Here is a 139,184-nt window from a genome sequence, read left to right on the forward strand (position 1 = left end):
TCCAGATCCCTGAGTTTCAGGGGTGAGGAAGCAGATAAAAATGAAAATTCAGAGACCGGGGAGCTGGCTCAGTGGTTAAGAGTCTTGTTGCTCTTGCAGAGAATCTGGGTTCAATTCCCAACACATTCTAGCTAATAACTGTCTGTAACTTCAGTTCCAGGGATCAGATGCCCTCTTCTGGCCTCTGCTGGCTTCGGCATGCACAGACTTACGTGAAGGCAAAACACTGATACACACAAAATAAATTATTTTTAAAAAATGAGAATTCAGCCCAAGCTATGCCACATGGTAATGCCTCCATCCTAATCATCTAGTGCCTCCTTTCCCTGCTGTTCCAACTCCATCAGCATCCTTTCTTTGTACTTTATTTTATGTTTACGGATGTTTTGTCTGCATGGGTCTCTGTGCACAACATGCGTGCCTGGTTCCTTCAGAGACCAGAAGATGGCATCAGATTCCCTGGAGCTGGAGTTCCAGATGGTTCTGAGCTGCCATGTGGGTGCTGAGAATGACATTCAGGTCCTCTGGAAGAGCAGCCAGTGCTCTTAATCTCTCAAAAATTATTATGAACCAGCCTTAATAATCTTCTTCCCAGGGACCCAGAAGAGAAGCTATGAATGGTGTGAATTATTTTTGGGAAAAGAAGTGCACTGAGCTCTTAGTCTGTCCACTTTATTCCTCTGGGATAAAGTTCTATCTACACAGCTTCAGTCCTGCTCTCATGCCTAGCTCCTTTCTTGCCTGATTTCTCTCCACATTTATCTGCTGTCCCTTCTATGTTCTATCTTAATTCTCTCATCTTAGTTCTGCCCCATCTTGGTCTTTCTCATCTCATTTTTCCCCGTCTGGCTCTTTCTCATCTTCCGTCTCATTCTTCTAGTTCTCCATCTAGTTCTCCATTCAAAATCCTCCAAATCCTCTGAGGTTTACAGTTATATATCCATGCAATAACAGTGCTCTAGCTAAAGCAAGGTCACCAGGCTTGAATTCCTACAGGGTCATAAAGGCAGACAAGAGATTTCCTCAGGCAGTGACCGTCAGTCAGGCTTTCTTTCACAACCCAAAAGGGGAGTGAGGAGGTCAACTAAGAGCTAAAGTCCGTTAATATATCAGAAACAACTACATTCCTCGAGGTGGTTAGGTAAATATTAGGAGTCTATAATGTTAGTATAAATACCACTAAGGCTGTATAAGAAAGGAGGGTCTGGCGGGGCAGTGGTGGCACACACCTTTAATCCCAGTACTCAGGAGGCATGAGTTCGAGGCCAGCCTGGTCTACAGCGCGAGATCCAGGATAGGCACCAAAACTACATGGAGAAACCCTGTCTCGAAACAAAACAAAACAAAACAAAACAAAAACAAAAGAAAAAAGAAAAAAAGAAAGGAGGGTCTGAGCTTAATTTACCTTAATTCAGGAGATCATTTGGTCTTGGATGCTTGATAGGTATTTCAGATAAAATACACTGTTAGGAGTTCTTGGAAGCATATACAGCATATAAGAAAATCACTGCAGGAATCAGTTAATATATATACAAAAGCTAAAATATCACCAAGACTTCTTAAGCTATGGATCGACCTTTGGAAAAGTCCTTGACGTTTCCAAGTAGTAGCTTTTGTTATAGAGCCGGATTCCATTGCGTTTCCCTGTGGCTTGCAGCATTAATCACCAAGCCATCTCTCCAGCCCTGGTCTTGAACTCTTGATCTTCCAGCCTTCACCTCCTGAGTTCTGGGAGTTTCACCAGCAGTGCTTCAGTTCCTGAATCTCTATTTGTTCTTTATGTATTTGAGTAACTCTGTCACCAGCTGTCACCTCTTCCGTCCCCAAGGCCACTGTCTAAAGTAACTTCCCTGTCCCCGCCAGCCCTGTTTCCTTGCCTAAAGCAAGTTCATTCTTCACAGTTGCTTATGTGTGGATCATTGATATTTAGTATTTATTTAGTGTGTATGTGCGCTCATGTATGTACACTGGAGCACACAAGTGTGGAAGTCAAAGGAAGAATTTTGAGCTGGGCAGTGGTGGCCCATGCCTTTGATCCCAGCACTCAGGAGGCAGAGGCAGGAGGATCTCCATGAGTTCAAAGCCAGCCTGGTCTACAGAGTGAGTTCCAGGACAGCCAGGGCTACACAGAGAAACCCTGTCTTGAAAGGAAGACTTTTTGAGAGTTAATCCTTACATTCCACTATTTGGAATGAACTCAGGCTGTCAGGTGCAGGGGAAGTGCATTTACTCACTGAACCACCCCACCAGCCACTTTGTTTTTATTATCTTATTGTGACAGGACAAATTTCAGAGGGACAATTTAAAGGAGGAAACCTTTCTCTCTTTCTCTCTCTCTCTCTCTCTCTCTCTCTCTCTCTCTCTCTCTCTCTCTCTCTCTCTCATTCTTATTTTGTTTTGCTTTGTTTGTCTAAATTAATTTTTTAAATGATGTGTGTATGAGTGTGTTTATGTGTGTACTTGTGAGTGCACGTGCCTCTGTGTCCAGAGGGGGCATCAGAGCCCCTGGAACTGGAATTACAGGTCATTGTGAGCCGCCATGTGGGTAGGTTCCAAACCCTGCAAGAGCAGCAGATGCTCTTAATGGCTCAGCCATCTCTCCAGCCCACATACTGGGTTTTGATTTCCCAGGACTACGAGAAAAAAGAAGGTGCTTTGAGGCTTAAGCAAGGGGAAATGTACATGCACTTAACTATATAAATATAACTTTCTCAGCCTCGTTAGCTTTGCTTGTGTGCATATGACTTCAGGATTGATCACTTGGTATTGGATAATCAACTGGGGGCTCTTCCCTTGGAAAAACTAGTCTCCTGCTCTCAGCATTCCTTGTTGCCTGCAGTTCTTTGTCTAGGGGTGGACCCCGTGAGATTTCCCCCTCCACGCTACATGTCTACTGGTGTTATCATTGTCCATGTCTTGTTTCAGCAGCTCATATTATTGAGCTATCATAGGTGAAGCTTCCTGTCATTTCTAGGAGACACCATCTCACAGCACATGTCCTGGTCTTCTGGCTCTTACAATCTTTCTGCTCTCTCTTCCACAGTTAACCCTAAGTGCTAGGTTCAGGAGTTGTCTTGTAGATGTATCTATCCATTGGAGCCTACCTGCAATCAGTAGTTCTCTGCGGGCTTTTGTTTGTTTTTTCTTTCTTCCTTCCTTCCTTCCTTTCCTTCCTTCCTTCCTTCCTCCCTCCCTTCCTTCCTTCCTTCCTTCCTTCCTTCCTTCCTTCCTTCCTTCCTTCCTTTTGTCCTTTCTTTCTTTGGTTTGGTTTTTTTGGGGGGTTGTTTGGGGTTGTTTTTGTTTATCAAGACAGGGTTTCTCTGTGTAGTCCTAGCTGTCCTGGAACTCACTCTGTAGACCAGACTGGCCTTGAACTCAGAGATCCACCTGCCTCTGCCCCCCCCCCCCCCCCCCGAGTGCTGGGATTAAAGGTGTATGCCACCATCACCCACCTTGTTCTCTGCGTTTTGACTAGTGACTTTCTCTAATAGTCTCCATCTGCGGGGAAGAGAAGCTTCTCTGATTAAGGATGATATCTACACTTGTCTGTGGGTGTAAAGATTAGTTTTTAGAATATAATTAGGAATTATGCTGGTTTAGGCAAGTGGCAGTGGTCGATTCTCCTTTAAGATCCATGACCTCAGCCGGGCGGTGGTGGCGCACGCCTTTAATCCCAGCACTTGGGAGGCAGAGGCAGGTGGATCTCTGTGAGTTCGAAGCCAGCCTGGTCTCCAAAGTGAGTTCCAGGAAAGGCGCAAAGCTACACAGAGAAACCCTGTCTCGAAAAAACGAAAAAACCAAAAAAAAAAAAAAGATCCATGACCTCACCAGCCCTGGGAAGTTGGCTATGGGCAGGTTTGCCTCCTGCTGAGTTCAATTAGACAATTGTTGCTTCTCAGCAGGAGCGAGTGTCAATGTTGCACCTTTTGAAATATGTTTGCAGAGCTGGTCATAGTTGAGAACCACAGGCTTTACAGCTGGGAGAGACTATTGCTTAACCAAAGGCTTACTTTATTTTCCACCACTAGGGGGCTCCCATCGTGGTATTCAGGGATCTGGTGGGAAGAAGGCAGCTTTCTGGGAGTTCTGGAAAGGGAAATTGTAAGAACAGTATGGAAGAGCCGGGTATCTCCTTGCCTTTATTTATTTACTTACTTACTTGTTTGTTTGTCCATCCATCTATCTATCTATCTGTTTGTTTGTTTTTTGAGACAGGGTTTCTCTGTGTAGTTTTGGTGCTTGTCCTGGATCTCGCGCTGTAGACCAGGCTGGACTCGAACTCACAGAGTGCTGGGATTAAAGGCGTGCACCACCACCACCCGGCTTCCTTGCCTTTATTTTATTGAAGGCAGGAAAGAACTAAAATAAGCTTAAAAACAAGTGAAACAAAAGTAGCAGCCATAGGCGCTCATCTGGAGACACAAGACCAGGTGGGGCACGATGGAAAAAGATTTGAGGCCATTCCAGCACTCAGGGTCAGAGGCAGTTGGATCTCTGGGAGTTGGAGACCATCCAGGGCTACACAGTGAGACTCAGTCTCAAAGAACAAACAAAAAAGAAAAAGAGTTTGAGGCCACCCCCTGGGTTATAGCATAAGACCTTGTCTCAAGAATAAAAAAAAAAAAAACCTGAGGATGAGGCCCATTTGGTGGAGTGCTTGCCTAGCATGCCTAGCACGAAGGAGGTCCTGGGATCCATCCCTAGCCCTGCATAAATCAGGAAGAGTGGTGCCCAAATGTCATTCTACCACCTGGAGGTAGAGATAGAAAGATCAGAAGTTCAAGGTCATCCTCAGCTACATAGGGAGTTCAAGGCCAGCCTGGGCTTTTTAAGCACCACCACCACCACCACTATTCTTTCAAGACAGGGTTTCTCTATGTAACCCTTGCTGTCCTGGAACTCACTCTTTAGACTAGGCTTCGAACTCGGAACTAACAGCTTTTTCCCTTTTTTCATATGCATCCTCTTGCTCTGTCCTCGATTTAAACATTCTTTTATACATTAAAAAATGTTATTTATTGGTGATGGCGCCTTTAACCCCAGCACTCAGGAGGCAGAGGCAGGTGGATTTCTGTGAGTTTGAGGCCAGCCTGGTCTACAGAGAGTTCTAGGACAGCCAGGGGTACATAGAGAGACCCCATCTTTTTTTTTTTTTCAGAGCTGAGGACTGAACCCAGGGCCTTGCGCTTGCTAGGCAAGCACTCTACCACTGAGCTAAATCCCCATCCCTGAGAGACCCCATCTAAAAAAAAAAAAAAGGTTATTTATTGTATGTGTGGGCATGCACATACCGTGACTTGCATTCTAAGGTCAGAGAACAATTTACTGGAGTCAGCTCTCACCTTTCACATGTGAGTCCCTTGGGTTGAACTCAGGTGTCAAACTTGGTGGCAAGCCCCTTTCCTAGCTAACCCATCTCGCAGGGCCCCTTGATTTAAACACTCCAATTTTGCTTTTACTGAAACTCAACCATGTGAGAGGGAAGAGTGGAGGATTCTAAAACATGCCAGAGAAAGAAGACAAAACCACAGCCTGTCGGGAGGGATTTGTTCCATTTTAGTTTTGACCTCCTGTTTGGAAACACTTTAATCTATTCAGGTGTGGGGATAGAACCCAGCACCTTACACACAGCGGGCAAGCACTATACTTGAGCTATGCCTTGGGTTTCAAGCCCAGTGGACTGTACATCTTGGCCTTCACCCCATGTGGCAGATGTTGTTCTTACTCTGTCTGAGCGATGGAAACAGGTCCAGAGGCCCGAGTGATTCACCTAGTCATACTTCAGAGCTGGAAACATTACAGCTTTTAAAGTATTTAATTTTTTAACTTAAAATACAATTCCATTATTTTCTCCTTCCTTCTCTCCTGGCTCCAACCCTTCTTTTGTTCTCAGAGATCAACCCCAAATCCCAACCTCTACCTGGATTTTTTGTCATTCTTTTGATTTTGTTTTTTGTTTCTTTGAGACGGGGGTCTCTATGTAGACCTGGTTGTCCTGAAGTTCATATGTAAGCCTCAAACTCAGAGATCTCCTGCCTCTCCTCTGGGATGCTGGGATGAAAGGTGCATGCCAATACACCTGGTTTTTTGTGTTTTGTTTTTGTTTTTTTAAGACAGGGTCTCACACTGGGACCCCATTAACTAGGCTGGTCGGCCAGTGAGTCCCAGGGAATCTTCCTCACCTCTGCCTCTCCGCACTGGGATTACACACGTAATCCGGATTTTCACATGGGCGCTAGGCACCCGGCTCAGGTCACCCTATCTCCACAGGTCCTCGCCTCCCTCCACACCCAGTGCATTCAGTGTTGAGGACTGAAGCCAGGACTTCATGGACACCAGGTCAACACTCTGCCGTCTGGACCACATATCCAGCTCCTCTTTTTTTAAGACAGGAATTCATGTGGTTCAGCCTGGCCTCCAACTTGATAAAATAGCAGAGACTGGCCTTGAATTCCCATCCTTCTTCCTCTGCCCCTGAGTGCCGGGGTGATCAGAATGCTCCCCAACACCTGACAATAGGTCACTGACTTTTAGCGCTGAATGATATTGCTTTGAAAGAGCCCAGCTTCTAGAATCTTAAAAACAACTCACAGATAGCTGAGTGTCCCACCTCCCTAGCACTCTCACACATTTTATTCTTATTCCTTAATTTGGGAAAAGGCTAAAAATATTAACAAATCCAGCCTTACTGAGAATTGGGTTAAAAAAGCTATTGAAACAGAAAACGACAATAATTTTTAAATCTGGTCTGTGTGTATGTGTGTGCCTGTAGGTACACACACACACACACACACACACACACACACACACACACACGTATGTAGAGGTGGGCACATATGTGTATGGAGGCCAGAGGTCAGCCTTGGATGTCCTCATTCAGGAGTTATCTATCTTGGTGTGTGTGTGCAGGTGAGCTTGAGTGTGTGCAGGTATGTGTGAATGCATGTGTGGCCAGAGGTCAATGTCAGGTATCTTCTTCCTTAGTTGAGCTCTATTTAAAAAAAAAAAAATTTATTATGCTGTGGGATGGTCTGTATGTCAAGTGTGTTGCTGATTGGTCAATAAATAAATCACTGATTGGCCAGTGGCCAGGCAGGAAGTATAGGCAGGACAAGGAGGAGAATAAAGCTGGGAAGTGGAAGGCTGAGTCAGAGAGACACTGCCAGCCGCCACGATGACAAACAGCATGTGAACCAGTAAGCCACGAGCCACGTGGCAAGGTATAGATTTATAGAAATGGATTAATTTAAGCTGTAAGAACAGTTAGTAAGAAGCCTGCCATGGCCATACAGTTTGTAAGCAATATAAGTCTCTGTGTTTACTTGGTCGGGTCTGAGCAGCTGTGGGACTGGCAGGTGAGAGAGATTTGTCCTGACTGTGGGCCAGGCAGGAAAACTCTAGCTACATTATTATGTATACAGAAAAGGGTGCCAGATCTCATTATGGATGGTTGTGAGCCACCATGTGGTTGCTGGGTATTGAACTCAGGACCTCTTAACCTCTGAGCCATCTCTCCAGCCCACCAAGCTCTACTTTATGTTTTATGTTATTGCTACACTATTATAACATATTATTTAAATATAAATAAAATAATATATAGTGTTAATCTTACGTGTATGAGTGTTTGCCTGTGTGTGTGTATGGACATGACATGTGGCCAGAGGAGGGCATCAGACCCCCAGGAACTGGAGTTACAGATGATTGTGGGACTCCAAATGGGTTCTAGGAACCAAACCCTGGTCGTCTGCAAGAGCAGTAACTGTCCTTAACCAATGAGAGCTCTCTCCAGCCTCACCCACCTTATTTCTTTGAGATGAGATCTCTCAATGAGCCTAGAGAGCACCAGTTCTGCTAATCTGGGCCAATGAGCCTGGGGATCCTCACCTTTCTGCCCCCACTGACCACCAAACAATAGAGTTACAAGCACATGCCTTCACATTTTATGCAGTTGCTGGGGATCGAACTCAGGCCCTTATGCTTGCACAAGACCTTTTCCAGCCAAGCCACCTCCTCAGTCCCCAACCAGCACCTTACTTTTATGAGACAAGGTCTCTTACTGGAACCTGGGGCTCACTTTGTTAGGCTCATCTGACTGGCCAGGGAGCCATTGGGATCTCTGCCTGCCTCTCCTTCCCCAGACCTGGGTTATAACTGTGTGCCACCATGCCTAGATTTTTTGGTAGATGCTGGGAACTGAACTCAGTTCCTCATACTTGTGTGGCAAACACATAACAAATGGAGTCCTCTCCTTAGCCACTGAAAGTGCCAGTGAAGACCATTTCTCCCCTTCCCTTCCGTTCCCTCACTTTCCATTCCATCTCTTCCCTCCACATACTCATTTATCCCTCCTCTCTCTCCAGGTCCCTTCCTTGTTCTCTTCCTCCTGCTATTTGCCCCTTCCATTTCCCATCCTTCCTTCCCCTCCCTTTTTTCTTTCATCTGGGCCTCAGGTTGTCCAGGCTGGCCTCAAACTTCTATATAGCCTAGGATAATCTCCTGCTTCTCCTGCTTCTACCGCCTGAGCTTGGGATTATGGGACCATACCACCACACCTGGTTTATGCTGGCGATGGAACCCAGGGGCAGACCTGGGTGGAAATATTCCTCAGTATCCTGCTCTGTGGAAAAGGAAGCCAGGACACCGAGTGCAGGCAGATTGCACTGGAGGTGAGGACCGTGGATGAGCATGCAGAGCATGCCGAGCAGTTGCAGTGAACTCCCTGCGCTCCGTGTGCTAACTGGGGAGTCTAAGGGAGAAGAAATGTCTGCGTTTCTGTTGTCTTCGCCCCTTTCAGAAGGAGGCTGTATTATTTAGGAGAATTTGTAGAGCCCCAGGAGGTATCTTGTTATTGAAGTTGAAATATTTCTTGAGCCTCCTTCATCACGGTTGTTTTTAGCTTCATTGTCATAAATGAAATTGGGGTGGAGATTTCTCTTCCTCCTCCTCCTCTTCTTCTCTTTTTCAAGTAGGTTTTTGTTTGTTTGGGTTTTTGTTTTGTTTTTTCAAGACAGGGTTTCTCTGTAGCCCTGGCTGTCCCGGAACTCACTCTGTGGACCAGGCTGGCCTCAAACTGATAGACATCCACCTGCCTTTGCTTCCTGAGAACTGGAATTAAAAGCGTGAGCCACTACCCAGCTCTGGTGGGTCCTTAATATGTAGCCTGGGATGACCTTGAATTTGAGATCCTCCTGCCTCAGCCCCTGGAATTCTGGAATCACAGGTGTACACCACCCCCACCAACTTCTTTTCATTTCCTTATCCCACCCCCACCCCACCCCCACCTCTGTCTTAATCCCTACTTCCTTTTAAAAACTGTCATTACATTTGTTTTTTGGGGGAATACATACATGTGCTGCAGCAAGTGCGTGGAGCTCAGAGAAAAACTGATGGAGTTTGTTCGCCTTCCACTACGGTTCGTGAGTGAGAGCATCAGACTCCCGCAGTAAGTCTCGGTTAGCCCAGGACGATCTCGAACTTCTGAACCTCCCGCTTCCACCTCCTAAATGCTGGGATCACAGCACCGCCATGCCTGCCTTATCCCACACTTGGGATGGAACCCAAGTCTCCTAGCAGGCTAGGCAAGCAAGCGCTCTACCAACGTAGCCGCGGTCCCAAGCCCTCAGTGGCTGCTTCCCATTGTCTCCAGGGTGTTATCCCGGAGTGAGGACATTCTTTCGCTTCCTCTGTTCCTGTTCTTGGGAAAAACAAACGCTGGACGTGACGACAGCAGCTCGCGCTGAGTAGTTTCACTGTAGTGCTCCTTACGCTTGGCTAAGCTGCTCTGGAAAGGATGGAAACGGTTTACGTCACCAGCAGCGGGTGGAAGGTCGTGTTTCATAGCACTGTGGGAAACTATTAGACAGGAGGGCTGGAAGAGCTGTTGGACGCACAGAACACGTTTAGGACGTGCAAGGGAGGCCCTGGCTTCCGTCACAAAAGCATTACCCCTCCCCAGTCAGACGACAACAAACCCGGCCTGGTGACACTAGGGGTGGAGGCAGGAGGATGAGAAGTTGAAGGTCACCCTTAGTGAGTCTGAGGCCAGCCTAGGCTACATGAGACTGTGCAACCCCCCCCCCCCCCCAAAAAAAAGTCTAGGGCTGGGGAGATAGGTCAGTGAGTAAAAGGCTTGTTACCTAAGTGTGATCCCTAGAACCCACGCTTGGAGAGAATGGACTCCACAGAATTATTATCTGACCTACAGAGACCATGGCATGTGCACGCCTGCATTCACACCTGAAAACCCACAAGATAAAAACTAGTCCCTTGGGGGATGTGGTGGCATACTCTTTAATCATGAAGCAGACGCAGGTGGATCTCTGTGAGTTCCAGGACAGCCTGGTCTACAGAGTGAGTTCCAGGACAGCCAAGTCAACACAGAGGAACCCTGTCTTGAACCCCTTCCCACCAAAAAAACAAACAAACAAACAAAACACACACACACACACACACACACACACACACACACACACACACACACACACCAAAAAACAAAAAACAAAAACAAACAAACAAAAACTTGCTTAAATTTCTGAAAAATAACGGGGGCTGGGTTTGTTCAAAGACTAGACTCCCTGATAAACAGACAGACAGGGAGAGGGGCCAGGGCTAGGTAATAAAGGCCGCAGCTTCCAAGATGTCAGCTTCTTCCTCACCCTGCTGACCCCAGACAAAGGCCTGGAAGCTGAAAACAAAGGCCTTCCAGGCTTTTGTCTCCACCAGCAGGACCCTGCTGCTCGGCTAGGTCAAAAACTTCAAGCCTGCTCAGTTGTGGGCCAATCAGCCATCCTGTCTTTCTTCAAACTGACCAACCCTAAATTAGAGAGGAAGACTTCAGAGACTTGAGAACCCCAGCCCTCCCAGAAGAGACGGGATTTTTCAGCCTCTGCTTTGCAGAGTCTCTTTCTCTAGGCATATCTGCATGTGTGTGCTTCCTCACGCCTGTCTTCACGTCTGCTGCTGTTTAGGGTGTTGTCGATTTCCCTACTGACACCTGCTGTGCTGAAGATTTTCCTGCCTTTTAATTCCTTAATTGGAAAATGAGACCAGTAAAGACCCTTAGACTGTATTTCTAGGACTTAGGAGGCAGAGGCAGGTAGATCTCTGTGAGTTCAAGGCCAACCTGGTTTATATAGTAAATTCCGGGACAGCCAGGGCTACATAGTGAGACCATGTCATGGAGAAAAACAAAAGAAAAAGTTAATGAGCGCAATTTGTTTTTATATTGTCTCACAACATTTATTTATTTATTATTTATTTAGCATGTGTGTGTGTGTCTGTGTGTGTGTGTGTCTGTGTGTGTGTGTCTGTGTGTGTCTGTGTGTGTGTGTCTGTGTGTGTGTGTGTCTGTGTGTGTCTGCGTGTGTGTGTCTGTGTGTGTCTGTGTGTGTCTGTGTGTATTCGCTTGCGCTCGAATGTGGAGGTCAGAGGACAACTTGCAAGACTCAGTTCTCTCCTTCCACCTTGTGGATCCCAGGGATCAAGCATCAGCTTATCAGGCCTGGTAGCCAGTGTTTGTTTGTTTTTTACTGCCTGAGCCATCCTGCAGCCCTCCACCCCCTGCCTCACTTTAAAGTCTTATTTCAGTATGCAAATGCTTTCCAAGCCTCTGCTTCTGTGATATTTTTCTATTGGTCCAAACAAGTTATGTGATTGGCCCTGAGGGGGTGGGGGGAGCAGCACTCCCCAAAGGTGTGGACACTCAGAGATGCAGACATACTGGGAGTCATTACTGCAGTAATCTACGACGTGATCCTCTCTGCAGTAAGTTGCTGCTTCATGTTTCTTCATATTTGTAAGTAGTGATTTTGCATGACCAGCTTATTTACCTACGTGCAGTGAGAATATTGAGCGTGTGTGTGTGTGTGTGTGTGTGTGTGTGTGTGTGTGTGTGTGTGTGTTGTTGTTGTTGTTGTTGTTTTCAAGACAGGAGACAAGATTTCTCTGTGTAGCCTTGGAACTGGAACTCACTCTGTAGCCCAGGCTGGCCTAGAACTCACAGAGATCTGCCTGCCTCTGCCTCCTGAGTGCTGGGATTAAAGGTGAGCGCCACCACCACCCGGCCAGCCCTAAATTTTTATTTAATAATTTAGTTTATGTGCATCTTCATGAGCCTCATTGTATGAGCACCAAACACACACACACAGTGCTTGAGCAGACCAAAAGAGGGTGTTGGATTCTCTGGAACTGGAGTTACAGGTGATTCTGAGCTGTCCAGTGTGGGTACTGGGAACTGAACCTGTGTTCCCTACAAGGGCAGGTGTTTATCTACTATGTTATCTCTCCGGCCCTTTTAAATTTTTATTTGTTTATTACATTTATTTACTTATTTTGGGGGGGCACATGCCGTGGCACACCAGTGGAGGTCAGAAGAGAACCTGCAGGAGCCAGTTCTCTCCTTCCATCGTGTGGGTCCCAGGGCTGAACTTGGGTTGCCAGCCTTAGCATTAGCAGCAAGTACCTACCTCCTTTGCCCACTCAGCCATCTGGCTGATTTTTTTTTTTTTTTTTTTTTTCTCTTTAAGGCAGGGTCTCACTATGTACCTCTGGCTGGCCTGGAACTTACTATGTAGACCAGACTGTCCTTGAACTCACAGTGATCGTCCTGTCTCTGTCTCCTGAGTGCTGGGATCAAAGTGTGCAGTACCACCCCAGCTAGCAGTGGCTTTTTTATATGGGTGCTGAGGGTCAAACTCGGGTTGTTACACTTCTTTAACACGGACTTCACTGACTGAGCCATTTTCCCACCTAAGATGTCTTTTCTTTTTTTTTTTTTAAAAAAAAGATTTATTTATTATTATATATACAGTGTAATGTCTGCATGTATCCCTGCAGGCCAGAAGAGGGCCCCAGATCTATTACAGATAGTTGTGAGCCACCATGTGGTTGCTGGGAATTGAACTCAGGACCTCTGGAAGAACAGCCAGTGCTCTTACCCTCTGAGCCATCTCTGCAGCTCCTGTCTTTTCTTGTTTGTTCCTTTGAGACAAGCTCTCACTGTGTAGTTCAGGCTGGCCCCAAATTCCCCACACGCTTGCTTCAGCTTTGCAAGTGTCCGGGATTACAGGTGTGCACCACCATACCCAGCTCAAGACCTCTGTGTTGATGGACTACCTGGCTATTCCTAAGTCCACTTCTCTTCCCAGCACTGTAATAACTGTGACTGTGTCCCCATAATACGGGTCTCATGGTGATGGGATCTGCCTTCTTGTCTGTCTTCATCTACATGGCATCCTTACCATCAACACATAGTACGTGCTCTATGAGCTCACACAGTGGGGTCGTGAGCTGGATCAGCAGGCAGAGCAGAGCCATGTCTGCAGCCTGAATTCAGCGCCTCACATGTGCTCTGTAGCACACCCATGCCCCTCCACAAAGTAAATAACAACAATGTGTTAGTTACTTTCATGTTACTGTGACAAAATCCTGGGCAGAAACAGGGGAGTGTGATGGTTAATATTGTCAGCCTGACGGGGTCTAGAAGCACTGGGAGATAAAACTCTCTGGGCATTTGTGTAAGGGAGTTTCTGGAGAGTCAGCTGAGGCGTGAAGATCCACTCTGAATATAGGTGGCCCTGTCCCATGGGCTGGGATCCCTGCTTGAATAAAAAGGAGAAATGGCGCTAAACACCAATACAGATGTAATATGGCCACTGGTCTCACTCTCCTGCCACCCGCTTCCTCTGCCACAATTGACTGCTCTTGAGTTGTGAGTCCAAAGGAATCTTCTCTTCTTTTAGTGGCTTTTTGTCAGGCACTGTATTATCACTCATTATGCTTGTGTGTGTGTGTGTGTGTGTGTGTGTGTGTGTCTATGTGTATGTGTCTCTGTGTATGTGTCTGTGTATGTCTGTGTGTGTATATGTGGGTATGTGTCTCTGTGTGTGTGTGATACACTTGCATGACAGAGGATAATTTATAGGAGTTAGTTCTCTCTTTCTACCATATGGGTCCAGGGGAATGACCTCAGATCCTCAGATCCTCAGACTTGTGGCAAGTGCCTTTACCCACTGGACCATCTCACTGGTTATCTTGATGTCAGATATTTTTTAATAATGAAGGGAAATTAAATAATACAAGGAAGAAAGGTTTATTTTGGCTCATGGTTTCAAAGGGTGTTGGCTCATTGTGGCGGGGGAGATATGGTTAAGCAGTCAAAGTCATGGTAGCAGGTGGATACTTTTCACATGTTAGTGACCCAGACCCAAGGGTGAGTATCAACTTCAAAACCCACTCATAACAGGGTGTGGTGGTGCCTTTCACTTCAGCTCTTGGGAGGCAGAATCAGACACATCTCTGTGAGTTTGAAGGCAAACACACAGTTAGACTCTGTTAAAACAAAACAAAACAACAACAACAAAACACTTCTAGTGCCAGCCATGTCCCACCTCCCAAAGGTTCCACAACCTCTCAAAATACAGCTAATCATCTGGGAAGCAAGTGTTCAAAACAGGAGTGTATGAGTACGTGTCAGATTCAAACCATAACACTCAAAATGAAACCCTGTGACTTTGCTTGTTGAATAGAATGAAAAACCTGATAGATGCTCAGTAAATGTACCATTAGTCTACATCTCCAGCCCTCAAATCTGTGATTCCTGTGTGTATATGTGTGTGATGTGTGTGTGTGATATGCATGTGTACAAACAAGAGACAGAAGCTAAGCTTGGCATAGTGGCGCATGCCTTTAACCCTAGCATTTAGGAGGCAGAGACAGGAAGATCTCTGTGAATTCATGGCCAGCATAGTCTATAAAGAGAGTTCTAGGACAGCCAGGTCTACATAGAGAGACCCTCTCCACCTCATTTTTAAAATTTGTGTTTAATTTTTAAAGATTATTTATTTTTTTATTTTTAATTGTATGTCTGTGTGTGGGTATGTGTGCTTGTGTGCAGTACCCAAGGAGGCCAGAAGAAGGTATCTGGATCTTCCAGAGCTGTAGTTACAGCGTAGTGTGAACCACCGATACGTGTCCTAGAAACTGAACTTGTGTCTTCTGCAAGAGCAGTGTGTGCTCTTAAATGCTCAGCATCTCTCCAGTCCCTTCATTTTATTTTAAAGTATAATTTTATCTATTAGTATTGTACATATGTGCATATGATATGTTTATATGATTGTGGCACACACTTGTCATGGTGCACTTGTGGAAATCAGGGAACAATTTGTGAAAGTTGGTCCTCTGCAATGTTGGATCTGGGGACTGAACTCAGGCTTGCTCATAATTGCTGAGTCATCTCACCAGCCTAACTCCACCTTATTCTTCAAGGCAGGGACGTTGACTGAACTTGGAACTCATCATTTTGGCTAGACTTGCTGACCAGTGAGCTCCCAGGATTCATCTGTCTTCTTACCTAGTACTGTTGAGATTCCAGATGACTATGAGTGAGCCTAGCTTTTATGTGGGTGCTAGGGATCTATGCTGTCTAGTTTTATGTCAACTTGACACAAGCTACAGTCATAAGAGAGGAGGAAGCCTCAACTGAGAAAATGTCTACATAAGATCTGGCTGTGGGCAAGCTGTAGGGTATTGAGTTTCTCTGTGTAGCTTTGGAGCCTATCCTGGAACTCACTCTGTAGACCAGGCTGGCCTCAAACTCACAGAGATCCACCTGCCTCTGCCTCCCGAGTGCTGGGACTAAAGGCATGTGCCACCGCCGCCGCCCGACTTGTAGGGCATTTTCTTAATTGGTTATTGCTGGGGAAGGGCCCAGCCCATGTGTGTGTAGCCATTCCTAGGCTGATAGTCTTGGGTTCTATAAGAAAGCTGTCTAAAGGTGGGCAGCAGTGGTGCCCACCTTTAATACCAGCACCTGGGAGATAGAGGTAGGCGGATCTCTGAGTTTGAGGTCAGCCTGGTACAGAGTGAGTTCCAGGACAGCCAGGCTACACAGAGAAACCTTGTCTCAAAAAGCAAAACAAAACAACAACAAAAACAGAAACAAAAAAAGAAAGGAAGAAAGAAAGAAATAAAGAAAGGAAGAGAGAGAGGGAGGGAGGGAGGGAGAGAGAGAGAGGGAGGAAGGAAGGAAGGAAGGAAGGAAGGAAGGAAGGAAGGAAGGAAGGAAGGAAGGAAGGAAGGAAGGAACAAGCCAGGAGGAGCAAGTCAGTAATGAGCACCCCTCCATGGTTTCTTCTTCATCAGCTCCTGCCTTCAGGTTCCTGTCCTGTATGAGTTCCTGTAATGACTTTCTTCCATGATGAACATGAACAGAGATGTGGAAGTGTAAGCCAAATAAGCCCTTTCCTCTCCAACTTGCTTTGGTCATGGTGTTTCATCACAGCAATATTAAGACAGGATCTGAAATTCAAGCCTATGCAGGGGCACTTTACCTACTGAACCATCTCTACAGATCAAGCCTTTGATTCTTAGGTTACTCCATGCTGTGTTTGTTGTATTCATGTTTGGGACATAGTACTTAGTCAAGACACTGAGGAGGGCAGTGAGGCTGGGATAATGGGAGACCAGAAATTCCTGGGATAGCTGGTGGCCTCGTTTTTTATTTCTGTTGTCTTAGGGGTTCTACTGCTGTGGTAAAACACCAGGATCAAAAGCAGCATTGCAGGGAGCCAAGAGTTTATTTCATTTTACATTTCTACATCACAGTCCATCACCGGAGGAAGTCAGGAACTGAATCCGAAGCCATGGTCCTCATGGTTTGCTCAGCCTGCTTTCTTTTCTTTTTTTTTTTTTTTTTTTTTGGTTTTTCGAGACAGGGTTTCTCTGTGTAGCTTTGCGCCTTTCCTGGAACTCACTTGGTAGTCCAGGCTGGCCTCGAACTCACAGAGATCCGCCTGGCTCTGCCTCCCGAGTGCTGGGATTAAAGGCGTGCGCCACCACCGCCCGGCCCATCAGCCTGCTTTCTTATACAACTCAGGCCCACATGGCATGTGTGAGCACACACACACACACACACACACACACACACACACACATACGTATGTCTGTGTGCTGCCCCCGCCCCCACCTGAGTCATTAAATAGGAAAATGCCCCCACAGGCTTGCCTACAGGCCAGTCTTACGCAAGCTTTTTCTCAGTTGTGGCTCCCTCCTCTGAGATAACTCTAGCTTATCACATTGATGGGAGGTTGGAGAGAGGCCACAACCAGGACACCAGGTGACTCTAGATTGTGCCAAATTGACAGTTGAAGCTACCTACTTCAGCTGGGAAACAGACTCCACAACGTCAATCATTTTACTCATGATTCTGCTAAAGGCAGAACTTTGTAGCTGACAGACTCTAGACAGACTGTCTCTCAGTAATGAGCTTCCTGTTCATGGACGAAACCAAAGAGAGAGCAGGCTCTTTGAGCTCTGGGTAAGGCTTTGGACTCACTGGTGTTGAAGCTTCCTTTTTTTCTAAGAATATCTGATTCCAGCAGAGGTTTGGAGAGACAGTCAATAGCGGGGAGCGCCCACATGGCTGCTTACAACTGTACCTCCAGTTCCAGGGGACTCAGTGCCTCTTCTCACCTCCATAGGCTCCAGAACACACGCAGCATACACTCATACACATAAAATAAATATATTTGTAAAATTCCCTGGAGGAGATTCAGTTTGGGGTAAAGATGGAAGATATAAAAGGTCAAAAGATGAAGCTGCTGAAGCCGGGCAGTGGTGGCGCACGCCTTTAATCCCAGCACTCGGGAGGCAGAGGCAGGTGGATCTCCGTGAGTTCGAGGCCAGCCTGGGCTACAGAGCGAGTTCCAGGAAAAGCACCAAAGCTACACAGAGAAACCCTGTCTCGAAAAAAAAAACAAAAAAACAACCCAAAACAACAAAAAAAAGATGAAGCTGCTGGAGAGAACAGTAGAGAGAGCTCAGGTGCTGGAGAGAAGACAGAGGAGAGGGCGGAGGAGAGGCCGGCAGACTTCAGGGGAACTTTGTGCTCTCATCTCCCCAGCAGGGGCTCATGAACTCCAGGCTGACCTCAGACTTGCTCTGCACTGGAGGGTGGCCTTGAACTTCTAGTGTTCCTATCTCCACATCTGAGTGCCAGGGTGACGGATGTGCACCACCACAGCTGGATTTACATAGTTCTGGTGAGGGAACCCAGGGGTCTGTGTGGGGCTAGGCAACGCTCGACTAACTGAGCCACATCCACAGAGCTTGACTTTGCTTTTCCTAGTTGCTAAGTCACTGCTTGCTTTGCCCAGAAACCTCCTCCCACAAGAGGAATGGAACTGAAGAAAGCGACAAAGTGGACAAAATGTTTCTTCTCATCAAGGACACACAAACGACCAAGGACACACCAGCGAGCGCGGTATCCTGAGCTGCTCCAGTACTGACAGTATACATGAGCATGACACACAGTATACAAGTGTGTGAGCATGTGTGTGTGTGTGTGTGTGTGTGTGTGTGTGTGTGTGCATATGTGAGTGCCCAGGGGCACATAGGTATTTGTGTCCATGAGAGAAACCAGGTAAAATTATTGGGCACATTGGTAGACAAGGAAGTGCTGATAGATAATATTTCAGTAGTATGCCCATTACATGTATGCTTGTTTTACATATTTGTGTCGTAGATGTGTGTATGCCCATGTGCACACGGCTGAAGTCATTCTCAGGACCCCATCTTCCTTGTTTCTAATCTTTGTATTACAGTTTACTTATGTGTATGTGTGCGCACATCTGGAGGTCAGAGGACAAGTTGCAGGAGTCTTCTCCTTCTGCCATGCGAGTCCCAGGGATCAAACTCACGTCGGTAGTCTTGGTGGCAAGCACCTTCGTCCCCGAGCCACTTTGCCTGCCCTATCTTGTGTTTTGAGCTGCTCTCTTACTGGCCCGGAACTTGCCAGTTAGGTCATCCTGGCCGGCCAACAAGCCCTGCCATCCCACTTGTTTGTCCCCAGGACGGAGATTGGAAGCACCACACCACACCTGCCCTTTTCACATGGGCTCTGCGCCTTCACTCAGGTGTTCATGCTTGTAGAGCTAGCACTTTTCCCACTGAACCATCTCTCCCGCTCTCTCGTATTGAGATAGGGTCTCGTGTAGCCCAGGCTGTCCTAGAACTTCTGTGTGTCTGAGAATGACCTAGAACTCCTACTTCTCCTGCCTCCACTTACTGAGTTTTGGGTTGACACACATGCAGCCACCATGCCCGTGTTATGTGGTGCCAGGGATAGAATCCAGTTCTTTGTGCATGCTAGACAAGGACTCTGCCAGCCGGACTCATCCCCAACCAGAGTAAATGGCCTTTCAGATTGCCTTCTTCCCCTTTATAGATTTCCCGTGTGTCGGTGGATCCCACTGATGCTGTACTGAGCATGTGCAGACTTTTCTTCCTTATTATCACTACTTTCCAAACACAGTTGAACATCCATTTGCATCCATTAAGAAATCATCTAGAGATGGTTTCTAGTCTACAGGAGAAGGCCTGGAATCTGTGTGTGTGTGTGTGTGTGTGTGTGTGTGTGTGTGTGTGTGTATCTTTCTGTCTTTCTCTGTCTCTCTGCCTCTCTGTTTCTGTCTCTCTCTCTCCAGTCTCTCTATGTAGCCCTGGCTGTCCTGGAATGTTCTGTGTAGATCAGGCTAACCTCAGACTCACAGAGATCTGCCTGCCTCTGCCATCTGAGTGCTGGGATTAAAGGGGCACCACCACTGCCCAGTTCCTCACTCTTGAGGCTGAAGTAGAAAATGTGGAGTTTGAGGCTAGCCTGAGCTACAAATTGAGTTCCAGGTCAGCCTGAGCATATAGTGTGAACCTGCCTCAAAAACTGAACTCAGCCGGGCGGTGGTGGCGCACGCCTTTAATCCCAGCACTCGGGAGGCAGAGCCAGGTGGATCTCTGTGAGTTCGAGGCCAGCCTGGTCTCCAAAGCGAGTACCAGGAAAGGCGCAAAGCTACACAGAGAAACCCTGTCTCGAAAAACCAAAAAAAAAAAAAAAACTGAACTCAGGCTGAGGATGTGGCTCAGCTGATAGAATGCTTGACTAGCATGCCCAAAGCCCTGGCTTCAATCCCCAGCACCACATAAATCAGGTGCGGTGGCCCACACCTGTCATCCGTGGAAGCAGGAGAACAGAAGTTCAAGGTTAGCTTTGCGTACATGAGACCCGATCTCAAAGCACTCAAGTCCGGCTGGGGACACAGGTCAGTTTAATAGATCCCTTGCTTGGTCTGCAGAAGCCCTGCATTCCATTGAAAACAGCCTACAAACCCACTGTGGCAGTGCACACCTGTAATCCTAGCACTTGGGAGGTAAAGGCAAGCAGTTTTCCTAGTCCTATTGCTATTTTGAGACAGTGTTGCTAAGTTGCCCTGGTGGCCTTGAACTCAAGATCCTCCTGCCTCAGCTTCTGCAATTCTGGGATGACAGTCATGTGCCACCTTGCCTCGCCATAGGTCACTTCTTTAAAAGATTTGTTGGGGGGTGGGGTGGGGCATGGGAAGGTGGCATGGTGCCTGTGTAGAGGTCAGAAGACGATTTGCAGGAATTGGTTCTCTTCTGCCACTGTGTGGGTGCCAGAGATTAAATTCAGTTACCAGTTTGGCAGCAGGTGCCTTCACCCAATGAGCCACCTTGTAGCCCTACTCATTTTCTGTTTTGACTTTTGAGTCAGGTCTTTCCTTTTTTTTTTTTTTTTCAAGACAGGGTTTCTCTGTGTAGCTTTGCGCCTTTCCTGGAACTCACTTGGTAGTCCAGGCTGGCCTCGAACTCACAGAGATCCGCCTGCCTCTGCCTCCCGAGTGCTGGAGTCAGGTCTTTCTACACAGCCCTGGCTGTCCTGGAACTCACGGTGTAGACCAAGCTGGCCTCGAACTCACAGAGATCCAGCTGTGCTACCACGGCCCACCTCCACTCCCTTCTTAGCACTGAATGCTACATGATTTCCTTGTTCATTCACTTACTGAAGAGTGTCTTGGGTCATTCCAAATCCCACATGATATTGTATCAGTGGGCTGGGTAGTTTTGTGTCAATTTGACCCAAGCTAAAGTCATCTGAGAGGAGGGAACATCAATTAAGAAAATGCCTCCCTAAGATCAGGCTGTAGGCAAGCCTATAGGGCATTTTTAAAAATAATGATCAATGGGGGAGGGCCCAGCCCATTGCGGGTGGGGCCATCCCTGGGCTAGTGGTCCTGGGTTCTATAAGACAGCAGGCTGATGAGCAAGCCAGTAAGCAGCATCCTTCCATGGCCTCTACATTAGTTCTTGTCTCCAGGTTCCTGTCCTGTTTGTGTTCCTGTCCTGGCTTCCTTCAGTGATGGACTGCAATGTGGAAGTGTAAGGCAGATGAACCCTTTCCTTCCCAACTTGCCTTTTGCTTGTGGTGTTTCATTGCAGCAACAGAAACCCTCACTAAGACAAACAGCAAGAAGGAATGGGGGGGCTGGAGAGATGGTTCAGCAGTTAAGAGCACTGGCTGCTCTTCAGAGGACCTGGGTTTAGTTTCCAGCACCCAGAGGGAAGCTCACCACCATCTGTATACAGCTCTAGTTCCAGGGGATCCAACATCCTCTTCTGGCTCCACAGGCACTGCATGCAATGGTTCACAGACATACATACAAACACTCATACACCTAAAAAATACAATCAATTTTCCTGGGCATGGTGACACATCCTAGCACTTGGGCAGCAGAGGCAGGTGGGTCTCTATAAGTTTGTGGCCAGCCTGATCTACACAGTGAGTTCTAGGCTATTGAGAACTACATTGTAAGACACTGTCTCAAAAATATATAAATAAGCTGGGTGGTGGTGGTGCATGTCTTTAATCCCAGCACTCTGGAAGCAGAGGCGGGCAGATCTTTGAGTTCGAGGCCAGCCTGATCTACAGAGAATACCAGGACAGTCATGGTTATGTAGAGACGCAGAGAGACCCTGTCAAAAAAAGAAAAAAAAACCCAAAACAACAACAACAACAACAACAAACCCAGAACCTAGTTTCTGGTGGTTTACTAGCCACTGTATCTGTATGTTACAAACTTCTGGCCTTCTTGATATCCCTTGGGGACCTGAAACTGAATCCATGCAAGGCGACACTAGCCATCCTCACCCAGCCCCTCATCGAGTGTCCTCAGCTCTGTACCTGGGAGCATCAGCTTCCTAGCTGAGAAAGGCAGAGAAATCTGAGCGCTTTCAAGGCCCCGCCCCCCCCCCCCCCCCACTCCCGCCTTCCTGGGTACATTCATTGGCAAGTTCTGTCAATTCTGTCTCCAAAACATGTTCTGAGTCCCTGCATTCTTCCCGGCCCTAAAACCACACCCTAAGGTTGGCCTCTTTAACGGAGTGTGTGTGGTCCACTGGGTACCAGCAGGAATGTCTTAGAAATGGTGGGTCCCTTAGGGCCAATCTGAAGCTCCCATATGTGTGTGAGTTCTCCGGGACCAGGTGTTCAGCTAGGCTCTGTTACTTGCACACATCCTTGGTCACCACACCCCTTCCCTGCCTCCCTTCGTCGTACTAAAGGATTGAATTTAGGGCCTCATACAGGCTAGGTCAGGTTTCAACTGCTGAGCCCCACCCCCGGTATCTCACTGGGGGATTCTAGGCAGATGCTCATCTTCTGAGCCCCACCCCAGCCCCTCACTAACAGTTTCTAGGCCCTCCCAACAAAGCACACCCCCTTGCACTATAGACTACTTTATTTTAAGATTTTTATTTATTGTTAGGGTGCTTGTATTCGTGAGTGCGGGAGTGTATGCTGCCATATAGGTGTGGAGGCCAGAGGGGGTAAGAGAACAGATTGCAGGACTTGTCCCCAGTCCTGATGACTTCTGTTTGATCCCCAGAAGCCACATGTTGGAAGGAGAGAACTGGCTTCTCCAAGTTGTCCTTTGGGACACACACATGCTGAACAAATAAAAACATAAATTTTAAACATTAAGGAAGCATTATATTAATTTTAATTTTAACTCACCATTTGTTGTGGAATATTACTTTAAGATGTGTTACATTCGTTTATGCTGTGGAACATTTGTTTAATGATGCAAAGATGTGTTGCATTCTTTTATGTTGCATTTGTTTAACTCCGTGAAGCTGTGTTACTTTGCCTGTCTAAAACACTTGATTGGTCTAATAAAGAGATGAGCGGCCAATAGCAAGGCTGGAGAGAGAAATAGGTGGGGCTGCCAGGCAGAGAGAATAAAGAGAAGAGAAAAAGAAAGAAGACAGAGGAGCGAGAAAAGAAGGAGGAGGACACCAGGGGCCAGTCATCCAGCTACACAACAAGCCACAGAGTAAGAAGTAAAGAAAGATACACAGAAATAGAGAAAGGAAAATGCCCAGAAGCAAAAGACAGACGGGATAATTTAAGTTAAGAGAAGCTGGTTAGAAACAAGCCTAGCTAAGGACAGGCATTTAGAATTAAGAATAAGCCTCTGTGTATTTACTTGGGAGCTGGGTGTCAGCCCCCTAAAGACCCAAAAGAGCCCAAACAGTAGAAAAAAACAACTACAACCATTAGTAACAGTCCACTCACTGCTTTGAGTGCCTCAGTTCTCCCAAAATGCCTCTTGTCTATTTCAGGGCCTACCTTGGATCCCAAATGACACTGGTTTTTGTGTTTTCTGGGTGAAACCCAGGGCCACAAACATGCTAGGCCAGTTCTCTGAGCCACACTCACAGGACCATATGTCACATAGTTATCAGGTTTTTTCAGATTCTTTTTGACTGGGACAGTTTCTCAGATACTCCTGGTGGATCTCAGGAAGGCTAGAGTGTGTGGTAGAACTCCTCTGTCTTTCTGTCTGTCTCTGTTCTCCTCCTCCTTCCTCCTGACAGGATCTCATGTCTTAAAAGCTGGCCTCTAGTCTACTAAGTAACCAAGGATGACCTTGAACTCCAGACCCTCTAGCCTCTATTTCACCACCATACCCCAGTTTGGGGGGTCCTGAGATGGATGGGATCCAGGGATTCCCTAATGACAGGCAAATTCTCTCTCTCTTCCATATATACATAATCTTTCTCATCTCTCTCTCCATCATTTTCTTGGGACAGACTATCACTATGTATTCCAGACTAGTTTCCAACTCTTAGCAATGCTCCTGCATCACAACCTTAGGTTGAGATTACTGGTGCATACTGCACCTAGTCACCTAGGCTTTGTTTTGTTTTTTGTTTTTACAGACAGATGTCATGTTGCTCAAGCTTGTCTGGAACTCCTGCTTCAAGTGATCCCCTGCCTCAGTTCCCCAACCATTCCTGACAGGTGTATTGCTTCTGTTTCATGGGTTAGAGAAAGGCTGAGCCAGGCATTGGAGACAGTGTGAGATATCAAAGATAGCAAACGCAGGAGCTCCTTTTTGGGGGAGGGGGAGTTTGAGACAGGGTCTCTCTGTGTAGCCTTGGCTGTCCTGGAACTCTCTCTGTAGACCAGGCTAGCCTCAGACTCAGAGATCCACCTGCCTCTGCCTCCCAAGGACTGGGATTAAAGACATGCACCTGACCTAGGAGCTCCTTTTAAATTCCTTATTCCACAGGGCACGTGCATCCCTGCTCATTCTGCCCCAGGGGCTCTGCCCTTACAGGTCCCTGTGTTTGGAATGTTCTTTGTGAAGTTATCTCCTATCATCCATCATTCCAGCATCTACTCTACCTCATTCCTCCAGAAATTCTTCCCTGACAATGTCCCAGCAGAGGTAACCTTCACCAGGCAGTATACACTCTTTCATGCAGAGGGCCTGGGTTAGAGCTCTGTAGGCACCTGCATGCATGCACACACACATAATTGAAAATAAAGAAAACAAAAATATTTAAAACTACACTTTGTTTATTTATTGTGTATGTGTGTATTTGTGTGGACACACTTGTGCCACAATGTGTGTAGAGGTTGGAAGACAACTTTACTATGTGTGTTCTGGGTACCAAGCTCGAGATGTCAGACTTGATGACAAGCCCCTTTAGACACTGGGCCACCTTAGCAGCTCCATGGTTAGTTTAGTTTTGTTTTGATTTTGAGATTAGGGTCTTGCTATGCAGCTTTGGCTGGCCTGGAACTCTGTGTTGTCCAGGCTAGCCTGGAACTCACAGAAATCTATCTGCTTCTGTCTCTCGAGCCTAAGTACTGGGATTAAAAGTGTGCACCACCATCCTGGACTGTGGTTTTGTTTATGAGGCAGGGCTTCATGGAGCCCAGGTTGGCCACATTTTTAAAACTTTTTTATTTTATGTACATTGGTGTTCTGCCTGCGTGTGTGTCTGTGTGAAGATGTCAGGTCCCCTGGAACTGGAATTACAGACAGTTGTGAGCTGCTATGTGGGTGCTGGGAATTGAACCCAGGTCCTCTGCAAGAGCAGCTGGTGCTCTCAACTGCTGAGCCACCTCTCCAGCTCCCCACAAATTTATATAGCCAAAGATGACCTTGAACTTGTGATCTTCCTGCCTCTGCCTCCCAAGATCTGGGATGACAGGTGGGCCCCACCATGCCCATTTATGGGGTATAGAGGATAGAATGCAGGGCTTCCTGCGTGCTAGGCAGTTACTCCACCCACTGAACAACATCCCCAGCCCAGAGACCCTCCACCTCAAGGGAGAATATCATTCTATTTTGTTTTTGTTTTTTTTTTTTTTTTTTTTTTTTTTTTTTTTTTTTTTTTAAAGATTTATTTATTTATTATGTATACAGTTTTCCATCTGCACATATCCCTGCAGGCCAGAAGAGGGCACCAGATCTCATTACAGATGGTTGTGAGCCACCATGTGGTTGCTGGGAATTGAACTCAGGACCTTTGGAAGAGCAAGCAGTGCTCTTAACCTCTGAGCCATCTCTCCAGCCCCCTGTTTTTGTTTTTTTGAGACAGGGTTTCTCTGTGTAGCTTTGGAGCCTTTCCTGGAACTCATTCTGTAGCCCAGGCTGGCCTTGGACTCACAGAGATCTGCCTGCCTCTGTCTCCTGAAAGCTGGGATTAAGGCGTGTGCCACCACTGCCCGGCAAAAATCATTCTATTAGCCTGTTTCAAGGGTTAAATTATTATGCTAAGATTTTGAGGGAGGATTAAATGAGAAAAAATGCACACACAAGCAAAAATCTTGCAGATGACTTTTGTGAGAATTCACTGGCTCTCCCAAACTTAATCCTGAACACCCCTGACCTATAAACCTTCTAAGTCATCCCCACCCCCAAGCTTAATAATCAGGGCCTTTCTGTTTCATGAGGTAGGAGGCGTGAGAGAGAATAAGGATCCAGGTGAGGGAGGAGGAAGGAGGCAGGAATTTGCTGGGAGCCGGAGGGAGGCTGCGGGTTGGGGGCTGCCTGTGTTGTGTACACAGAAGAACCAGTGTGTCTGAGGCTGCCCTGGCTGCAGGAACAGGCCCCCAGGGGCAGGTGGGACCTCCATTCCAGCCTGCCTGGCCAGTGTGTGGGTGGGGCTGTCTAGCCCAGCCAGGCTTACAGGTCTGCCAGGTGTGGGGGCTGGGCCCCATGAGTGCCCCAGGGCCCTGGGGTTAGGGCACTTAGCCTGGCTTCTGCCAGGACACTTTTCAGATGCCCCCTGCCCTTCCAGCCCAATGTGGATGAGCGCCTGCAGCCCTCTCCTGGGATGAAAACAAGTACCTACATGTCTGCCTTGTGTCTCTTGAGTGTTTGCAGCAAGCTGCAGGTGCTGTGGCTCACCTAGGCTTGTCCTTGGGGTCCACAGAGGTCATGAAAACCTTCTCAGGAAAAGCAAACAAGTGAGTGAGCCGGGTGGGACATGCCAGGCTCACAGTGGTGACAGGGTGGTAAAGGGGACACCATTCCTTGCTAGGGAGTCTCCTCTGGTGTTCCCAACCCCTCGAATACAGCAGATAAGGAAACTGAGGCTCAGTACAGACATCACCTGGTATGAATGCTTTAAGAGACTGGGCCAGGAGCCAAGACATCCTGATGTGAAGGTGCACGTGTACGCCAACACACTACACACACTGGCCGCTTTGTGCACCCACACCCACTCCTGCTTAGGCACATCCAGACAGGAGGACACATGCCCCAGCTCCCCTCCCTCGGGCACACCCACCCCCCTGCCCAGTCACATGCTCTGCTCTCCACCGTGAGACCTAAACCTAAGTAGGTGTTTGTGTGATGTGCAGCAGGACATTGAACTTTTAACAGAGTCGGCCCTGGGGATTGAGAGCTTGAGGACCTGAATTTATTGATGATGATGATGATGATGATGATGATAACGATAACTCCAGATCCAGGTGATCCAATGCCCTTTTCCAGCTTCCACTGGCACCAGGCATGAATGTGGTGCACACACATACGTGCAGGTAAAACATTCATACACATACAAATAAAAATAAATCTAACGGAGCAGTAGTGTTGCACACCTTTAATCCTAGCACTTGGGAGGTAGAGGCAGGTGGATCTCTGAGTTCAAGGCCAGTCTAGTATACAGAGTGAGTTCAAAGATAGCCCAGAGCTGTTACACAGAGAAACCCTGTCTTGAAAAACCAAATAATAATAATAATAATAAAATAGCCTTAAAAATAAAGAAAATAGCCGGGCGGTGGTGGTGCACGCCTTTAATCCCAGCACTCGGGAGGCAGAGCCAGGCGGATCTCTGTGAGTTCGAGGCCAGCCTGGACTACCAAGTGAGTTCCAGGAGAGGCGCAAAGCTACACAGAGAAACCCTGTCTCGAAAAAACAAAAAAACAAAACAAAAAAAAAATAAAATAAAAAAAATAAAGAAAATAGCTTAATATTTGCATTAAATTTATGCAATATTCTCATACACTTTTTATAGTGTATGCATGTGTGTGCACAGCATGTGGTACATGCACATGGCTGTGTGGGTGTTCGAACATTTGGAAGCCAGAAGATGTTGGATATCTTCCCCCACCACTGTTTGCCATGTTCCTTTAAGACATGGTCTCTCACTAAATGGAAAACTCACCACTTCAGGAAGGCTGTACAACCAAGGAGCTCCCAGAATCTATCTGTCTCTGACCCTTGATGCTGGGATTACAGGTACACAAAGTCATACATGTCTTTTCAGGAGGATTCTAGGGATTTGAACTCAGATCTTCCTGCATGCACAGGAAATGTTTCTATCCTACTGAGCCATCTCTCCAGCCCCTACTGTATACATGGAGAGAGGGACAGCAACAGACAGAGACACAGAGAGGGTTCCATCATGAAGTCCAAGTTGGCTTTGCCTTAAACTCACAGCAATCCTCCTGTTTCAGGTTTCTGAGTATGAGCATTTCATGCTTACATGTACTGTCTCTTTTTTTTAATGAAGCAGAGTTGGGGTTTAGTAAGGATATTTTAACATAGGCTTAAGCAGGAGAATTAAGAGAGGAGCTCAGAAGAAAAGACACAGGAAAGCATGGGTGTGCACTTCTTGGAGAGCTGCAGAAAGTAAGACATACCCAAGTGCCAAGCGTGGGCATGGACTCTTTCTTCAGGAGGGGTTTCATGTAGCTCAGGCTGGCTTTAAACTTCTAATCCTCCTATCCCTGCCTCCTAAGTGCTGGGATCAGAAGTGTATACCAACATGTGTGATGATAAGGATGGAACCCAGGTCTTCATACATGGTAGAAAAGCACTCAGCCAATAGAGCTACAGCCCCAGCCCTCATATCCTTTCAATCATCTCTACATGGCATGGTTAGTACTCACTATATCTATATCTATATCTATATCTATATCTATATCTATATCTATATCTATATCTATATCTATATATACATACATATATAGATATAGATATATACATACATACTGTCATTATAGTGTTTGTTTGGCTTTTTTCTTGAGATAGGGTCTCACTGTGTTGCCCAGGCTGGCCTTGAACTTTGTATGTAGAGCAGCCTGGCTTGGACCTCACAGAGATCTGCCTGCCTCTTCCTTTCTGAGTGCTGGGATTAAAAGCCTACACCACAAGCCCAATTTTGTCATCATATTGTATTGCTTGGAGAATAATTTTTTTAAAGTTTAGCCGGGTGGTGGTGGCGGCGGCGGCGGCGGCGGCGGCGGCGGCGGCGGCGGCGGCGGCGCCGCACGCCTTTAATTCCAGCACTCAGGAGGCAGAGGCAGGTGGATCTCTGTGAGTTCAAGGGCAGCCTGGTCTCCAAAGCAAATTCCAGGAAAGGTGCAAAGCTACACAGAGAAACCCTGTCTCGAAAAACCAAAAAAAAAAAAAAAAAAAAGTTTTTATTTATTGTTTAGTTAGGACTCAGATTTGGGAGCTTGAGAGATGACTCAGAGGTTGAGAGTTCATGCTGCTCTTGCAGAGGACAGGAATTCATTTCCCATAATTCACATTGGGAGGCTCACAACCACCAGAAATTCCAGATCCAGAGTGTTTGATGCCCTCTTCTGGCTTCCATGTGCACATGCACACATGTGTGCACACACATTCAAACTCAAACATACACTCAAACTCAAATACACACACACACACACTAAATTGTTAAAAAGTACTTTTTTAAAATTTTAAATTCCTGATCTTCTGCCTCCGCCTCCTGAGTATTAAGATGACAGTGTGTGGTACAACACCTGGGACTTAGACATCATCTGTTTGGTTTTGGTTGGTTGTTGGTCCTTTGTTGTTGTTTTGAGAGTTTCACTATATAGCACTGGCTGGCCTAGAACTCACACTGATCCACCTGCCTCTACCTCCAGGGTGCTCGGAGTCAAGGCATACATGACCACACCCAGCTTTTGTTTTATTCAAGGCTGGTCTTGAACTCATGGACTGTACTTCGGCCCCAGCCTCCTGAGTGCTGAAAATGACAGAAGGAAGCCTCCGTACACAGCTGGACTCCACACTTTTTCCAAATACCTTATCTCTCTTTCTTTTGAATCACTTATTCTTTGACAAGTTCACACATATATGAAATGTGTTTTGATCCTATCCACCCCAATTCACCCTGGCACTGCCCCCCAAACATGGCCCCTCCCATCTTCGTACCACTTTTTTTTGTAACCTACTGAGTCCAATTAGTGCTGCCTGCTGAATACTGACCGGTCGTGCTGGCGTGGTCTTGTGCAGGTCTAATGAAAGTAGCCACAGCTGCTGTGAGTGCAACGGCCGTGTCCTGCCCAAAGACTGCTTTTCAGAGCACTCCTCCCCGTCTTCCAACTCTTCAGTCTTTCTGTCTCTTGTTCCATGTTGTTCTCCAAATCTTGGTGCATGTGTGTGAGTGACACAGATGGTCTATTATTTGGGGCTGAGCACTTAACAGTCACTTATCCTCAGCATTTGGGTCAGTTATTTCCAATCTGCAATTGATTAAAACCATGGCTGCTGAACCTGAAAACACAAAAGACAGACTGTGCGTACAAAAATTACACACCTAGAAATCATTACTCACATTCACAAAACCCCATGCATACAACCACACCCACACACTCACATACAAACCCACTCAGACCCAGCATATCCTTACCTACACCCAGTAGAGCCCTCCCTCAACAAATACTGCAGATACCAAAGGTACACATGAGGATATTTGCAAAAACACCTAGTAATAAACACAGAACCACTCTCTCTTACACCGCCTTTCTCCTGCCGAAATACACACACTCAGTATCTCCACCGTCTTCCTGCCTTGATGGAATCAGTAACCACACCCCTATATTATAGACAAACATGGTTAGAGTCACATGCACACACACACACACACACACACTGTGTGATACAAATCTTTGATGTTACTCATTTATTGAGTCTCATGTAGCCAAGGCTGACCTTGAACTCCTGAAAATTCTCTTCTCTCCACCTTCCAAGTGCTGTGAATACAGGCATGTGCCACCAGGCCTAGTTTATGTGGTGCTGGGGATGAACCCAGGGCTTTGTGCATGCTAGGCAAGCACTCTACCAACTGTGGTACAGCCGCAGCCCCGTGTTACAAATCTTGTACAACATGTGTGAAACAGACACCTTTCCACACAGATGACATCACATAGCTAGGTACCTATGGACAGAGACCGTCGCTTGAATCGGTTCACAGCTGCTCTTTTTCTTTTTAAACGAAGACAGGGTCTTGCTCTGTAGTACTGGTTGGCCTAGAAACCACTGTATAGACCAGGGTAGCCTCAAACTCATAGAGATCCACCTGCTTATGTGGGGGATCAAGGGCATGTGGCACCATTATTTTTCTTATACAGTTTTTAAAGTCCAAATTTTATTTAATTTAAAAATCACTATTAACGGAAGGGGACAACAGGCAGGAATCAGTTTTTGCATCCCACCATGAGGGCACCAGGGATTGAATTCAAGTCTTCAGGCTTGTCAGCAAGTTAATTTACCTACGGAGCCGTGTCTTCGCTATCCCCAGTCACCATTCCTGTACCCACACAATTAGAACAGGCACAATCACACACTATCCGCCCCTGACTGGACCAAGCAGTATAAACACACACAGGTGCTCTCTCAGAGACCTGAATGTGGACACGAGCCTGCATGGACATCCAGGGTCCAGGGGTGAGCAAGATCTCGATCTCTCTCTCTCTCTCTCTCTCTCTCTCTCTCTCTCTCTCTCTCTCTCTCTCTCTCTCTCTCTCTCTCTCTCTCTCTCTCTCTCTCTCTCTCTCTCTCTCTCTCTCTCTCTCTCTCTCTCTCTCTCTCTCTCTCTCTCTCTCTCTCTCTCTCTCTCACACACACACACACACACACACACACACTCACGCAGACACGCACATGCGTTCCTCTGCAGCCCTTCCCTCCTCCGCCATCACCGCAGCCCTTTGCAGCAGAACTACCCACAGAAGCGTTGGTGGTGCCCGTGGGGATCCTGGGGACCTAGGGGACCCGAGAGGACTGAGTCCAACCCAGGGGGCGGGGCGCACCTGGGCTCCTCCCCGGGGCGGGGTCGACGCTGCGTCGCCCAGCGCGATCGGCCGCACCTGGTTCAGCGGCGCCTCAGCAAGCAGCGTTAGCAGCAGCCACAGCAGCAGCAGCCGCCGCGGCAGCGGGGACCGTGGTGGCGACGGCCCCGCAGCAGCGCAGCCCAGCCCATCCGAGCGCGCCGATCAGGGCGGCTGTAGCCCCGGCGTCGCCATGGTGGAAGCGGCGCCCGCGGGGTCCGGGCCACTGCGGAGGACTTTCCTGGTCCCCGAGATCAAGTCATTGGACCAGTACGATTTCTCTCGGGCCAAGGCGGCGGCGAGTCTGGCGTGGGGTGCTGCGGGCCGCATTCGGGGGAGCAGGTAACCCGAGGGCCTTTGGGGAAGGGACAGGGGCGCCAGGCTGGGGCGCGGCAGGTGCGGGGGGCGGGGCGCCAAGCCGGGGGCCGTGGGAAACAATAGCATCGGGGCTGCCCAGGGTCCCCCGAGCTCTCGGTCTCTGCTAAGCTGGGCCTCCAAGCTTCCTGCTCGGCCTGGGCCCTTGGACTTTGCCCGCCCGGGTCGCTGGAACGCAGTGGGGGGGTGGGGCCCGCCAAGCAGCTGTGCGCCGGGGGACCCTGGGATCAGAGCCCCCAGGTGAGCAGGGGCGGGGTCTGCAGACCAATTTTGGGTGTGTGGGGGAAGGGTCTCCTGCTACGGTCCTCTGCTTCCCGCCTCCACCCCCACTCCTCAGACCCCAGGGCCTCCCTGCATGGCCAACTCCCCTTTTACACACATTAAAAGCCTATAAGGATTCCCCCAACCCCACCCCAATCCCCACCGCACAACACATACCCTGGCTTGGACTCCCCGAGGAGCGTTTTAAGAGCTCAGATATACAGATCTACAGCTCTGTGACTGGGACACACACCCTGCATTGGCTCTGTCTGCGTTTCGGGTGACCAGAGTGTGTCCGGGGGACTCTGGGAACCCTCTCCCGGCCCCCCCCCCCCTTCGTCTCGATGGCTCTTGCTACAGGATGGCAGCTGTGACTTATTGCCCCATTTTCCTGAGGATTCAGGCGGGCATAAATGGCTCATCCACCAGGTGTCCTGGGGTGGCAGCCTTGGCTGGCAGGCCTTCTCTTAATTGAAGCCGACCCTCTCTCTGCTCCTTCCTCATGCACACAGGCCTGAGGGATTAGGGCTATCCCTACTGGGGAGAGTGGGGGTGAGTTATCAGACCCGGGAAGGCTCTCCGCGTCCTGGCTTTGGGCAGCTTCAGCCACCGCCGGCCAGAGCTGCTGGGAGGCCAGGCTTCGTCTTGGGAAAAACAGGGGTTAATTAAAGTCTAGGCCTTCCTGGGAGCAGCAGCAACAGTGTGTGTGTGTGTGTGTGTGTGTGTGTGTGTGTGTGTGTGTGTGTGTGTGTGTGTGTGGTGGGGGAGATGCCCTGCCCTCCCACTGATCTTGGCACTAACTGGGTACAGCCCCTCCCCTGACTCTGTTGCCTTCCCAGACCGACCTGTTCTGGGTGTGGGTCTCCTGTGAGAGCTGTCCATCATTTGCTTCTGCCCAGCCCTGTCTTTCCCACTTTCTCTTAGTCTCTCTGCACCGTCCGCGGATGGCCAGCTAGCTCCGACACCTGCCCACCCGCTAGGAGTTTGCTAGAGAAAGAAAAGATTTGGGAGTTGGGACCTATGTCCAAGTCCCTCACATGCTGAAAGAATTCGATTATAAAGATTGGCTCTGTAGGCTTTTTAATTAATTTTTTATTTTTATGCGTGTATATTAGTGTGGGTGTGCACCACGGCATGTACATGGAGGTCAGCATCGGTGGAGTCAGTTTTCTCCTTCCACCTTTATGTGAGTTCTGGACCCCTGAGGTTGTCTGGCTTTAGGAGTAGGCACCTATACCCACTGAGCAGTCTAGCTGGCCCAAGAGCACAACTGTGTTAAGTCATAATCAGGTTCGAGTCCCAGCCCCTCTGCAGTGTGGAAGAATAATTCAGATTCTTTGAACTTCTGTTTCTTTTTGTATAACAAAAAGGTGTTTGTCCGCTTCTGTGTCCGTGCCTGCGAAAAGAAATCGCTTCCGCGTGGCACGTGTGGTGGTTTTCCACCCCAGTACTTTTTTTTTTTTCTTCAAGACAGGGTTCCTCTGTGTAGCCCTGGGTGTCCTGGAACTCACTCTGTAGACCAGGCTGGCCTTGAACTCACAGAGATACTCCTGCCTCTGCCTCCCGAGTGCTGGGCTTAAAGGCGTGCGCCACTACTGCCTGTCGACCTCAGTACTTTTTTAAAAATTACATTTACTTATCTGTGTGTGTGTGTGGGGGGGCACATATGTGGAGGTCAGAGAACAACATGGGTCCTGGGCATCAAACTTAGATTGTCAGACTTGGTGGCAAGCACCTTTATCTGCTGAGCCATCCTGCTAGCCTAAGACCCCCAGTACTTTTGGGGCCAAGTTGCTGAGAGGTAAATTCATTGTACTATGTGGCACAGGACACAGTGGTTGCTGCCGGGACTGGAGAGAGTGGTGTTTTGGTAATGCCTTTCACTGTCCCTTAGCCAGAGCACAGTGCAGAAGTTACTGTATCATTTTACAGATGGGAAGGAAAGCCCCTTGAGGGAGCCCCACAAGTTCAGATTAACCATTCCTCTTCCAATTGATCCAGTCCCTTCCACTTCCACTGAACAGTGTAGCACTGCTCAGTGGCTACAGCTGCCCTGGGGATCAAATTCAAATTGTCATCTACCTGTCTCTCCCAAACAAGGGGTGTGGGGTGCTGGAGGAAGTAATGAGCAACAGAACTAGGCTAGATCAATCCCTAAAAAATATTCTGTCTGTCTATCTGTCTATCTATCTATCTATCTATCTATCTATCTATCTATCTATCTATCTATCTATGTATCTATCTATCTGTCTATTTATCGTGTGCTTCTGGTGTGTGTGGAGTCAGAAGACGGCTTGGGGGTGTTACTTGGTATAGGTGTCAGGGACTGAACTCAGTTTGTCAGGCTTGGTGGCAGGTACCTTTCCCAGCCAAACCGTCTCTCTCTTCCTGGTGTTTTTTGTTTGTTTTGGTTTATTTTGGTTTATTTTTTTTAATTATCAGCACTTGTGTTGGAGCCTAGGGCCCACATGCTAGCAAGAGCTATGACTCCAGCCCCTCACTGGGGGATTCTAGGGAGGCCCTGTACCACTGAGCCACACCCCAGCCCCTCACTGGGGGATTCTAGGGAGGCCCTGTACCACTGAGCCACACTTAAGCCCCTCACTGGGGGATTCTAGGGAGGCCATGTACCACTGAGTCACACTCCAGCCCCTCACTGGGGGATTCTAGGGAGGCCCTGTACCACTGAGCCACACTTAAGCCCCTCACTGGGGGATTCTAGGGAGGCCCTGTACCACTGAGCCACACTTACAGCCCCTCATTGAGGAATTCTAGGGAGGCCCTGTACCACTGAGCCACACTTACAGCCCCTCATTGAGGAATTCTAGGGAGGCCCTGTACCACTGAGCCACACTTAAGCCCCTCACTGGGGGATTCTAGGCCTGTGCTCTGCTGCTGAGCCATAGTCTCAGCCCTCTTTTTACTTTTTATTTTGAGACAGCCTCACTAAGTTGCCCAGGTTGACCCATACTCTCTCATTCTGTAGCCCAGGCAGGCTTTGGGCTTCCTTTTCTGAATATATACACACATATATACTTATATATGTATATATGTGTATATATATTATTGTGTGTGTGGACATGTGCACCACAGAAGGCATGTGGAGGTCAGAGGACAACTTTTGGAAGTTGGTTCTCTCCATCCATCTCTGTGTGGGTTCTGGGTATAGAACTCAGGTCACCAGGCTGGCAGTGTTTAGCCATCTCACTGGACCCCAACTGTGATCCCCCCTGCCTCAGCCTCCTGATTTGCTGAGATAATAGGCTTATGCCATAAGGCCCTACAAACTTGGTATTCTTTACAAATGCCTTTCAAGAGGCAGGCCATTGCTGGGTGCTAAGGGTGTGGAGGAGATGCTGGGAGAGATCCAGGAGAATGGGGATGGGTACCAAGTTAGATCCTGGATACCTATAGTGGTAAGACCTGGTGTGGTCCAAGCAGCTAGGCCTGGAGGAGAAAATCTTCCAGAGAGAGAAGAGGGGCCTCTCCCTGGAGAAGCAGTCTTGAAGTTCACCAAGGGGGAGGGGCCTGTGTATTCAAAGAACTCAGAGGAGAGCTTGAAGCTCCTCCCGGTGACTGGAGGGCCTAGCAGGATGCAGAGTGCCCTCCAGAAGGGAGACCGCTCAGACCAAGATCTGAGGGCACTGGGGAGTCAGAGAAGGTGTCTGGGGACCAACAAGATCAGACCGGCAGTGAACTGGGGCCTGGGGAGGGGTAGTTCTGGTGTCCCCCAAGGCATGGGTGTGAGGAATGCAGGCTGGTGGGCTCTGAGGAAACAGACTTGGAGATAAGGAAGGGTTCTAAGTCAGTCTGAGAAATACCGAATGCCATTCCTTTAGGCCTTGAGAGTATGGGATAGGTATGTGAGGGAAACTAGCTTCATTTGGGCTCCCCTATTTCCTGGCTGTGTGATCCTGGACAAGTTAGCTCAGCTCTCTGAGTCCAAGTTTTCTTATCTGTGCATGTACAGGTATTAGAATAAATGTCTCGGGCTAGGAGTGGAGCTCAGTCCCACACAAGACAAGACCTTATTTGCCAGGACAACAACAGACGTTTGCTTTAGGATTAAACACATAGAAGGTCATGGAATGGACAGTGCTTGCTGTGTTATAGAAATGTTCTGCCCAGTAGGGTTGGGACTAGCCCCCATATGGTTATTGAGCACTTGAAATGTGGCTAGTATAATCCAGATGTGCAGGTAATATAAACACTGGAACAAAGTATGTTGCCACACACCTGTCACTCTAATACTAGGGAGGCAGAAGCAGGAGATCATGGGTTCAAGGACCCTGTCTTAAAAAACAAAACAAATGAACAACAACAAAAAAACCCAGCCGGACATGGTGGTGCCCACCTTTAATCCTAGCACCCAGGAGTCAGAGGCAGGCGTATCTCTGTGAGTTCTGGTCTACAGAGCGAGTTCCAGGATAGCCAGGGCTACACAGTGAAACCCTGCCTCAGAAAAACAAAAGAAAACGCCAATAACAACAAAACAGAACCCAGAATGTGGGGCTGTGGCTCAGCTGATAGAGTGCTTTGCCTAGCACGAAGGAAACCTGGGTTCTATGCCCAATACCACATAAACTGGTCATGGTGGGGCACACCTGTCACCCTAGCACCTGGGAGGTAGAAGCAGGAAGATCACAAGTTCAAGGTCATCTTCAGCTGAGTTTGAGGCCAACCTAGGCTACAAAAGGAAAGACTCTATCAAAACAAAAATCAAAATCAAATAGCCTATTAATGTTTTGATACTCATTATGTATTGAAGTGGCTGTTAGGATGTGTACTGGGCTGAATAAACTGTCACCAGATGAATGGTCTTGGTTTTGACTTTTAACTTTTTATTTTTAGTATTTTCTCGCTATTTCATTTTTAAACTAAAATTTTGTGTGTGTGTGTGTGTGTGTGTGTGTGTGTGTGTGTGTGTGTGTGTGTGTGTGGCACATGCACGCAAGCATGTATACCATGTACATGCCATGGTTCGTGTTGCAGGTTAGGGTTGATCTCTCCTTCCACCATATGGGTACCAGAGATTAAACTCAAGTTGTTCGGTTCCATGTCAAGTGTCTTTACCCTCTGAGCCATCTCACTGGTCCATTTTGTTTTGTTTTGTTCAGATGGTATTATACTCTATAGTTCTGGCTATCAAAGAGCTTACTGTGTAGCCCACATTGGCCTTGAACCTATCCTCCTGCCTCAGCCTTCCAAGTGTTGGGGTTACAGGCATGAGTTACCTCATCTGTCAATTTTGCCTTTTTGAAACAATTTTACTATATAGTCCAGGATGGCCTTGAACTTGTGACCCTGTTGCCTCTGCTTCCCAAGTGTGGCACCATGCCCTGCTGGCTGTCTCTACACTGGAGGAAGATGGGACAGTCTTAAATTTTGCTAAACTTCACACATTCCTACCTTGTGTCCCCTCACCCCAAATGCCAGTCAAGTGGAAGGACACTGGTGTAGAATGAGTGATAATACATCTGAGACGAGGGCTGTGGATGTACCTTAGCTGATAGAATGCTTGCCTAGCATGCTCAAGGCTCTGTGTTCAACCCCCAGCAAGGCATAAACTAGTGGTGGCACTTGGATGACTGTACTCCTGGCACTGGTATGGTGGAGGCAGGAAGATTGGAAACTGGAGTTCGTCCTTGGCTATGTAGCAAATCTATGGCTACTTGAGACCCTGTCTCAAAATAAAATGAAGCAAAAGTCAGTGATAAGGGGTTCTAGGTCACTTTTCTTCCTCAGGGAAAGTCCTTACATTTTGCTCTTGGGAACAGGAAGTGCTCCTGGGGGGGCGGGGGGGGCTGGGGAGATGAGGAGGGTCAGGATTTGTATGATGTCGGGAGATTGGCTGCAGCGTGGGGCAGGTAAAGTCGGGGTGGTGATTTGTCACTGGGATGTAGACTGGGGGGTGGGGTGTGTGATGGCAGGGTGGAGGAACAGTAGGGCACATCCTGGTCTGCACAGGTGGCATTCACATGGCCACAGAGCCTACACAAGATGGGGTGGGGCTCATTCTTCTGGAGTAAGATAGCAGGAGGAAGGGCCCTGGAAGGAGGTACTGGGCACGGAGCCTAGGTGCACTGTGGACCTGTGAGTGTGTGTTTGGCTGGCTGCTGTTGGCCTTGGGGAGGCTAGGGACAGAACGGAAGCTGGGTGTAGGATGGTAGCCAGGACAGGGAGGTTGAGGTAAGGCCAGTGATAGGACAGTAGGGCCAGGGAGAGGAGGAGTTGAGCCTTTAAATTCTTCATCTTTCTTTAAAAATTTAAAAATTACGTTTTTAAAAAAATGTTGTGTGGGCATGCACCTCTTGCGGCACAGATGCGGAAGCTAGAGAACACCTTTTGGAAGTGGATCCCCCCTTCCGTCACGTGCAGCCTGGGCATCAACTCAGGTTTTGAGGCTGGACAACAAGTGCCTTTACCCGCTGGGCCATCTGGCCAACCTGAAATCCCTCATCTTTCAAGGAGCAAAGCTAAGGACTCTCCATAGGAGTACAGCCCTTCCTGGGAAGGTCACATGTGGCTTTAGGGGGTGTGGAAGGAGATGTGGCAAGACCGGGTTTCTGTGGATGATGCCAGGTCTTTAGGTCAAGCGGTCTCTTGGGAGCCTGGCTCTGAAGAATGAACGGTCTGGTCTGATGTATCTTGTTCACATTGTTGATGTATCTTCTTCACTTGTTGTGAAATCCAAAAGGCTCCCAAACATGTTTCCCCCTCTGGTGCTGAGCCATACCCCCAGGCCCTCACTGGGGTTTCTAGGCAGGGGTTCTGCCCCTGAGCTACACACCCCCAGCCCCTCACTGGGGGATTCTAGGTAGGGGCTCTACCCCATTCTCCTCCTCCTCCTCCTCCTCCTCCTCCTCCTCCTCCTCCTCCTCCTCCTCCTTTTCTTTTTCTTCTTCTCTTTGGTTTTTTCGAGACAGGGTTTCCCTGTGTATTCTTGGCTGTCCTGGATTTGTACTGTAGACCAGACTGGTCTTGAACTCATAGAGATCCGCCGGCCTCTGCCTCCCGAGTGCTGGGATGCCTGGCTCCCTCACCCACTTCTTTCACACACATTTACCGGCTGCGGTGATTAAAACAGGGATTGAGGCTGTCAGTCCCTGACCAAGTGATCTTAATTAGTCACCTCCTCTCTAACCTCACGAGTTCTTCCTGGTTTTCTCCTCTTTTTAAAATAGACTTTGTACTTTGATAGTTTCATACACATATGTATACAGTGTATTTTTATCCCATCCACGTCAGCTACCCTCCCTGACTCTCCCTGTTTGGTTGTTGTTGTTGTTGTTGTTTTAAGACAGGGCCTCTCTTTGTAGTCCAGGTTGACCTGGAAGTTAATGTACCGTGTTGGCCTTGAGCTTGCAGAAGTTTTCCTGCCTCAGCCTCTTGAGTGCCGAGATTACAGGAGTGACCTGCCACTCCACACTGGTTTTCCTGCCTTGATTTTATTACAGATATATATAGTGTGTGGGGTGGGTGGGTGGGTATTGATGCTGTGGTGCGTGCATGGAGGTCAGAAGATAACATTGAGGAATTCGTTCTCTCCACCTTTATGTGGTTCTGGAGAGTTGACCTTAGGGTTGCTACTTTATCTGCAAGCGTCTTTGCCCGCTTAGCCATCCCTTTGCCCTCTCTTTTGATTTTTTATTTATGTGTGTATGTGTGTGGGGGGTGTCCGTGCTATGGAGTATATATGAAGGTCAGAGGGCAACTTGTGGGCGTTGGTTCTCCTTCCACCATGTGGGTCCTGGGCATGGAACGTAGGTTGTCGGGCTTTGTGGCAATGTTGAGCCGTATTATTGACCACTTTTTTTTTTTTTTTTTTTTTTTTTTTTTTTTTGGTTTTTCGAGACAGGGTTTCTCTGAGTAGCTTTGCGCCTCTCCTGGAACTCACTTGGTAGCCCAGGCTGGCCTCGAACTCACAGAGATCCGCCTGGCTCTGCCTCCCGAGTGCAGGGATTAAAGGCGTGCGCCACCACTGCCCAGCCCACTTTTTTTTTTTTAAGACAAGGTCTCACTGTAGCTCCGACTGGCCTTGATCTCTCAATCTGCTTGCCTCTCAAGTGCTGCAATTATAGACACGGGCTTTTGGTGGGCGTTTTGAGTCAGGGTGTCATAGCACAAACTGGCTTGTTACTGTTTCATAGTTTTTCTTTCTCAGTTTCCCAAGGCTAGGATTACAGCTGTGCACACTGGGCCTGCCTCTCTTCTGTACCCCTTAAGTATGGTTTTCCTGGCTGACTCAGTATTCCCCTAAGCCCCTGATCCTTATGTCCCCAAGGCCTGGCACACCCAGCTTTTACCTTTGCCTCTTGTCTCTCCTGTTTCTGCTCCCTCCCCACGGAGCCCTGCTCATCTTCTCTCTCCTCTTTTTCTTTAGTCCAAATTTAACCCCCTTTGTCTCCTCAAGGAACCTGCTCTCTGCCTGCCTTTGGCACATACATCCTGGAGGCAGCCTCACAAGCACCCCAGCCACCAAGATGACAGAGGGTACAGGGTCTGCTTAAGGCCTGGGTTTGAGTGTCAGCCCTGCCATTGGAGACTCAAGTAGCCTTAGCCGGTCACTCTCCTTCCCTGTGCATTCTCTGTAAAGTTAGTTGCCATCTGTAAAGTGGAGTTTCCAGGGCTGTGGATGGGGCTGGCTGGGTAGAGTGCTTAGGAGCATGTGGGAAGCCCTTCGCTCTGTCCCCAGCAGGGTATAAACTGGGCATGCTGGTGCATGCCTGTGATCGTAGGACTCAGGGAGTGAAGATGGGAAGGTCAGAAATTCAAATCATTCTTAGCTACATGGCAGTTTTGAAGCTAGCTTGGGATACATGAGATTCAACCTCTAAAATCTAGACAAATAGGCACTGAGGAGATGGCTCAGTGGGTAGCGTGTCTTGCTGGGAAAGCATGAGGACCCGAGTTCAGATCCCTAGCATCCAGAGAAAAAAGGACTGGACAGGCTGTAACCTAAGCTCTGGAGAGGTGAAGACACATGGATCATGGAGGGCTCACTGGCCAGCTAGTTCAGCTGGAATGGCAAGGTTCAGTGAGACTCCCAGGTTGAGTGAGAGACTCTGTCTCCAAACACCAGTAGAGGTTGGAGATATGCTCAGCTGTCCAGAGTTCTTGCTGCCGTCCTAGCTCATTTCCCGACTTCAGTGTCTGGTGGCTCACAACTACCTGTAACTGTAGCTTCTGAGGGTCTGACTGGCACCACCCTCTTCTGTCCTCGGAGGGCACCTGTTCAGGGTGCTTGTGCACATGTGCGCACACACACATTTTTAAAAATTTAGAGCCATACAGGAACATAATCAGTAGGGGCCTCTGGCTTCCACAGGCACACACACACACACACACACACACACACACACACACACACACACGGAGGGGAAAAAGGAGTACCGTGTGTCTTGGCTGCTTTCTAGATTTGAAGCCTTAAAATGAAATCAACACTCAGAATTCTCACTCCCTTCCCAGCTCAGGTGGCCTGGAACACCCTGCAGTAACCCTGGCAAATGGCTTGTATCTGTGTGTCTGGCCCTGTACTCCTAGGCCAGACCCTCCCTTCCTTGGGATCATGTCTGTGTAGGGCAGAGAGGTGAGACGGTGGGCCGTGTGTTGATCCAACCCTCCGTGTCCCTCCCCACTGCAGAGCACGTGCCCTCGGAGCTGTGGGAACCTTTCTACACAGACCAGTACGCACAGGAGCATGTGAAGCCCCCGGTGACGCGTCTGCTGCTCTCTGCGGAGCTCTACTGCCGGGCCTGGCACCAGGCACTGCCACAGCTTGAGCCACCCCCCAGCCCCTCTGCGCTGCTGGCCTTGCTGGCGAGGAGGGGCACGGTGCCCTCCCTGCCTGAGCACCCGGTGCGCGAGGCTGACCTGAGACACCAGCCAATTCTCATGGTAGGCTCTGCTCCTGGCCTGTGATGCCCCGCCTACCAGGCTTGGCTCCTCCCCTTAGCCACCCTAACATTCCTGAGTTCACCTTTTACCCATCTCCTTTCAAGCTCCACCTACTAATCCTGGTTTCTCCCACCAAATTTTTTCTTCTCTAGCCACACCCCCATGCTCAACTCATTAGGTGTAGCTCCTCCCACAAGCTTAGCTCCTTCTATCAAACCTATCTCCATTTTCCAAGCCTTGCTTCTCTCATCGAGCTAAGGGCATCACACTCAGTTCTGACTTTTATGCATGGCTCCTCCCTCAAGTTCCTGTAGCCTTCCACTCTTCAATCTCCTCCAGCCAAGCCTGGTTCTGCCCCTGATTTCCATACATGGGCCACTCTATTGTAAATCCTGGTGTTTAGCTTCAAAGCCTAGCCCATTCTGTGTGCCTCTCTCTAGCCCACAAGGTCCTACCTGCCAATCCCTAACCCCATCACCAATCCCTGGCCCAGCTCCTCCTACTTCCAAGTTTTTCCTCTTCTTTGGAACTAGAGGTGGAGAAGTAGCTCCCCGCCCCGCCTTCTGGTCTCATCTTCCAGCCTTTGCCCCCACAGGGTGCCCACCTGGCTGTCATTGATGCCCTCATGGTTGCCTTCTCCTTTGAGTGGACAAAGACACTGCCCGGTCCCTTGGCTCTGAGCAGCTTGGAGCACAAACTCCTTTTCTGGGTAGACACAGTAAGTAGGGTCAGACCAGGCCATGAGTGGAGACAGTGGCGTTGGCCAAGGGATCAGGTACTGACTTCTCTCTTATCCCTAGACCGTTCGACGACTGCAGGAAAAGACAGAGCAAGAAGCAGCCCAGCGTGCATCTCCTGCAGCTCCTTTGGATGGGGCTGCTCCTGCCCAGCCCTCGGTGAGGCTAGGGCAATGGATGGAAGGATGGATGGATGGATGGGTGGATGGATGGATGGATGGATAAATGGATGGGTGGGTGGATGGATGGATGGATGGATGGGTGGGTGGGTGGATGGATGGATGGGTGGGTGGGTGAATGGATGGATGGATGGATGGATGGATGGATGGATGGATGGATGGATGGATAGGTGGATGGAGGATGGATGGATGGATAAATGAGTGGATAGATGGATAGGTGAATGGATGGGTGGATGGGTGGATGGGTGGATAGGTGTATGGGTGGATCAGTGGGTGGGTGGATGGATGGATGGATGGATGGATGGGTGGGTGGGTGAATGGATGGATGAGTGGATAGAGGATGGATGGATGAATGGGTGGGTGGGTGGGTGAATGGATGGATGGATGGATAGGTTGGTGGATGGGTGGATGGATGGATAGATGGGTGGATGGATGGATGGGTGGATGGATGGATGGGTGGGTGGGTGGGTGGATGGGTGGATGGAGGATGGATGGATGGGTGGGTGGGTGGGTGAATGGATGGATGGGTGGATAGGTGGATGGATGGGTGGGTGGATAGGTGGGTGGGTGGGTGGATGGGTGGATGGAGGATGGAAGGGTGGATGGGTTGGTGGATGGATGGATGGATAAATGGGTGGATGGATAGGTGTATGGATGGGTGGGTGGATGGGTGGGTGGGTGGATGGGTGGGTGGGTGGATGGATGGATGGATGAATGGGTGGGTGGGTGGAGGATGGATGGATGGGTGGATGGAGGATGGATGGATGGATGGATGGATGGGTGGGTGGATGGAGGATGGATGAATGGGTGGATGGGTGGATGGATGGATGATTGTGAGGCTGGGTGGGAAGGAATGGGCTGCACCTCCTGGCCATTGCTGAGGTTGGGGGTGGGCCTGGAGGTGACTCTCTTTTCCTTTCTCTCTGCACCTCTTTTTGCACCGACCCCTGCTGTCCCCTTCTCTGTCCCTCTGGCAATAGTGCCCCACACGCTGGTACTGGAAGCTGGTTCCTGTAAGTGGGGCTGTCTGTCTTGTCTGCCTGTTCTGCTTGTTTCTGTCTTGTCTGTGTCTGTTTCTGCCTGATGGTCTGCATCCTACCCCACCCCCAGCTGTGAGCAATGGAGGTAGCACCCTGGCCCTGGGGATTGGGAGAACTTTTTGGAACCCAAGATGTGGGGAATCTCTGTCATTAGCAAAGATAGAGGTGGGCATGCTTTTGCATATCTGTAACCCAGCTTCTAGGAAACTGAGGCAGGAGTATTGCAAACAGACAGAGGGTTGAAGCTGGAGAGGTGCCTGTAACTCCAGCTCCAGGGGATCCAACACCTTCTTCTGGCTTCCATGTGCACCACATGCACATACCCATACCCATACACAAACACATATATATGCACATACAATAAAAATAAATCTGAAACAAAACAAAAACCCGAAGTGGACAAGCTTTTCATTAACTAAGAAGGCAGGACCTTCTGCGCCTGTCCTTAGCCTGAGGAGCAGGGTTCCTTCGCCTACCAGATATATAGACACTGACCATAAATTGCAGATACATGGAGGGAATCTTTCTAGCCAAGAAGATCTTCAACTTTCCTAAGGGGTGGGGGCCTGAGGTTTAGAAGATTTTAAGTTTTCTCTCTCTCCTACATGTGATCTTGCACAATGGTCTAAATCTCCCTTTGCTTCATATAATTTATTCCTGCAGTATATAAATAAAGGGAAAGTGGAGGCTGAATAGGGGTCCCCGCCTTTGCTCACTGCTTCTCCCCACCCTGGAGTCTGGGTTGGGGGGTTGATTATTTCTTCTGCCTACCTGCTTCCTCTGCATCTTCTTCCTAAGCCGGGGCCTGGGCTTGTCATGGGAGGCTGCTTTTGTGGGGTTCCTCAGGGCTGGGAGGAGCTGGGGTCCCCGAAGCTGGCCAGAGTATGATTAGGGAACTAGATGGCCAAGGCTGAGGACAGGGGTCAGCACTCCTCCTTTCCCCGGAGGAGGCTTTGGGGGTCCAGCAGGCCTTGCTGACGGCCGCTCCTTCCCCCCCCCAGCACGCAATTGCCTTCTGTTTGAAGGAGTCGGGGAACAAACCCCCTATGGTAATGTATGCCCCTTCCCTGGGGTCTCAGGAGGCCCTGTCCCTAGCCCCTGCTGCTGGCCTGGCTGCTCGCAGACAAGTCTTCTGCCTCTTGCTGCTCTCCCTTCCCTTGCTCCAGGCTGGCCCCCTCCCCTCCCATTCTGGCTCTGGGGATCCCGAGCTTCCCACCCCTTCATGGCAGAAATCCCGGTCTTCCCTATTCCAGCCTGCATGCTTGCCAGCCTGAGGAGGGCCAGCCTGACTGCTAACCTCACTCTGCTCCTGTCCACAGATTCGATACCGCAAGGACCGTGCCATCGCCCGACGGGCCCCCTGCTTTCCAAATGTGACTACCCTTCAGGACCTGGCCAGTGGGGCAGCACTGGCTGCCACCATCCACTGCTACTGTCCCCAGCTATTACGGCTTGAGGGTGAGTAGTGGATAAGTCAGCCCTGATCTGGGAAGGCATCTCGGTCTGCAGGACCGGTGTGATTCAGTATTGAGCCAAGGTCTCACACAGCCTAGACTAGCCTTGACCTCACTTTGAACTTCTCATCTTCCTGCCTTCACCTCCTGAGTGCTGGGATGACAGGTGTTCACCAACATGTCTGGTTCATGCAGTGCTGGGAATAGAATTCAGTACTTCATGCACGCTCAGCGAGCACACTCCCAGCTCAGTCACATCCCCAGCCTCTGAAGTCTGCTTCTAGAACCAGAACATTGAGGCTTGCATCTCTCTCTTCCCTTAGTTAGCTCTGTGACCCCGTACAAGAGGCTAAGCTTCTCTGTACTTTCAAGTGTTCATGCTTGTGGAAGGTCATGTTCCAGACCCCACTTTAGATGCCCCAAAACAGAGGTATACTCCTGACTTCTGGACATTCTGATTGAGGAAAAGAGATAATAAATTCATCTGGAAGTATCTTTTGGGTCAAATGAGGTGCCCAAAGGGCAGTAGTTGGCTAAGAAAAAGAGGCTTGTTTTGAGACAGAGGTCTCTCTGTAACCCAAGCTGGCCTCAAGCTTCCTATCTTCCTGCCTGAGGCCTCTCATGTGCTGGGATTACAGGTACATGCTTCTACATCTCCCTAGCAAAAAGTGTTTTGTTTTGTTTTTATTGAAACAAGAGTCCCATATAGCCCAGGCTGGCCTCAAACTCACTGTATACCCAGGATAGCCCTGAACTCCTGATACTCCTGCCTCTACCTTCCAAGTATTGGGATTACAGACATGTATCCCCCAGGCCAAATTTATGGGACACTTGGGGGTGCAAGCCAGGCTTTGCATATTATATACAAGCATTCTTCTCAGCCCTTAGGAAGCTGGATTTTTAAAGATTTTTCTTAGCTTTAAATTATATGTATATGTGTGTGGGACTGTGCACATGTGAATGCAGGTAGCCCCGGAGTCTAGAAAAGGGTGTTGGATCTCCTGTAGCTAGACCCTTCTGATGTGGTGTTGGGAACTGAAGTCAGGTCCTCTGCTCTTAACTGCCAGGCCTTCTCACCAGAAAACGTGTTTTGAGAAGGATAGGAGATGGTTCAGTTGATAAGCTGGGTTTGCATTCTCAGCACCCACGTAAGTGTCTCTGTATAGCAGTGAGTACCTATAGTCCAGTGCCAGGAAGGTGGAGACAGGAGGATTCTGGGGACGCACTGGCCAACTAGTCCAATCAGCAAGCTCCAGTTTCCGTGAGAGATTCTTAGAATCCTAAGGTAGAGAGCACATGAAAGGAAGGCACCCACTGTCAACCTCCAGCCTGCAGACTTGTGCCCACACGTGCACATGCACACAGAGGACAAGAACAGAAGAGCTCTTGAGTTGAGTCGTAGGGGATCAACACTTTATAGTGTGCACTTTGCAGAAAGTATAAGACCTGGCTCGTAGGAGGGCTTCCCTGGGACTCCATCTTCCTTTCCATTGAGTTGGAGACCCAGACATACTGTCCCCACAGAGGTGTGCCTCAAGGACCCCATGTCTGTGGCAGACAGCCTGTACAACCTCCAGCTGGTGCAAGACTTCTGTGCCTCCCATCTTCCTCGAGGCTGCCCCCTGTCCCTCGAGGACTTGTTGTATGTCCCACCACCCCTCAAGGTAAGGTCATCTTGGGAGTGTGGGGGTGAGACTCCGGGCCTGAGGTCCACGTCCAGGCCTGTTCCACCAGCTGGCTGACCTCCTTCTGGCCTGCAGGTCAATCTGGTGGTGCTGTTGGCTGAGATGTATATGTGCTTTGAAGTTCTGAAGCCTGATTTTGTGCAGGCCAAAGACTTACCTGATGGACATGGTGAGCCCTGGGGTCCTGGGCTTGCCTTGGGGTCTGGAAGAGGGCAGAGGAGCCTTGCCCTGCTTGATCTCTCTTTGTCCATCCAGTAGCTATCTCCCCGCGGGGTACTGAGACTTTGCCATCTCAGAACAACAGCGGTAGCAGGTATGGGTCCTCCTTGGGGTGGATGGAGGTCCTCTTTCATGGGGGTTCTCCCTGCCTACCTGGATGCTAGGGCAAGACTGGGGACACCCACGAGAGGTGACTGAAGGTTGATGTGTATCTGTTTGGCAGTTCTCCTGTGTTCAACTTCCGTCACCCGCTACTGTCACCTGGTGGCCCCCAGTCCCCGCTCCGAGGATCCACAGGTGAAGAGAGAATATGGCTTCTGTTACCAGGAAACTTCAACCCCAAGAATCCCCCAGCTGACTTCATGTTGAGTCCTCCAAAGGCCCTCACTGGGGCTTTCTGGCTTCCTTTTTGGCTAGCTTCAAGGCGCCTTGCATCAGCCGGTGTGGTGGCTCACACCTTTAATCCTAACACTGAGGAGGTAGATATAGGGGAATCTTGAGTTGGCGGCCAGCCTGGCCTACACAGAGTGTTCCAGTCCAGCCAGGATTACATAGTGAGACCCCAGCTCAACAAAACAGAGAAGACGCCTTGCATGCCACCAACTAGCCCCAACTGTTAAGATCTGGTTGCTTCATTTTAATTTTTTTTTTTTTTTGGTTTTTCGAGACAGGGTTTCTCTGTGTAGCTTTGCGCCTTTCCTGGATCTCGCTCTGTAGACCAGGCTGGCCTCGAACTCACAAAGATCCGCCTGCCTCTGCCTCCCGAGTGCTGGGATTAAAGGCGTGCGCCACCACCGCCCGGCTATCATTTTAATTTTTAAATTGTGTTTATTATTTGTGTATGTGTGTGGGTGAACATGTGCCTCAATGGGTAGAGGTCCAGAGAGGACAACTTGCAGAAGTTGTTTCTCTCTGGTCACCGTGTAGGTCCCCAATATTGAACTCAGTTCATCAGGTTTGGAGACGAGTGCCCTTATCTGCTGAGCCATCTCATTGGTCCAAAAGAAACTGCTAACTGTATTTTGCAGTACTAGAGATTGAATCCAGGGCCTCACACACGCTAGGCTATTAGTACATCATTGAGCCATCCCAGAAGTTCCAGCCAGTCATTTTTGGAAACCTAGCACAACCGGACATAGAATGACCCATCAGTGACTCACTTGGTGATATTGCAGAGGTTGCCCAGACACTAGCCAACCCCCACATCAGCGACCTTCCCTTCCACCCTGACCATTCACTGTCCCTCCCCAGGCTCCCTGAAGTCATCTCCGTCCATGTCTCACATGGAGGCTCTTGGCAAGGCCTGGAACCGCCAGCTTAGGTGAGTGTACCTTAAGGGGCCCCGTGGCCTTGGAGGAAGGATTGGGCTAATCAGGGGAGGGGCAGAGGCCTGTCCCAGGGGCTGACCCCTCCCTCTGGCCGCCCAGCCGTCCGCTCTCCCAGGCTGTGTCGTTCAGCACTCCCTTTGGCCTGGACAGCGATGTGGACGTGGTCATGGGAGATCCTGTCCTGCTCCGCTCCGTCAGTTCAGACAGTCTGGGTCCCCCACGTCCTGTGTCATCATCGTCCCGGAACCCTGCTCAGCCAACCCCGGAATCTGGAGACCTCCCCACAATTGAAGAGGCCCTGCAGATCATCCACAGTGCTGAGCCCCGGCTGCTCCCTGATGGGGCTGCCGATGGCAGCTTCTACCTCCACTCTCCTGAGGGTCTCTCCAAACCACCGCTGGCCTCTCCCTACCCTCCTGAAGGACCCTCAAAGCCACTGTCTGATGGGCTCAACAAAGCACCCATCTATATATCCCACCCTGAGACCCCTTCAAAGCCATCTCCCTGCCCAGCAGGGGAGATATTGAAACCATCGCCCCCATCTGAGGGTTCCCCAAAAGCTGTGGCTTCATCCCCAGCAGCCAACAACTCAGAAGTAAAGATGACCAGTTTTGCTGAACGCAAGAAACAGCTGGTGAAGGCTGAGGCCGAATCGGGAATGGGGTCTCCAACATCCACTCCTGCCGCACCCGAGGCCTTGAGCTCAGAGATGAGCGAGCTGGGAGCCCGGCTGGAGGAGAAGCGCCGAGCCATAGAGGCTCAGAAGCGACGCATTGAGGCCATCTTTGCCAAGCACAGGCAGAGACTGGGCAAGAGTGCTTTCCTGCAGGTGCAGCCTCGGGAGGCTGCAGGGGAGGCTGAGGAGGAGGCTGAGCTGGGCTCAGTTCCTGGTGGGGAACGACCAGCAGGTGAGGGCCAGGGTGAGCCATCCTCACGGCCTAAGTCAGTCACCTTCTCTCCAGATCTGGGCCCAGTGCCCCCAGAGGGACTGGGGGATTACAACCGAGCGGTCAGTAAGCTGAGTGCCGCTTTGAGCTCTCTGCAACGGGACATGCAGAGGCTCACAGACCAGCAACAGCGGCTTCTGGCCCCTCCAGAGGCCCCTGGACCTGCCCCACCACCTGCAGCCTGGGTCATCCCGGGACCCACCACTGGGCCTAAAGCGGCATCCCCTAGCCCAGCCCGTCGTGCCCCAGCTGCCAGGCGCAGCCCAGGCCCAGGCCCCAACCCAACACCCCGTAGTCCAAAACATGCAAGGCCGGCAGAGCTGAAGCTTGCACCCCTAACAAGGGTGCTCACACCACCCCATGATGTAGACAGCCTCCCTCACCTACGCAAGTTCTCGCCCAGCCAGGTGCCTGTACAGACTCGCTCTTCTATCCTCCTGTCGGAGGGGACACCTCCTGAGGAGACCACCACCAAGCCTTCTCTCATTGAGATCCCCCTAGCCAGCCTGGGAGAGCCTACTGCTGATGAGGAGGGAGATGGGAGCCCCCCTGGGGCTGAGGATTCCTTAGAGGAAGAGGCATCTTCTGAGGGAGAGCCCCGGTCTGGGCTTGGATTCTTTTATAAGGTGAGTCACCTGGGCAGGTGAGAAAAGGAAAAGGTGAGCTAATAGGTGGATGTATGAATGGATGGAAGTGGAGATGTCCTAAGGGGCTGGTAAGGGGGGTGGGAGGTAGTAGATAGGCGTTGGATGGGAGTGGGGGTCTTAGAGAGCTAATAAGGGGGATAGGAGATAGTGGATAGGTGTTTGGGGATAGAGCTTTGGTAGGTCAATGGGGGGGTGGCTAGATGGATAGATAAGTTGGGTAGGTGAGTGAGTGGTAGGTAGATAAATAGGCTGGCTAGGTAGATGGGTAGGTAGGTTGATAGGCTGGATGAGTGATGGATGGGTAGATAAGTTAGAGGGAGGGTGGATGGATAGGTAGGTGTATAGGTTGGTCAAATAGATAGATGGAAGATGGGTCGATATGTGGGTAGTGGGTGAGCAGACAGAGGGAAGGTTGATTGGTAGACAAATAGTTGCTGGGCAGATGGATGGGGTGAGTGAGTGTGAGACAAATGGACCGGTGTGGGTGGCTGGACAAACAGGGCTGGGGTGATCCTAGAGTTCCTCTTTGCTGACCTGTCCTCTATCTTCATGCCACCTGCAGCCTAGGTCACAGTGATGTTGTAACTGAACAATGCATACTCAGTTCCTGCTGGTCTAAACCCATTCTTTTTGTTTGTTTTCCTGAGCAGTTAGGGATTTTGACTGCCCTCTTTTCCCCTGAGGACAAAAGTCCTGCCCACTGCTTTGGGCTCTGCTCCCTTCTGGCCTTGTGTCATTCTCCCCGGCTCCATGTTCAGGACATACTGGTTTGTTCTGGCCTCAAGGGCTTTGAACTTTCTCTTCCATCTGTCTGGAAGGTTCCCCTCACTTCTTCCCAGTGAAGTCAGTCCCTTTCACTATCCCTCAGGGGTCCTTTTGGGAAGCCTCGCTCGGTGCCCCAGAGCAGGGTAGACTGTAGTTCAGCCTGGCAGCACTCCAGGCATAGTGATAGCATTAAAGGTCTACCTATCACTTGATGGTCTTCCCTTTTGGTCAAATGCATTAAGTGTGCAGCTCCCTGGTCTGTAGAGCTGTGCATAAAGTAGGCACCAACTACATACTCTGAGGACTTTTAGAATGGTCAGGTGAGCTACAGGCTGGGTCAGTGGAAAAAAGTCAGGCTCCAGCTTTAGCAGGGAGGGGTGGTCAGCTGGACTCTGATGTCATCCTCCAGGACGAAGACAAGCCTGAGGATGAGATGGCTCAAAAGCGAGCCAGCTTGCTTGAGCGGCAGCAGAGGCGGGCAGAGGAGGCCCGGCGGCGCAAACAGTGGCAGGAGGCTGAGAAGGAACAGAAACGGGAGGAGGCGGCGAGGTGAGCCTGTAGCTGGAACAGGGACGATGGTCTTTGATGTTGCTGCCTCGGTGCCCCCATATTCTACTCTACTTGGTCCCCTTCTGTTCAATCTGCAGGCTGGCTCAGGAGGAGGGCCTAGGCCTGGCCTCTGCAGCCCCCATATCCTCTGCTGCTCCAGTTGCCTCCCTGGCTCCTGCTGCGAGAGCTGTGGCCCCAGCTGAGGAGGAGGTGGGGCCCCGGCGAGGGGACTTCACGAGGCTTGAGTATGAGCGCCGGGCACAACTGAAGCTGATGGATGACCTTGATAAGGTGCTACGGCCCCGGGCCTCAGGGACCGGGGGACCAGGGCGGGGCGGGCGCAGGGCCACCCGGCCACGCTCTGGTTGCTGTGATGACTCGGCCCTGGCACGAAGCCCAGCCCGCGGCCTGCTGGGTGAGGACCCTGTGGGAAGGGCCTACTTTGTAACTGGGAGAGGCTCCATGGTTGTGGAGCAAAGGGAGCATCTGCAGAGGTGTAGTGAGGGGACAGGTGTGTGGGGTGAGCAGGACTTCCAGTGAGGTGGGGGGGGCCTCCCTCCTTGGCTGAATTAGTGAGGAACTCCCTTCTCTGTAGGTATGTGGATGGGAGTGTGAAGTGTAGGGCTAGAGTGTTTGCAGTCTGGAGTGTATAATACCGAGTTCAATCCCCAGCACTAGAAAAAAATTTCCTTGCCATATTAAACCTGGTGTGGTGGCACCTGCCTATCATTGCAACACTCCGGAGGCTGAAGCAGGATTTTGATGTTGATCCCAATCTGGGGTACTGAGCAGGTTTCACTCTGGAGGCTGAAGCAGGATTTTAATGTTGATCCCAATCTGGGGTACTGAGCAGGTTTCAGGCCAGTTCAGGCTACACATTGAGATCCTGCCTTAACACCTGCGTGTGCGCACACACACGCACACGCACACAGAGGGAAAAGTTCAGAGGAGTGGTAGTGACCCAGTTGGTAGAGTGCTTGCCTAGCATACAGGAAGCTCTGGGTTCCGTCCCCAACATAAACCAGGTGTGGAGGTATAGGCCTATAATCCCAGCACCCAGGAAGTAGAGACAGGAGAATCGGGAATTCAAGGTCATTATCAGCAAACGGAGTTTGAAGCCAGCCTGGGCTACAGAGGATCCTGTCTTTAAAAAAAAAAAAAAAAAAAAAAAAAAAAAAGCCAATGAAGCAAACACAAAAAATGGAGTCAGGATGCAAAAGGCCAAAAGGGTCTGGGGAAGGGCAGACCCTGGGCCCTTGGACATTAATGGAGGTAAAGGGGCCTTAGGTAGGGCTGACTGGTCCTGTCTCTTCCTAGGCTCACGGCTCAGCAAGGTCTATTCCCAGTCCACACTGTCCCTGTCTACTGTGGCCAATGAGGCTACCAATAACCTTGGTGTAAAGAGGCCCACATCTCGGTGAGTCTGAGCAGACCGGGGCTCAGAGCCCATCATCATATATAGGCATCTCTGGAATCTAGGGTGGAATATGGATAGATTGTATAGATGGAAGGAAGCACATGTATATACAGATAGGATTTGGGGAACCTAACACAGAGGTCTGGAGAACATGCCCCCATGTAATGTAGGTGCATCAGAGAGGCTGAGTATATGGGAGGGTGTTGCATGCATGGACTTGTGGGAGTATGCAACACACATGTACCCCTCGTCTGCGGCGTCCTGTGCTTGCCTCTTCCCTCATCTCACTGTACACTGTGGGGCTTCCTTCACTACTGACCCCACTTCCATCCCTCCCCTCCCCTGTAGAGCTCCTTCTCCATCAGGTCTCATGTCTCCAAGCCGCCTGCCTGGCAGTCGAGAGCGGGACTGGGAGAATGGGAGCAATGCGTCCTCCCCAGCATCAGTGCCTGAGTACACAGGTAAGTGCGGCTTTGGATCATGTGAGAAGCCACAGGCTCTCTCCCTGCCCCATCCCTGCTGACTGACTGCCATCTAGGTCCCCGGCTGTACAAAGAACCCAGCGCCAAGTCTAACAAGTTTATCATCCACAATGCCTTGTCACACTGCTGCCTGGCAGGCAAGGTGAACGAGCCCCAGAAGAACCGAATTCTGGAGGTGAGCCCTGCACCTGCCTGGGTGTGTAGGGCTGGCTGGTGGGTCAGTGGTCCAGCCTGACCATCTGACCGGCTTCTTAACACCATCCCTCAGGAAATCGAGAAAAGCAAGGCCAACCACTTCCTGATTCTCTTCCGGGACTCAAGCTGCCAGTTTCGGGCACTCTACACTCTTTCTGGGGAGACAGAGGAGCTGTCGAGGCTGGCGGGCTACGGGCCTCGTACTGTCACTCCAGCCATGGTCGAAGGCATCTATAAGTACAACTCAGACCGCAAACGCTTCACCCAGATCCCTGCCAAGACCATGTCTATGAGTGTGGATGCCTTCACTATCCAGGGACACCTTTGGCAAAGCAAGAAGCCTACCACGCCCAAGAAGGGTGGTGGCACCCCCAAATAGTGCCACTTTGGGCGATGCACAGGCTGGGTCTGTTGTGTTTGGGCCACCGCACTCTTGGAGGACAATGCATTATTTCTGGATCCTGTCTGGTCATGCTGTGGGGGGCTGAGCTGGGAGCTTCAGGGACTCAGGGCTCAGTTCAGTCCCCTTGTCTGTCCTCCACTTTCTTGAATAAAATAATTGAAAAGAGAAGCTGAGACATGTGTCTCCTCCCCGAGCTGGACCGAGTTTGTGTCTCGGATTCTCTCAGCAGCTGCAGCCTGTCTCCATTGTTTTCTTGCTGGCCCCGCGGTAGCCTCTGCCAAGGTCTGTGGTGACCTTCCTGTTGACACTCTCTCCCCTGGGATGTTCTCGGCCACCTCTGAACCGACCTGGCAGGAGGTTCCAGACCAGCCAGCCTCTCCTGGGCCTTCCCCGCCCCCACCTGCTAATTTTCCTCCTCCATGTGGCTGTTATTCATCTTCCCTGGCATTTGGTGTGCAGCCAGCTTCTAACTCGATCTCCGTTTCCTCTTGCCAACCTGCCTTCATTTCTGGGCTCAGTTACAGTCTCTGAGCTTGGGATTCTGTGTTCCTTCCTCAGAGTCCTATATCCAAGGATCCAGCTGCCACTGCAGATGCAGGGCTCAGGTGTAAGGCTCACTACAGCCTGGCTTCCCAGACCCTGCCAGATCATACAGCTCACCTCCTAAACCACCCCTGACTATCCCATGAGCCAAGCCAACAGCTGTCTCCAACTGCCCCCTGCTCACATGGCAGCCTGCGTGACCTGCTCAAAACACAAATCTGATTATGTCCCCTGATGCCAAAAGCCCCTTAATGGTTTAGAGGCCACTAATGGCTTCCTAGAACTTAAGCAGTAGGCCTCCACCCTCCACCAGGATGTGGCCTGTGCACAAGGCCTGCTCCTGGCCTCAAGCCAGTGATTCAAGTGCCTTACTAGGTTTCCAGGGCCTGCTGACTACATGGGGCTCGCTCATGGGTCTGTGAAGTCGCAGAGCTGTGACACCCACACAGGGGCCGGCTGCCCCCCAGCTTGAGGCTCAAGCAGGCTTCTGACTGGGCAAGCCTGACAAGAAGCCTGGGGTGGGGCAGGGGAACTGGCCCTGCAGCGTCCAGAACTGGCTCTACAGGGTGAGGGCAGACTGTCCACCTGCCACCGCCCCACCTCCCGTCCCAGCCAATCAGGGCTCAGGACCAGGCAGCTCTAAGGTAGCATGCCCTGAGGCACCTGGGCAGCAGGAAGGAGGCTGAGACAGTGATGTACAAAGAGGGGCTGTATTACAGGGGTGGTTAGGGGGAGGGACCACGGGGGAAAAAAGCGTGGAGGATGTCAGTCTTCCTTTAGGCTCCCGAACACAGCAGCTGGCACGCTCTGCTGCTCCAGTCGGACTTCTGTGGGAAGTGGTTACGGGTCAAGGTGGTTACTCCTGGGGGTGGGGGTGGAGAGTGGCCTACCTCTGCCCTTAACCCCGCCCTGGGCAGGCCACTGACCATTAGGCTCCAGGTCCATCTCGTCCTCGTCCTCGTCCTCGCCCAGCTGGATCTCCTCGGGGTTGGCCTGCTGAGCTAGCTCTGCTAGCTCCTCCCTGGATGCATCGCTCCTAGCGTTGGTGAGGGAAGGTGGTCTCAGTGGATGCCTCCCCCGCAGCCTCCCTGGAACACCCCTTCCCTAAGGGCTGGCCCACGCCCCTCCTGCCCTCACCTCACAAAGAAGATCTTGCTCTGGGCCCTTGCAGGCTGGTCCCGCTCAGCCTCAGCCGCGAGCTGCTCTGCTCGCTGCTCCAGCAACTTCATGTCATCCATGCCGCTCTGCCCCGGAGCCAGGTCAGACACTGGGGTGCAGGGCGGGGAGGGAGGGAAGGTCAGGGCAGACCTCAGGCCCTCCCCAAGGCACATCAGACCAGCCCAGGATGGAGGTTCCCAGCACTGACTCCAGATGCGGCCAGACCCAGGAGACCTAGGCAGGGTAGTGAGTGCTCTGGGATGGGGAGGACATTGCCCCATATGGCTTGGTCATGGGAAGGCAAAGGAAGTTCCAGCAGCTCACCGGTGCCTGTGGCACTGCCTGACACCTTGAGCATCTGTGAAGCCATGAAGTTGACCTGAGTATTGTATGTGGCCTGCACACTCCGACGTATCCTCAGCATCTCCCTGATGGTGTCCTCATTGCCGTGCCGAACCTCAAAGTCCTTCCATGTTTGCCAGAATGCCCCAGTTGTCTGTGGTGGGGTGCAGGTATGCGGGTGAGCTAGGTGCTTGGGACAGATTCCCACTGCTCACCCTTACCTTCCCGAACCCAGGCCCAGCCCTACCCTGGGATCACAGATCTGGGAGCAGAAGCTGTAGATAGCTCGGGCTCGGTCGATTTCACCAAGCTTGCACTCCATGTCTGCAAACCGCAGGCACATCTCACGGGCATGCTCATCGGACAGCACCTGGTACCATGTGGTCAGGGAGAGCAGGCGTGAGGGAAGGGGGTCAGTATCTGGCCTCAGGAAGGCCTTCTTCCACCCTCTACACAGGCAGGCTTCCTGGGATCCTTCTGTTTGCCCGAATCTCAACCCCACACCAGGTCACTAGTGGTGGGTACCTCAATGGCCTTCTGGTAGATGCCACGAGTGTGAGTGACACCATAGATCTCAGCAGCCCGCTTGATGTAGATGTTAAACATGTCATACTGCTGGGCTGGCTCCACTGCCCGGGTAGCGCGATCATACACAGCCATAGCATGACGGGCAAGGCCCCACTCCTCCTCCAGCTGTGCGTAAAGCAGGTACAGGGCTGTATAGGATGGAAGGGTCCAGTTAGCAGTCTACAGCTCAGCCCACACCACCCATCCCAATGTCCTGTGACAGCCCACAGACTTCTCACTCTTGGCATATTTGGGTGGGCAGCCATCTAGTGCCTGCTCGAAGAGGTCCCGTGCGCGCTCCAGCTTGCGGCCCCCATAGCGGGCAATGAATTTGGTCAGGTAGGTGCTCCAGATGTCTGACACGTTGGGCCACTTGAACAGTGAGATACCACGCTCATATGCCTGTTTCCAAGGAAGCCACGGAGGTATTAGTATCCAGATGCCCTTGGCTCATGTCTCCCACAAGCCTGCCCAGGACCTCTTCCTTGCCTACCCTCCATCATAGCACATTTAAGTATGTCAACCTGTCTCCCTCCACCAATTATAGGGACCTAAGGTATGGGCACAACAGGGACTTTCTAACAGTGTGGTACTTCATGGATGAGGTAGCTCCTAACCTCTACAGACACAGGCAGCCAGTGTCCTGGGAAAGGGTTCACATTCCTAGGCAGAAGGACGGGCCACCAGACACACACACAGCCATGTACCCACCCACACCCTGTCACTTGAACAGTGGCCAACGGTGCTGCACACATGGTTCCCACATTTGTTCTATTTCACCCAAGCACTGGCTATGGGGAAAGTGCTCATATCCCATACCATTCACATGCTGAGGCCCTGGTGTCCAGTCCTTTACCATGCAAGCATTTTATTTGGAAATGAGGAAAAAGACTTAGAGTGATATTGTTAGGGTAGGCCTAACCAGTCATGACTGGTGGCTTTACGAGAGATCAAAGACTGAGATGTTGCTCGGTGCTAAGAGCCCCCACTTCGAATGCCCAAAGTCCTGGGTTCCATACATAGCTCTGCCAAAAGGAATAAAAATGGCCCCATGACAGTTACTGCTGTCAGCGTAACACGAGTCTAGAATAACCTAAAGGATTACCTAACTCATGTTGACAGAGGCAGGAAAACCCATCCTAAATGTGTGTGGGGGGTACCATCCCATGGGCTGCGATCCCAGACTACATACAAAGGAGAAACTGAGCCAATCACCAGTATTCATCCCTTTCTGCTCCCTGACTGCAGGTGCACCGTGGATAGCCACAGGATCTTTCTGTTGCCATGTCTGGCCTGCCATGATGGAATAGAGCCTGACCGTGAGCCAGAATAAACTCTTCCTCCCTTAGCTTGCCTTTGTCCGACGGTTTGTCCCAACAACAGTAAGAATAACTAATACAAGCCACCACCCCACGGTCCCGATGTGTCTAAACACAGATGTACAAACACTGACAGCGAGAGGACACAGACAGTGGACATCTGCAGACAACAGAGGAGCCGCCTTACTGCGCCTTGCCCTTGACATGCAGCCTTAGGGCATGCCTCACCTTGAAGCTCTCCTCGAAGTACTTGTGCTCCTCCAGGAACATGGCGTAGTTGATGACGATCTGCGGTGTGGCTATGCGCAGGTCCAGGATCCGGTCATACACGGCCTTGGTTGACTGTGGGGACAGACAGGTCAGGGGATGCTCCGCTCTGGGGCTGGGAACAAGCTCTGCCTCATCTGTGCCCAGGGCAGCTGACCTGGAAGGTGCCCAGACTTTCCTCCAAGTCGGCAAGCATGGACCACACCTTCAGCGACTTGTATACACGGTTCTGCACGGGCTCCGAACCATCAAAGTACTCAGCCCGGCGGGCAGGCAACGCTGTGGCTTTCTGTGGAGAGATAGCGGCAGAGGCAAGGAGACACTGAGAGGCTGTCCTGGGCCCCACTACACATCCCTGGCTGGTCCTCACATCCTTACCCGCAGCAGCTTCAAGGCCTCATCATAATTCTCATGCCGGAGCTCCAACTCCCCACACTGGCACCACACGCTTGCCAGATCATCCACTTGCTTGAAGTTCACCTTGGTGGCCTTCTCTAGGATGACACGGGCCTATGGTGATGGGCAGAGACTGATTGAGGCCCTGCCACGTGGCCACCCCCAAGTCCCATGGTGAAAAGACCTGTATGTAGATGCATGCATAAATGTAACTCACATCATCCAGCTGTCCATTATCTTCATAAAACTTGGCAAATGCAACCCACAGTGTGTGGGGCTTGCCTGTGGCCTTGAAGGGGTCCACTGTCTGCACAGCCTCTGTGTATGTGTTGATAATCTGGAACAGGAGGGTCAGACAGGTGAGGGCAGGGTTGGGCTCTAAGGGGCAGGGCAAGATGGGTCTAGGGACCATCATGTACCTCCCGGGGGCGGCCCTGATGCAGGGCCACACGCTTGTGCCACTCGTGGACATGGTGTGGGTTCTGGCGCAGCAGGACGCTGTTAAGGAGTAGGGGCCGCCGGCTAATGAGCTGCTCGAAGCGGGCCAGGCGCAACTCCAGGTCCACATCATCTGGGAGCCAAACATGTTCATGAAGCTGGGGAGGTTGGAGGTGACAGCACAGGCCTCTGTCTCTAAGCTTCTCTCCTCCCAGCCCAGTGCTGTAGACCCTGAAGAGCTGGGCTGACCACCCTGCACCTAGCCCCAACCCTCCCGCCCGCCATGCTTGTAATCAATTATGGCTATTCCAGGACACCCTGGCCCCAGTGTCCACCCAGCCTTTCTCCTTGCCAGCCTCTGTTCCACCACAATGGCTACGAATTTAACCCTCTCCTCCCTAGCCCACTGTCCCACATCGCACCCTCCTCCTCGCGCCCCAGTTCAGAGGCAGTCTCCATCTTTGCCGCGATCATGCTCTCCTCAAACTGGGCGTAGCTGTCGAACACCTGGGTGAAGTCCCGCACAGTCATCACGGTGCGGACAGCTTCCTCATACACGTCCCGAGCCTGGGGGTTCAGACATGGCGTGAGGAAAAGTCTGTAGGCAAGGCACGAGAGCCCACCCATAAGGACCCACTCATAGCAACCATGGCCTGATCAGTGCTGAGAACAGAAAGGAGTCCTGCTGGCCCATTCCTGCCCTGCACTGCTTAACAGTCTGGAGCTGCAGGGCCTCCTCTGTAAGCTGGGCAGTCCCCTGTGCAGCACCATCTCAAGACTCAAGTGAGACACCTCAATAGAGCCTGTAAGAACACGTGAGGCTGGGCGGTGGTGGCGCACACCTTTAATCCCAGCAGAGGCAAAGGCAGGCGGATCTCTGTGAGTGGAGGCCAGCCTGGTCTACAGAGTGAGTTCCAGAGCTACACAGAGAAACCCTGTCCCTCCCCCCAAACCCCCAAAAAGAATAGGTGAGCAGTGGCACTTCCGCTTCCACAGAACCCTGAGCTCAGCTTGCTGTAAAGCTATTTCTTCCTAATTGCAACATTCCCTTCTGCAGGAAGAAGCAGGCTCCTAAGGCTTGAAAAGTAAATGAAACTTGCAAGATTCACAAGACCCCTCCCCAAGTTATAGAAGCAGTAACAACTGCTAGGCAGGGGAGAGTCTCCAACCAGCCCCCAAGGCCCAGGCTGTCTCCAAGTCATGCAGGAAGGTCCAAGGATACAGCTTTTGTGAATTGTCACCCAAACTAAGGTGGGTTTTCAGTGATGCAACTACTTTGAGTCATCCATGTTCCTGTAATTAACCCCTCACCCATGTTCCTGTAAGGAAGCCCAATAAATTCACTGGTTTGCTATGTGCACACATTTGTAAAATAAAGAAAGAAATCACCAGGTACCCTATCTGTGGAGAAGAGACATTTATTTGTTCATGTCTCGCTAGGAAAAGTCACACAACACAGACTGTCTGTGGAGGCTCCCACTCTCCTCCAAGGCTTGCCTGACCCCTCTACGAGCTCACGTTCTTCCAGACCTACATGCACAGTCCCATCTCCCCACCCCATGTCCTCATGCAAGCACTAGGGGAAGGGGCTCTGTGAGCTTTGCAACTGTCTTGCCTGGAGCCTCCTGCCTTGCCCAGCACCCCACCCCCCACCCCCGCAAATCCTAACCCCTGACATCACCCACTCTAGGCCTCCCCCCTAATTTCTTGAGAGCACAGTAGCCCCAGCTAGTCCTCTGGAGACCCTCTGAGTCCCACCAAACCCTCTGTTCCCAGCATGCCACTGGAAAGCAAGGAGGTAGGAGCAGCCATAGTCAACCTGAGGGGCATTTTTTTCCCATCGGGCGCCTGGTCAGCACTTGGCCTGTGCTATGGCACAGTTCCTTACAGGTGAAGTGCAGCTATCATCCCCATTTTGCAAACAGGGACATCTGTGAGGGAAGCCTGGCTGTGACAGCTGTCACCCCATTGAATGCTAGAGTTGATTCAGTTGATTAGGCTGGCTAGGGAGGTGTCCTTTCCTTCCTCACTGCCCCATGTATGTCCCTCCCAAAGCCGCATGCCATGTCACTATGTCAAAAGGACAATCTTCCCAGAATAGAGAAGCCTGGGCTTCAGTCAGGGTATGTAAGTGGCTGCACTCCTCCAAACAAGCTTTCAAACAGTCAGGAGGTGAGAGAAGCAGACCCTGAGTCAGCCTGCCCTGTCTGCAGGCTGCTGCACCCACCCTCACTGCTGGGATGGCAAGTGTGTGTGTGTGTGTGTGTGTGTGTGTGTGTGTGTGTGTGTGTGTGATGTGTCACACATATCATGTCTGTGGTTGTTTTCCTGCCTATGCACTTGGAGTGACCTCCAGAGACCCACAGCTCAGGCCTAGGTACCCACATACCTTCTCGAAGTGGCCACTGCGGATGTAGTAGTCAGCCAGGGAGCACCACAGCTTGCCCAGCTGGTCGGTGAAGCGGGTGAGCCCACCACGGATTATGGCATCTACATTGAGGGACTGTACCTTGTCCGGGTTCTGGGAGATAAGGTCGCACAGCTCGTGCCACAGCTGCAGGACACAGGGTGTCGGGGGAACATCTCAGTCTTGGTCCAGGAGGGAGGACACGTCTCACCCAGCCTCCCCTCCAGGAGACCTACCTGGTAGTTGGACTTGCCCGCCTTGGACACAAAGCGCTCATCATTGACCACGGTGGCCAGGCGCTGTGCAGCCTCGTCCAGCCGGTCGCTGGATTTGAGGTACTCGATGTACTCCTCGGCACTCTCAGGACTGAGCTGGAGAACACCCACCCCACTGGTGAGTGGGGCTGCAGCAGATGACATTTCACTCCCGACTAAGTGGCTCTAGGCTTCCCACCCCACTTTTACCAGTTTCTTAGCAAACAGCCAGCCCAACTAAGCCAGCCTCAGCTCTCTGGTGGTCCAGCCTGAGCTCAACAGTCCAGCCTCGGACTTTACTGGTCTGGTCTTGGCTCCTCTGGGTCAGTCTTAATACCATGAGTCTAGCTTGGCTACAGTACTTGTGATGGTCAGTGTTAACTATCAACCTGGCAGACTCTAGAATCACCTCAGATGGGCCTGTAGTTACAGCATGTGTGTGAGAGATTATCTGGACTACGTTCATTTATACGAGAACACTCATGCTACTTATGGACGGGGTCATTTCCTGGGCAGGATCCTGTATGATGTGCAGAGTGAGCAGCACACAAGTGTGCATACGTAGCTGTTTTCTGATCTTGGATGTGATGTGACTAGCTTCTCTTCTATGTACCCCTGAACTGTGAGCCCAAACAAACCCTGTTCCTTCAGATTGTTTCAGGGTGTTTTGTCACAGCCATAGGAAGAGGAACTGAGACAGTAATCTAGCCTGGGCCTTCAGCCCTAAGCGGTCCAGCCTTGGCCTTTTCCTTTAGCCTCTACAGCTTCCCCCGCCCCCAACCCTGTCCAACTTCAGTTCTGAGCAGTCCAACTTAGACGCTGATGGTCAGGAAAGGACCTGCTTCTGTCACAAGCTGCACCCAAGCAGTCCCATGCTAAGGGATTTACTGTAACAGATATCACAAGCTGAGCACAAATGCTCCGCCTGCCATGATGCCCACTGCATATGTGTCTTATCCCGCCTCTTACCACGGCTGTGGTTTTCCTCTGTTTCACATAGCTGGTTCACCCATATGTCTACTGAAAGTCCTGTGCAGCTGGTGGTGACTGCCTTATGCATGCTGTCTCTAGCTCTCATCGCTATACCTGCTGTGGAGCAGGTACAAGCTAAAAGCTAACTACTTAAAAACTAAAGATAATAAACCACAGCGGGTGGGGAGAAGGATCAGTGTACAAAGCATTTGCCTTGCAAGTATGCAAGTACGCACGCATGCAGAAAGAAATCACAAATAAACTGTATCTGTTGCATGAGGGCCCTTATCCCAATGAGACAAGGTTTGGAAGCTGACCTGGGAACTGGGCTATTCAATAATGCTTACCTTGAGGAAGCGACGGTAGCCTCTCACCGCAGTCTCAGGCAGTGGGTGGGAGCGCAGGAAGCGAAGATACAGGGGCCAGATGCGAGAGTGCTGCGTGATGGGCAGTGCCCGGAGAGCCCGATCAAAGGTGCGGCGGGTGTGTGTGACTCGTCCCTGGTCCATGAGGAACTGGCAGTAGTCTAGCCACAGACGTGGCATCTGGAAATAATGGAGAGTGACGGGCTAGGTCTGTCTGAGCCACAGGCTCCATGCTTGCTTACCATCCTATCTAGAACATAAGGGCAACAGGGAGGCAATAGGTCTCATCACCCCTCACTCAGGCTCTGTAAGTCAGCCCAACAAACTTAGTTCCTTGAGCTGGCGGAACATTCTAGTGGACCCATCCTTTTGTTGGAGTACTATAAGGGCAGACGTCTGTTCACATCTCCCTTGGGAAATAGTTCCCACTGCACACCCCTCTCCAGCACCCCACCTTGTGCATGAACACACTGCATCCCCCCTCTCCGGCTCCCCACCTTGCACATGAACACACTGCATCCCCCCTCTCCGGCTCCCCACCTTGCGCATGAACACACTGCATCCCCCCCTCTCCAGCTCCCCACCTTGCGCATGAACACACTGCATCCCCCCTCTCCGGCTCCCCACCTTGCGCATGAACACACTGCATCCCCCCTCTCCGGCTCCCCACCTTGCGCATGAACACACTGCACACCCCTCTCCAGCTCCCCACCTTGTGCATGAACACACTGCATTCCCTCTCCGGCTCCCCACCTTGTGCATGAACACACTGCATCCCCCCTCTCCGGCTCCCCACCTTGTGCATGAACACAAAGGCCCTCTCATGGCAGTTATTGACATCTTCATAGGCAGGATCAGTCACACAGCGATGCTTCACCTGTGCCCGGCGTGCCTTCAGATAGCGGTACCAGAGTTTGTAGCTAGAGAGCAGGAAAGACAGATATGATGGGCTTTGGAACCCCAGAACCCTTTCTTTGCTTTAGAGGCAACTGTGGTGAAAAAAGGGACTGAGGAGGGGTAAGAGAGCTCAAGGAAGGGTAAGACTGGGACAGGAGGGAAGGCATGGCCCATCAGGGGCTACTTCAGTAAGGGAATATAAAGGGGTCACCTGGGACGCATTATCACTTGTGATGTGACTGTATGTGGAGGGGTAGGGGCTGGTGAGCAGGGTAGCACAGGGAGGGCCATTTGCACCTGCAGGGAAGCAGCTTGAGCGCCCGCTCATACAACTGATTGAGCCGGGGTTTTGGGGCCCCCTGTTTGAACTCGATGTAGCGGAGCCAGCATTTGACGGAGAACTGGTTCCGCATGATTTCTTCCTCATAGGGAAGGTCCTCTTCCTCCTGCCAGGGCCAGAGAATGGGAGAAAAGAGGCCTTAGACACAGTGGAGTCACACCCCATACTGGGGCTTAGCCCCTAACTCTAGGCTTCTACTAAAAGTCCATGCCCGGCCAAAGGCAGTGGTGCAAGCCTGCACTCCCATCACTTCAGAGGCAAAAGGCCTCGAAGAATAAAACAAATTCGAGGTTGGTGAGAAGCCCAGTGGGTGGAGGCACCTGCCACCAAGCCTGAGGACCTGAGTTCAACCCACACGGTAGGAGAGAACTCAATTCCTTCAGTTGTCCTCTGCTTTCCACATGCACACAGTGGCACACCACAGGACTTACCTCTTGCACATGCTAAAATAAACAACAACAACAACAACAAAACCAAAAGAGAGTGGAAAGATGGCCCAGTCAGTATGCACGAGCATGACTACCTGAGTTCAGATCCCCAACACCCATGTAGTGGCAGTGTGCATCTATAATCCCAAGGCTGGGCAAGCATACACAGGCAGATCCTAGAGCTCATTGGCCAGCCTCTAGCTGGCCAGTGAGCTTCAGGTTCAGTGAGAAGACTTTCTCTTAAAAAGTAAGACAGGCCAGGCGGTGGTGGCGCACGCCTGGATTCCCAGCACTCAGGAGGCAGAGGCAGGCGGATCTCTGTGAGTTCGAGGCCAGCCTGGGCTACAGAGCTAGTCCAGGACAGGCTCCAAAGCTACAGAGAAACCCTGTCTCGAAAAAAGAAAAAAAAAAAAAGTAAGACGGAGAGCAACTGAGGAACACAGCTGATGTCTATTTCTGGCCAATACATATTCACACATACACACTCCCACACCACACACACACACCATACCTAAAAACAAACTGCTCTTGCAGAGGACTCGAACTCAGTCCTCATGTTCCCTGCACTCAATGTCCAGCAGCTCATAAGCACCTGTAACTCCATCCTCTGGCCTCTGTGGACACCTGATTTACACACACATACTCAAACAAGGACACACACAAACACGATAGTAAAAACATATTTTTTTAACAAGCAAACAAACACAACACAGCAAAGTCCCAGGCATGGTTTCTTCCTCTGTCAAAACTAGATTATCAGTCACTCAGATGCTAGAGCAGTTGTTCTCAGCCTGTGGGTTGCGACCCCTTTGAGGGACGAAGAACCCTTTCACAGGCATCATCTAAGACCATCAGAAAGCACAGATATTTACACTGTGATTCATAACAGTAGCAAAACTACAGTTATGAAGTAGCAACAAAAATGACTTTATGGTTGGGGGTCATCACATGAGGAAGAGTATTAAAGGGTCGCAGCATGAGCAAGGTTAAGAACCATTGTGCCAGAGTGCCAGTTCAGACCCCTGGGCCTTAGATTTCAACTGCCCATGCAGACTTCTCAGCTGTTAATGAGACCCCTGCACAGATTATCAGCAGTGGCCAGGAAATACCACTGCCCACTCCCTGGTCCCAATCCCCACTCTAAAAAATTCTTTGACAATTTCATACACACAGTGAGTTTTGTACATTTTCACCATCCATAATCCTCTCCCATGCTTTCCTCATAATCTCTAGACTCTCATAACACCAGGGCACAGGTCTAGGCGCCAGGCCTCCATGGAGAGCAGGTTGTATCTACTCACAACACACTTCTTCCCAGACATCAGGCTTTTGATCCCCCACACTCATACTGTCACCACCAGACCTATCTTCATGTCAAACTCAGATAATGAAATTTAAATTTTTTTTTTTTCCTGAGACAGGGTCTCACTATTTGCTCTGGCTGTCCTGGAACTCACTATGTAGACCACACTGACCTCAAACTCACAGAGACCTACCTGCCTCTGCCTCCTAAATGCTGGGATCAAAGGTGTGTGCTACCACACCTGGCCCAAAATTTTAAAGTTTTAAATTTATCTTTTTTCTTCCAGCCTCCTCTCAGGAGGCAGATACAGGTGGATCTCTATGAGATTGAGGGCAGGCTGGTCTATAGTAAGTTCCAGGCCAGCCAGGGCTACATACACAGTGAGATCCTATCTCAAATAAAACAAAAACAATTTTTTTCCTGTGTGTGTATACATTCACGTATGCATATATGTGGGAGCTGGTGCAGAAGCCAGAGGTCCTCCTCAGTTGCTCTCCACCTTGTTTTTGAGACAGGGTCTCTCACTAGCATTTTATGTAGGTGCCAGGGGTCTGAACTGAGGTCCTAGGCTTGTACAGCAAGCACTTTACCAACTGAGCCAGCTCCTCAGCCCCGGTGACTAAATCTTTACTTAAGCCACCTAGTCCATCAAACTTCTGGCCCTTCAGGATCCCATTAACCTGTACTTTAGCTCAACTCTACCCCAGAAACCGCAAGCTTTATCTCAGGAGGTGGGGTACATTGTGTGGGGGGACATAGCTCAATTGTACAGTGCTTGCTTAGCATGCACGAGACCCTTGGTTAAACCCCAGTAACTCAAAAACACACAGGCACGTTAATGGCCCTAAACACAGAACACTGTGAACGCGGTTGAAATATGGGGCCTCTATTTCAGGCACCAAATTTTCACCTTTTTAGGATCCCCGGGGCCGTCCGCATCACTGTCTTTTCTTCATACTCCCAGGTTCTTGTAGCCCCAGAAGTCAAGGTGTTATCCGGAAGCCAGAACTCTAACCTGGTCACTAAGCCTATCAAAATCCATGCCGTTTCCCTGCTATTCCATTCCCCGCTCGACCTCACTTCTCCCGGCCCCAGACATCAAAACCTTAACCTCAACAGCAGCTCCTCACTCAGGCCATGGAGGAGCTGGTTCTTTATTTCCCGCCTGATCAGTGTTTTGACATGTCGCCTCTGGCTCGTCAGGGTCCCCACGGATTGGGCATGCACAGTCTGGGCCTAAACCCCCCGAGAGCCAGATTCCGATCCTAGAAGGAACCTAGCTTCGGATCTTCCCTCGCGGACCACCCTTGGTGTCGCCGCAGACTTACAAAAACAAGATCCGGCCGCTCGGGACGCGGAACTCGCGCCATCACCACCATCTTCCTGGCTCTCCAGGTACAAACGAGAGTCGCGCTCTGGTGGCGTCACGCACAGAAGGCCCGCCCTCTCCGACCAGACTCGTTCTCTATTGGCTGCGCCTCACGGACTGCAGGGCCCGCTCGGTTGAATTCTGTATCGTCAAGGCTGTGACCGGAAGCGGACAAGGGCGCTGGAAGATGACGCCACCGATGCCGGGTTATTGGCCACTCCGCTTCAGTGTCTGGTCTTGAGATGCACCAATGAGATTTTGCATTGCTGGAGCGTCGCCTTTGGGCGGAAGTGGCTTCGTAGAACCGGAGAGGAGAGATGGGGGTGAAGCTGGAGGTGTTTCGGGTCAGTGAGCTCAGGAGTGGGTTGGACGTCTGGACCAGGGGTCTTTCAGAATTTGAGAATAGCTTTTGGACGTGAGCGAAGTGCAGAGCGGGGAGTTCCGCGGAGAAAGTATCTGAGATTTGTATTGGAACCGCTGCGGAAGGAGCTATAGATGTGGGGCTTAGATTGGAGAGTCTGGGTTTAGTCTGAGGAAGCGTCTCATACAGGGGTGAAGGGAGGCTTCCGATCCAGGACGGAATTTCCAGAAGGGAAGCTCTGGGTTCCTAATGGATCTCAGATAGGCGGACTCCTAAATGTAGGGGAGTATAATTGAAAAAAAAATGAGGCCCCTCTATTTGAAATGCTACGGGGATCAGGTTGGGAGATAAAATACGGTCTCAAGGATATGTCTTTGTAGTGGGAGCTCTAGAACCCCCAAAGCGCGCCTTTGTGTAAGTTTGCGTGCGTGCGTGCGTGCGTGCGTGTGTGCGTGTGTGTGTGTGTTTGAGAGTGAGACTTGGACAGGACTACTACGAAGGCCGTGAGGCGGGGCTCCTGGCCTGTGTAGGAGGATAGATCTGTCTTCTGGGCTCTTCTTCAATCCCCCTGTGCTGGGGTGGTGACAGTTCTGGGCTCTGCCCATCCTCCCTTGCTTTTGCAGATGTCACTCTACCTCACTTTCCCCGTGGTTATGTTCTGGATCTCTAATCAGGCAGACTGGTTTGAAGACTATGTTGTCCAGCGCAAGGTGGGTATCAGGAGAGTTTTCAGGATCATTCCTGCGGATGGGGAAAGCAGGGTATGAAGCACTAACTTGTTGCTGGGGACCATTGCCTGCCTCCCATGAGTCAACCCTGCTCTGAATGTGGGACTCTGGATTCTCCTGGCTTGTGTTCTCACCTGTTGACTTTGTTCCACAGAGGGAGCTGTGGCCACGAGAGAAGGAGGGTCAGGTAAGTAACCTGTTCTTCCTCCAAGGGGTTGTGTCACCTTACCCTGGATGGGCTTGGAATGAAAATTTCACCCTCACCCATAGATAGGAAATTGGAAACAGAAAAACAAACAGGAGTCCAGGCTATCCTGGGCTGGAGACCTTGTTTCCGTACAAGTTTCTTACTGTTCGTGATGGTATACACCTGTGACCTCTTGGAAGCAGAGGTAGGAGGATTAACAGATTGAAGCCAGCTTGGGCTACATAGGGCTGGAGAGAGGAAGCGGAGAGGGCTGTCATTTCAGCATTCCAGCGTTGAGGAGACGGATGCAGGAGGATCGGGAATTCTGGATATTTTGGGCTGCATAGTGAGCTCAAGGCTAGCCTGTGATACGTGAGAAGACCCTGTCTTAAGGAGTGGGAGGACACAAATGGTTTCATATAGTACCTTCTCCCTGAAGGGTGGAGCTGAACTCACTGGTATGGTGGTTGTGATTGGCATGGGGTCCCAGGATGGATACTAAAGCTAAAGGAGGCTGGTGGGAGTGAGTCAGGCCTGAGGTGTGTGCTCTCCTCCTTACCCATCACACCCTTCCTCATCACAGCGCCAGGAGCTAGAAGAGTTCAAACAGAAGATCCGGAAGCAGAGGGAAGAGAGACTCCTTCAAGCTGCTCAGCAGAGCTCCTGAGACCTTCAAGTCCTCCACCCAGAAATAACACACACTCAGTTCTTTATTACTAGTGCCAAGCATTTTATTGTTGTTTTCAGGGGCCGGTGGGGGGCCCAGGGTGGCTAGAACTCTCAAGGAGCTTGTGTCTGGGGTTGGGGGCTGCTGTTCCTGCGGAAGCTGAGTGCAGCAGGGTCCTGAGGGGTGAGCAGGGGTTGAGGGCTGAGGGTCCCAGGTCGTTTCTGCATTCCATCCTGCAGATGAAGAGGGGTCAGACAGAGGGGACCAAGGAAAGAGCAAGCCAGAGGTGCCTCCAAACAACATTTCCTTTGTGTGCTTCATCTGCCGATCAGTGTGGTATTTGGTATGAGATGGTCAGCTCTCCGTGGGGTCTTGATCAGAACTTGGGCTATTGGTTTACACCTGTAATCCTAGCACTCAAGAAGCATAGGCAGGAGAATTATCTCAAGTCCAAAGCCATCCTGGTCTGCATAGAAAGTTCCAGGCTTACAACCTTGTCTCGAAAACAAATAAATGAGCCGACAAGATGACTCGTTCATTAAAATCCTTGCTGTGTGCACTTGAAGACCCGAGTTTAATCCCCAGCTCTGAGGTGAAAAGCCAGATGTGGTCTTATGCACTTGTAATCTCGGTGCTTGAGGAAAGTCAGGAGGATCCCTAGGGCTGCCTAGCCAGGGAGCCTAGTCTACTTGGTGAGTTCCAGGGCAGCGAAAGGTCCTCTCTCAAATAACAAGGTGATGGCAGCTGAGGAACTGCTGGACTTGACTTTTGACCTCCACCTGCGTGTGTGCACATGGACCTGTAACATGTATGCTAGTGTGCACAGACACAGGGCTGGGGTGTAGTTCAGCTGACAGAGAATGTGTCAAAGCTCTGAATTCCATCCCCAACATGGCCCTGTAACATGTGTGCTAGCGTGCACAGACACAGGCCTGGGATGTAGCTCAGCTGACAGAATGTATCCAAGCTCTGAATTCCATCCCTAACCACACAGACCACTCCTGGTGGCTCATACCTGCAATCCCAGCACCAAGGAGGTACATGTAGAAAAATAATAAGTTTAAAAGTCATCGTTGGCTATGGGTTTGAGGCCAACCAAACTACATGAAACCCTATCTCAAAAACAAAGAAAATGTCCCCAAACAGAACCCATGCTCTTCATTAATACACAGGTGTGTGAGCTCATATGCCCTCCTCCAAGGAGTGTCATCATAGGAAAACTTTTCTCCCTGTGGCCTCTCCCAGATATGCAGATGTTGGGCAGGAACCGTAACTTCCAGCCATAGTTCTGACACCAGCGTGAGTCCTGCATGATCCTAAGCCCCTCTGACACCCATCTGCACTTTCCTTTTCCAGAGTTAGAGATCGGGTCCCGTCCTATCCTGGCTGGAGATGGGGCATAGATCTAGAGGGGTATACTGCTACACTCCACAGGTTATCTAGACATCACCTACCTTGGGACCAATAGGTTGAAAGCCAGGTAGGGAATTGATGGTTACACGCTGGTCATCCATGCGGCGGCCCTGGGTGTCAGCCAGCATATCCATGAGATTGTCCATCTCAGGAGCAGGGCCACCCTCTGCTTGGAGCAGAGACAGGTGGTCATGAATATAGACTCCAAAGGAGCTCACATGGTACTCTCCACCTTGAGTCCCAAGATCCACAAGACCCCAGAACCCCTGCATGCCTGCCTGCATGTTTCTCAGGCAGCACCCACCCCCACCCCAACCCTGCATCATGCCCAGCTCACGGCTTTCTGGGGTCTGGTCTGGACCAGCCTGCAAGGAACAGCGCTGCTCCTCCATCCGATCGCCCTGCACGTGGCTCAGCAGGTTGAAGAAGCCTTCTTGGTCCGGTGAACCTGCCTTGGGGGCAGACGTGCTTGGTTTAGTTGGGTACTGTACCGTTCCTGTCTTCCAGCCAGCTGCCACCTGAACCAGTGCCTGCCTTCCCATCTCTGCTCTCACCATAGTCCTCACAGGTCTGTAGAGTTTCTCTAAATGAAGCATGAGTCTCCTTCCCTGACCTCCCTGTACTCCCCCACCCCCCACCTCCCGGCCTGGGGCCCCAGCCTGCAGCACAATTTCACAAGGTACTGCCTCTAGGGACCTTATTCCACCACTGTCCTAGATCAAGACCAGACGGGTTGGTTTGGGGGTTGAGACACTTACTAGGGAAATGGGGCTCAGAAGTGCCCCTAAATCATAACACCTACTATCTCTTGAGGGGACAGTGCTAAGAATCCATCCATTTGCCCTGGGCAGGGGGAGGGGCACTTATACCCTCCTACCTAAACCCCCCATGTGTTATGGTAACTGGGTCAGGGGACCCCAGAGACTTGCTTGCTAATTAGATGCCCTACAAATGAATTAATCCTGTCAGTCACGGACTTCAAGAAGCTGGTGGTGGTGTCAGGCAGAGCCTCTTACCTTGTCCAGAAGGTCTGAGACCCCCTCGCTCTTTTCTTCTTCCTGATCCATCATGTGTCTCCCACACTTTCCTCCTGGCCTGTGACAGGGCCCCCACACCTGAGAGAGCCTTTTAAAGGGCCAGGATGTGGGGGAAGGGGGAGCAGATACCTTTCCCCATCCCCAAATCCCCAGCTCACATCCCATCTGCTCCCACCCACGCTTAAGCCCCAGAAAGATGATCTCTAGGTAATTGTTCATCCAGACTGATGATGAGGCGGGTGGAGGGGGCAGGGCAGTCCAGGTTTGGGCCTCACTGGGCACAGCCATGCTCACAGGGCCTTGAGGACTCTCAGATGGGGCCAGGAAGAAGCCAGTGTGATGTTGACCAACCAACGAGAGGGTGGGGCCTGCAGGATGTCCCTCCCCAAGCCATCCAGTTCCCATCTATATGTTCATCCCCCTGCAGCACAGGTGACATCTACAGGGGGATAGCCAGGAGGGAGTTGGGGTCTAGGACTCCTTGAAATCCCTGCATCCTCCACAGACACACAAGCCAACCTGACTCCTGCTACTCGCCACTCCTGCGACCCTGTAGCGCCCCTAGGGCCTCCATGAAAGGAACTCTGGAGCTCCTGTCCATCTGCCCCTCAAAGGCCATGCTGAGTGTCTTCAGTCTCTTGTTCCCACATGGAAGAGGAGAGGAAGTCCCTGTCCACCCCAACAAATAGCTGTGGCTTTCTGACCACACCCTGAGAGCCTGGTCTTGTCTCCAAGATGCCCTTCAGCAAACCAGCCAGTTAAGCTTCCTTTCCAGGGCTGGAGAGACCGCTCTTGGGTAAGAGCACTGGCTGCTTTTCCAGAGTACTAGGTTCAATTTCCAACACCCACATGGCAGCTCACAACCATCTGTAACTCCAGTTCTAGGGGACATACTGCTCTCTTCTGGCCTCCCTGGGCACCGGGCACACTCATGGTTCACAGACATACATACAGGCAAAAAAAACATCCATACACACAAAATAAACCTTTAAAAAGTTGAAATAAAGCCGGGCGTTGGTGGCGAACGCCTTTAATCCCAGCACTCGGGAGGCAGAGCCAGGCGGATCTCTGTGAGTTCGAGGCCGGCCTGGGCTACCAAGTGAGCTCCAGGAAAGGCACAAAGCTACACAGAGAAACCCTGTCTCGAAAAACCAAAAAAAAAAAAAAAAAAAAAAGTTGAAATAGAGTTAAAAAGTTACTTTTTTTTCTTTTTGGGGTGAGTGGGGTGGGGTTTGTATACGTAGTGTATGTGTGTACATGTGGTGTATGTGCCCTTGTGGTTCGTGCACGTGTGTGTGTGTGTGTGTGTGTGTGTGTGTGTGTGTGTGCACATGTGGTGCATGCATGCTCGTGTGAAGACCAGAGGTCAACATCAGGTATCTTCCTCTGTTGCGCTTTACCTTCTTTTGAGACACGTTCTGAAAAATTAAACCTCCAACTCCTGGATTCAGCTAGGCTGGCTGGGCATTGAGCATCCTGGCTTTAAATTTATTTTATGTGTATGAGTGTTTTTCCTGCATGTATATTGCATGTATATATGTGCACCACATGTGTGATGTGCCCATGGAGGTCAGAAGAAGACGCTGGATCCCTTGGAACTGGAGTCATGGATGGTTGTGAGACGCTATGTGGGTGCTGGCAGTTGAGCCTAGTTCTGTGGAAGAGGAGCAAGTGCTCTTAACCACTGAGCTATCTCTCCAGCCCTCAGTGCTCGCTCTCGCTCTCTCTCTCTCTCTCTCTCTCTCTCTCTCTCTCTCTCTCTCTCTCTCTCCCTCCCTCCCTCCCTCCCTCCCTCCTTTTTGAAATGTTGAAATGTGGCCCTGGCTGTCCTGGAACTTGTTGTGTAGATCAGCCTGCCTTGAATTCACAACTCTCTCTTGCTTCTGATGCTACCACCCTGAACCCAGCTCTTTCTTTTACAGTCCGGGCTCACCTGCTCAAGGTTAGCACATCCCACAGTGGGCTGAACACTCCACATCAATCAGCAATCAAGAAGATGCCCCACAGACCTGCCCACAGGCCAATCCGATGGGAGGCAATTCTTAACTGAAGTTCTCTTTTTCCACGTGTGTCAACAACCCAGACTAGTTCTCATAGCCTCCTAATATTGTTGAATCAGCACTCTTACCATCTGCCCAGTTCTCACACGACCATCCAGGCCCCAATCCTCAGTAAACAGTATGCTGTCCTATTTGTTGTAGAATGTATACATTTCCTAAGGGCTCCCGCATCAGAGTGCCTCTCACAAGGTGGTTTAAAGCTGCAGGAATTTATTGGATCGATAACGGTGTCAGGGAGGCCATATTCCTTCTGAAACCCAGGATTCTGGGCATTCTGCCTTGCCTCTCCATACCTTCGGTCTTGGGGTTCCTTAGCTGGCAGCTGCTATACTTGGGTCCCTGCCTGTGTAGACACACAGCACTCTTTCTGTGTGTCCTCATCTTTATAGCTGCCAGCTTTGGGTTTTTATTTGTTTGTTTGAGATAGGATCTTGCAATACACCCCCAGGGGCCTAGAGCTTGTTGATCAGGCTGACCTTGAACTTGCACTGATACTTATCTCTGCTGCCTGAGGTGCCATCATGCCCAGCGGCTATAAGGTCATTTAAATTTGTATGCATTTATTGTTGTGTGGAGTGAATGCATATGCAGAGGACAACTTCCTGGAGTCAGTTCTCTTCTTCCATCTTCATGTGGATTCTAGGGATCTCACACAAGTTGTTAGAATTGTGCAACAAGCGCTTCCCACTGAGCCATCTTGCCACCTCAAGGCCATTTTAAAAAACCGTGTGTATCTGCAGGTGCATGTGTGTATACATGAGTGTGCAGGCCAGAGGACAACTCCCTTGTCATTCTCAGAAACGTTGTCCACTTCCTTTGAGACACGCATCTGTAAACCCAGCACTCGGGAAGCTGAGTAAGGAAGATTTCAAATTCAAGATCAACTTGGACTATAGAATGCTCCAGGTCAGCCAGAGTTACATAATGACACCCAGCCTCAAACCACTGGGAGACTAAAACAGCAACAGTATACCTAGAAAGTTAATGTGAAACCAAACAGGAAAATACACCTTGCAGGTTAAGGGTTCTGTTTGCAGTTAGGATAGTTAAGAATAAGTTTGTCCTTTGCAGCTCAAGGTTTCTGTTTGTAGTTAAAGAATTAAGTTCCTGTGTGTCCTGTGTTTAAGTCCTTGCAAGTTAAAATTTCTATTTATAATTAAGAATAAGTTCCTGTTTCTTAGATCTGATGTAAACTGCAAAACATGTTTTTTAAACCTACAGTAAACTTGTGACCCCGTTCACATGATGTATATTCTTCCCCTTTCCTTCCCTTTCATTGTATCTTTCTAACAATGTGTAACAGCCACTCTCGCCCCTGTGAACACCTTATCTCTCCTGTAAAAGTTACTTCAAGAGACAGGCAGGGGTTGCTCTCTAAAATCTTGATTTAGGGAGAAGAAGCTGGACTAGCCAATCCCCGGTGCACCCCGAAATACAGCTTGCTTTAATACGACTGAATGAAAAAAAAAAAAAGAAATAAAAAGGAAAAGAAAGGAAACATGACTGCTCCTATGTATGATGGAGAAGGTTTATTGTAGATACGTGGCGAGCATAGCCAGAGGCAGAGGCAGGGACATCTGGGAGAGTCCAGAGTGGACATGACCAGACTGAACTCTGCCATGTGAGGAGGAGAGGGTGGAGGGGAAGGGGGAGAGGAGAGAGGCGAACCAGATACAGTAGCCAGGAGGCCCAAAGGTCCAAAGAGGGCAGGTAACCGAAATGGTTGATTATATAGGGAAGAGCGGCCCAGCCCCCTGACCTGGAGAGTGCTGGGTAGGGGGCGGGGTATGCCAGCCAGGAGGACCCTGTAACAGGTAGGGGCTGAAGGATGCAGGGAGAACCTGGCGGCCAGGTCCACTTTAATGTGTTAAATAGGCACCTCAGTCATTTGTTGCAGGGTTGAAACCTAGCACAGACAATCGTGGGCTTGTTTCTTCTCCTTGTAATTCTCAGGTTTAACACAACAAATAAATGGATTATGGCAATAGATATATACCCTTTAATACTCCAAAAGCTGTTAATTTGTATACTTTTGGTGAGTGTCATGGCACATATGTGGCGGTTGGAGGACAGCTTTCAGGAACCAGTTCTCTCCTTCCAGCATGTGGGTCCCAGGGTTGAACTGAGGTTGTCAGCCTTGGTAGAGAGCGTCTTTCCTTGACAAGCCGTCTCACTGGCCCAGTGAATGACTTTTCGACAAAGCTGTTAAGAAGGAGGCAGGAGGAAGGAAAGGAAAGAAAGGAAGGTCCCCAAGTCCTACATAGGGTGGCTGGCCGTCCTTGTCCACCTGTAACTGTCAGATGTTATGGGTTGGTCCTGGGCATGCAGGTTTGTAACCCCAGTTACTCAGAAGGCTACAACAGGAGGATTTCACAAGGCATTTCAAATTAAAAAGAGGACCAGAGATATTGCTCACTAGAGAAAGAAAAAGACTTTTCTCACTGTAATCTTGGCTTGTGACCTGAGAAATCCATCAAGGAGGGATGGCTTAGTTTTGTTAGGTCTCAAAGAAACTCAGTGTTAGGTCCCAAACCGGTTAACTGAGGTGCCTATTAGCACACCAAAGCACACTCTCCTGCCAAACTTTCTCAGCACCCTTGGCTCCTCCCTGTTCTTCTCACCTCACCCCTACAGTAAACCTCTGCAGCCCAGGGACTTCTTTTCCCTCCTCCCTACCCTCTCTTTTGACTCACTCTTGGCTTTCTTGGTCTGATTCCCCTCCCCCCTCCTCTCCTCCTCTTCTCTTCTCTTCTTCTCTTGCTCTTCCTGTCTCTCTTTCCTCTCATGGCCTGGTTCAGTCTACTGGCCATGTCTAGTCTACTACTTTCTCTTCCTGCTCTGGACTCTTCCAGAGGCCTCTGTGCTCTCCCTCATATCTACAGTAAAATCCTTCTCAACCTTGGAGCAGTCATGTCCTCATTTTCATTCAAGTTTGACCTCCCTAGGAAGTCTGGCACTGCCTCTTCCTGCTTCTGTAAGCACTTCTGGTCATTGGTCATTTCCGGCTCCTGCTACCCACTTCCCGCCCCTGCCGTCCACTTCCTGCTATCTACTTCCTGCTTCTGCCATCCACTTCCCACTCCTGCCATCCACAGTCTGCCACTGTCAAGCACTTCCCATTCCTGCTCCTGTCAATCATCCTCACTTCCCTTACCCTTCCCTTACCTCACACCCTTACCCTTATTTCCCTTAGGACTTTTTTCTTTCTTTCTTTTTTTTTTTTTTGGAGACAGGGTGTCATGTATCCTAGCCTGGTCACTAACCAGCTATGTAGCCAAGTATGGACTTGAATTCCTGATCCTCCTGCCTCTAGAAGTTGCTAGGATTACATGTGTAGGCCACTATGCTTGGTTTATATGGTGCTGGGTTTAGAACCCATAACTTTGTCCTCTACCAACCGAGCTCCATTCCCAGCCCCACCCGGAAGACTTACGCATCATCAAAAAACTGGTTCAGATGAGCAAGCTCACATCCACGACTATCACTTGTTAGATCTGCAACCTCACGCTTATGGGTGATGCACCCTCTGTCACAGGGTGTCAGCTCCTCTTTAGAGAAGCAACGGAACCAAGTTCCAAAATTCTGAGTTTAATTTGATCGCCCCATTTGTGTGTGTGTAAGCATTTAATCTGCACACAGATATATCAGCACACATATGCAATTGTCACCTTGTGTGTGTGGTTCTTGAGATAGTAAGAGTGAAACAAACAGCTGGAGTTGTAGCTCAGTGGTAAAGTGCTTGCCTAGTACATGGGAGATCCTGGGTTTGATCCTCAGTCGTCCCCGGTGTCCCCCCCACCCCCCTACCCCCCTCCTGACACACACTTTAAAGAACTAGGAGCCTCTTCAAAGCTCAGGAAACATTGTGGAAGAGGGGGTGGGATGTGAAGGAGGAGGGAGTGATATGAAATGTTGTCTTCCGGGCACGACACAGCCATTAGATTCATCAACTCCCTGCACCTATGGTGCTACCTGCACAAGATCAGGCCAACAATATCCGTCAAAATTCCAGTAGGCAGCACTAACTGATGCAATGGGTTACAAAACAAAATAAAACAAGAGAAGACATGAAGTGGGGAGGGCTAGGCATTGGGAGGTATCTGGGGAGTGGGAGGAGGAATTGGGGGTGGATATGATTGTCACAGGCTCAGAAAGCCTCATTCTTTTCTGAACTAATGGAAGTTAGTGTTTACTGAAGGAGAGGGGGACATTTTCTTCAGTGATGTAGCCACTGGTAAATTGCCTACGCTCCTGTAAGCAACCCCGGTTAAAACCCATCGGGACACACATATACGTGCAAGTAGAAGGGGGAGTGAAGGGACACCAGCCCACCCGAGATGTGGCCCTGGCAGACCCTGCTCTTCTTCCCCATTCCCTCTGCCTTGCTAAAAACAATTAATTACATCCCTAAAGCTAGCCCTCTAAGGTCTATTCCCTTATTTGGACACTTTCTTATGCCAGACTCATTCCTGAGGATGAGTACCAAAATCCAGCAATCAAAAGCCCCTTTGGTTCACCTGGTTGACATGCCCAATCAAAATAAGCCACTGCATCCTAGCCCATTTTAACACAGACTCCCCCTTTTCTCTTCTGAAAATTTACACCTGAGTCAGAAAGCAGTCATTTTAATTTTCTTTCCCTGCTTAATGAAGAAGGATCTCTCTGTGGAAACAGGTGTTTGGGTGTGGTTTGTGCCTAATCCAAGGTTTGGGAGGGAGTCTCTGCTGTGCTGGGGGGTCTCCTTCTGGGACTAGTTGGGAAGGGGAAGGGGACCATCCAGAATGGGCATAAGAGAGGAATAAGGGTGAATATGATCAGCATACATTATATGAATGTATGAAGATATCATAGTGAAACTCACTATCATGTGCAATTAATATATTTTACTAAAAAAGACTGGAAAGCATTTCTTCATGAACAGGCACAGATATATGGTCACAGTTTCCAAGTCTATGTTCCTGTTTCAGCACGAGTCTCTCAAAGGTTAAGACTGTAAGAAAACTGCACAGAAAAAGTACCTAGTACCTGGTGGGGTCTCCAGGCCTCTGGAGTCTACCAAATGTTGCCCAATCTTGTGCTACTAGTCTTTGGATGACAGAGGGCAGCTGTAACAGTTCCAGATCTCGAAGGCCCCGTTGTCCTTTGAGTGGGCACACTATATCACAGAGGGAGGAACTTCTGGACAGGGTGGTACTGGTACCCAGGTGAGACGGGTATTTTTACAGCTCTGCCATCGCGCTGAGCAAACTGATCTCAATGTGTGTGAGCAAGGGAGCACTTCAGCTCCCACGAGGGACTCGTCGAGGGCGCACACCGACTGGGGATAGTCCGTCTGGGGCCCTGTCAGTGCACTTGCCCTCGAAGTGGAACAAACTGCTGTTGCTGGGACCCAGTTTCCCGGAGGCGGGGAACCGATGACCGCGGGGCGGGACCAGGTGCGCAGGGGGCGTGACCCGAGCCCGCGGGGTGGGGCCCACGTGGATGACGGGCCGGGCCACGCCCCCACCTTGGGACCGACCCGGAAGCGGCCGTACTCCTTGGGGGAAGATGGCGCCCTCGGGGCTGAAGGCGGTGGTGGGGGAAAGTGAGTGTCACCCCAGGGCGGGGCTCTGGTGTTCCCTCGGCTGTCCCTTGGGGGGCTGGAGGCCTCGGGAGAGGGCGGTGCACGGATCCTGGGACCCCAGGACCCTGACGGTGGGGAGAGCACTTGACTCTCGAGGGGACAGGCGGGGGACTCGGGCCCAGCTGGGCTGCCTGCTCCTCAAATGCAGCCCGCGGAACAGAGTTGGGACGCAGAGGACTCAAAGGAGCAAGGGGAGGGAGGCACGGGTTCGAGTCTAGACCTCTGGGCCTGCCCCAGCTGCAGCCTGTCGAGTGTCTGAACCCGGAATGTTGAGGGGCTGGACTCCGGAGGTCCTACAGTGCCTTGGTCAGCGACACCAAGTAGTGTGTGAGCACTCAGGTGGTGTGCACATTCCCCACCGAGGTGGAGAAGGGGACGCTATCCCTTTTGCATCATGCCTAGAGGAGCTCCTTGCAGCTCGAGGATTGGCTTTTCCGCCTTTCAGGCTCAAGTTTTTGGTGGGGAGAAGAGGGTTTGAGGATTCCCCTCCCCCACCTCCAGTAGTTCCGGCCTCAGCTACTTCTTCCGCTCTGATAACAGTGGACTGGACACTCTGGTGCACTGGCCAGGCTCTGGGCAAGGCTACCTTTCTCTCCCCTTTCCCCTACTCCTACCTCTGGGCAGAACAGGTTTTGTGGAAAGGCCCAGTAACTCGGTGTTAGAAAGGAACCTCTCCTATACAAGGGTTAGTGGGAGATGGGGGAAACAGGCTTGGAGGTTGAGAACCCTCAGGGCTGGGAACCAAGAGTTCTAGTCTAAGGGACACCAGGAGGCCCTCACTGCCATCCACTCAGTGCTCTAAGATGTACCTGTGTTCTGAGCATTGTACCATCTAGACGTGAGGGTGCTTGGGTAAATTACCTGACCTCACAGAACCTCAGTTTGACTATCTGTAAATTGGAGGTGATACCAGGAGCTGCCACTCAGGATCCGGGTTGGGGTCCAGCTCAGAGGACAACTGTCACAAGCTTCTGCCCTTCTTCCTTCCCTGTAGAAATTCTAAGCGGTGTCATCCGGAGCGTTAAGAAGGATGGCGAGTGGAAGGTAGGGGCTGAGACAAATGTCTGGGTACTCAGAGGCGGTCTTCTACCCAAGTCTGTGCAGGGACCCCAGAATGTGAGGGTTCCCTCAGTAATTCCTCGAAGAAGCTGTTGGTACACAGGTTATGGGTTGGGTAGATGCATGGCTCACCTTTCTATGTGTCTATGTGTCCATCCATCTGGACAGGTGCTCATCATGGATCACCCAAGCATGCGGATCTTGTCATCCTGTTGTAAAATGTCAGACATCCTGGCGGAAGGCATCACCAGTGAGTGGATGCCCATGTTCCCCAGATCGAACCTGAGTGTGGGACCCCTTGATGTGGGGCCTCTGGGTGTAGCCCTTCAGATTGGTTCAGCACATAGTTTTCCCTACATAGTGCAGAGCATATGGCCAAGTGAGTCCTCTGTGCATTCAAGTCCTTGTAGGACTTCCTGATTGCAGCCCCTAAGAGGGTCAGCCTCATTGACTGTAACCAGCTCAACCCCCTGGGCTGAGAGTGTAGCTCCACTGGCAGAGTGCTCACCCAGAATGAACAAAACCCTGAGTTTGATCCCCAGCACCACATGAAATGGGTGTGGTAGCAAATGTCTATAATCCCAGCAGTCTCTGTAAGGAGCGTGGGTGGACTCTGGGTTCTTTCTCTTATTTTATTTATTTCTATTTGTTTTTTGAGATAGGGTTTCTCTGTGTATCCCAGGGTGTCCCAGAACTCACAGAGATCCACCTGCCTCAGCCTCCTGAGTGCTGGGATTAAAGGCCTGCGCCACCACCGCCCAGCGACTCTGGGTTCTCAAGAGTATATAGACCCCAAGAATATGGCTGTGTTCCTCCACATGTGCAGAACCCTGACTCTGTAGCTCTTTAAGTGGGGGACCTTAGGTATAGATTTCTGTTTAGGAATCCAGGGGAGTAGTACAGCCCTTTAAAATACCCCCACCATGAGTCCAGTTCCCCAAACCTGAGACTCCCCTGTCTCTTTCTCCATGCTGCCCATGTGTGTCTCTTCCTCGGTTGCTTTTAGTTGTGGAAGACATCAACAAACGGCGAGAACCCATTCCCAGTTTGGAGGCCATTTATTTGCTGAGCCCCACGGAGAAGGTGCTTACAGGAGTTAGACTGTGTGGGCCTGGGTTTGTGTGGACTTGCATGGTGCACGTGTCAATGCATGTATCTGAGTGTGCGTACACATGCCATAATGCATGTGTGTGCATGCACGATGCATACATGCACACATGTCACAATGCATGTGTGTGTATGCATATGTCAATGCATGTGTATGTATATATGTGCATATGTGTATACATGTGCCAGTGCATATATATGTTGAGTATGCATATGTACATGTCAGAATGCATGTGTGCATTCATGCACATGTCAGTGTGTGCACATCAGAATGCTATTTGTACATATATGTGTGTACACATGCCAGAATTTGTGTGTGTATATGTGTGCACATATCAGATTGCAGGCATTTGTGCATTCACATGTCAGAACGTATATGTGTGTATGTGTGCATGAGTGTACATGTCAGAACGCATGCACGTGTCAATGTATGTATGCATGTGAGCCCCCCCACAATTGCACAAGGTGGGGGATGTGCATCAGATGGGGATCCCCTGCAGAAGATAGGTCCGGGTGCAGGGTCTGATTCCAACAGTAATCTGCACTCCCCAGTCGGTCCAGGCCCTGATTGCAGACTTCCGGGGGACACCGACCTTCACCTACAAAGCTGCCCATGTCTTCTTCACTGACAGTGAGTGAGGAGAACCAGGGGTGTTGGGTGCTGTGATGGGGTGGGGAGTGTGGTGACGGAACATTGGTCTGATGGGCCCTCCCTGCCAACCGCAGCATGCCCCGAGCCCTTGTTCAGTGAACTGGGCCACTCTCGCCTGGCGAAGGTGTTGAAGACGCTGAAAGAGATCCACCTCGCCTTCCTTCCCTACGAGGCCCAGGTACAGCCCCAGCTGGGAAGGCGGTGGGCCGTCCTTGACCAGGTGGTCCAAGCTGCCTCCAGAACAGACAGCACCAACAGGGAGTGAACAGTTAGCAGGCCCTCGCCTGGAGTGCTAGCCTTCGGGCATTCCTCACAGGCAGCGTGGAGCACAGGGCAGACTTGTTTCATTCCCTAAAGTGGGAGGGAACAAGGAGCTAGCTCTGTTTCCTTTCGCCATTAGCCGGGGCTACCCTAGCCTGCTTCAAAGTTGGCAAAACAGGTGCCAGAAGATGGTGGAGGCCCCTGGGAGAGGCAGGGACAGCAGCTGGAAGTGGGGTACCCCCATAGCGTGGTCATGACACTTCTGTCCTCCCAGGTGTTCTCTCTGGATGCCCCACACAGCACCTACAACCTTTACTGCCCATTCCGGGCAGGGGAGCGGGCACGGCAGCTTGATGCGTTGGCCCAGCAGATAGCCACACTATGTGCCACCCTTCAGGAATACCCATCCATTCGCTACCGCAAGTGGGGACCCATCCCCACCCCAACCTAATGCTACCTTTTGACCTTCACTCTCATTCTGCGTCCATTTTCCCCATGTTTGTATGTGTTCATGTGTGTGTGTGTGCACGTGTGTATGTATGGAGGTTGGGGGTCCATCTCAGGTGTCTTCCTCAGTCACCATCCACCTTAATTTTTTTAAAGATTTAAAAAAATAATTATGTGTATGTTTGTGTGTGTGCATGTATGGGGTCTCACATAGTCCACAGGAGGGTGGCCAACCTCCTGGAGCTAGAGCTATAGGTGAATGTAAGCCTTTTGATGTGGGTGCTGGGAGCTGAGCTCAGCTCCTCTGGAAGAGCAGTTTGAACCACTTAGCCATGTTTCTGAGACAAGGTTCCTCCCTGGGCCCAGGGCTTCTGCATTTGACTAGACTAGCAGGCCAGGCCCAAGGACCCCCTGTCTCCACCTTCCCAGAGCTGCAGATTCAAGCACACCTTTAAAACATGGATTCTGGGGGACTGAAGTCTGCCCTCATGCTAACATGACAGTCATTTTACCGACTTAACCGTCTCCCTGGCTCCTGTGTCCAGCCTTTAACTTCATCTCCACCCTGTCCCCTGACTCCCGTCCTCACCCTTACCCTCGATGTCCCCAGTCTGTGCCCAGTCCTCCCAGCCCCCACATCCTGATGCCCCTGTGTCTGACTGCATCACCTCCAGGGGTCCAGAAGACACAGCCCAGCTGGCCCATGCTGTCCTGGCCAAGCTGAATGCCTTCAAGGCAGACACTCCCAATCTGGGCGAGGTGAGGGGGATGCTGGGGAGGTGCCAGGGAGGCTTTGTAGGGTCCCTGTGAGTGTCTTCATCCTTGTCTCTCCTTGTCCAGGGCCCGGAGAAAACACGCTCACAGCTGCTCATAATGGACCGGGCAGCAGACCCCGTGTCTCCCCTGTTACACGAGCTCACATTCCAAGCCATGGCCTACGATCTTCTGGACATCGAACAGGACACATACAGGTAGACAGATCCAGGAAGATGCCTTCTACCCGTCCTGTGCCGACTTCGGCCCTCTGTCCTCCAACATGTCCTGTCCCCCAGGTATGAGACCACAGGACTGAGTGAGTCCCGGGAGAAGGCTGTACTCCTGGATGAAGACGACGATCTCTGGGTGGAGCTTCGACACATGCACATAGCGGATGTTTCCAAGTGAGGGTGTAGCATGGGTGCTGGAGGGGGCCCCGGTACCCAGGCCTCCTTCCTCACCATTGCCCCATATAAGTTACATCCTTCAGGGGGACCCGTGACCTGCCTCTGACTGCACTTCACCCCAGTGCACCCCCACGGCTGGGACTGGTACATGCATCTAGGTGTCCCCCACCAGCTGGCGGGAAGAGGCCCTCAACTGTCTGCTCATCCTTTCTCTCCCCCTGCCCTTGCTCATGGTTAGGAAGGTCACGGAGCTCCTGAAAACATTCTGCGAGAGCAAGCGGCTGACCACAGACAAGGTAGTGGTCCATGGTGGGACAGAGCCTCAGCCTGTGTCCTCAGCCCAGAGTGGAACCTCCCCTGGTGTAGTTAGTGCAGGGGCCTGGCCTCACCCCTACCCTCTCTACACTTTCCTACCCCTGCTTCAGGCCAACATCAAAGACCTGTCCCACATCCTGAAAAAGATGCCTCAGTATCAGAAGGAACTGAACAAGGTAAGCTTGGCCCGTCGACCCCCAGGCTCAGTCTGGGTGTCTGACCGTCTCTCCTAACTCAGTCCCTACCCCGCAGTATTCTACACACCTGCATTTGGCAGACGACTGCATGAAACGTTTCAAAGGCTCGGTGGAGAAGCTGTGCGGTGTGGAACAGGTGGGGCCGCAGGGGGGTGCCCTAGGCAGAACCTAGGGAGGGGTGGGGCTCCCCAGGAGTAGAGCTTGGGGAGTAGTGAAGCCTGAAAGAGGTGGACAGGCCCTTCAGGGGGCAAAGCTTGGGGAGCAAGGTGGGGGGCTTACACAAGGGCTGGGGCCCTCTGGGGGGAGAACTTGGGGAGGGCATGGCCTCAGATAGAGGGTGGAAACTTTATAGTCAGCTTTTGGAGGGCGGTTTGGGGAGGAGGGGTCTTGGTGGGGTGTGGGCCCTGGTGAAGGGCTTGGATAGGTGGGCAGAGTTGTGCTTAGAGACAAGACCTGAATGAGAGAGAGGACAGGGAGGGCGTGGCCTGTGCTCAGTTCGATGGGCTTCAGGAGACCAGTTTCTGGGGTGAGGCAGGGTGGGAACATCTTACCCAAGTCCCTGACTTGCCCTTGCTCTGCCACCGCCCACTGCCTCCCCCAGCAGCTGGCTGGACAGTTAACTCTCATGCCGTGCAGGACCTGGCCATGGGCTCTGACGCCGAGGGTGAGAAGATCAAGGATGCCATGAAGCTGATCGTCCCGGTGTTGCTGGATGCCTCGGTGCCACCCTACGACAAGATCCGCGTTCTGCTGCTCTACATCCTTCTCCGGAATGGTGGGTGACAGGGTGACCAGGGGCGGTCTCCGTCCTAGAAACACTGCAGTACAAGGCCCTCATCGCCCTAGTCTGCTGCCTTAGTTTTGTTTCCTGTAGCTGTGATAAAAATACCCTGATAAAGCGGGCAGCGGTGGCACACACCTTTAATCCCAGCACTCAGGAGGCAGAGCCAGGCGGATCTCTGTGAGTTTGAGGCCAGCCTGGTGAGAGTGAGATCCAGGACAGGCACCAAAACTACACAGAGAAACCCTGTCTCAAAAAACCAAAAAAAGCCGGGCGGTGGTGGCGCACGCCTTTAATCCCAGCACTCGGGAGGCAGAGCCAGGTGGATCTCTGTGAGTTCGAGGCCAGCCTGGACTACCAAGTGAGTTCCAGGAAAGGCGCAAAGCTACACAGAGAAACCCTGTCTCGAAAAACCAAAAAAAAAAAAAAAAAAAAAAAAAAAAAAAAAAAAAAAAAAAAAAACCAAAAAAAAAAAAAAAAACAAAAAAACAAAAACCCAAACCCTGACCAAAGCAACTTAAGAGAGGAAAGGGTGTACTTGCCGTCACCATCAAGGGGAGGTTGGGTGGCAGGAGCTTGAAGCAGCTGGTCATGTCCACAGTTGAGCAGGGAGCAGTGGATGTATGCTTGCATGTGCTTGGCCCTATCCCTCTACTCTTGCACAGTTCATAATCCCCTCCCCAGGGAATGATGCCGCTCACAGTGGGCAGGCCTTCCCCCTTCACAGGCATGCCCACAGGCTAGCCTGTTCTAATTAATTATTTTTTTAAAGGTTTATTTTATTTATATGAACGAGTGCTTTGCCTATATGTGTGTTTGTGCACCATGTGTGTGCCTGGTACCTGTGGAGGCCAGAAGAGGGTATTAGATCCCCTGGAACTGGAGTTCAGGTGGTTGTGAGTCACCACGTGGGTGCTGAGAACTGAACCTAGGTCTTTTGAAAGGACAGCCAGTGTTATTAACTGCTGAGCCATCTCTCCAGCCCATGTGATGCCCACTTGTAATCCTGGGTCTGGAGAGGCAGAGACAGGTGGACCCCTGGAGATGGCTGGTTAGCTAGTCTAGTTGAATTGGCAGGTCTAGTCTAGTTAAACACCCACATGCACATATATCCACATGCACACACATACACAGGTAAACACCCACATGCACATATATCCACATGCACACACATACACACAGGTAAACACCCACATGCACATATATCCACATGCACACACATACACACACAGGTAAACACCCACATGCACATATATCCACATGCACACACATATACACAGGTAAACCCCCACATGCACATACACACACACACACACACACACACACACACACACACACACACACACACACAAGTAAACACCCACATGCACATATATCCACATGCACACACACACACACACACACACACACACACAGGTAAACACCCACATGCACATACATCCACATGAACACACATACACACAGGTAAACCCCCACATGCACATATATCCACACACACACACACACACACACACACACACACACACACACAGGTAAACACCCACATGCACATATATCCACATGCGCACACACACACACACACACACAGGTAAACACCCACATGCACATATATCCACATGCACACACACACACACACACAGGTAAACACCCACATGCACATATATCCACATGCACACACATACACACAGGTAAACCCCCACATGCACATATATCCACACACACACACACACACACACACACACACACACACACACACACAGGTAAACACCCACATGCACATATATCCACATGCACACACACACACACACACACACACAGGTAAACACCCACACGCACACACGTAAATGTACACATACAAAAAGAAGAAAGGTTGGCCAAGAAAAGACTCCCCATCTGTGGCTTCTGTAGAGCTGGTGTTCCCTCAGCTGCTTCTGTGTGGGGACGTGTGTGTGCAGCTCTGTGTCCTGTGTGCTCATGTGGGAGACCAGAGCAGGACACTGGGCCTTGCTCTGCCCGTCCCTCTCTTGCTCCTTTGAGACAGAGTCTCTCCCTGAATATTGTGTTAAGTTGGAGTCCAGTAAGTCTGATCATCCTGTCCCCGTCCCCGAAGCACTGGGTTACAGGCGCACATGACTACTGGGTGCTGGGGGTTTGAACTCGGGTCTTTTTGTATGCATGTGGGAAGATCAGAGTATGACATTGCGTGTTCTGTTGAATAGCAATACATTCTTTGCCTTGTTCCCTTGAGACAGGATGCGGGGAAGCCGAGGAAGTCGTGAGTGGATGTGTGTTGTTGACACGGGCATAGCCGTGTCAAGGACCCAATGCCTCGGCCCCATGGGGTGGCAAAACCTTCCTTGGGTCAGGCTTGGAATGGCCTCTGATGAGCGTTTTTAAACGACTGACCAATGTGGGCAAAACCCTGCGACTGCGCCACTCCATCCGAGTGTGCACGGCCCACGTGACCCCGCTTTTCTGTTCATGTGCCTATTGTTTCTTTACTGTCTGCTTCTTCGTTCCCTCACTGCCTGGTCAGGTCAGGCCTCAGATCTCAAGTCTCAGCAACAGGGTCTCTCCCTAGGCTGGGGTCCAGACATTCCCAGTGATCTTCCTGTTTCTTCTGATGTGGGTGCTGTGGATTTGAACTCAGGACCTCGTGCTTGTGGTGCAGACACTCTGTCCCACTCAGCCGTCTCTCCAGCTTTCTTCAGCTAAGAAGATCCCCCATTCTACCTTTTCAGGGACAGCTGTCTACATTTCCTCTTTTCTATCAACCCCAGAGGCTTCTGGGTCCTGGAGGCACCCTAGCTGTGAGACTCTCTTTACAAATCTCTTCACCTAGGACGTTACCACTCACTCACTCACTCCTACCCTGTTGCTCTCCCCAGGTGTGAGTGAGGAAAACCTGGCCAAGCTGATCCAGCATGCCAATGTGCAGGCCTACAGCAACCTCATCCGGAATCTGGAGCAGCTGGGGGGCACCGTCACCAACTCCGCGGTATGTGCCGAGCTGATGAGCCGTGCCTGGAGCTTGGCCCTTGCAGGATTAGGGATGATACATACCCAGCCCAGGTGTACAAGTGTGGCATGGCTTTTTGGGGACCAAGAGCACCAAGGCCTTCCCCAGTTCCCTAACATGGTGGACAGTGGAGCTGAAATGGGCCCCCTAGGTGCTGGTACAGTATGGGTTTATAGCCTGTGCCCTCGGGCAAGTGGGAGAGTGAGCCACCATTAATGGGAGACAGGGTCACACGGGGGATTCTGGAGGCCACAGGAAACCTCCTACCCCACTCAGCGCACATGGTAGTTTCTTATGCTCTGCTCTGTAGTCTGTCTCTCCCTGACCTAAGTGTCCAGCTTTGCTTGATTCTGCTGTACCACAGGCCTGTGACCTTGTCCCTTGTCCTTCCCCCGTCCTTGTCTGTCTGTTCCACACATTCTTTTTGTTTTGAGGCAGGTTTTACTTTGTAGCTCAGGCTGGCCTTGAACTCATTCTGTAGCCAAGTCTGGTCTTTTTTTTTTTTTTTAAGACAGAGTTTCTCTGTGTAGCCTTGGCTGTCCTGGATCTCGCTCTGTAGACCAGGCTGGCCTCGAACTCACAGAGATCCACCTGCCTCTACCTCCTGAGTGCTGAGGTTAAAGGCGTGCGCCACCACCCGGCTGCTAAGGCTGATCTTAAACTCACTCTGTAACTCAGACTGGCCTCAAGTTCATAGCCATCCCCTTGCATTAGCCTCCTGAGGACCTGGGATTGTAGATGTGAACTGCCATGCCTGGCTTGTCCCGTGCCTCTTGCTGTTTCCGTATCCTTCACCTGACTTCCCTCTTCCTTCTTTTCTTTGTTCTGTTTCTCCCTTCCCGTTTCTGTTTCTTCTGTCTCCTTTTCCATCCCTACCTCTCTGTCTCCCTGCCTCTCTGTCCTTCTTTGCATCTCTGTGCCTCTGTCTTTTTTATCTGTCTCTGGCTGCATCTTGTATCTTTCTGTCTCTATCTATCTTCCCATCTTTCTCTCTGTGTCTTGGTCTCTGTCTACCTCTGTTTCTGCCTCTGCCTGTCTGTATCTCTCGAATCCTCTGTCTGTCTGTCTGCTCCCCTGTCTTTCTGTGTCTCCACATCTCTGTTTTTCTGTCTTTTTGCTACTGCTTCCCTGTATCTTTTGGCTCTATTCCTCTGTCTTTCTGTGCACCCATAGCCCCTTCCCATCGGTGATGGGCTTCCTTCCCTTCCCAACCCCATTCCGTCCCCACCTGGCCCCTCTGTAGGGCTCAGGGACCTCCAGCCGGCTGGAGCGGAGGGAGCGCCTGGAGCCCACCTACCAGCTGTCGCGCTGGTCCCCAGTCATCAAAGATGTGATGGAGGTACACATGTTGGGGGCCCCTGTTCCTCTCTACTGATCCCATTAGCCACTAAGCCCTCCACCCCACCCTCCCAGGCTCTCAGTGCTAAGCCTTGGGGCTTAGTGGAAAATCCTTCATTATCAGCATACCCCTGGCACCCTGTCTGCTCTGTGGGGAGGGGGCACACAAACTGAACCCCAGGAATTGGGGCTGCAGAGGAGCTTCTTGCTAGAGACTGTAGCTTTCTCTGTACCCTGTGTTCTCCTCTAATCTCTACCTCGCTACCCCAGAAGCCTCTCTGATGCTGGTCCCTGGCCACCCTGGCACCCCAAAGCCTCAACATCAAATAGTAGTATATTGGGGCTCTGTTCTTCCTTATCCTTGGGAGGTCCTAGTACCTCCTGCTTGGGGGCCCAGCAACCTTGCACCTTGGTGTCCTGGACTCCTGGGTCCCCAAGAGACAAGGAGGTATAGGCAGTGGTGCTGTAGTCCACGGCCATTTTAGTTCCTGGGCTCCACTGGCCTGGGTTCTTTAACGGTTCCTGTCTGGCCGCCCAGGATGTGGTGGAAGACCGGCTGGACCGAAAGCTGTGGCCCTTCGTGTCTGACCCGGCCCCTGTGTCTAGCTCCCAGGCAGCTGTCAGGTGAGGGTCCTGGAGAGGCCTGGCTGGGGGCTGGGGACCACCAGCCTGAACTGACCTCTACCCATCACCCCATCAGTGCTCGCTTTGGCCACTGGCATAAAAACAAAGCTGGCGTCGAGGCTCGGGCTGGGCCCAGGCTCATCGTGTACATTGTGGGTGGCGTGGCCATGTCTGAAATGAGGGCTGCCTATGAGGTGACCAGGGCCACTGAAGGCAAGTGGGAGGTACTTATAGGTGAGTATCCAGAACCGGGGTCCCTGGGAGCTTGACTCGGAGGATTCTTGGGGTTCAGGGCTGGACTTGGGGGTCCCTTGGAGTCTGCAGTTGGATTTGGTATCCCAAAAAGCCTGAGACATGGGAACCCTTAAGACTTGGGGATGGATTTGGGCTTCCTTGGAGCCTGGGGCTAGATTCTGGGTCCCTAAAAGCTTGGGGCTGGACTCTGGAGTCTTTTGGAATCTAGGGCTGGACTCTGAGGCCCCTTGGGGTCTGGCTGAACTCTGTAGTTTGTGAGGGGCTGGGGCTGAACTCAAGAGTGTCCCTAAAGGCCTAGGATTAGACTTTGAAAGTTTTGGCCTTGGGACAGGAGTTGGAGGTCTCTGAGGGGCTGGGGCTTGAGTCCCCAGGGAAGTAATCACCTGGGGCTGGACACCCATGTTCCTAAGCTTCGAGACTCCTGAATCATTGAGAAGACAGGGCCTTGATTTGCAGAGGGGCAGGAATTTGTTCTCACCAGGAGGAGCAGACTCCCAGACGGGACCTCTACCTCTGCAACCTTCCCTTTCTGCCCAGGCTCTTCGCACATCCTTACTCCAACTCGCTTCCTGGATGACCTCAAGACTCTGGATCAGAAGCTGGAGGACATGGCCCTGCCCTGACTCAGCCCTGCCTCTATGCCCTCCTCCTGTTCCAGAGAAATAAACTCCTCCTCCTGTCTTTCCTTCAGGGCTCACCTCATTTGCTTCCCAGAGGGAGCTGTGCTGAGCCAGACCTGTGCTGCAGGCCTCCCATACCTTACTGTCCTGCTCACACCTCTCCCTGGCTCTGTCCTGAAGCTGAACCTGGGCTGTAGGTTCTCTGTTGGCTTGAGGTTTGTGAGGCCCTGGCTATCTTGCTGGCAACCCCATCCAAAGCCCAGGGCCCGATTTTAGCAGACAGATTGCAGAGGTGAGAGCAGACAGGTACAGATGGGAGGATGGCTGGACTGGGATCTCCACTGTTACTAGAATTCTTCAGAGCTGTGGAACAGTTTTTAACCGTTATTTTTATGTTATGTGTATGGGTGTTTTGCTTGCATGTATGCCTGTGCATATGCATGCAGGGCCTGCAGAGGTCAGAAGAAGGGTATTGGATCTCTTGGGACCAGAGTTACAGATGGTGGTGAGCTGCCATGTGGGTGCTAACAATCACATCTGGGTCCTCTGCAAGAGTAGCCAGTGCTCTTAACCACAGGCATCTCTCCAGCCCCAGAAATAGCAGGTAGAGTAGGTCTGAATCCTGACTCTTCCCCTGCAACCTTCCAGAAGCTGCTGCAAGTGGAACTTGCAGCCACAATCCTAGGTATCAGAGCCAACATTCAAAACACACAGCAAATACCCCCCACCCCCTAACCCCAAACACACAGCAAATACCCCCCACCTCCTAACCCCAAACACACAGCAAACACCCCCACCCCTAACCCCAAACACACAGCAAACACCCCCACCCCTAACCCCAAACACACAGCAAACTCACCCCACCCCTAACCCCAGCCCCAAGGTATGCCTGTAGAACTCTAATTGCAGGACTTATCAAGCTTTTAGTGGAGATAATATTTGTTCATTAGGGCCAGCTTAAGTATCCCCAGGGCCTGGATGGCTCAGAGCTGGAGAGTGCTTGATGCTTACAGAGGACTAGAGTTTGGTTCCCAGCACACATACTGGGTGGCTCACAGCTGCCTGTAACTCCAGCTCCAGGGGATTCAGTGCTGTCTCTTGGCCTCAGTGGGAACCCGGATACATGCATGTGTGTGCCACATGCATACACGTGCACACACAAATAAATAAATGCACTCTGCATAACTTAACAGGAATTTGTTGTTCCACAGCTCTGGAAGCTGGATCTTTATCCAGGTTGTTGGCTTGGTTGGTTTGTAGATAGCCATCTTTTGTTTTGTTTCAAGAAATGGTATCCTGTACCCCAGGATACCAAGGATGACTTTGAACTGACTCTGCCTGGCTCTCCTGAGTTTTGGGGTTACAGCCAAGCACCACCGTGCGGGTTATGCAGTGCAGGGAATGCACACAGTTCTCCAGGCCACATCTCCAGCCATCTCCCTGTGTCCTCACATAGCCCCTGACAGGTGTCCCAATTTCCTCTTATGGCAGCACATATTGGATTAGAGCCCACCCTGTGGCCTCATTTTTTTTTAATTATCTTTTAAAAGACCTTGTTTCTAAATATAGTCATTTTGAGATACTAAGGTTTGGGACATGAGCGTGAACTATGGGGAACAGATACAGTTTAGTTTGGGTGACAGGAGGTGTGTTTCACTGTAAATAATTTGGAAGGGTCCTTCTCTCTAGGCACATAGCCAGGCCGGTGTCACAGGCAAAGGGCCCACGGGGGTGGGAGGCACCCCAAAGTGTTTGATCTGGAGGTGATGTGAGTAAGAAGGGCATAGGGAGGCTCAAGGCTTCAAAGCAGGAGGTGAAAGGATGCCTCATGGTGAGCTATTGACCATGACAAGAGCTCTGGGGCTATAGAGCTTGCCTAGCATTACTGGAAGCCCTGGGTTCCATCCTTAGCATAAGGTAAGAACTACATGGACTTTGTAGGCTTGTCGAAGATTTTGGTTACTGATGGGCAATTGGATACCTTGATTGCTCCTGAGCAGGGAGACCCAAGAAACGTGATCCAGGTTTGATAGTGGCCTGGGCTGGAGCCGAACGTAGCGCCCCCTGGCGGTGCGGTGTTTACTTCTCTTGGGTCCCTTGTGGGAATGTGAACCATGCTTGCAGAATTGCTGACAGCAAAATCAAGCAATCCCTCTTGATTTTGAGTTCATGTAAGTCTCGAGGGAACCTAAAGACATTTCCCAGAACAGTTGAGGACACAAGCCCCTAGGATTCTAACCAGATTGTACTGAGCGCCCCAACTCAGGACAGAAAGATCATGAAATCCATAGGATGAATAATAGTGTGTGGGAGGATGTGGGTCGTGGCGGACCCACCCAGTGCTGAAAGGATCGGGGCTAAGTGGATGAAGGGTGTTTTTCCTGCTCTATAGCTCAGGCTGGCCTGGAACTCGCTCTCCTCTTGCCTCAGGTTCTGAAGTGTTGGGGTTGTCTGGCATGGGAGGTAACCTAAAGTTTTAAATGTAAACTCTATGATCCCTGGCGGAAAACTGCCGTTTCTTTCCTGGAATATATTTGCATAGTTAAGCAAGGCGAGCGCCAGGGGACGCTGCGGCTCAATTTTCCGGTTTCTTTGCTCATTTCAGATTGTAACCAGGGCTTGGGTGGACCTTAATTATAAGAGAAGCCTGGAAAGTGGGCTAAGGACTATTCGGTGGTGCTCATCAGAAACAAAACTGTTGCTTAAACTACTCTCGACTCTCCTAAATAAATAAGTCACCCTCTGTAGTCCTGGCTGTGGGACCGTGTGAACCAGGGTGGGGGCCAGTGCTGTGATTAAATACCCCTGGCCACCTTTACTTCTAATGATACAACAAATGACCTGTCTATTTTAGGGTTACTACTGCTGTGACGAAACATGACCAAAAGCAATTTGGGGAGGAAAGGGTTTATTTCATTCACAGTTCCATATAGCAGTTCATCATCAAAAGCAGTGAGGGCAGGAACCTGGAGGCAGGAGCTGATGCAGAGGCCATGATGGGGTGCTACTTACTGACTTGCTCCTCATGGCTTGCTCAGGCTGTTTGATTATAGAACCCAGGACCACCAGCCCAGGGTGGCACCACCCACAATGGGCGGGGCCCTTCCCCATCAATCACTGATTAAGAAAATGCCCTGCAGGCTTGCCCCCAGCCTAGTAGAGGCGTTTTCTCAGTTGAGGCTCCTTCCTCTGATGACTGTAGCTTGTATCAAGTTGACATAAAACCAGCCAGCACAGTGTCTGTACCAAAACACAAATATTGATTGTGCGAGTATTTATTGGCCCCATGGCTAATGTCATCATGTGATATCTTGGCAAACCTCCCACGTTACAAAGAATCTTTAGAACCCTCTCTGAGAATAGAATGTCTGCTCTTGCTCTCTGTGTTATGTGGGTACACCCCTCAGGGGACTTCGGACCTTCCTCTCACCAGTGACACTGTTCCCACCACAGTGTCCTTGCGCCTGCAGCTCTCCACCTGCTGCCTCCCCTTAGCTCAGTGTCACCACAGCATCATTGCTTGTTCTTTGTGCTTATTGTCCTGTCCTGTGGAATGTCCCACATTCTGGGTTTGCTTGGTGGCTTCCTTGGCACCATCCATAATGGGTTCCCCAGCATCTTTGGACTCCCGCCCCTGCCTTCCTGTCTTCCCTAAGCAAACAGCATCCATTTTAATTTGATTTAGCGGTCAGTAGCCAGAATGCTGAGCTTGCTGGATCCTTCCTGCTGCCTCACATCAGGGGCCTGTGCTGTTGTCTCGGGATGTCCTTAGCCCTCAGTAACTCTCCAGGTAACATGTTAGGTGGGGTTATAGGCATGACGTAGCAGTAGAGTGCTTGCTTACAATTTCCCAGAAAGGGGCTTGGGACATGGCTCAGGGGTAGAGCCCGTGCCCAGAGTCCAATAGTGAGCGTGGGAGTGTGCCTCAGCAGTATAGTGCTGGCAGACTTTCTCTGTCCTGCCAGCTTCCACATAGCCACGTGAACTGCTTAGGCTCTTTCAACTTAAAATTAACACATATTTATTAATCTACATGCTGCCATGTGGTTCATGGCTTAATACCTCATTTTCTACATTTCCTGCTTCCTCTGTATCTGGCTAGCCACTCTGTCCTTCTTCTTCCCAGCTTTCTCTCAGTCTGACTCTCCTGCCTAACTCCTTCCTGCCTAGCTATTGGCCAGTTGGCTCTTTATTAAACCAATGAGAGAAACACATATTCACAGTGTACAAAAAGATTATTCCACAGCAGTATAGCATTGGCCTAGCAGCACGTTTAAGGCCCTAGATTCAATCCTTGATACTGCACAAATTAAAAAAAAAAAGAAAAAAAATTAAAGGAAAAGTAGCCATCAAATTCTTCATCCAGAACCTTTTTGTGTTGTGTGAAGTTGCTCAAACCTGGAAACACAAGTTAGTTGACCAACAGCTCCTGGCTGCCAAGAACATTGTGAAAATGTGTCTGGGGTGAGGGAGTAGCCTGCTAGGGGAAAGGGTGTTCTCTTTGGGGCAAGGATGACATTCCCTGAGTTTAGTGTTAGCAACGCCTGGTGATTGGCTGTCTGCAGTTCTATTTTGTATTTGTGTGTGGTGCTTGGGATGGAACCCAAGGTCTTGGCACACCCCTGGGCCCACCCCAGCCCCTCACTGGGGGATTCTAGACAAGTGCTCTACCCCTGGGCCCACCCCAGCCCCTCACTGGGGGATTCTAGGCAAGTGCTCTACCCCTGGGCCCACCCTAGCCCCTCACTGGGGCATTCTAGGCAGGGGTCTACCCCTACCACACCCCAGACCCTCATTGGGGGATTCTAGGCAGGGGGTCTACCCCTACCACACCCCAGCCCCTTACTGGGGGATTCTAGGCAGGGGTCTACCCCTGACTACACCCCAGCCCCTCACTGGGGGATTCTAGGCAGGGGGTCTACCCCTGACCACAACCCAGCCCTTCACTGAGTGAGGAATTCTAGGCAGGGGGTCTACCCCGGGACCACACCCCAGCCCCTCACTGGGGGATTCTAGGCAGGGGTCTACCCCTGATCACACTCCAGCCCCTTACTGGGGGATTCTAGGCAGGGGTCTATCCCTGACTACACCCCAGCCCCTCACTGGGGGATTCTAGGCAGGGGGTCTACCCCTGACCACAACCCAGCCCTTCACTGAGTGAGGAATTCTAGGCAGGGGGTCTACCCCGGGACCACACCCCAGCCCCTCACTGGGGGATTCTAGGCAGGGGTCTACCCCTGATCACACTCCAGCCCCTTACTGGGGGATTCTAGGCAGGGGTCTATCCCTGACTACACCCCAGCCCCTCACTGGGGGATTCTAGGCAGGGGGTCTACCCCTGACCACAACCCAGTCCCTCACTGGGGGATTCTAGGCAGGGGGTCTACCCCTGACCACACCCCAGCTCCTCACTGGGGGATGCTAGGCAGGGCCTCTTCCCCTGAGCCACAGTCCTAGCTCTCTACCTTCTTTATTTTTTGAGGCAGGGTGGTCTTTTTTATTGATCTTGGAACTTGCTGATTCAAGCTAGACTCTGTGGCTCGCCAGCCCTAGGGATCCTCCTGTTTCTGCCTCCCCATCACTGGGATGACAGACGTACAATTGTTGTTTTTATGTGGGCGGTAGGAATTCGAACTCAGGTCCTCATGCTTGCAGAACAAGCACTTTGCTGACTGAGCCACCTCCCCAGCTGTCCCAGTGACCTTCTGAGTGTGCGTCTACCCCACGTGACATCAGTTATGCCATCTGTAAGATTGCACAGGACTGTTGCGAGAATTGAGAGGGAGCGCTGTGGTAGTGTGGAGACACGGGGTTAATGGTAGAGGCAGAAGAGATAGGAGGAGGATGGCTCAACTTTGTTCCCGGAACGGTGACCAGATGGTCCTGGCCCTGCCCCTCCCCTTCCTCAACACGTCTTCTTTTGGAGGAAGTTTAGAGTTGCTCCATAAGTCCATGGCCTTTTTTTTTTTTTTTTTTTTGGTTACTCCTGGCAGTAGAAATGCAAGGAAGGTAGCTGGGGAGATGGCCCAGTGGGTAAGAGCTCTTGCTGCTCAAGATGAGGACCTGAGTGTGAATCTCTAGCGCCCACTTACTGTGTGCTTGTCCCTAGCCTCCTCTGTAAGTGTGGCAGAGACGGGAGGTTTGCAGGCCTTGCTGGCTATCAGTCTAGGTCCAGGTCCAATGAGAGATCATGTGTCAAGGGAATCAGGTTGAGGGTGATGGATCTGGGCACCTGACATCCTTCTCTGGCTTCTGCATCTATGTACCTGTATACACACACATGCACATACATCACACAGTCCTGCACATACAACACACACACAAGGTATGTTTAAAGGAGTGTTTCATAAAGTTGTGCATTTGGGGGTTCCTTTTAACATTGGCATATTTTGTTAACTAAGGTGAAGAGGAGGTGGAAATGTAGCTTGGAGAATACAAGGTGTCAGGCATAACACGGTGCAGCATAATGGAGCTTGGAGGAAGGAGCCTGGAATCCTAGCATTTGAGAGGTGGAAGCAGCAAGGTTATTAGTTCAAGGCTGGGGCTGGGGAGATGGCTCAGTGGTTAAGAATGCTTGTTACTCTAGAAGACCTGTGTTTGGGTCCCAGCACCCATGTCAGGTGGCTCACAAACCACCTGTAACTCCAGGTCTGGGGAATCTGACGCCCTCTTCTAGCCTCTGAGGCCACAGCCCCCTATACATATAAATAAAATATAAATACATATAACAAAAAATAAATCTAAAGAAAATTAGCTCATGGTTACTCTCCTCCTACCCTTGGCTACATGGGGAGTTCAAGGACAGGTTGGGATTCATGGGGCCTTGTATAAACAAACAAACAAACAAACAAACAAACAATCCAAAAATGGGCACTGGCTGCTCTTGCAGAGGATCCAAGTTTGGTTCCCAGCACCTACATGGTGGCTCACAGGCACCTGTAACTCCAGTGCCAAGGACCCTGGTGCTCTCTGCTGGCTTCCAGGGGCACAGTACTCATGTAGCAGACATAAAGATACATAACTAGAAGTTAAAACAAAAACAGCACTGGGTCTCTTTGTCCCTTTCCCCAATGTGGCCACATTGAATAAATCTTTCTTTTCTGCCTTTCATTATTAAAAAAAAAAAGAATCTTTAAAACCAACAGCAGCATAGGGGCTATAGGTAATAATACAGAGGCGGGGGAATGCAAGCATTTTGTTTCAAGTACAAAGAACAAAACTGTTAAACACTTAAAGAGGGGGGAAAAAGTTCCCTTCCCTCAAGGCCAGGGGAAGTGCACAGAGGACTCTCTGTGTGTACTGAGAAAGATGTGTTCATCTTGCTGCCCTTTGAAGACCATTGGCCTCCCCCTCCAGAGTGATGGGCTTGCCTGTGAGGTTCTCTACAAGGATCTGCACCCCACCTCCGAGATGAAGCAGGCACAGGGTAGACTCCTCTGGGATGTTATAGTCACACTGGGCATGGCCATCTTCTAGCTTCTTGCTGGCAAAGATCAGCCTGTGCTGATGGGGGCTGGGGAGACACTGTCCTTGCCTTGGGTCTTGGCGTTGACCTGATGGTGTCACTGGGCTCAACCGCTAGGGTGATGGGCTTACCAGTTAAGGGTTTTTCTTTTCCATTTATGCCTCTGTGACATGCCTCTGTGTCATTTATGTGCACGTGAGTGCAGGTGCCCACACAGGCCAGAAGTGGGTGTTAGATCTCCTGGAACTGGAGTTTATAGGTGTTTGTGAGCCACGTGATGTGGCTGCTCGAACTGAATATCACCAGAGCAGTAAGCACTCTTAACCGCTGAGCCATCTCTGACCTCAGCTAACGTCTTAACTGATAGCTGCATTGTAGTAATGTAGCAGTCCTCATAGAAAAACAGCTATGGTCATAATGGACCTCACTCCAACATCAGGCCTTTGAGACAGGGTCTCATGAGCTCAGGCAGGCCAGGAATTCACCGTGTAGCCAAGGATGAGCTTAAACTCCCACGCCTCAGGCCTCTACCTCTAAAGTGTTATGATTACAAGTGTGTGCCTTGCCCTGCCTAATAATGCTGTACTGTGGATGACGAGATGGCTCATTGGGTAAAGGAATTTGCATCCAAACCTGAGGATCTGAGTTCAATCCCTGGGACCAACATGCTAGGAGAGAACCAACTCCTGAATATTGTCCTCTGATTTCCATGCATGCACCATGGAGACACACACACACACACACACACACACACACACACACACACACACACACACGCTCGGCCTGTGCATATGAAGTCTAGAGGTTAACATTGGGCATCTTCCTTAATCAGTTTTTCACCTTTTTTTTTCTTTTTGTGGAAATATTTCTCTGTGTAACCCTAGTTAGCCAGAAACTTTCTGTGTAGACCAGGTTAACTTGACAGAGATCACCTGCCTCTGTCTCCCAAGTGCTGGGATTAGAGGCATGCACCACTATGCCTAGCATGCAAAAGGCTTTTAATGTGGTGGCTGGGGATCAGAATTCAGGTCCTCCTGCTTGTTATGTAGGCTAAGCTTGGGCTATATAAGATCTTGCTCTAAATCAATAAATATTAAAGTATCTTCTTTTCTCCCTTTCTTTTTTTCTTTCTTTCCTCCTCTTTTTTTTTTTTTTTTTTTTGAGACAGGGTTTCTTTGTGTAGCTCTGGCTGTCCTGGAACTTGCTCTATAGACCAGGCTGGCCTCGAACTCATAGAGATGTGGAATTAAAGGTGTGTGCCATTACTGCTGGCATATTAAAGTCTTTTCATTTGTCCGACTTATAATTTCCTCTGCTGATCTCAATTTTGCATCAGCCACTATCTAATTAAAAGATGGAGAGAGCTGGGTGGTGGTAGCACACGCCTTTAATTCCAGCACTCGGGAGGCAGAGGCTGGTGCATCTCAGTGAGTTCAAGGCTAGCCTGGTCTACCAATCAAGTTCCAGGACAGCCAAGACTGTTACAGAGAAACCCTGCCTGGAACCCCTCCCCCCAAATAAAAACAAAAAAGAGAAAGGAAGGAAAAGATGGAGAGATGGTAGTGTAACAGCTCACAAGCCTGCCAACCTGAATTCAGTTGTCCTCTGACCTCCACATAGGCACAGTGTGTGACCCACACACATCACATGCATGTAATAAGAACAACTGAATAATACCTTTAAAGGCAGAGAAGGTAAACCAGGTTCCACTGAGTCATTTACACACATGAATATTCTGTATTCAGGTTGCAACTATGACCATCCACTATTTACCATTTAAATTACATGTGAGAAAGAGGGATTTCCAAAGGATCCAGAGGGTTGGGTCCCTTGCTCCTTGCACCAGAAAGTAGAGCTCTTGTCTAGAATCCCCAAGTGGGGTGCTTCTGGTGATGGCTGAGAGGCATCTCCCAGGAAGGGACTGAGGACCTAGCTCCTTGGTAGGGCTTTTGCTTAGACTCCCCCAGTGAGGGGCTGGGCCTGGAGCTCCATAGTAGACCATGTGCATAGAGTACACCACTGAAGGGCTGGGGTGTAGTTCAGAGGGAAATCACCTGCCCAGAATCTTCCAGTGAGGGCCTGGGGACATGATTCAGAGGTAGGGGCCTGCCTAGAATCTCCTAGTGAGGGGCTGGGGGTGTGACTAAGCAACTGAGCACCTGCCTAGATTTTAGGTGGTAGGGCTCGACCACAGTGTATATCTGCAACCAAAGAAATGTATGCAAACTGAGACACAGGGACAGTGTCTCAGTTTGCATCTCCGGCCCCTCCCTGAATTCCGGCCTCTTCCACTATGGTCCCTGGAGTTATCCCCAGACATCACCTCTGAGCAGTACCTGATGCAGGAAGGGCTGTGCAGGAGGGAAGCCCCTCCTCTGGGGCTTCTAGAGTCTGCTTCTCTTGACTCAGATGTGGCAATGGAGGGCAAGTGGCCAAGGGACTTATTACCCAAGGCAGGATGGGCCACATCCAGAGGTCTACAAGAAGGAGCAGTGGGACAGGAGCTCCTGTCCAGACCTGATTTGTGTCCTGCTAAGTCCACTGCCACAGTAAGTGACAGCCCTCCCCTAGTCAGAGCTCTGATGTGGGGGACCTAGGGCCACTGAATGTCCATCCCCGTGTCCCGCAGGGACGGAAGGACATCGTGGTCTGACTCTCTCCAGCATGGGGCAGGTCTGGTGTAAGGTGGGGCTCTTGGTTGTCTCTTGCAGTACCTACAGGATGGAAAACCTCTCACTCCTCCTCCTCTTCCTCCTCTTCCCTGTCCCGGGGTTGCTGGGCTCCAGTAGGGCACTGTGTTCGATGGATGAAGCCATGGGCGAGAAGATCAAGCAAGGCTTCAGCTTCCTGTGTGAGGAGCCCTTCCCCCAGCCTTGTTGAGGGCCTCCCAGGCTTCTTTCATCCCTGATGGGGACACAGACCCACCCAGCTGCCAGACTCAGCCTCAAACTCACCCTGTCTACAAGTTCCGACCCAACCTCACCCTGTCCTACCTTCAACCACAGCTCCAACCCACAACCTAACTTCGTCCCACCATCACCCCCAAACCTCCCCTCACCCCAAAAGTCTTCTCATTCTGTGTTTGGAGTCCAGGTGTGAGCCACCATGCTGGACTCTCTGGGGCCAAGATATTTTACTGTATTTGTGTGTGCTGTGCATGTGTGTGTACATATGTGGTGCACAAGTGTGGAGGTCATGTGTGTGCATAGACACACGGAGGTCTGAAGTTGGTGTAGCACCATCGTCCCAGATCACTGTCTACTTTGTTGAGGCAGGGCTTCTCAGTTGAGCCCAGGGCCTGTGAGCTTGGGATAGTCTAGCCAGCTTGATCTGGGGGCCCTAACTCTGTCTGTGTCCTGGACGCTGGGATTATAGGTGGCCCCACACATGCCCGCCTGGCTTTTAGGTAGGTTCAGGGGGTCTGAAATCTCGTCCTCACACTCTGCTGGGAAGCATTGGACCCCTTTGTTAGTGTCAAGCCCAGTGATGTCCCCGTGCAAGGATGCAGTTGGGACAGCCTGGTTGTATCATGCCTTCCATCCTCCTTTCTGCAGTGTCAGAAGCAGTAAAGAACATTGGCATACAGTGCCGGACAGTCTCTTCCAGAGGGGAGTTGGCCTCCTGTCCAGAGGGTGAGTGCACACTGTTGCTCAGACTTTCCGGAAGTCCCCGAGACTCTGCTTTCCTCGTCTCGGTCCTCAATATCGACTTCCTTAGGGCTCTGCCCCAGCCTTCCCAACTTCTCGCCTCCCAGCCCTGCTCCAGGTCTCCATTAGTCCCCCATCCAGTCGTCCTGCACTCTGCTTCCTGGGCAACAGCCTCCAGCCTCCTCAGCCCATCTCCACCTCCCACTCCTGCAGGCCTCCCAGCTTCTCAAGGGCTTCTCTTCTTGCAGGCTTAGCAGTTACCAGCTGCTCCTGTGGTTCTGCCTGTGGCTCGTGGGATGTTCGAGAGGGAACAATATGCCACTGCCAGTGTGCAGGCATAGATTGGACCGCAGCCCGTTGCTGTACCCTGGGGCTTGGTGCCTGAGGTCTTGAGAGCTGAGCTGGCCTGCCATGTGCTGGAGCAGAGGGATGGGGATGGTGAGAGGGCAGGGGGCAGGTCCAAGATGAGGGGCTGGAAATACGGAATGAGATGATGGTGATGTTGCTGCTGATAGTGATGATAAAGATGCATGGTGAAGTGGACATGAGCCTTGTGTGGTTTCTTTAGTGGAGAAGGAGGTGTATGGGAATTGCTGTATGGCAATTTTATGAAGGTTTTTCTCCCTGTCTGTCACTCTGTTTCTTTTTTTTTCTTCCCCTTACTCCACCTTTCTGACAGGGTCTCATGTAATCCAGGCTAACCTTAAACAATCCTCACCCTCACAGATGACCCTGGACCTTGTTAAGACTGGGATCCATAGCTCTCAAGTCCATTTTCCACCTCTGTGGATGCAGTGTCAGAGGCACCCAGGACACTTACACCCCCATGAACACTAGAATACAAAAGCCCAGGACAGAGGATATCTCTTTCCTTCTATCTTGAGCTATTGAACGATTCCGTGGGCAAACATGCTTGCTGCCAGGGTTGATGATCTGATTCCTGGAACCTACATGGTGGAGAGAGAGAGCCAACCCCCGCAAGTTGTCTTCCCATTTCCACGTGTGCACTGGGGCACTTGTGCACCATGTGTTCACACACGATACATAAATAATAAATAAGTGCAATAAAAATATTTGTTGAATTAATAACTCTATGATGGTTGATTGTCAGCTTGACAGGACTGAGGCTTACCTAGAAGACACACATCTGGGCATGTCTGTGAAGGGGTTGGGAAACTGAGTTAATTAAGGTGTGAAGAACCTGAATGAAGGTGCTACCATTTCACTGTCGAGGTCCTGATTGAACAGAAAGGAGCTGGAGAGAGTTCAGAGGTTAAGAGCACTTGCTGCTCCCTCAGAGGACCCAAGTCAGTTTCCCTGTGCCTGTGTTGGGCAGCTGACAACCACCTCTAATTCATGTGCGCGCACGCACTGACACACACACACACACCAGCCATGGGGCCTGCAGAGATGACTCAGAGGGTAAGATCTCTTGCTGTTCTTCCAGAAGACCCAAGTTCATTTCCCAGCACCCATATGAGATGGCCCACGACCATCTATAACTCCAGCTCCAGGAGATTTGACAACTCTGATCTGTGCATGCACCTGTACTCATGTGCAAATATCCACATTTAGAAACACACATCCCTACACATAATTAAAAATAACAAAGATAAGCCAAGTGTAGTGGCACATGTCTTTAATCCCAGCACCCCGGAGGCAGAGGCAGGCAGATCTCTGTGAGTTTGAGTCCAGCCTAGTCTATGTAGTGAGTTCCAGGACAGTCAGAGCTACAGAGTGAGAGCCTATTTTGGGAAAAAAAAAACAGAATTAAGAAAAAAGAATAACAGTAACAACAAGCCTACACGCATAAGAAACTTAGGAGAGCCAGGTGGTAGTGGCACACATCTTTAATCTGGGAGGTAGAGGCAGGTGGATTTTTGAGCTTATGGCCAGCCTGGTCTACAGAGCTAGTTTCAGGACAACCAGGACTACACAGAGAAACCCTGTCTCAAAAACAAAACAAAATAATTAAATACATAAATAAATAAAATGTAAAAAAAATTGGGAGCTGGATGCTGGAGAGATGGCTCAGTAGTTAATAGCACTGGCTGCTTTTCCAGAGGACCCAGGTTTAATTCCCAGCACATGGCAGCTCACACCTGTCTGTAATTCCAGTTCAGGGCTTCTGATACCCTCACACAGACACACATGCAGGCAAAACACCAACGCACATAAAATAAAAATAATTTATAAAAAATTGGGGGCTGGAGAAAGATGGATCAATGGTTAAGAGCATGCCTTGCTTTTTTAGAGGAACTGAGTTCAATTCCCAGCACAAAAACCTGTTACTCCAGCTCCAGGGATGTCTGAGGCCTTCTTCTGGTTTCTGAAGGCACCTGTACTCATGTGCACACACCCACACATAAGTACACAGAATTAAAAATAAAACAAATCAGGCTGGGTGTGGTGGCCTCATGCCTTTAATCCCAGTACTTGGAAAGTAGAGACAGGACTGTTAGTTTGAGGCCATCCTGGTCTATCTGGTGAGTTCCATGCTAGCCAGTGCTACATAGTAAGACCCTGTCACAGTGAATGAATGAATAAAATATTATATAGTGTCTTTGATTTTGAAAGTTGTTTCATGCAATATATTCTATCAGGGCTTCCCCTTTCCATCTCCTCTCCACCTCCCCACCCCTCCAACTCCATACCTTCTCTCTCTCTCTTTCTCTTGAAAAGAGAAACCATATCTTAAGAAACCAAAACCAAAAAAACCCTCAGAATAAACCCATAATAATAAAGAAAAACCACAAGAAACATGCCTGTGTGCATGCATGTGCACATGTGCACACACACACACACCCCCCAAAACAAAACAAACAAACAAAAAGAACAAAAAATAAAAAAACCCAAGTCCATAAAAACACAAAATTGGAAAATATAATGTACAAACAAAAGGCCAGTAAGATGAAAAAAATTATGAAACAAAAAGTCTACAAAAACACCATTGAGTTCTTTCTGTGCATGGGGCCTGCCCCTAAATATGGTTCATTAAACCAGCGAGACTCCATTTGAGAAAAACAAAATTTCCTTTGCAAGCAATTATCAAGTGGAGATGGCTTCTTGGTTAGGGGTGGGAGCCACGCCCACTTCCCCCTCTCTATGCTGGGACTCTGTCTGAGTCCTGCTTAGTCTGGAAGACACTGTTTCCTCTAACTCTTACAATCTTTTCTCTCCTCTCTTGCATGGCTCCCTGAGTCCTGAAGGGGAAGGGTTTGATGAACACAGTCCATTTAGGACTGAGTGTTCCAAAATCTCTCTCTGCACACTGTCCAGTTTGGGGTCTCTTTGTTAGCTCCCATCTACTACAAGAAGAGGCTCCTCTGATGATGGCTGAGCAAGACACTGATCTCTGGGTATTGCAGAATGTTGTTTGGAGACATGTTATTGCTTTATTCCTTTAGCATAACAATAGTATTCAGTTTTCCCATAGGCCCATGGCCTGTCCAGTCTCAGGTTCTTAGGCACTGTAGCGGTGTCAGACGAGGGTATCATCTCATGGAGTGGGCCTCAAATCCAATCAGATAGAGGTTGGTTACTCCCACCATGCTGTGCCACTATTACATCAGCACGTCTTTCAGGAAGACCAGTGCTGTGGGTCACAGGGCTTGTGGCTGGGTTAGTGGTTGCCCTTCTCCTTTGGTACCAGGCAGAGTGCCTTCCAGTACCATGAACACTAGTCAGCAGGGGTGAAAGGTCTAGCTAGGCACTAGCTCCAATTCTCCATGTTCAGTGAGTTATGTAGGTGTTGTCTTCAGCAACAGGGCCTTACTATCAGTTTGTGGAGAGCAACCAATAGCCTTGGCAGGGGTTGTTTGGGGGTTCTCATGAAGGTCCCTTTGTCCGACAATTCAAGTAGATGTAAATCATTCCTGACACTGGAGGGTTCACTTGGTGGTGAAAGATGTCGAGCTGGGGCACTGTCGCCCTCTTACTTCAGGACGCCATTTAGATTTCTTTTATATATATATATGGAAGCTTCAACAGGAGTAAGTTTGTATATGACCCCTCAAATGGCTCTTACTGTTAGCTCTTCCCCCCTGTATCCCCTCCCTTACCCTCTCTTCCTTCCACCTTCCCACTTAATCCTCCCACTCTGGTCTCCCCATAACTACATCTTCTATTTCCTCTTCCTTGAAGATTGCCCCTCCCCCAGTCTCTTACTCTATACCTAACCTCTGTGGTTTTACAGATTGTAGTATATATGCTGAGGGTTTAAAAGCTAACATCTACACATAGAGAATACATACCATATCTGTCTTTTGGGGTCTGGGTTATCTCATTCAGGATGATTTTTTTTTCTAGCTTTATCCATTTACTTGCAAATTTCATGATTTCACTTTTTTTTCCCCTTTGAGACAGTGTTTTTCTGTACAGCCCTGGCTGTCTTGGAATTTGCTCTCTAGCCCAGGCTGACCTCAAACTCACAGAGATTGCTTGTCTTTGCCTCCCAAGTGCTGGGATTAAAGGCATCACCCCTGCCTGGCATGATTTCACTTCTTTTAATGGCTGAATAATATTCCATCGTGTGAATGTACCAGATTCTGATTATTCATTTGTTGATGGACATCTATTCTTTAGTAGTCCTTTGGGTATATGCCCAAGTGTGGTATAGCTTGTTCTTGAGGTAGATTTATTACCAGTTTCCCAAGGAACTGCCACACTGATTTCCATAGTGGTTATACAAATTTACAGCCCCACCAGCAATGAATGAGTGTTCCCCTTTCCCAGCATGAGCTGTCATTTGTTGTATTGATCTTCATTGTTCTGATAGGTGTAAGATGAAATATCAAAGTGGTTTTAGTTTGCATTTCCCTGAAGGCTAAGTGTATTGAACATTTCTTTAAGTGTTTTTGAGCCATTTGAGTTTTCTCTTTGGAGAATTCTTTTTATGTCTATATGAGGGTGTCAAATCACTTGGAGCTGGATTACAGATAGTTATGAGCTACCATGTGGGTGCTGGGAATTGAACCCAGGTCCTCTGGAAGAGCAGCCAGTGCTCTTAACCATTGAGCCATCTCTCCAGTTCCCTCTTTTGAGAATTATGTTAGTTCTGTACCCTATTTTAAATTGGGTCATTTGTTTTCTTACTGTCCAGTTTTTAAAGTTCTTTATATATATTGGATATTAGCCCTCTGTTAGATGTGTACTTGGTAAAAATCTTTTCGCATTCTGTAGGCAGCTGCTTTGTCCGAATGATGGTGTCCGTTGCCTTACAGATGCTTTTCAGTTTCATGAGGTCCCATTTATTAATTGTTGATCTTAGTGCCTGTGTTCTGTTCAGAAAGTCTTTTCCTGTGCCCATGAGTTCAAGGCTATTCCCCACTTTCTTTTTCTCTCAGAGTCAGTGGATCTAGCTTTATGTTGATGTTCTTGATCCTTTTGTGTTGAGTTTTATGCCAGGTGATAAATATTGATCTATTTGCATTCTTCTTTGTAACACGAATCTATAAAGGTATTATTAATAAAAAACCTGGAGCCAGATATTGGGGTGAAGCTGAGAGATCAGAGGAATAGAACAAGCCAGCCACAAGTTCTTACAGCTAGAAAATCCTCAGCCCAGGAGAAAGCTACTTCCTGTATACTCATGCCTATATACCTTTCTGTGCCCTGCCATCTTACTTCCTCTCTCTGCCCAGCTACATCACTTCCTCTTTCTGCCCAGCTCTATCACTTCCTGTCTATCTGTACAGACCTCCAGACCTCTAGTGGTGGGATTAAAGGCGTGTGCCACCACGCCTCGATGAATCTCTGCCTCTCGAATGCTAGGATTAAAGGCATGTGCTACCACTGCCTGACCTCAATGTTTAATACAGCGGCTAGCTTTGTCCTCTGATCCCCAGGCCAGCTTTATTTGTTAGAACACGAATAGAGAACATCACCGCACTTCTTCATGCAACCATCACGTTCGACCAGTACTACTTGTTGAAGATGCTATCTTTGTTCCAGTTTGTATTTTTGGTTTCTTTGTGGAAAATCAGGTGTCCATAGACATGTAGATTTATGTCTGGATCTTCAATTAAATTCTATTGATCAACATGTCTGCTTTTGTGCCAGTACAATGCTGTTTTGATTACTATAGCTCTGTAGTACAATTTGAGGTCAGTGATGGTGATACTTCCAACAGTTCTTTAAATAAATAAAGTCTCAAAAAATTTAAGACATCACTTAGACAGAATATAGATACTCCATGCAAATATGCATGCATATTCATGTGGGCATCATATTACAAAAGAATGCAAATGAACATGTGGCATACATAGGTGAGCTGTGACTGAAGGCATTTGGAGGTTGGCATGTGCATGTATGTGCATGCCTGTGTGTGAGCCAGGTAGCGGAGCAGATAGATGGAGTGAGTGCCTTTTTCTTCTGGTGTGTCCACATGGAGGGGAGAATACCCTGGAGATTCCATCAGAGCAATTTTTCAGGATATGGGTCTACCCTCAGTCTTGGATGTAAGTGTGGGGTTGAAGTGGTTTTCCCTCCTTGCCTCACATCCGCTTTGCTCTCTGTGGTGCCTCAGAGAGTGTGACCTTGGCTCCCGTGGCGCAATCAGTTAACACGTGGTACTTATATGAGAAGTAGAACTTGGATGGGGTGGGGTTGAACTATGGAGTGGGGCTGAGAGGGAAGGTGTTGTGGGGAGAGGAAACTCAGCCATTGTTCTAAAAGTCCGATTCTGAGTTGATACAGCTTTTTTTGTGGAGACAGAAAACAGCAGAAAAGCTGGTCATGTGGGGCACAGTTGTAATCCCAGCTGGGGAGGTGGAAAGAGGGATCCTTAGGGCTTGTGGCCAGCCAGCCTTACCTACTTGGTGAGCTCCAGGCTAGTGAGAGAAGCTGCCTTAAAAACAAGGTGCCACTGCCTGAGGATCAATAGCTGGGGTTGTCCTCTGCACACCCCCCTCCACCATACACAAAAGTCAGGGAGATGAAGTCAGGCACATTCTGTCTGTCTGTTCCGTCTGTCTGTCTTCCACCCAGACCCCCTGGCTTCCTTAAAAACCTCTCTTCTGTCCCTACATGTAGGGTCCCTTCTTGGACATCCATGAAACTTCTGTTGCTCTAAAGACTCAATGTGGAAGCTGAAGACACCTCTGAGTAGGAGATCTGGTGTGGATCCCTGAAAGGAGATGAAGCCTTCTTCCCTCCCCTCCCCCCTCAGATTTCCCCATTTCTTCCGGTAGGTGGGGATGTGTGGACACTTGGAGGTCCAGGGCCCAAGGCTGTGGTAATCTACTTGAATCAACCAAGCAGAATGCAGGCATCAGCCTTCCAGGATAAGAACCGGAGAAAGCCAGACCACAGTGAAGGTCAGGACACTTGGGGTGGGAGCAGGAAATGAAGACGCTGGAAGTGGGAGCGGTCAGGAGAGAGGAGCCTCTTCCTTCGAGGGGCTCACAACACCTGCACTGCTTAATTATAACGCTGACTTTTGTCTTTCATGCCTGCTTTATTATAACCACCAACTCCCCAAATATCCGGATGAGTCTCAACATCTCCTCTCGCCAAATCATACACAGGTACTCACGATCCTAACTATGAGAATATAACCTTGCCCTTCAGAAACAAGGACCAGCTCAAACTCAGTGAATCAGCACCCAGGAAACAAGGTGAGTGGACACCTGCTTGCCCACCCCCACCCCAAACTTAAGGAGTATGTGGAGAGGGTGAGTGCTGGGGAGTGTGGTATTGGTGGCATTAAAGATGGCAATACAGCTGTGGTTTTGGCTCAGTTGGTAGAGAACTTGCCCAGTATGCACAAAGCCCTGGGTTCAATCACCAGCTCTGTATAAACTGGGTGTGGGCACACACCTATTATGCCAGCATTTGGGAGGTCAAAGTAGAAGTTAAAGGTCATCCTAGGCTACATAGAGAGGTGGAGGCTAGCCTGGGATACGGGAAACCTTAACTGACTAACTAGACTGTGGAACTGAGGAGGTGGATAACTCACTGGTTAAAAGTAATGCCGCACAAGGATGAGGACTAGAGTTCAGATTCCAGTACCCTCAGAGCAAACCAGGTGTCCTGTGCATGCCTGTCACCCCAGTACCGAGGGGTGGAGATAAGAGGGTCACTGGGGCCTCACTGAATAGACAGGACAGTCTCAGCCTCAAAGAAATAGGTGGAGAGTGACAGAGGAGGATACCCTATGCTTCTCTCTCTGTCTCTGTCTCTTACACACACACACACACACACACACACACACACACACACACACACACACACACACTGCAGTGATGGTACTCCGGTGGGGGTAGCATTGCCGCTGAGATGATGGAGGTGGGGTTTCTGAAAACGCTTCTGGCAGTGCTGTTGGCTCTGCTTTTGTCTTTGGGTGACAGAATTGGTTGAGAGGGATGTGATGGTCATAATGTAAGGAATACAAATTGGTAGTACTGATGCTGACTGACTGGGAATGTCCTGGGTGGTCCTCAGTGCTGGTGACAGGTGTTACAGACAGTAACTGGCTGGTGGGGGGGTCGGGCTCCACAGCTCACGTGTCCTGTGCTTCTGTCCCAGCCCAGCCCAAGCCGTCACTGGACACACCCCAGGTCCCCCCTTGGTTGCACAGAACCATCATGATCTTGTATGTCCTCCTTGCTCTCATCTTTTTGTCATGCATCATCCTCTCTGCTTTGGTCCTGGTCAAAAGTAAGTGATCTTGGGAGCTGGGATTCCGGGATTTCCACTGGTTCTTCTCCCTGCTCTCAACCCTGTTTCCAAGAAGGCTAAAGGGGGCATGGGGACTTCAAAGCTTTCCTATCCTCTCCTAAACAGATTCGGAAATGTCCAGGGAGCTGTGGAGCCTGAGAGGGAAGCTTTCGAATGGTGAGTGGGAGGTGCAGAGGAGGCCCACCATGGTGCTGGCAGGGACAGGAGTGGTGGCCATCTGAACATCTCAAATTCCACGCCCTTAGTCTCAAACATGGTGCTGAACTGCCAGGACCAGCAAAGGAATCATTGGAAAGCGGTCCAGCAGGGCATCCAGGAGGCCAAGAACAATATTGGTGTGGTCTTGAGCAAAGTGCAGAGTGGAAACGACAAGCTGAGGACGGTGCCAGCAGGTACTCCTTGCAGGCCTGCCCTCTTGGGTGAACATGTTTGGACAAACAGGGTGCCGGTTACTCAGGCAAGATGGGTGGGTCCTGCTCTCCAGACTTGGAAGGGGGCAATAGATGTTTCCTCTGAGTTCAAGGAGAGGATGTTTAAACACTAGTGAGGCTATGGAGGTGGCCCAGTCAGTAAAGTACAACATGAGGACCTGAGTTTAGATTCCCAGGACTCAGGTAGGAGCTGGGCATGGTGGCACGGGTCCATAAGCCCAGCGGTTGGGCAAGGGTGGTAGTGGTAGAGATAGGCAGATATATGTGGCTTACTGGTCAACCAGTCTAGCCAAATGGGTGAAACCCCAGGTTCAATGAGAGATCCTATTTCAAAAAGTAAGGAAAACAGCTGGCTGACATCAGCTTCTGACCTCTTCATGTATTTGCATATACAAGTGCAAACACACATGAACACATACACATGTACACACCACACCACACACACACACACACACACACACACACACACACACACACACACACACACACCATTCCACTGCTGTGAGCCTCCAACACCCGAATCTGCTTCACTCAAACTGGAAACTGCTAATGATATCAGGGCTTTGCCTGCGGTCCCACCCCAGATATGGCTGTCTCCTCTCCTCCCACCAGATATAACTGAAATCAAGAAAACCCTCGAGAGGCTAGAGAAGAAAACACCTGCTCGTAAGCCAGAGCCAGGGGTGGGCTGGGGTGGAGTTCCAGACCTAGTGCTGGTCTGCCTGACCTCACGTCTCTCCTCTCTGACAGAGCCCAGTAAATAAGAGGACATCGCAGCCACACCTGGAAGGCCTCGGGATTGCACCTGCTAGTGAAGATGGCTGGAGTGAGTCTGCCATTCGTCCTCACAGAGAAATTATCCATCGGGGGGATGGGTGTTGAAGAGTGTGCCTGTGAAAGTGAACATTTTGTGGCATATGGAGTTTCCATGCATCCAAGGAGAAGGTTAAGTTATGGTGGAAAGAGAACATGGAAGTCACGGCATGTGCTACTCTTTATGGGTGTGTGGCCAGACATATATGAGGATAGGCCTGTCCTGGAAGACAGCTGTTCCTGTGAATCCCCCAAAGTATGTCATTGTGAGTGTGGGTGTAGGTAACCTGTGAGATGTGCGTGTAGGTGACATGTGAGATGTGCCTCCCCATTAGCTTGAGCGTGCATGTGTGCATCTGGCTATTGTGTGTGTGTGTGTGTGTGTGTGACTGCAGTGGTGGGTGATGTCCACTCTGGGGATGTACTGTGGTGCGGATCATTCCTGGTGTTCCTGGCTGTGTCACCTTGTGTGTTCAGAGCATGTGCACAAGTGCACCCATTAATTTCTGCACTTGTATTTTATGATTCATCAAGATAAATGCCAAGAGAAATGATGACTCTAGAGCTGTTATTGGGTTGTCTGTGGGACAGAACTTCAGGACCTGGAGGGGACACAGGATTTAGGACTTGGATTTGGGGATGAGACAAAACACTCAGCCCTGTAAGCCAGGCATGATGCAGCTGGGCTGTAATTCCATCACTTGAGATGCTAAGGTAGGAGGATCATGGGTTCAGGGCCAGCTCTGGCTACAAAAGATGAATTGGGGTGGGTAGTGAGCTGGCGCAGAATGTAAAAGGTGCTTGGCCAAGCCTTACCTGAGTTCCATCCCTGGGACCCCCACAGTAGGAGAAGAGAACCACCTCTGACCCGCACACACATACCGTGGCATATGCACTATAGTGTACCACAGAGACATTTGCTCACCCATGCAATGGATGATAGAATAGAGCTTATTGCTGCTCTATTCACAATAGCCGGGAAATGGAAACAGCATAGATGTCCATCAACTGACGGTTATGAAAATGTGGTGCACGTATACACGATGGAATTTATTCAGCACAAAAGAAAAATTAAATCTGCAGGAAAATGGATGGAACTGGAAATCATTGTGTTAAGTGAGATAAGCCAGACCAAGAAAGACAAAGACTATATGTTACCTCTTATATGTGGAGTCTAGCTTCATGCGCGCGCGCGCACACGCGCGCGCGCGCACACACACACACACACACACACACACACACACACACACACACACACACAGTGGAAGGAAGGATACTGGGGCGGTAGGGTCCTAGTGGGATTGGGGGCCAGGAAGATGGAGGAGCAGAGAATTGAGGGGAGAATCAACACAAACTAGATACCTATGAAAATGTCATAAAGTAAGCTAATTCAAAACAGCAAAATGCTATTTCAGCTAGGCAGCTGAGCCGGGTAGACACGCGCGCCCCCTTGCGGCTGTTCTCCCGCACAGCCTGGCTGTGCCTCTCCCCGCCCATCCCAGTGCATGAGCCCGCCTGGCACCCTTTTTACTACTCAAAGCGCCGGTGAACCACCCGGTGCAGTTTCGGTGAGACCCCCGCCCTGCCAGCGTCGTCCTTTCTCTGCATCTCAGCCGCGTCTCCCATTCTATCTGCCGAGTCTATAAGCAACCCGCCCTCCGCCCCCCCCCCCCTCCGCCTTTTCTTTTAGGGTGATGGTTATAGTCTGAGTATGTCTTTAAATTCCCCAACGGTCGTCTGGCTAGGGCGTCCTTTAGTCTTTTTTCCTAAAGCTCCAGTCCCCACCACGCGTGACCTCCATGACAGCTTATTGTCTCCGTTCTCCTCTGGGGACCTCGCCTGAGTTTGCCCTCCCCGGGCTTTTCATTTTAAACTCGAATACATTGCCCTCAAGACTCCGTTTGAGTCAGCTCTTCCCACCTCAGTGTCTTGATTCCGACTTTTTGTTCTGGAGCTATGGAGACTTTATAGACTTGTATCCCAAATAGAATTAGGGGTGACATAAATCTGTGTTCCCTGGGCCACGGCCATTGATAATTTGCCTCCAGAATAAATTATCTCTTATCTCTTTTGAAGTGAGAGTTTGCATTGATAGGGCAGAGGCAGGAGGATTGCTGCAAGTTCAAAACCATCCTTGGATATATATAGCTGTGGGCAGCAGTAAATTCGCTGCCTTAATTTTAAATGCCCTTTTTTGTCCTGTCCCAGTTAAGTTGTTTGTGTGAAAAATGTGCAGTTGGGTTCCGGAGGGTGCTGGGGATCAGTTCCCCTGTGGTTTTTCCTGATTGGAAAACAGTGTCCGGCTTGCCTCCGGATACAGAGTAACCATTCCTTGACCCCTGCTGTTAGAGGGGTATATAAGCCCGTGTTGGTATGAATAAAGAGAGCTGCTTCCCTGACGAACTGAAACTGGGTGTCTAGAGTGCTGTTTAACCTCGGTGTCCCTCGCCAGATTTCGTGCTCCAGCTGTGCGGGTCGTGGCATATAGCCACAGTAAAAAATGTAATTATGGTTATTTTGGGGGGGATTATTAGATGGCGGTGGATGAAAAATGCTTGTCAAGTACATTGGCAGAAACTTCAGGTAGGCAGGAGAGGAAGTGGAGAAATCTCTGCTACAGGTCTCAGGTGTCATATGAGGACAGTGTTTTAGTTCCTGGACCCTAGTATTCTGCCAGTTGATACATTCCAAAAGGTCAGACAAAGAGAACTCAACATAAATTGTAGTTAGGTTCTGGACCTGCAACATTCCAACCTCTCCACAATCACCGAATCTCTATCAGTGGATCAGCCTTGCAGAAGGTTCCATAAAAGGTGCAATTCCTTTGCTCACAGCCTCCAGTGTGCTGTGTGTGTACTAGCAGGGTTTGTGGGCTTGGGGTAGTCTAGCCAGCTTGTTCTGGGGACCCTAACTCTGTCTGAGTCCTAGATGCTGGGATTATAGGTGACCCCACACATGCTTGCCTGGCTTTTAGGTGAGTTCAGGGGATCTGAGCTCTGTAGGTGGAGTTTCTCTGTGTCCCAGTAGTTGCTTTCAAATAATTACCCATATATTTTTTTTAATCTCCCCTATGCCACATGGTGGTACCTTCTTTCAACATAGCACGCTCATCTTGCTTCTTTCTGTGTCCCTCTTGACTCCTCAGACTTTGCCCCTCTTCTTCCCAGCACACTCTGTGTCTTGCTGTCCTGCCTATACCTCCTGCCTAGCTACTGGCCAGTCAGCTCTTTTATTAAACCAATCAGAAGGCACCTTGGCAAAGACACATCTTCACAGTTTACAAAAAGATTATTCCATAACATTTCCCCCTTTTGGTCTAATTAAAAGAGAAGGTTTTAACTTTAACATAGTAAGACTATATACAACAAAGACAGTTATCAAGTAAGAATTACAACATCCAGTCCATTTGTATTTGGAAAAATTAGAGAACATACTCTATTATTTATCTTATCTTTGTGAGTCCAAAGTTTTATACCTAATTTACTTTTTATCATAACTAAGGAAAACTATAAGCTTAATTACTAAGTCTTTGTTAATTCCATCAAAGACCCCAGAAGGGTGTAATATTACCTGAGTAAACAGGAAGTAAAGAGCAAACAACTTACAAAACTAAGAAATGACAGAAAGAGCTGGCTGCCTGGACAGTCACCTAAGGTTCCTCTGCAATGTTGGGGCATCCATCTTTGGCCCACAAGCCTAGCATATCTGACAGACTTTTCTGTCAAGTAGGAATTTTGAAGGACTGTCCCACCTTGTCTTGGCAAAATTCAACAGCTGCTTTCTTTTGTGTCCTGCTTTTTGTGTCCAATTTGGACAGCACACTGTCAGCAGTCCAGGGAAGGGCAGTTTCTTGCCCAGTGGCTAACTTTTGCCACAAAGAAAGCAAACTCCATATGGAGTTTCTTCAATGCCCATCATCTTCACTGAAGTATATTGGTACTGCCAGGAGCAGACATGTCTTATTGTCATAAAAAGCCTTATGTTATTAAAACATTTTAAATGCCATACTCTTTAGATCTATGAAGTGTTTGAAGACAACCTGTTTATCTAAAATATATTTGTTTGATCTTGAAAACATCTAACATGACTACAAGTTTGATTATTATAGATGATGAACTACTAACCTGTATTTCTTAATTATACATTATATTTTTAAATGAGCTGTATAAGCACAATACACCAAAAAGAGTAGAAACATACATATAGTATAAAAAATAACTTTAAATTTGTATCAATAAACCAAAATCCCCACCAGTGTAAAATATTTTGAGATTAACAGTTGTTTTTTGGATTAAAGAAGATTCAATAATCTACCCTTTTTTCCTATCATTCCTTATCATATACCTCTTTTTACCTTTAGATATTTTTGAATTTAATTATTGTTTAGTCTTTTTTTTTTTCAACTAATGCTATGGGCCGTAGGAATATATTATAAGAACTCAACTGGTTATGGCAAAGTCACTACCTGGAGGAATCAGGGAATTCCTCCAGAGGAAGCCAAATCCCAAGGAGTTTTTGGTGCTACTTGGCTTGTTATATATCAGCTGTATTCTGTTATGAAAGTCATGTGTGCCTTCATAGTTTTCCCAATTGACTTTTCCCCAAGAAGGGCTAACAGTGTGGACTGATCACTCTCTGGACATACACATTCCAGGTATTTGGAGAACAGCCTCAGGAAAGGCTTTCTCTGGAATCAGATATCTCCCTTGGCAACTTTTAAGGACTAGCAGTAATAACAGTCCACATGCAAGTCTCCTGATTTAAGGTAAATTCCACAAGGAGACACCACCTAGGTCAGGTGGACGTTAAGTAATAGCTTTACACAATTCAGCTCGGACCCTCCTTTCTTACAGCCTTACTAACTTTATAGACTGCTAACTCCTTACCTAACCACTTCTAGGAATATTTAGATAACCTTCTGTACTGACAGCTATGCTCAGCCAGAACCCCAGTTCAAGCCTCCCTGTAATTATCATCATTGGCAGCATCCGGCCAGGTCCATCCCCAGATGGAGGAAAGTACCTTATCAGAGATACCTCCGTACTTTCTAAGAACAGACTTAAGCATCCAGGCTACCCATTTGAGAAGGCCTGGCACATATACCAATTAAGCTTTACTTCCTCCTTTCCCAAACCTTACCTCTGGTTCCAGATCTCCCTTTAACTATCACCAGAGGCATCTAGCTGTACACAGGTTGCCTAGCGACTGAGCACACTTTTCCCCACCCTGCAGAAAAATGGCAGATAGCTTGGACAGATAGGAGCCACAGGAAAAAAAGAAGGCAGTTTTATTTTCTCCCATTGACCTAGCAACTTATAGATTCTTAACATTTTCTACCAATCATGTTTAAGACTATAGTTGAGCACATAAGATCCCTCTCTTAGATATTACCCGAATTTAGCCTTTAGTTAATTCATTTCTCCATTGGTCACTTCCCTTTGGGGTTGCAAATGATAATTAACGGTTACTGCCTCCCTATGTGATTCTTATCACCCCTCCGTTTGACCCTGGAAGCCTGGCTTTATATACCAGGACTTCCAGGGCACAGGGGACGGAGAAGAGAAAAGAGAATGGAAGAACTAGATGGGTAAGAACTTGAGAGGAACAAACTGAGATGGGGAAGAATTAGATTGAGGGGCTAGAGGAGAGCACCAGAGGAACGAGATGGAAGATGAGGAAGAGTCAGATGGGGAAGTACTAGCTGGGTAAGAACAAGATGAAGGACCTAGATGAGGCAGAGTTAAGACGAAAGAATTAAGATGGAACTTAGAGGAAGCAGTAGATAAATATAGAGAGAAATCAGCCAAGAAAGGAGCTAGACATGAGAACAGAACTGAAGCTGGGTATAAAGGATGTTATGCCAGAGGAATTAAAGCAAGTGGACTATAGAGCTCGGTGTGCTGAGATTCTATTTCCTGAAAATAGTCCTCGCCGTTAGTAGTTCTCTCTCCTGAGCCCCTGGGATGTATAGTATTAAGGCTGGTCCCTCTAATATTATACAAGAAACTAAGACCAATAACAATTTGTAACCCCCCCCACTTAGATGATAATAAATATCCATAACCCATTTCTTGGGAATGTGGGCATTGTTCTCTAGACTATTTCCTGATGTTTGGGGGCATTGGAAACTTTGGGGAACCCCAAGTAAATTCAGGATAACGGTTAAGTCTTGGCTGGAGTAGTTTGTGAGGCTGGACCATCTCAGCCAGCAGCCTTGAAGCTGTTTTGATGCAGAACTCTCAGGAAACTGCAACAGAGGCACTCTGAGATGCTGAATCACCTGGGTCATTTGTTTTCATTGATGTAAGTTCCCCTTGCTCTGAAAATACATAAACTTTTAAAAGGCAACATATATATCTGTATTAGTACAAGTATAGTCTGTGTGTTGTACACAAATTAGCCAAAGATGATTTTTTGTTTTATGTTTGAGCAGGTAAAATATACATTACATGTTTTGTAGTTTTTTTAAGGCTTATTTCTTTATGTCTGTAGTAGGATTTTCAGGGGTGTTCCTTGATCAAACCCGATCATCTTTAATCTGGAATAAATCCACAGCCTCTCATTTCCTGTGGAAATAAAAGCATAACCTCTCTCCCACAGCAGCACATCTTTTGACTTCCATTTTGAAGTCAAGACATTTTTAAAAATATATAGGTTGATTTAATCTAGTAGTTTTCATAATCCAATGTGTCTTAGCAGCTGTCCTTTCTTTATTAGCAATCAGAAAATCTAAAGACAACACAATAACATACAGAATCCAGATTCTCTGTGTATTTTCCATCTTTACATGGCTTACTATATTTTTTTTACTTTATACCTTTTAAAGGACTTTTTATATTTTTAAATCTATGACTGTCTCTATCCTTTCTTTTTTCTCTCCCAAACCTAGATATATTTTTAAACACATTGTGATCCATTTAGAGGTTTTTTTCCATCTGGATCTGTTTTTACTGAGCATCTGTATTGTTTTTTGATCACATGAGACAAGTCTTAAACTGCTATGTCAACCAACACCTGTGTAACTTAGTTTAGTGCATGGGTAGCATGGCCCTCTGATATCAACATGGCCTCAGTTGGTGGCCTAGACCCTGAGCACTCCCACAGCCTTCAGTGGTAACATGGGTCACAGACATTATCACAGACCCCACCTGCAAATGGACATTTCCTATCTCAACCCCAGTTCCAAATAGCCGACTCAAAGGCTGAATATGAATTATAAATGCTCGGCCAATAGCTCAGGCTTGTTACTAGCTAATTCTTACACTTAAATTAACCCATATTTCTATTTATGCTTTGCCATTTGGCTCATGGCTTTTTACTTCATTTTTTACCCTTCCTGCTTGCTCAGTGGCTGGCTGGAATCTCTCTTCACTCCAGCCTCCTTCTTCCCATCGTTCTCAGTTTTGCTTTCCCACCTAACTTCCTGCCCAGCTACCAGCCTGTCAGTTTTTTATTAACCAATGAGAGTAATACACATTCATAGTGTAGAAAAGGATTGTTCAACAGCACCCACCTGCAGTAGGGTCACGGACCCAGACATGGCCCTCAGCAGCAGCACAAGTCTGGATATCACAGGGCCACAGGTGGCAGCCCGTTCCTCACCACCATTGTGATTCAGTTTCAATTTTCTCCACAGTTCATAAACCACTCCACTTCTCCTTCTCTCCCATTTCTCCACCACATACCTATTCATCATGGTGGTGCCCGTCTGCCCAGGCTGAGGGCACCCGGCACGCCTGTGACTGTCTTCTGTCCGTCCTGCACCAGTCAGGTCTGTGGCTGTCTTCTGTCCGCCCTGCACCAGGCAGGCCTGTGGCTGTCTTCTGTCTGCCCTGCACTAGGCAGGCCTGTGGCTCTCCACCCTGGTCACTCTTAATTTTTAATACTGGGAAGAAATGGCAGCAACAAAGACAAGAGGAAACAGAAATGGAAAAGGAGGGGAAGGAAAACAAAGAATGTGATCTCAGTATCTATTATAGTGTTTATTTATAGGGAGAGTCTTGGTAGTGTTGCTTAGGCTGGATTCAAGCAATTCTCCTGCCTCAGCCTCCTGAGTATCTGGGATTACAGGTATATACTATCATGCCCAGTTTCTTTTTTCTTTCTTTCTTTTTTTGTTTTTTTGTTTTTTGTTTTTTTTTTTTTTTTTGAGACAGGGTTTCTCTGTGTAGCCCTGATTGTCCTGGAATTTGCTCTGTAGACCAGGCTGGCCTCAAACTCACAGAGATCCACCTGCCTCTGCCTCCCAAGTGTTGGGATTAAAGGTGTGCACCACTACTGTCCAGCTCATGCCCAGTTCCTTTAATGATTTTAAAATAACATCTATGTGATGAAAGGATAATATTTTGTGTCTTAGTTAGAGTTTCTATTGCTGTGATAAAATACTACAACCAAAAGCAACTTGGGGAGGAAAGGGTCTATTTGGCTTACATGTTCACATCACAACTCATCCTCTAAGGAAGTCAGGGCAGGAACTTGAGGCAGGAAGTGAAGCAGAAGGCATGGAGGATTGCTAGTTACTGGCTTGCTCCTCTTGGATTGCTCAGCCCATTTTCTTATACAATCCAGGATCACCTGCCACAGTGAACTGGGTCCTCCCACACCAATCATCAGTTGAGATAGTGCCCCACAGGCTTGTCTTAGGGAATCTGATGGAGGCATTGTCTCAGTCAAGGTTTCTCTTCCCAAGTATATTTAGGTTTGTGTCAAGTTGATAAAAACCCACCAGGACGATATGGGAGGTATTACTAATTAAAAACTGTATTGGGGCTGTTAACCTGAATTCTATCCCAGGACTCAAATGATAAAGAAGAGAAACAAATCACAAAAGTTGTCTTCTGACCTCTACTTACACCACGGCACACACACATACAAACACACATACATGTATACAAAATTAATAAAAATGTAATAAATTTATTAAAAATTAGATTTATTCATTTTATACTATGGGTGCTTTGACTGCATGTGTGTATATCCACATGCATGCCTCGTGCCTGTAGAGGTCAGAAGGGAGCTGAATCCCTGGAATGACTGTGAACCACCATGTGGCTGCTGGGAATTGAACCCTGGTCCTCTGCAAGAGCAACTAGTGCTCTTTGAAGGGACACTAGCTCACTTGAGCACGTGGCTCTGGCAGGGTTTACCTTTCTCCCCCATTCCCTCTGCCTTGCTAAAAACCATTAGTTTACCCAAAGCTAAAGCTAATCACCAAGGTCTAGTCCCTTATTTGGCCACTTCCTCCTCCTGAGGCTGACTACCGAAGTCCAGCAATCAGAAGCCCCCTTTGGCTCACCTAATTAACATGCCCAATTAAAATTAAACACCTCATCTAACGTGGGGTTTCCCCCTTTACCTGCATAAACCGCCATTTTCCTATGGGCCACATCTGTGTCCTCTCTATACAGAGGCAGTCCTCTGTCCCTCTGAGACAAAGATCCCTGCCCCTCTCCCTCACCCCCTATCTCCTTTCCCATGGCACCCTAGCCCATTCTAACACAGACCTCCCGTTTTCTCTTAAGAATGACACCTGTGAGGTCACTGGCTGCTGTTTTTGGCCAGAGTCAGACAGCAGGCACTTAACTTTTCTTCCCCACTTAATAAAGGATCTCTTTCTGGACACTGGCATTTGGATGTGGTTTGTGGCTAATCCCGGTCTGGAGGGAGTCCTCTTCACTCTTAACCACTGCGTCGTCTCTCCAGCCCCCAAATGTAATAAAACATTTAAAAAATGGTATTTTAGGCCAGGGGATTGAAGGGCTCTAGTAGACCTGAGCACGGCAAACACATGCCTGAGCACGGCAAACCTGATCATGGCAAACACGGATCTGAGCACGCCAAACACATGCCTGAGCACGGCAAACATACAGATCTGAGCATGGCAAACACACGCCTGAGCATGGCAAACACGGATCTGAGCACGGCAAACCTAAGCACAGCAAACACACGCCTGAGCATGGCAAACACATGCCTGAGCATGGCAAACACACGCCTGAGCATGGCAAACACGGATCTGAGCACGACAAACACACGCCTGAGCACGGCAAACATGGCACCAGCAAGCTTCGTCCTTCACCCTTCTCTCTCCCTTGCTAAACCGTTAGATGACATCCCTGAAGCAGCCTCCAAGGTCTATTCCCTTATTTGGCCACTGACTCATTCCTGAGGCTGATCACCGAGATCCAACTATCAAAACGTCAAGGTCCAGCAATCAAAATTACTGTTTGGCTAACTAAATTAAATACCCAATCAGAACTCACCAACACATCCTAGCTCATTCAAACACAGACCTCCCCCTTCTCCCTCCTAAAATTAACAGTTGCAAAGCTGTTTGCTGCTGTTTCTTGTCTCTTTGCCTTGCTTAAGAAAGGATCTCTTTGTGTTTGGTTTGTGCTTGGAAATTCGTGTTTGGGTGTGGTCTGTACCTAATCCGGGGTCCAGAGGGGAGCACCCTGCAGTACAAGGTCCCTCTAGGAATAATCCACTCTTTGGGGTGCTCACTGCACAGGATGAGGGCCTGATTTCAATTCCCAGAATCCATATGTTGGTGCACAACTGTAATCTTGGTACTGAGGAGACAGAGACGGGATCCCCAGGGCTCATGGTCAGCCACCCTGGCTGATCTGGGGAGCTCCAAGTACCAGCAAGAGACCCTATTTCAAAAATGAAATCAAAGTCAGGTGTGGTGGTGCACGCCTTTAATCCCAGCAATCAGGAGGCAGAGGAAGGTAGAGTTTGAAGCCAGCCTGGTCTACACACCTAAAGTTGATCTCTGACCTCACGGGCACATGACCACTTCCACTTCCTTCTCCTCCTCCCTTTTGAGACAGTGTCTCATTATGTGGTCCTGGCTGGCCTGGAACTCCCTATGTAGATCAGGCTGCCCTCGAACTCATGGAGATCCACCGACCTCTGCCTATTGAACACTGGTATTTATTAAAGGTGTGTGCCCCTATGCCTGGTTACATGCACATTTCTGCACTCATGAACACACACACACATACCACACACACACACACACACACACACACACACACACACACACACTATTAACATGAGCTTAGAGTTGAGGGTGTGTGGCCCTGAGTTCCATACCTAGCACAGAAAAAACAACTTAGCTTACTGTTTTAAACCTTTTAAAATGTGGCTGCTAGGAGGTTTTAAATTAAACGTGTGGGGCTGGGGCATGGTTCAGCTGTAAAGCACTTGTCTGACAGCATGTGGGGGGGCCTGGGTTTCATCTCCAGCACTGTAAAATAAATCAATTAAACATGCAGCTGACACAAGACTGTTGGAGATATGAATAGACTTCAGGAGACAATGACCTACATTCTTTCTGCCTTTTGCATTTCCTCTTATCAAGGTCAGCTAAACACAGGAAGAGCTGGACACATATGTCATCCCAGTGTCCAGGAAGCCAAGGCGGCAAGGGTATCTAGATTTTGTGGTCAGTTTGGACTACACAGCAAGGCTCTTTCAAACAACCAACAGCCAATCACCAAACAGAACAAAAAGATTAAGGGGCTGGGGAGGAGTCTCAGTGGATAAAGTACAAGCATGTAGACCTGGGTTTGATTCCCCAATGCCTACAAGAAAAAAGCCGGGTGTGTTGGCGCACACCTGTAACCCCAGAACTGCTGCTGCCAATGGTGTTTGTGTGGCAGACAGGATTCTGAGACCCCGGCCAGCTGGCGGAAATGGTTACCCCAGGTTCAGTAAGATAGACCCTGTCTTAAAAACAAGCCCCAGAGCAATAGAGATAGCCACTCAGTGTCAACCTCTGGCCTCTCCACACAGGAGTGTGGGCACACGGGACACAGACACACAAAGGAAACATAAACACGGTCCGATGGCTCCGCACAACTGCCTGCTGCTGAGGCTGATGGCCCGGGAGGACACGCGCGCCCCCTGGCGGCCGCTCTCGGTCACCCACCACCCCGCCCTCCGTGCACTCAGTCGAGCCCGCAGACGCCTGCGCACTCGGGGCCTTTTACGACGCCGTCAAGAAGTTCGGCTGAACCTACGGCGACCCAGTTCCGGTTGAGACCCTTCCCGGCCCGAGACCCTGCTTCCGCGCCCAGGGAGCCGGTCTTTTCTCCGTGCGTCCCGAGCAGCGTTCCCGGGTCAGTCTGCTTTGGGTTTCCGGGGTGATGCGGGTTTCGGGGTCCCGGGTCTTGGACAGCTCAGCCGAGCGGCCGTGTGGCGCGCTCTGCACGGTCTCCTCCCTGGCTCGGGAGCAGGACGGTCCATCCCGATCCGAGACCCGGTCCCTAGGACAGCCGTGTAGGGCGGGCTGTCGGCTCCAATCCAGGAGTGACGAAGGCTTCACCTGGAGACGCGACAGGGCCCCGCTCCGCTGGGGAGTCTTTCCTTCCACCTCCGGATTCCATTCCGGTCTCCATTCACAGCTGGGGCTCCCGGCGCCTCCCCCGTCCCCTCCGGCTCCCCCACCAGTCCCCCCACCGTCCGTGCAGCTTTCTCGAGAGTTTGGGGAAGTGCGACCTCCCAGCGGGGAACTCTTCTGTAGTTAAGGGTCGCCGTGGAGACGACTTCCTTTCTGACAAATAGACACCTTCAGCGCCGCCCCCCACCCCCGCTCGGATATAGGGTTGAGGACTTTTTGCACACTCTCCTGGCGTGGCTTCCACTCACCCCTGCCCCTTTCTGTCAGTCACTTGCTTTCCTGGATGGGTTGAGCAGGAAGGTCTGCAGGGTAGTCAGGGCTGGAGCACACGCCAGCTAGGGAAAACATCATTGACTGTTCTCTGTCTTTTCTCCGTTCCTCAACCCGCACTGGGCTGTCGTCAAATACCTGATAAAAGCAACTAAAAGAAAGGTCTGTTGATTTGGCAGGAGCGTGAGGCAGCTGGTCTCATTCCATCCACAGTCAGAAAGCAGAGAGATGAGTGGTGCGCTCAGATGACTTCATCCTTTTTAGTCAGCCCTAGAGGGGGTGGTGCCCACATTCAGAGTGGTCTAACCTGAGTTAAACTTACCTGGAAATCCGGAGGTGTGTTTTCATGGTGATTCTAACTCTAGGTAGTGAAGATGAAGAGCCATCACGCAGGGTCTCACTGTGACCCAGGCAGTCCTGGAACTCACCCGGGCTGGCCTCTTACTGCCTCAGCCCCTGAGTGCTGGCTGGGGTCACAGGTGTGTGCCTCCACACTCAGTTTCATTCTCCTGCCCTGTGCTGACTTCTTAAAATTATTCTTTTATTCATTGTGTGTTTGTGTGTGGGCATGGAGGTAAGAGAACAACTTTTTGTTTTTTTGAGACAGGATTTCTCTGTGTAACAGCCCTAGCTGGCCTCGAACTCACAGAGATCCACCTGGCTCTGCCACTCTGCACTCGGCGTGCGCCACTACCAGCCAGCCATAAGAAATCTCTTGAGTCTCCAACTTTGGGATCCTTTCCATTGCCCCCCATTAGTCCCGTGTAAGGATTCCTTTTTAATTTTTATTTATTTATTTATTTATTTATTTATTTATTTATTTATTTATTTATTTATTTATTTATTTGGTTTTTCGAGACAGGGTTTCTCTGTGTAGCTTTGCGCCTTTTCCTGGAACTCACTCGTTAGCCCAGGCTGGCCTCAAACTCACAGAGATCCGCCTGCCTCTGCCTCCCGAGTGCTGGGATTAAAGGCGTGCGCCACCGCCTGGCTCTAATTTTTATTTTTAATTATGCATATGCCCATGTGTCTGAGTGTGGGTTTCTGCGCGTGAGTGCAGTGCCAGCATAGGCCAGAGAGGCGTGGTCTCTCCCTGGAGCTAGAGTTCCAGGTGGTTGTGAGCCACCTGAATTGGGTGCCGGGAACTGAACTCAAGTGCTTTGCAAGAGCAGTACATGCGCGTTAGTGCTGGTCATTTCTCCTCTTCCTTTCCTCACTGGCTGGCAAGATTATAAAGCTGTATTATTAGCTTTACTTGCTAAACCTCATGGGGTGCATTTTCGCAGCGGTCTGAGTGCTGGCTTTCCTTCTCATGCTTGGCACGGTAGTGCTCAGCGCTGGCGCAGATGGGTTATGTGGATGTCCCAGAGCCCCTCCTGGTTCTCCCTCTGGCCCTTGGTGCCAGGCCTTGTCCATCATCACACTGACTTTTGGTCTCCCTGCAGGGTGGTGGCATGGAGGCACGATTCACGCGTGGGAAGTCGGCGCTGCTGGAGCGCGCGCTGGTGCGGCCACGCACCGAGGTGAGCCTGAGTGCCTTTGCCCTTCTCTTCTCCGAGCTGGTGCAGCACTGCCAGAGCCGGGTCTTCTCTGTGGCTGAGCTTCAGGCTCGCCTGGCCGCGCTAGGCCGCCAGGTGGGTGCCCGCGTCTTGGATGCCCTGGTGGCCCGCGAAAAGGGTGCCCGGCGTGAGACCAAGGTGCTGGGTGCGCTGCTGTTCGTCAAGGGCGCGGTGTGGAAGGCGCTCTTCGGCAAGGAGGCAGACAAGCTGGAGCAGGCCAATGATGACGCTCGCACGTTCTACATCATCGAGAGGGAGCCGCTTATCAACACCTACATCTCAGTGCCCAAGGAGAACAGCACGCTGAACTGTGCCAGCTTCACGGCGGGCATCGTGGAGGCCGTGCTTACGCACAGCGGCTTCCCTGCCAAGGTTACAGCACACTGGCACAAGGGGACCACACTCATGATCAAGTTCGAAGAGGCCGTTATCGCCCGAGATCGGGCCCTGGAGGGACGCTGACCCCACAGGAGATAAAGGATGAGCAGATCCCGTCCCCAAGCTTGTGTTGTGTCTTGTGTAGGGGCGCCAGATCTGCCCACACCCTGATCCGGGTCCTGAGTCCCAGGCTGAGGGAGTCTGGAGGCATGTCAGGCACAGGTGGAGAGTGAAGAAGTGGACAACCGGCTGACCTAGCTTCTGGCTTGCAGATGGTGTTGGAGGGTTGGGCGTACTGGGGAGATAGGGCACCTGTGGAATTATCGTAGGGGCCATGCAGGCTGGAGAGGTGGGGGCAGGGGTACGAGGGTAAGAGGGACCAAGGCCTGGCAAACTGCCGGTGCTATAGCCCAGATGGTAGAGTGCCCTGGGTTTGATTCCTTATACCACATAAACCGGGCATAGTGGTGCAAACTGTCTCATCCCAGCACTAGGAAGGTAGAGGGAGAAGGATCAGAAGTTCAAGGCCATCCTCTGCTACTTAGCAAGTTTGAGACCAGCTTTGGCAGCACTGGACTCTTTCTTAAACAAGTTTCAGGGAGGGGTACTCTTCTCTTGAAACTCACTTTTCCTTAATCTACCTTTGCTCTAAAGAAAAAAAAAATAGATAGTGAAGGAGAGGGTGGCTGTGCCTAAAAATATATGGAGAGTGGTGATTCTCCCTTTAGACCTTTGCTACTCAAAGTGGCTTGTGGACTGCCAGCATCAGCATCAATATCAGCGTCAGTTACCAGCATCAGCACCAGCATCTAAGGCAGCATCAGCATCACTGTGTCACATGCAGAATCACTGGTCCACCACACTTACTGGACCAGAATTTGCATTCTAGCCACATTCCCAGAGGTATCCTTGGGTCTCTTAATTTGAGAAGCTGTGCTTCATCAGGGCATCAGAATCACCTGGAGGACTTTTTAAAACTCAGGTGGTTGGGCCCTACCCCTACAGTCAGATTCTGCGGTTTTGAGGTGTGCCTAAGAATTTGTTTCTGGTACATTCTGGAGAGCTGCTGGGTGCCCCAGGGATCACACTGAGAACAGTGGCACACCAGCCTCTCAAAGGGGGAAGAGCCCAGGATCAGCTGGAAAATGAAAGGTTTCAGGGTTAACACACACACACACACACACACACACACACACACACACACACACACACACACTTTGGTTTTTCAAGACCGGGTTTCTCTGTGTAATAGTCCTGGCTGTCTTGGAACTCTCTTTGTAGACTGGGCTGGCCTTGAACTCACAGAGATCCACCTGCCTCTGCCTCCCAAGTGCTGGGATTAAAGGCATGGGCTACCACCGCCCAGTTTAAGGTTAATATTTTTAAAATTTATTCTGAGACAGATTGTTAGCTCAGGCTGGCTTTGAACTTGCTACATGTTTCAGGATGACCATGAATTCCCAACCCATCTAGCTTTACCTGAGGTTGGGCTTTTAACTTAGTGGCTTGTTACATTATTACTATTTTAGGCAGTTTCAACTATGTTGTCCTGGCTGGCCTGGAACTCACTATGAGACCTTGCTGGTCTCAAACTCACAGAGGTCTGCCCACCTCCCTAGTGCTGAGATTAAAGTTGTGCACCACCACCCCTGGCTTTTTTTTTTTTTTAAACTATGTGTATGTATGTAGGTTTGTGAACGTGAATGCAGGTGACTGGAGGCCAGAAGCGGGCATCAGACCCACTAGAGCTGTTGAACGTGGTTGTGAGTCATTTGATGTGAGTGTTGCAATCTGAATTCCATCATTACGAAGAGCAGTGTGTTTTTAACTGCTGAGGCGTGTCTCTAGCCCTCTACCTTGTTTTTAAAATTATTTATTTTGTGTGTACATGTAGAGTCAGAGATGTGAGATGTCTTCCTCAGCTGCACTCTACCTTAAACATCTTAAACAATGTGTTTATGTATTTTAAGTATGTGGGTTGCACATGCCACAGGGTAGTGTGGAGGACAACTTCCAGGACTTGTTTCCTTCCACTACACGAGACTCAGGTCATCGCTGCCCTCCTCTCAGTTTTATTTGGGTCTCACTGATTGGCCTGGGCAGCCACGGTTCCAAGTACCAACACACATGGCTAGGGATCACATGCTCCCTAGCCTGTTACTGTAATAACGCGGGAAAAGAAATAACCGAGATAGACAAGGTGTAAAATTCCCTATCAGTTGCGTTGCGTTCTCAAAGAGGGCCTTGGGCACCAAGTCTCTGAAACTGTCAGCTTCTACCTGCCACACCTGGAGCGCACCTGGAGGGGCCTCCAAGGAAGGAGGAATGCTGGGGACCAGCCATGGTCCCTTGTCACTGATACATGCAAACTTGGTGGGAGGATTTGCTCCCAGGCCCCAGGGAGAGGGAACCTCTGTGTGATGCAGAGAATGGGAGGAAGGGCAAACTAGATCGGAGGAGTCTTCTCAGCTCCCTGGATGGCTCAGCTGCCCACGTACACGTGGGTAGGCAGGGAGCTTGCTGCATGGCTGGGGCTCTGGTTTCAGGAGGGCAGAGGGAATGGGATGGTCAGCCTAGTTGGAGAGCAGTAGAGGCTTTTTGGGGAGCTGGCATCTACCAGCTGCTTCAGTATGGTTGGGAGAATAATCATGGAGGCCCAGGCCTTGATAGGGGATCCTCAGGGCCTGGCTATTTCCATGATGAAAGTGGGTGAGAAATCCAGAAGAGGGTGGGCAGGGGTTTGTCAGGATCCATTTTTTGGAGTGGGTCCTGTTGGACTCACAGAGGCTACAGGGGCAGATGCCTCCTCACATGTGGCCAGCTGCTCACACACCCAGGCATCCAGGTAGCTGCGGCAGTAGGCATCATTCCACTGGCCGGATCCCCGCATCATCACGCAGTCCTCACCCTGCCCCGCATTGTTGGGCTCCCCTGGATTCCAGTTGCTGGAACAAGAAACACCTCCAGTCATAGGCTGTGATGAGCGAGGGGTCCCTTCTCTGCAGGCCGTCGGAGTCAGCCCTTCCCCATTTTACGCCCCTCACAGCTAAGTTTCCCCCATGCAGGGGATCTGTACCTGGGCATACCCCTTCTCTGTACTACTCCTACGCATGCGCCCAAGATCCCCATTTCCAATCTGTGCTTGCTGCTCGCTTCCTCGGCCCTTCATCCTTTCCCTACGGCTGAGCGATCTAAGAAGTCCAGACCCCAGGGCCCGCTCTCCTTCGTGTAGCCTGTAGGACCCTTTCCCTGGGCCCTGGACTCCGCCATGAGGTGCTCGTCCAGGGGCCTGCTCCCTCCCTGCTCCCTCCTTGGCCCCTTTACCTGTAACCCACAGGGCTTCCGTCCATCCATACGAACTCTCCCTCCACATCGAGATCCCGGAGGCCAATCCAGGAATCCTGCTTGTTGATGTGTCTCATCAGGAAGTCCTAGGAGGAGATGCTTACGGTCCTACCCATCCATTCCAGAAGGCCAGGGTGGGATCCTACCCCCGCCCCTCCTGTCATCCAAGCCACCTGCTCCTCCTGGCTGTGGATGCTGACCAGCCGCCCTTCGAGGTCACTGCAGGTGAATCGGGCCTGGATCCACTGCTTGGAGCCCTTGCCAAAATAGTAGCACTTCTGTTGGAAATTGAGCCAGTTCTCGGGACATGTGCTGCATGCTACTCCTGGGGTCACACATGAAAGAGAGACTCAGCTACATGCAGCTCCTGGGGCCACACATGGAAGAGAGGCTCAGCTGCATGCAGCTCCTGGGGCCACACATGGAAGAGAGACTCAGCTACATGCAGCTCCTGGGGCCACACACGGAAGAGAGGCTCAGCTGCATGCAGCTCCTGGGTTGCATATGGAAGAGAGACTCGGGAGCATGTGGTGGCTGCCCCTGGCCCCCATGGGCAGCGTATGCATGTACAAGGTAATGTCTCTCCTACAGTCGCCCAGGGATCCGTCCCTCCAAGCTGAGAGCCTAACAGCCGGTCTGCAGATTGCTTTCTTCATGGGATCTCTGAAACTGGCCAATTCTTTGGCGAGGCCGTCTCACTTCAGTGGTTAGCAGAACTGCCATTGTCACCAACCTCACCATAAATACCCAGTGAGACCAGCAACAATCAGCCAAGGCCAGCCACAACTCAACCAGCATTATGAAACATTTCCAGTTCCAAAGTTACTAACACCTCCATGGCTAGCAATACCTCAACTACCAGCGCTATCACCACAGACACCTCAGACACACCACAGCCCCACATACCCCTCAGCCACACCACAACCCCACAGACTCCTCAGCCACACCACAACCCCACAGACACCTCAGCCACACCACAACCCCACAGACCCCTCAGCCACACCACAACCCCACAGACACCTCAGCCACACCACAACCCCACAGACCCCTCAGCCACACCACAACCCCACATACCCCTCAGCCACACTACAACCCCACAGACACCTCAGCCACACCACAACCCCACAGAGCCCTCAGCCACACCACAACCCCACAGACACCTCAGCCACACCACAACCCCACAGACCCCTCAGCCACACCACAACCCCACAGACCCCTCAGCCACACCACAACCCCACATACCCCTCAGCCACACCACAACCCCACAGACACCTCAGCCACACCACAACCCCACAGACCCCCTCAGCCACACCACAACCCCACATACCCCTCAGCCACACCACAACCCCACAGACACCTCAGCTATACCACAACCCCACAGACCCCTCAGCCACACCACAACCCCACAGACCCCTCAGCCACACCACAACCCCACAGACCCCTCAGCCACACCACAACCCCACAGACCCCTCAGCCACACCACAACCCCACAGACCCCTCAGCCACACCACAAACCCACAGACCCCTCAGCCACACCACAACCCCACAGACCCCTCAGCCACACCACAACCCCACAGACCCCTCAGCCACACCACAACCCCACAGACCCCTCAGCCACACCACAACCCCACAGACCCCTCAGTCACACCACAACCCCACAGACCCCTCAGCCACACCACAACCCCACATACACTTCAGCCACACCACAACCCCACAGACACCTCAGCCACATCACAACCCCACAGACCCCTCAGCCACCCCCACAGACACCTCAGCCACACCACAACCCCACATATACCTCAGCCACACCACAACCCCACAGACACCTCAGCAACACCAAAACCCCACAGACCCCTCAGCCACACCACACTCCACAGGCACCTCAGCCACATCACAACCCCATATACCCCTCAGCCACCCCCACAGACACCTCAGCCATACCACACTCCAGAGATATCTCAGCCACCCCCACCCCTACCTCAGCCACAGCACACCCCACAGACACCTCAGCTACCCCTCCATCCCCCAGACACCCCAGTCAAAGCAGAGATAGCTGAGTGATTAAGAGCATGTATGACTCTTGCAGAGGACCTAAATTCTGTTCCTAGCACCCACATTAAATCTTGCAGGCCGCAAGAATATATTATATTATTAAAGCTATACCTAGAAATTTCAAGGTCTTTTTCTAGAGGTAAGCCATTTATTATGAAATATTTGGTGTTATCCAGTTTTTAATATTTCCAGCTCTATGGACTGGACTCTGCAGGCACCTTAAACTCAGTGCACATTACCCCATTAAAAATAAAATACATATCAAAAGTATATTTAAAAGAAAAGAAATGAAAGCAGAGTAGGGGAAAGAGGGAGGGAGAGATAGATGATTGATAGATGATAGATGATTGATAGATAGATGATAGATAATAGATGGATGGGTGGATGCATGGATGCATGGATGGATGGATGGATAGACTGAGACTGGAAAGTTTCCTGGCTGTCACACTACGGACACCACCAGAGCTGAGCTCAGACCCCGGGGTGCAGGAGCAGATTTGTATGTGGGAGATGTCTCAGTGGATGAAGCACTGAGCTAGCACGAGGCCTGAGTTTGGATCCTGTGGATGAATGCACCTGTAATTCTAGTATGTATGTGGTAATATGTGTATGTGGTGTGTGTGTATGTGGTGTATGTGGTATGTATATTTGGTGTATCTGTGTAGGTGTGTGTATGTGGTGAGTGTATATAGTATGTGTGTTTGTGAGGTATGTGTGTGTAATGTGATGTGTTTGTGTATGTGTGTATATGTGAAGTGTGTGCTGTTTTGTGTTTGCGTGTTGTGTATATGTGTATATGTGAGGTGTGTGGTGTGTGTATGTGGTATGTGTGGTGTGTATGCATGTGTGTACTCAGAGAAAGGATAAGAGGTGAGAAATCTGTGAGCAATGAACATGGCCTAGAGTCTCTTCATCCTCAGCCACGAGAAACCACAGGGGTTTTCTGTTGGGATCCCCAGAGCCACATGTCCTAATGGATGGGGACTCCTTCTAACCAAGCAAAGTTCCTTCCTCTTCTCTTGCTCCTCTGGGGTGGTTGGGACTTTCCAGAAGTGGAAGGAAAGTCAAGGGCAAGGAAGCAGTGGAGTGCAGCACTACAACCTCCTTCTCAGGCCACCTTACAGGCTCTGCAATGGCTCGTGGGCAAGCTTGGTGGCCTCATCTGCGCCCTCCCTGGTGGAGATGTCCCTCAGCACTGAGTGGGTCAGTTTATGGAGGCTGCTATGGTGAGGACGAGGTGGGCAGAAGGAGAGAGAGCATTATGGGGACAGGAGACAGGAAAGGAGCCCCTCATGCTGGAGTCTGTTGGGAGCCTCTCAACTGCAGAGAAGCGAGTTTCAGCACAGTTAGCATGTGCTTTGAAGGCTGCCCGAGTAGAGACAATGACATGGATAGCTCTGTATTCTTTCCATATATGGATACTTTATATTAAAACAATGAACCAGGCTCAAGGTCTGACCAGGGTGTATGATCTCAGGTGAGCCTTCATTCCTCTGCCAGCTAAATTCTAGGACTCTCAGACAAGACTATTGGTTCTGTTACAGTAAGAATGTCCTATCATCCTGCACCCCTGTGGTCTTCCACCTTATCAATTGTAACCATCTTGGGAACTGCCCTGGGACCTCATTTACATTCTCTGAGCTGAGCAAGCATGAAGACCTCAGTTTTGATGCCCAGACCTGATTAAAGCTGGACCTGGCAGCATGCACCCCTGTGGCGAGGTGGGAGGCAGAGACAAGGGAACCCCTGGATGCTCACAGCTAGCCTGGCCTGTGCCGTGGCCAATGAGAGATCCTGTCTCAGACGAGATGGAAGTCAAGGGCTGACCCCTGAGGTTGTCCGCTGACTTCTATACATGCACCACAGTACATGTGCGCATCCCGCCACACCTACAACACACACACACACACACACACACACACACACACACGCACGCACACGCACACACACACGCACACGCACACACAACTTAAAATCTTCAGCAGGCCTTTGAAGATGACCTCAAAACTCACTAAATCCCACCTGAGATGATTGGAGAGAGCGAGAGGCAGCTGCTTGAGAAGCCCACACCGGCTCTGTCTTTTCTTCCCAGAACACATTCTTTCTCTTAACTCTAGTGCTAAATCTGTGTTAGGGCTAATGAGAGGGCTCAGTGGGTAAAGGAGCTTGCTGCCAAGTCTGAAGACCCGAGTTCAGTTCCCAGAACCCATGTGGCAGGAGAGAACCAACCCCTGAAAGTTGTCCTCTGACCTCCAAATATGTGCCATGGTGTGTACTCCCTCTGCTCTTACATGCACATAAAAGAAATAAAATGTAAAAATAATTTAAAAATCCACATTGAAATCTCTCTGGATAAACTCCAATTCCCCTTCACACGGCTTGTCCTGAAATTCTCTGAATCAAAGACAAAGATCCTGTTTTACCTGAGTTGAGGTCCCTAGAGGATTAAGGAGATGCCTCAGGCTTCAGAGCTGTCCCTCTGTCCCTGCCCTCCCCCTCCCCCAGCCGCTGATGACCACATTCCCCCACTAAGCCTGGCCGGGCAGACTACAGGAACAGAGGGAAGCCAGTGGTGGTTAGCTTCACCCTGGAGGAGGAAAGCAGTGTGGACCCCATCCCATCAGCAGAGGGTGTCCCCATCTGTCCTGGTCCCAACATAAACCTAGATCCGTGCACATCACACAAACCCGGCAGTCACACCACGCCACACAGTTGTATCGGCACAGCCTCCTCGCATGACACAAACAGGATGTCACAGTCCGTGGTTACGGGTGGGAGACTCACCCTTTGATATTAGCATCTCCATCCACAGCTTTGCCACCTCTTCCTGGAGTTTCTCCAGAGAATCTGAGGCTGTGCGCTTCTCATTCAAGCCTGGGGGGGGGGCAGGGACAGGTGCAGCATTCAGAGACTGACTGACAGCCCCCAGCACCACCCCCTTCACACCCAGTGTGCCTGCTTCCCCTGGCCATCCCAAGTCTCACCCTGAGATCTGATGTTGATTAGATCCTCTTGGAGACTGTTCAGGCTCTGGGAGAGCTCAGAGTCTGAAAGGTACAGGGATGGGTGCAGCATTCAGAGACTGACCGGCAGCTCCCAGCCCCACCCCCTTCCCATCAGTTTGCCCCTTTCTCCTGGGTGTTCCAAGTCTCACTCTGGGATTTGACGTTAATGAGATTCTCTTGGAGTCTGTTCAGGTTCTGGGAGAGCTCAGAGTCTGAAAGGTGTGTTGCTGGCCTCAGAGATGGTGCATGTGGACCATCTCTCCTCCTCCCCCATCTTTCCCTCCCTTTTGTCCCCACCCCACACCCTGAGCCTGGCCTCCAGCCTCCTGTGCCTCTATGGTTCTCAGGGCGGGGTGGGGTGGGGGGGCTTTCTCTCATCCTGTCTTACCCTGAACTTTCATCTGCTTCTGTTCAGCTTGGAGCTCTTGCATGCTTTGTGACATCCGAGCAGCTACCCACAGAGCAGAAGAGCCCAGTGATGAGAAGGTGCCTGCAGACTCCTCACCTGTACTACCCCCACCCGCCTCTTGCTCCACAGCCCTTAGGACTGCCTGCTCGCTGCTGTGTAGTTTGCAGCGGGCATAGTCACACTGACTATCCAAGGCCGTCCCAGCCTCTCCCCACTTCCCCATCCCAATCTGACAGGAGGTGATTGGCTCACCCTGGGATTTCTGGGCCAACTGATTACTCTGGTATCTTTGTAAGTCCTTGGAAACATGAGAGACTGGGACAAAAGAAGAAAGAAGAGAGGTGTTTTTAAGACCCGCGAAGACCCACCCTCTATCCATCCCTTCACGCTTCCCCTCTTTCCTTCCGCTCTCTCTTCCCCTCCCTCCCTCCCCTGCTCCTTTCCCACTGTGCAGCTCATACTGCTCACTCATTTGCAGTCCTCCTGCCTCAACCTCCTGACATCACAGACAAGCATGCACCCCACACCAGTTAAGGCGTATCATCGTCCTTCAGCCCGGTCCTCAGTGCAGGGGCTCCTTCACATCATCACACTAGCTGCAGCTTTTTTCATAGTTTGGATGGAGCAAGGGAGAGGTAGACATATGAGGTACCGGCTAGAACTGGAATAATCAGCTGTGTCCTCCTTTCCCTCTAGGATTACATATGAAAGCAGTAGCCATGTTTTCTGAGGGTCTTCCTCCTCCCTCCCTTTCTCCCTTTTTCTTTATTGTTTTGAGACAGGCTCTCATGTAGCTCAGGATACTCTGGAACTCAATATGTAGCCAAGGATGAGCTTGAACTCCTGATGCTCCTGCCTCCACTCGTCAAGTGCTGGGATCGCAGGCATGCACTACAGTGCCTAGTTAATGAAGCGCTGGGAGTGGAACCCAGGGCAAGCACTCGTCAGCTGAACTACATTGCTAGCCCCTTAGACTTTCTTTATCTTTTTGCACTTGTTAGTTCACACTTGTGTTACAGAAGGATAAAGGGAGGCACAGTGGTTTTGTGCTTATCAGGTGACAGACAATCAGGCTTCTCACAATGGATGGAGAAGGTATCTAGACTGTCCATTCATTCCCTCGGGAGAGGGTGACATTGATGCAGGCCCCACAGTGGCCAGTGGCAGGAAGGTGACTATACCTGGCCATCCCAACCTTCACTTCTGCTAGCCCACCTTGAGCCCTTCATACCGTTCTGTATGGCGGTGTCTCCCAGCTGCTTCAGATTCTTCTCGGTTTCCCAGTCTAGGGGGGCAGTGGGAAGAGGAGCAGACAAGAGGATAGTTACTTGTCTCCCCACATCTGGCAGCTGGGGTTGGGAATATAAGTAGAACCAGGGATGCTGGGGGACAGGGACGTTAAGAGTGAACAGAAGATGGGGAGATCAGGTTCCAAAGAGGGTGCTGGGCTTCCCAGGCATTGGGATGGGAGCAGAACCCTCAGTGGTCGGGGAGCTATGGGGGCTGGGGATGTCCGTACGCCACAGAAGAAGCAGGGTCAGCACGCCGGCCCACATTGCTGTGCTCAGCAGCCCCACCAGCACGAGCTGTGGTCCCCGTCGGGCACAGCAGCAACGCTTCGGAGGAGGTTCCCAGTATCCTGTTGGGAGTGCGGAGTGTGAAGGGTACAGCAGAGTGGGGGCTCCATTTCCAACTGTCTCCCGTCACTCAGAGTCTCAAAGAGCTCATCTAAAGCCCCACCAAAGCAGAGGGTCTCGGAGGACCGCAGGCTCCTTCTTTTTCAATTTTCTCGATGTACAAACTGCCCACTACTGTGTCTGTCTGTGTGGTGCATGTCCATAGGTCCTCCTGAGCTCGGTCTATCTGTCTCTCCTCCGTGTGCCTCTCTGGGTTTTGGCTGTCTAGCCAGTCTGTCTACACTCCAGCAAGCAACGAGTCTGACTCCAGTCCAGGGCATTTCCAGACAGACAGACAGAGCCAGGGGCATCTAAGCCTTCCCTATTGCAATGCTGGGTCCCCCAGCCTCACCTCTAGAGGGCTGGCCCTTCTTTTTTTAGTCTGTTCTGACCCCCAACTCTCCAAGCTTGTACCTCGATCTCAGATCCTAGCTACTCTGGGGTTTGCCCCCAATCCTGAGCCCCTTCCCTAGTTACAAGACACCTCGTCCCAATTCTTGCCTCATATGGAACTCCAGTCCCCAGATACCACACTCTCCAGGCTTCACTCCAGTACCCGAGCTCCCCAACCCTGTCTTGATGTTCTCCATGCAGCACCCCCAGCTCTTCCTTACCCGGGTTTTGAGAACTCATTCTGAATTCCAAGTTCCTGTTCAAATTGGCCTTCAACTCTGTGCCCCTGAGGCATCCAGCTGGGACCGAGTTTTGTTAGGAGGGTGTTGAGTCACAGAAGGGAAGGGCCCTGAGTTTCCCTGTTCCACCTGGCTGTGTGCCCCTGGCATCAGTCAGTGCTTCCCCACTTTACCCTACCTCCTGGCCTTTCCTGGAAATTCACCCTCTTGGGTAAAGAGGGACTGACGAGGCCCCCACCTCTCCTGGGCAGAGCATTGGCACCCGGGAAACTCCTTACCTGAGTATTCATGCTCCTCCATGGCAGTGCTGCTTAGATCCTTTCAGGGATGGTACACACACTGTCTGAAAAGTGGGTTTCACTCCACACAGTTCGCCACAGCCCTGGAAGTGACTTGGTTTCAATGGATGTTAGGGTAACTGTCAAAATCTCTCTGAAAGTGTAGGACAGCATCTGAGACTTGGAGACCCCAGGAGTGTAGGCTGATTTTGTTTAGTTCAGAAGGTAAAAATGAATATCATAGTGAGCTTGGGAGATATGGCTAATGCAGCCTCAGAAGCCTGGCACCTGGAACAGGAGGTACCCAGCAGGTGCTCAGTACAAGAGCAATGTTGGCTACTGATTTAAGTTAGAAATGTCCTTTTCATCTGTAAAAATGGGATGTTTAGCATTTGCGTATACGTGTGTATGCATTCAGGTTACATGTGTGTGCAGGTGTACATGTGGCTCATGTATGTGTGTGCTGTAAGCTTGTGCATGTGTGTTAGTGCACACACCTGTACACATGTGTGCAGGGGCCAGAGGAAGACATCATGGTCCAGCTCTATCAC

General features: G+C 50.2%; 9 protein-coding genes across 16 annotated transcripts; 6 read left to right on the top strand and 3 right to left on the bottom strand.

Annotated features, from left to right (window-relative positions):
• The first annotated feature begins 31,631 nt into the window (after positions 1-31,631).
• Camsap3 (calmodulin regulated spectrin associated protein family member 3) lies at positions 31,632-54,546 on the top strand. The gene is given in 20 exon segments (XM_052754655.1): positions 31,632-32,045; positions 32,047-32,074; positions 42,012-42,265; positions 42,861-42,983; positions 43,066-43,161; positions 44,162-44,194; positions 45,223-45,270; positions 45,541-45,679; positions 47,200-47,339; positions 47,436-47,529; positions 47,616-47,673; positions 47,803-47,876; positions 48,831-48,900; positions 49,007-50,480; positions 51,676-51,815; positions 51,914-52,230; positions 53,133-53,232; positions 53,581-53,693; positions 53,771-53,889; positions 53,983-54,546. Coding segments are annotated over 20 exon segments (3,846 nt in total). The 5' UTR covers positions 31,632-31,925; the 3' UTR covers positions 54,289-54,546.
• Positions 54,547-55,549: 1,003 nt separating this feature from the next.
• On the bottom strand, positions 55,550-67,753 carry Xab2 (XPA binding protein 2). Of its 2 annotated transcripts, none has more exons than XM_052754656.1 (19): positions 67,637-67,753; positions 64,535-64,683; positions 64,137-64,260; positions 63,323-63,520; positions 61,986-62,120; positions 61,732-61,896; positions 59,765-59,909; positions 59,324-59,475; positions 59,122-59,241; positions 58,887-59,018; positions 58,666-58,797; positions 58,470-58,583; positions 57,162-57,324; positions 56,881-57,071; positions 56,603-56,725; positions 56,338-56,509; positions 55,993-56,122; positions 55,782-55,891; positions 55,550-55,682 (listed from the first exon to the last, which is right to left on the bottom strand). In XM_052754656.1, exons 1-19 carry the CDS (start codon positions 67,685-67,687, stop codon positions 55,621-55,623), a joined length of 2,568 nt encoding a protein of 855 aa, XP_052610616.1. In that variant the 5' UTR covers positions 67,688-67,753; the 3' UTR covers positions 55,550-55,620. The 2 variants fall into 2 exon arrangements, with proteins under 2 accessions (XP_052610616.1, XP_052610617.1); XM_052754657.1 differs by lacking the exon at positions 67,637-67,753 and adding an exon at positions 67,219-67,555.
• Positions 67,754-67,894: 141 nt separating this feature from the next.
• On the top strand, positions 67,895-70,150 carry LOC128120531 (protein PET100 homolog, mitochondrial). Its single transcript, XM_052754659.1, has 4 exons — positions 67,895-68,021; positions 68,662-68,748; positions 68,921-68,953; positions 69,537-70,150. Exons 1-4 carry the CDS (start codon positions 67,995-67,997, stop codon positions 69,618-69,620), a joined length of 231 nt encoding a protein of 76 aa, XP_052610619.1. The 5' UTR covers positions 67,895-67,994; the 3' UTR covers positions 69,621-70,150.
• Pcp2 (Purkinje cell protein 2) lies at positions 69,734-71,591 on the bottom strand. The gene is made up of 3 exons (XM_052754660.1): positions 71,371-71,591; positions 71,075-71,199; positions 69,734-69,853 (listed from the first exon to the last, which is right to left on the bottom strand). The coding sequence occupies exons 1-3, from the start codon at positions 71,588-71,590 to the stop codon at positions 69,734-69,736; spliced, it is 465 nt and encodes a 154-aa protein (XP_052610620.1). The 5' UTR covers position 71,591.
• Positions 71,592-79,642: 8,051 nt separating this feature from the next.
• Stxbp2 (syntaxin binding protein 2) lies at positions 79,643-91,652 on the top strand. 2 transcript variants are annotated; one of them, XM_052754661.1, is made up of 19 exons: positions 79,643-79,714; positions 80,748-80,797; positions 80,981-81,062; positions 81,819-81,895; positions 82,472-82,550; positions 82,646-82,749; positions 83,107-83,255; positions 83,954-84,038; positions 84,120-84,250; positions 84,332-84,439; positions 84,681-84,738; positions 84,868-84,933; positions 85,010-85,090; positions 85,591-85,729; positions 88,624-88,733; positions 89,998-90,093; positions 90,631-90,716; positions 90,793-90,950; positions 91,509-91,652. In XM_052754661.1, exons 1-19 carry the CDS (start codon positions 79,678-79,680, stop codon positions 91,592-91,594), a joined length of 1,782 nt encoding a protein of 593 aa, XP_052610621.1. In that variant the 5' UTR covers positions 79,643-79,677; the 3' UTR covers positions 91,595-91,652. The 2 variants fall into 2 exon arrangements, with proteins under 2 accessions (XP_052610621.1, XP_052610622.1); XM_052754662.1 differs by lacking the exon at positions 91,509-91,652 and having other exon boundaries at positions 89,928-90,093; positions 90,793-90,902.
• A 10,125-nt stretch (positions 91,653-101,777) lies between these two features.
• On the top strand, positions 101,778-103,088 carry Retn (resistin). The gene is made up of 3 exons (XM_052754155.1): positions 101,778-101,907; positions 102,611-102,688; positions 102,952-103,088. The coding sequence occupies exons 1-3, from the start codon at positions 101,778-101,780 to the stop codon at positions 103,086-103,088; spliced, it is 345 nt and encodes a 114-aa protein (XP_052610115.1).
• A 6,864-nt stretch (positions 103,089-109,952) lies between these two features.
• On the top strand, positions 109,953-113,475 carry Mcemp1 (mast cell expressed membrane protein 1). The gene is made up of 6 exons (XM_052754828.1): positions 109,953-110,019; positions 110,230-110,319; positions 111,230-111,361; positions 111,488-111,538; positions 111,628-111,774; positions 112,426-113,475. Exons 1-6 carry the CDS (start codon positions 109,965-109,967, stop codon positions 112,575-112,577), a joined length of 627 nt encoding a protein of 208 aa, XP_052610788.1. The 5' UTR covers positions 109,953-109,964; the 3' UTR covers positions 112,578-113,475.
• An 11,141-nt stretch (positions 113,476-124,616) lies between these two features.
• Trappc5 (trafficking protein particle complex subunit 5) lies at positions 124,617-127,354 on the top strand. Its single transcript, XM_052754670.1, has 2 exons — positions 124,617-124,748; positions 126,745-127,354. Exon 2 carries the CDS (start codon positions 126,754-126,756, stop codon positions 127,318-127,320), a length of 567 nt encoding a protein of 188 aa, XP_052610630.1. The 5' UTR covers positions 124,617-124,748; positions 126,745-126,753; the 3' UTR covers positions 127,321-127,354.
• A 1,959-nt stretch (positions 127,355-129,313) lies between these two features.
• Positions 129,314-138,655, bottom strand: Fcer2 (Fc epsilon receptor II). 6 transcript variants are annotated; one of them, XM_052754668.1, is made up of 11 exons: positions 138,634-138,655; positions 137,567-137,605; positions 137,279-137,332; positions 136,300-136,362; positions 136,027-136,089; positions 135,788-135,850; positions 135,618-135,680; positions 135,418-135,507; positions 130,755-130,906; positions 130,561-130,667; positions 129,314-130,181 (listed from the first exon to the last, which is right to left on the bottom strand). In XM_052754668.1, exons 1-11 carry the CDS (start codon positions 138,653-138,655, stop codon positions 129,980-129,982), a joined length of 918 nt encoding a protein of 305 aa, XP_052610628.1. In that variant the 3' UTR covers positions 129,314-129,979. The 6 variants fall into 6 exon arrangements, with proteins under 6 accessions (XP_052610628.1, XP_052610623.1, XP_052610624.1 ...); XM_052754663.1 differs by having other exon boundaries at positions 137,567-137,686; XM_052754664.1 differs by lacking the exon at positions 138,634-138,655 and adding an exon at positions 138,338-138,356 and having other exon boundaries at positions 137,567-137,686.
• Between the last annotated feature and the right edge of the window lie 529 nt (positions 138,656-139,184).

Source organism: Peromyscus californicus, unplaced genomic scaffold, assembly GCF_007827085.1.
Source record: "Peromyscus californicus insignis strain IS unplaced genomic scaffold, ASM782708v3 Scaffold_2__1_contigs__length_46816999, whole genome shotgun sequence".
NCBI lineage: Eukaryota > Metazoa > Chordata > Mammalia > Rodentia > Cricetidae > Peromyscus > Peromyscus californicus.

Coding starts and splice junctions, on each gene's coding strand:
- Xab2 (XM_052754656.1), bottom strand. CDS start 67,687: ATGGTGGTGATGGCGCGAGTTCCGCGTCCCGAGCGGCCGGATCTTGTT. Junction 64,261..64,534: donor CTCAAGCTGCTTCCCTGCAG/GTGCAAATGGCC, acceptor CCTGCTCTCTAG/CTACAAACTCTGGTACCGCT. Junction 59,242..59,323: donor ATCAGGGCCGCCCCCGGGAG/GTACATGATGGT, acceptor CTCCTGTTCCAG/ATTATCAACACATACACAGA.
- LOC128120531 (XM_052754659.1), top strand. CDS start 67,995: ATGGGGGTGAAGCTGGAGGTGTTTCGG. Junction 68,022..68,661: donor TGAAGCTGGAGGTGTTTCGG/GTCAGTGAGCTC, acceptor TTGCTTTTGCAG/ATGTCACTCTACCTCACTTT. Junction 68,954..69,536: donor CACGAGAGAAGGAGGGTCAG/GTAAGTAACCTG, acceptor TCCTCATCACAG/CGCCAGGAGCTAGAAGAGTT.
- Pcp2 (XM_052754660.1), bottom strand. CDS start 71,590: ATGGTGAGAGCAGAGATGGGAAGGCAGGCACTGGTTCAGGTGGCAGCT. Junction 71,200..71,370: donor AGACCAGACCCCAGAAAGCC/GTGAGCTGGGCA, acceptor TGCTCCAAGCAG/AGGGTGGCCCTGCTCCTGAG. Junction 69,854..71,074: donor TTCAACCTATTGGTCCCAAG/GTAGGTGATGTC, acceptor CTTCATCTGCAG/GATGGAATGCAGAAACGACC.
- Stxbp2 (XM_052754661.1), top strand. CDS start 79,678: ATGGCGCCCTCGGGGCTGAAGGCGGTGGTGGGGGAAA. Junction 85,091..85,590: donor AGCTGTGCGGTGTGGAACAG/GTGGGGCCGCAG, acceptor CATGCCGTGCAG/GACCTGGCCATGGGCTCTGA. Junction 90,717..90,792: donor AGCTCCCAGGCAGCTGTCAG/GTGAGGGTCCTG, acceptor TCACCCCATCAG/TGCTCGCTTTGGCCACTGGC.
- Retn (XM_052754155.1), top strand. CDS start 101,778: ATGGAAAACCTCTCACTCCTCCTCCTCTTCCTCCTCTTCCCTGTCCCG. Junction 101,908..102,610: donor GCAAGGCTTCAGCTTCCTGT/GTGAGGAGCCCT, acceptor TCCTTTCTGCAG/TGTCAGAAGCAGTAAAGAAC. Junction 102,689..102,951: donor GTTGGCCTCCTGTCCAGAGG/GTGAGTGCACAC, acceptor CTCTTCTTGCAG/GCTTAGCAGTTACCAGCTGC.
- Mcemp1 (XM_052754828.1), top strand. CDS start 109,965: ATGCAGGCATCAGCCTTCCAGGATAAGAACCGGAGAAAGCCAGACCAC. Junction 111,362..111,487: donor TGCTTTGGTCCTGGTCAAAA/GTAAGTGATCTT, acceptor TCTCCTAAACAG/ATTCGGAAATGTCCAGGGAG. Junction 111,539..111,627: donor GAGAGGGAAGCTTTCGAATG/GTGAGTGGGAGG, acceptor CCACGCCCTTAG/TCTCAAACATGGTGCTGAAC.
- Trappc5 (XM_052754670.1), top strand. CDS start 126,754: ATGGAGGCACGATTCACGCGTGGGAAGTCGGCGCTGCTGGAGCGCGCG.
- Fcer2 (XM_052754663.1), bottom strand. CDS start 138,655: ATGGAGGAGCATGAATACTCAG. Junction 135,851..136,026: donor GAAGCAGATGAAAGTTCAGG/GTAAGACAGGAT, acceptor CACACCTTTCAG/ACTCTGAGCTCTCCCAGAAC. Junction 135,681..135,787: donor CATTAACGTCAAATCCCAGA/GTGAGACTTGGA, acceptor TGTACCTTTCAG/ACTCTGAGCTCTCCCAGAGC.